General features: G+C 38.5%; 2 protein-coding genes across 2 annotated transcripts in view; both read right to left on the minus strand.

Annotated features, from left to right (window-relative positions):
- Positions 1-9356: 9356 nt before the first annotated feature.
- kpnb3 (karyopherin (importin) beta 3) lies at positions 9357-120169 on the minus strand. The gene is made up of 26 exons (XM_028799540.2): positions 120004-120169; positions 110002-110082; positions 98858-99050; positions 77667-77769; positions 62865-62961; positions 61620-61724; positions 57923-58045; positions 57726-57846; positions 50164-50251; positions 49290-49396; positions 48203-48327; positions 34893-34982; positions 34564-34737; positions 34182-34400; positions 34010-34093; positions 28161-28293; positions 26940-27061; positions 26060-26156; positions 25089-25261; positions 24181-24292; positions 24046-24101; positions 23645-23767; positions 21731-21950; positions 21319-21547; positions 12611-12752; positions 9357-10054 (listed from the first exon to the last, which is right to left on the minus strand). The coding sequence occupies exons 1-26, from the start codon at positions 120079-120081 to the stop codon at positions 9968-9970; spliced, it is 3282 nt and encodes a 1093-aa protein (XP_028655373.1). The 5' UTR covers positions 120082-120169; the 3' UTR covers positions 9357-9967.
- Positions 120170-143733: 23564 nt separating this feature from the next.
- Positions 143734-144179, minus strand: part of LOC114650094 (DNA dC->dU-editing enzyme APOBEC-3C-like) — a 19317-nt gene continuing 18871 nt past the window's right edge. Inside the window, exon 4 of the mRNA XM_028799541.2 lies at positions 143734-144179. This exon is cut by the window's right edge and continues 508 nt beyond it. The gene's annotated coding sequence lies outside the window, so the exon portion shown is untranslated.

Raw genomic sequence — 144179 nt, forward strand, 5'->3', positions numbered from 1 at the left:
TCCTTTTTCACCACGACAGACCGATGCAGCGCCCGCATCACTGCGGATGCTGCACCGATCCGCCTGTCGATCTCACGCTCCATTCTTCCCTCACTCGTGAACAAGACCCTGAGATACTTGAATTCCTCCACTTGGGGCAGGATCTCGCTCCCAACCCTGAGAGGGCACTCCACCCTTTTCCGGGTGAGGACCATGGTCTCGGATTTGGAGGTGCTGATTCCCATCCCAGCCGCTTCACACTCGGCTGCGAACCGATCCAGAGAGAGCTGAAGATCACGGCCTGATGAAGCAAACAGGACAACATCATCTGCAAAAAGCAGTGACCCAATCCTGAGTCCACCAAACCGGACCCCCTCAACACCCTGGCTGCGCCTAGAAATTCTGTCCATAAAAGTTATGAACAGAATCGGTGACAAAGGGCAGCCCTGGCGGAGTCCAACTCTCACTGGAAACGGGTTTGACTTACTGAAATGGCAGCTATGCTTGTGAAAATATGAACTGTAAAATATGCATTAGAAGTAAATAGTGCGTCACACCCCGACTGCCGTTAAGAGAGCTGGTGACAAACAAATCTGCCTACCACCACCAGGAAAATCAGGAAGAAGGGTGCAGAGTACCAACCATCTGACCGCACATCTAAAAGAGTAACTAAAGAAATTGAACATCACTGTCTAATTGGAAATGCACACATGCCATGACAAAAAGGCCACTGTTTTAACACGTTGTATATTCTTAGACCACAACGCTTATCTAAACTCTTAGTCATAGAGGGAGGAACGATATTGTAGCAGACAGAGACACCTCTCAAATGGTGTAACCCAGTAGCTACAGTGGTCTACGTGTGTGTGTGTGTGTGTATCCACTGTCGCACTGCTCATTCTTCTTTTGGCCGCTCCCGTTAGGGGTTGCCACAGCAGATCATCATCTTCCATATCTTTCTGTCCTCTGCATCTTGTTCTGTCACACCCACCACCTGCATGTCCTCTCTCACTACATCCATAAACCTTCTCTTAGGCCTTCCTCTTTTCCTCTTGCCTGGCAGCTCTATCCTTAGCACCCTTCTCCCAATATACCCATCATCTCTCCTCTGCACATGTCCAAACCAACGCAATCTCGCCTCCATCCTCATCACACCCAGTGCAACATTATAATTATTTTTGCTCCAGTTACCTTTTGCTGCTGAGCTCCTGAAAGGAAAACAGTAATTTTCACTCAATTATTTTCACTCCGTGTCAAGTCTTTTGTTCAGTATCTTGTGCTCTCTCCCTGATACCCCAAACAGCAGATTAAAACGTACAGGGGCAGGGGTTTCAGGAACAATCCCTGCGAGTGCACCCTTTGCAATGTAGGATTTCACCTAAAGGGCTGCTGTACTGTATTCTCGTTTGAGAACCACGTCAGGCCCCACGTGAATAACCTTATGCTAAAACATTGTACAGTTTTTAATAAAATGGCACCTTGAAGAGGTGGAAAGGTCATAATGAAGGGACGAAAAGCCACCTCTGAGTGACAACTGATCCTTCAGCAGAGATACGTGGTCTTTACTGAAGGATTATTGAGCGTTGCTTCCTCTTATACTGCCTGGAACGTGTAGTTGAGACAGTGGGCATCGCCAACTACAGGTTGTAACTGGACCGCTGCCTACCTATGAAAGAAATTATTGCTGTAGGTTACATCTGGCGACGTCTGCTGTGGGACCTTCCCCTCCCAGTAGCTGTACTCTCCGAGATGGCACGGCTGGAATGCATACATTAGATGCTGGGAATTACAAGCAGTGGCTTCTAATGCACAGCTAAAGGGCCAGCTGTCAATCGAGCTGCTTACCTGCGACTGTGCTTACGACATTAAGTGCGCACTTAGACTCCAGAGTGTATAGTACTATTCTTCAGCAGTAGTGATGGCTGCTACGTATTCATTTGCAACAAACTTAGTTTACTTCATTCAGGAGTAAAAATAAGGAGTCGGTGGATTAAAATTGAAATTGATTTGAAAAATGTATGTACTCGTACATATCTCTGGATTTGCTCTATCCCGAGATCTGTGTGTGTGTGTGTGTGTGTATAGGACTGGCGGAGGGAGCTTTTTCAGGACATTTTCTCCCTTGGACCAGTAGGGGGCAGCCCCCCCCCTTGACTTGCAGTAGGGCCGCGGGTTTGGAAGAGCCTAGACATTTACTGGGCTCTGTTTGCCAGCAATTCTGCCATACCAGGAGGTGCTGCTGGAAGAAGGTCATTGGACACATGAAGTTCTTCCAGGTGTCCTATAAAAGGGGGCCAGTCGCCACTGTTCAAAAGACGTAGTTGGGGGGAAGAAGGACAAAGCTTGAGTGTAGAACTGGAGAGGGAAGGACTGTGCTGTAACTGTTAGTATTATTTGTATTGTCAGTCAGTGTCCGACCCGCTATATCCCAACACAGGGTCACGGGGGTCTGCTGGAGCCAATCCCAGCCAGCACAGGGCACAAGGCAGGAACAAATCCCAGACAGGGCGCCAGCCCACCACAGGACACACACACTGGGGACAATTTAGAATCGCCAATGCACCTAACCTGCATGTCTTTGGACTGTGGGAGGAAACCCACGCAGACATGGCGAGAACATGCAAACTCCACGCAGGGAAGTGAACCCAGATCTCCTAACTGCGAGGCAGCAGCGCTACCCACTGTGCCACCCTACTTGTATCGTACTGAAATTAAAAAGCACTTCTCACAGAGGAATAAAGGTGTGTGTCGTGCTGGAACTCGTGACTGTGCCTGTCTGTGTCGGGTTAGGGACGCGCCCGAGCTTCACCCTCATATATATTATATATATACACACACACACACACAAAACAGTGTGACATTCTTCTAGATTCCATATTAAGAAATATTCAAGTGTGTATATGAAGCAAACATTAGGGATATTAGGGCACTTCAGCATATTATACTGAATGTAAACTTTGCCAAGTGACTGTGAGAAAGACAATTGCTTTTTCTTTTGAAGTTCATTCAGAGTTCTCAAGAAGTCAAAGAAACATCTCGGCTGTCACATCTGGCAACAGCAGGTCTATGCCTTAAGTCTTCAGTAGACTTGTAAGGAAGGAAGTGGACAGCCCTGCCTCTCTATGTGAGAACAAAAGAAAAACAGGAAAGTGGATGCCACAATCTCATGAGCAGCGGTAAAGATCAATCAATAATCAGTGTGTTGACTAAGCTTTGAGCTCATGTAAGTTTGCAGGGTCGCCATTATGTATAGAGAGTACAGTAAAAGTCGGACTTGCATGTGCTAATCAACATGCAACACTTTGCCACTCAACAGCACTATGATGCATGAGCTTACTCATGTGACTGTCAAACACAGTATCTCGTTTCTACTTACTTTTATTTAATACTAGCCAACCCGCGGCGTAGCATACGCCACATAATTATTTATTGATGGGTGAACACTTCCTGAACGACACAGTTGTCCAAATGGGGTGGGTTTGAGGATACAACTGTGAGTGAATGAAAGGATGGAACTCTGGAGAGAGCAACATACAATTGTCCATGACTGAACAATGGTTTTGGCAGATACAGGCATATCGTTTTGAACGTTTGTCCCTGTGCCTTATTAATTGTCATTGCAAAGGCCAATCTAACAGGAAATTGTCTGTGTGTAAAAGTAAAAGGCAAATTTGAATCTGATGGGGTCAGGGATATCCGGGGAATAAGGACAGTTTGTGAGGTAGGAGCTGCGATAGTTTTACTCTCCAGTACATTGCGGTGAATGCTGGTAACAGTCTGTCTAGTACCATCACAGAGACTTCTTGCTGGCATGAGGTTTCTGAGAAGCATGACAACTGAACCAACTTTAAGTCTGATTTTATGCGGAGGCATGCCAATGGGAGTAATGGCTACTTGGCAGGTCATGGAAATAACGGCGCCGGATCGCCAGTCTGCATCGTTTATGGTCGGAACTATGACGGTATCCGACTTTCGTTCTTGATTAATGAAAACATTCTTGGCTCATGCTCTCGCTTGAATTGTTAGCTCTGACGTGCGTGTGCCATGGTCGGCTGCTTAGTGAATTGTTGGTGGGCAGGGCTCGGTCTTGCTTACCACGGACTTAGTGAATTTTTTTATATTATATATATATATATTGCTTGCTTTTCCTTCAAATATACATTTGTTTTCCATTATTGTGCAGGATTTAGGGTTAGAAATTAAGGTCAGCACATCATAAAAGGCAACTAAAGGCGGCTGGTATAAGGTAGGGCACACAGTCATAAAAGTGCCCGCTCAAGCAATCCTCTAATTTGGGGGATGGCTGGCCAGCATGAGTGTACCTATACATGGGCAGAGTTTATTCAAAAGTATTGTTGGGCTCTGGCAGGAGAAATACTGAAACAGTTCAACTTCAGAGATTTCCAGCAGTGATGAGGTGAAGCTGCTAGCTGACAATAATAATCTCTGACTTATAATAAAGAAATCCTGGGACACGGCGAGACGTTTTAGCCTGGAACGAGACGTGACTTTTTCAGAAAGAGAGATACTTTCACGACCCGTGAGATGAGACTTTGTGCCAAGAGATTTAATCACACCAGGGGTCGGAAATAAAAGACAAAGAGACAAAAGTAGAACGTCGTAAAGACTTCAAAAATGTTGGCGTGATCCACATGCACAGCAGGTTAGAGATAATTAAAGTACTAAAATTCAAAAGTCTCAAAAAAAATGATTGTTTGCGATAATGCGATCTTTACTAACAGGAATTATTACTCAGTGAAATAACAGAACAGCGAAAAGACATCAAATATATTGTTTGGATTTAACCTTTAAGTCGGAGACTTGTAGATCGTTTAATTCGTGTTGCCATCAGGGAAAAGTTGTGTTTCGTCCCAATGAAGAGGAGTATCTGCGAGAATTAAAAGATTTGTTGTTTGGTGAAAGTGAAATCCACATACGCGAGTGGTAGAGACGCGAAGTGCAGGCCGGGGAGGTTGGCGAGCAAACTGATCAGGGAGTGAAGCCAAAACAATACTATCTTACAGTTATATAAAAAAAAAGCATTTGTGAACCCCACCACCACTGAACTCAGGACACATTGGAGCAACAAAACCACCGAGTTGCTGCTCTCCATAATCTTCTACCTTCTAAACCTCTGCACGCTCTGAAAGCTCCTGGAAAAGACAAAGCTGGAGAACTGAGAAAGACAGGGAGAGTCCGAATTGTTGCTGTGTCATTCATTGTTTAATTCCAATACTTTTCTCCAGACAGTGCTTTGTATGAATTAAACGCTGAATGATTATTTAATACAATTATAAAAATTATTTGTGTGATGACTGGTAGCTGCTGTGAAGCCATGTATTTTTTCACAAAAGAAGAAGTTAATGACTTAGAGGATTTTTCTGGCATTTGGTTAAACTGCATGAACACGCACACTTCATTGTCTAGCACAGGGTTTCCCAACTTCTGGTCAAGAGTTGCAAGCTCCAGTTGACTTAAAAACAAACACACGACCCACTTCAGTAACGGAGTAGCTAACTTATTCAACCTCCCTTTGCCCAGCAACATGTGCTGTACATACCATTATAGAACATTAGCACTGCATTAGTTACACCAAGGAGACCCCCACCCCCTTCACTACTACATGTAGTTGGTCACCAAGCTCATGATGTGCCACATAAGAGGGTTTTAAATGTTTTTTTTTTCTTCACAAAAATAGTGTCTGGGGGGTCATTATTGCCCAAAAGCAGGTGCTGGTCTAGTGTATAGTAAGTACGGTGACCGTTATACTTTGTTCCTTTCAGCCTAGCAGTCAATAGGAAAGCGTAATACGGTTATTGATTGATATTAAGTCCCAGCCTCTCTCAAGAGGAATGGTTCCAGAGCCCAGACCATGCGTAGAGGTGAGCCCGACTATATCTAGCCGGTACCTCTCAACCTCTCGCACCAGTTCAGGCTCCTTCCCCGCCAGAGAGGTAACATTCCATGTCCCAAGAGCCAATTTCAGCAACCAAGGGTCGGAACGAGGGGTACCGGCGGGCCAAGCGTGTGATGGCATTGGCTTTTGCAGAGGCAAAAACTCGGGCATGGGAGGAGTTTGGGGAAGCCATGGAAAACGACCAAGAAGGTTCTGGCAAACTGTCAGGCGCCTCAGGAGGGGAAAGCGGTGCTCCACCAACACTGTGTACAGTGGAGATGGGGCCCTGCCGACTTCAACTGCAGACGTTATTGACCAGTGGAAGGAATACTTTGAGGATCTTCTCAATCCCACCAACAGGTCTTCCTTACAGGAAGCAGAGCTGGAGGACTCCTTGGGGGGTGTCCATAACAGGGGCGGAGGTCGCTGAGTTAGTTAAAAAGCTCTGAGGTGGCAGGGCCCCTGGGGTGGACGAGGTTCACCCTGGGTTCCTCAAGCCTCTGGATGTTATGGAGCTGTCCTGGTTGACACATCTCTGCAACATCACATGGACATCAGGGGGCAATGCCTCTGGATTGGCAAACTGGGGTGGTGGTTCCCCTTTTTAAGAAGGGTGACCAGAGGATGTACTCCGACTATAGGGGGATCACACTCCTCAGCCTCCCCGGTAAGGTCTATTCAGGGGTGCTGGAGAAGAGAGTTCGGTCGATGGTCGAATCTCGGATTCAAGAGGAACAATGCAGATTCCGTCCCAGCCATGGAACACTGGACCAACTCTACACCCTGGCCAGGATCCTGGAGGGGGCATAGGAGTTTGCCCAACCAGTTCACATGTGTTTTGTGGATTTGGAGAAGGCATTCGATCGTGTCCCTCGAAGCATCCTGTGGGTTGTGCTCCAAGAGTATGGGGTACAAGGCTCATTGTTATGAGCCATCCAGTCCCTGTACAGGAGGAGCAGGAGCTTGGTCCGCATTGCCGGTAATAAGTCGGACTCGTTTCCTGTTGAGGTTGGACTCCGCCAGGGCTGCCCTTTGTCACCCATTCTGTTCATAAGTTATATGGACAGAATTTCTAGGCACAGCCAAGGAGCGGAGGGGGTCTTGTTTGGTGACCTCAGAATCTCGTCTCTGCTATATGCGGATGACGTGGTTCTGTTGGCTTCATCAGACAGTGACCTCCAGCTCTCACTGGAGCAGTTCGCAGCCGAGTGCGAAGCAGCGGGGATGACAGTCAGCACCTCTAAATCCGAGGCCATGGTTCTCATCCCGGAAAAGGGTGGAATGCTCTCTCTGGGTTGGGAACACAGTACTGCCTCAAGTGGAGGAGTTCAAGTATCTCGGGGTCTTGTTCACAAGTGAAGGAAGAATAGTGTGGGAGGTTGACAGACGAGTCAATGCGGCATCCGCAGTAATGCGTGCTCTGCAACGGTCCGTCGTGGTGAAGAGAGATGCTGCCGATTTACCAGTCAATCTACGTTCCTACCCTCACCTATGGCCACAAGCTTTGGGTAGTCACCTAAAGAGCAACATCGCAGATACAAGCAGCCGAAATGAGTTTTCTCCGCAGGGTGGCTGGACTTTCCCTTAGAGATAGGATGAGGAGTTCAGTTATCCGAGAGAGACTCGGAGTAGAGTCGCTGCTCCTCCGCATTGAGAGGAGTCAGTTGAGGTGGTTCGGGCATCTGGTTAGGATGCCCCCTGGACAGGTGTTCCGGGCATGGCCCACTGGGAGAAGGCCACGTGGCAGACCCAGGACATGCTGGAGGGATTATGTCTCCCGGCTGGCCTTGGAACACCTTGGGGTCCTCCCAGAGGAGGTGGCCGGGGAGCAGGAAGTCTGGGCTTCCCTGCTTAGGCTGCTGTCCCCACGACCCGACGTTAGATAAGTGGTGGATAATGGATGGATTGATATTAAGACATCTTTGCGTCTTGGATTTTTAGCAGAGACCCACAATTACTAAAAGAAACTGCATTAAAAGTGAAGCCTCAATCTGAGGTAACTTAAAACCCAAAATAATGCCAAGGGAGCCAAAAATATCAAAAATTGTTTATTTAGAAAATAAACACAGTGAGGCGCTACAGATTAAGAGAGTAACTTTTCAGGCCACCAATGAGTTGAAGACTAAACACCCCAAAGCATCATGGAATTTACCATTCATAATAAAATAAATGAAAAAAAATTCTCATAAAATTTCAGTAAGCTACTATGGGCAGTAACTGCAAATGGAGGAAGTACCCGATTACCAGTGTGACTCCAATCCCCAAGAGGGAGCATAACATGGATCCAAGCAAATGAAGGACAACAAGCCTTTCCTAAACGTGGTACAAAATTATGGAAGCACAAAAATAAATGAGGAAACTACAGTATGTGTAAGAAAATAAACATCAAACAAGTCAGCATGGATTCACGAGAGAGACTCGGCAAAACCAGTCTATAAAGACTGCAGCTCTGGATCAAAGTATACACCCTTTACTTTAACTTATAAAAAGCTTTTGGCCATTGTTCTGCAACAAAAATTCTGAAATTAAAAGCAATTGGTATCAATACAAGGTTTCAAACTGGTTAATTTGCAAGGAAACACAGTAGAGATAAGAGACCAATGCTCCACATGGGCTGTAGTCCAGCAAGAACCTGTGCTTGGACCAATACTTTTCTGATTGATATATTAACACTGCTTCTGACAGAGTTAGGAAATTCCTAAAATTGTCTGACACAGAAATGCGATAACTGATACAGCATTTAAGTGGCAAAGAAAAAGAGCAAATACAACTTTGGGTTCAATTGTAAAACTGATCAATGTGTGAGTGATCTACATCTGGAGTTGTGTGGGCAATTCTGGTCACCCCACCACACACCCAAAAAAACCCCCACAGTTCTAGAAATCATGTATAAAAGCCATTAGCACCTTCTCCAGGAAGTAAAAGCAAAACCTTATTAAGCATGGTGCAGGGAAGGATGCACACAGACGTTATCCACTTATTAAACTGTAAAAAGCATCAGCAAAAATTAATCAAGCTGAAATCCTCCAGGTAAAGAGAGTACTCTAGGACATATGTTATTGTTAAGGGAAAATGTACTTAAGAAGGCCTCAATGTCTTCCTTCACATAAAGGGTTGCTACTGTGTCATGTACAGTAATTGAAGCAGAAATCTCAGCATCTAAAAGGGTATCTGGATGGGATGGTGGGAACGCTTGGCTATTAGCTACCTAAACAAACCTGATGGCCTGCATGGTCTTCCCTCATCTATCGAACTTGTATTGTTATGTAGACTTGCATCCACACAGCCAGCCAAAGCAAGTTTTCATGCATCTCTGAGCCACCCTGGTACCATTGTTTGATTTGTTTCAACTGCATGTATTTGATATAAGGCAAAAGAAGTAATTCAAATTATATTTTCATGAAAGTCATATAAGCAAAAATCAAACATTTTACTATATACGTATATCACACAAGAAGACAATAAGGAAAAAAAAAATCAATGTTTTCCATCATTGTTTATTAACCAGGAGTGAATGAGGTACTTGAAAAACATGCCAAGCACATTGACACTGGGCTACTTATAATTGAAAAGCAGCAACTTTCCACATTATGTCTTAATATTTATTCTGATTTTACAGCTGATTACCAACATTATTGTCACAGATTGAGCCCTGGACTGGTTTTAATCCATAGTTGACAGTGGCACATAGGAGAGGAAGATTTAATCTTCTGACAAAAATGTCATATTTTCTTAAAGGTATGGTTAACACTAGATGAAGAAAAATGATGTAATAACACACCTAGATATGAAGTATGAGAAAGTCATTATGTCTAACATTTTTCCCTTTTGCCTTTGAAAGGTGTGGCATTCTGATAGAAAAATATTCTAAGTCCCAGTGCTGTAGGATAGCTTTGCAGGCAGTCCACAACTGACAGGAATTCATTTACACAAATGGCCTACACCACTGAGCTGTCTGTTGATGCGATCTGTGCTCTGCAAAAGTGATCCAAGCACTACAGATTGTTTTTTTATTATTATATTTTTCAGGATGCTCAAAAAGGAAGATTACCAAGAGCTAAATTATGCTATTTCAGGTAACTTTAAAGCCCTTCAAGAATTGCTAAGCAGATCCTGTACCGCTTTTTGTTGTGCTTCATTCAACTGTGATATGCATTGTGTCCAAAGGCCCCCAGAAACCTGCAGGAAAAAAAGAATAATGAAGGTGGACAAAAATATGTACCCCCCCCCCCCCCCACAAAAGCACAGACTATTTCAATACATTTAAGGAAATAAAACACAAACATTGTTAAATTTTTACACATTCGCAAAATATTGAATTTACTGTTTGAGTTGAGTATTTGTTGCAAACTTACTTTCTACCTGCAACCAAACAGAAAATTGATCTTAAACAGGTGAGCTAAGGAAGAATGTCTATCAGCCAGCCATGTTGTTCTGGCACATGCAGTATCACTAATGCATCACAAGAAGCTCATAAATTAAAAGAGCAATTTTACAGCCAGGAACTTCAAAAAGAATGTAATCTAAACATCTAAGTCATCTGGTATAATTTTGACCAGATTCTGACAACCCTTCTTAGGTATCACCCCAAGCCAACTTTATATTGACTGACCGTCTTAACTTGCAGTATTGGTGACCCCAAGTTTTTAGCACAGATGACTGTTACGATGTTTTTACGTGTTGTGAACAAATAAAAGTACCCAAATGGAAAGTAAAATTCACTAAAGTATATAGTAGGACAGGGGTAGGCAACGTCAGTCCTGGTGAGCCGCAGTGGCTACAGGTTTTCATTCCAACCCAATTGCTTAATTAGAAACCAATCATTGCCAATCTCAGACCTTATTTAATTTTATGGCTTGTTAGTCTGTGCAATGTAAGGCTTTTATATCGTAGATTTTTTTTCCTTTCCAAGGATATCATCCAAATGATTTGAAGCCTAAAACAGATCATTTTCAGTCTGTCACATTTTTCTATTAGTGTTATATTAAATCAGTGCATGATGAACACACACAGATGTAACTGGAAAAAAGCTAGCTGGAGAACTGCTGGCTGCTTTGTCTTTTACATCTTATTGCTAATAAGGAGCAATTAAAACACTGAATGCAGCAGTTTAAGATTGAAATAAGCAATTAAGGTTGGAGAACCGTAACAAGCGAGACCACTAAAATGAAGCATCAAAATGTCACTTAAGCAATATGTGCTTCATCAGCAATAATTGAGTTCTCGTTAAGGAACTGGGTTGGAACAAAAACCTGCACATACTGTGGCTCTCCAGGACCGACGTTGCCTACCCCTGTAGTAGGATAAACTGACCGATAGGACATTGCAGTGTTCAAACTTTGTAGCTGCTGTACAAACACTAGATATTTGGAATTTTTTTTCTTCTTTTTTGTAAAGTATGGGGAATTTTTTTTTCTATAAAAGCCTTCATTATTCCATACTGAAAAAACACTTCGGACCATTTTTATGGGTTGTGGAGAAAACACCACTCTAAATGCAGCTGAAAATCCATTAAAGACAATAACGATACTCGCACCAGAGCTCCACATGTCACTTCGAGCACTTAAAAGGTTCTAGTACCTCTCAGGGCTGTTTATATAAGAGATGACAAGGAAGTGTACATCTCTGGGAACACTACATCTGAAAAAATACATTGCTTGGCCGATTATATTGTGCATCCAAGTGCTGAATTAAATCACAGGATCCCAGAAATTCTGATTTTAATTAGTAATATACTTTGACTTCTCTCTCTCTGGTCATATTTCTGCTTCTTTTCAAACAGTATCATTACCAGTGTCTGCAACAGATTTGGTTCCTGCTTCCACTACATTGTTGAAAGTCAGAGTGATCAGCTGAGTGATGTAATCACACACAAGTGTCTAATCAAATTAGTCGTGCCAAACGAATTTGCTGTAAATCCACGACAACTGATTTTTTCATTGTAAACTTTACAGATGGTTATCCTGCCACTTTCAGGCACTTTAAAATATTTCCAAACAGCAGATATTTTCATCAGCAGTTTCTACTTATTGTGCTCTGCTGATACTGTCCATGCTCTCAGCTTAGCATACTCTACCTCACAAATCTGGCAGCCCAATCTGCCATTACGAGACAACTGTTGATTTTACAACAACAAGCAAAAACGGGACAATTTTGATCTCAGGGTGATTGATTTCTGCATCACTAGCAGACAGGACTACTTTGCTTCTGTTAATTTTCACCCTAATTTTTATGTAATGTGTTCAGGAATTCATTTGTTCTGTACTTGTAGTCTTTAAGTGTTGTTACCAGTTTCAAGATTTAAAATATAACTTATTTCCAGCAATATTTACATTGGGAATGCAGGTGAATTGTTTTACATTGTTTAGAGATGCTGTCTCTTTGAAACCTGGGAGTGGTTGTTCGCTATGTGAAGTTTGAGCATTCTGCCAGTGTTTATGTGGGTATTCACCAAGCTGCTTTGGCTTTCCTCACAAATAACAAAACTACTGTTAACTTGAAAAATTGGTCTGATATAAGCAAGGGCAGGAGTGTGTGCTTTGTGACAGGCTAGTGGCTTGTCTAGGCTTGATTCTCACCTAACCCCCATCCTGCTAGGGTGGACTCATGACAAATTACAGTTCAAAACTGGATCAAGCAGCTTTTATAAACACAGAGATGACATACACAGGGACAAAAGATACATCATTTCATACTGAAAAGCATCGACTACCAAAACAAGAGAAAACTGCATACCTGCACCTGACGGACAACGTTGGCTAGTCTTTTGCAACAACCATCTTCGTATTTGAAAGATTCATTGATAAAACCATCAGCAATTATAACAAATATTTTAGGGATATTGGCATTTTCAGGTCCAAGGACAACAGGATTATTACTATAATGAAGAAGGGGGGGGGGGGGGGTGCAGGAAGAGAAAGAAAGGCCATTAATAAATATACATTGGATTATACAGAAATAAACAAACAGTTCCTGGAATTAAAGTACCATCCAAGTCTGCTAGGTTTGACCACAATAGGAAAACAGCAAGGTCACAAACTAAAATATTACAGATATGCTTAAATTTGTTATTAATAACATTTCCACTTGTGATAAGGTGCTGGGAACATAGTATAATATTATTTTGCCTTAATTCACATCCAGAGCATAAAGCAACTTGTTCCCAAGTGGTAAAAAAAAACCTTCTCTACAAAATGCATTATGCAACTGCTTACTGCAGCACAGATTTTATAGTATATTGAATTTACTATTTCAACTTTTGAGTACATCTTAAGAAGATAACACAAGGAGAAGAGGATATACTCTGTGTACCTTTCACATTATTCTCCATTCTTTTTTGGGTGTTGAATTAGTAGAACTGTATACAGCCAGGTGACTGGCTTACGGCTCAGTTTGTGACTGGCCATTTGCCCATAAGTCAAACTGGCCATAAATTGATCACAAAGTATACCTGTCATTGTTCTGTGGGTCTGCTTTGGGCGACTGATATGGATACTTTAACTTCTTGTACAAAGTAGGACAAACTGATCTTTAAGTCTCAGTAGTTATACACCTAGTCAGTGTAAGGGAAGGTGTTACAGGGTAGATGTATAAGAATTAGCCGCATGAAGCAACATCTAAAGAGTTCTTTAAGTGTTAGAAAACATTATTTCAAAGGGACTCATAACTAAAGATTTTTAATTATTGTAAAGAGTAGTCTCCCCTAGACTTCCTCGTATACTCAGATATGGGGACGGATATTTGAGGAGTAAACCGCAAGACAATGATAATTTTTATAATTATGTACATTAAAGAACCATCAAAAACAAAACAAATCAAATTAATAATATTTTGAATAATTATTATAAAAGTTGAATAAATCAGACTACTTATTATTCATGCAACTGCAAAGTACCACTTCCGGTTAGTAGAAATAGCCCAAAAGTTCATAGAAATCTACGTTTTGTACTTGATACTTCTATGCAAAATTTGGTTGACCGAAGTGAAAGCACATTAAAAAGTTATCGTGTTTACACACACACACACACACACAATATCAAAAATGGTATTTTCAGACTCGGGGAGGTCTAAAACGAGATTCATCAAAATCTCGAAATGGAATTTTTGGAGGATTCCAATACTTTCCATATACTTCATATGTGAGAAAGTAAAAAGATATGGCAGCTGTGTGAAATGCGACTTTAGAAAAATACTGCTTGATGTGGCCAATTGACACTCTGAAGGTTGGAACTCTGAGGAGAATGATGTTCATTTATTTTTTTAACATAGTTTGTGTCTATTTGTTGAAGGCAGCATCAGCACCGGAAGGCAGCCATGAAACTGCCACTGCTTCACCAACACTGCTCTTGCTTATTCTAGGCAGAGTGTATCATTCTATGGCTAGTAGCACTACTGCTATTACGTGAGAGAGGGAGATAGAGATAGATAGAGAGAGAGAGAGAGAGAGAGAGAGAGAGAGATAGGGCATGTGGGCCTTTGTGGTCTGCAACAGCTGGTTTTGGCAATTTCTGGAACATTACCAGCCTATTGTTTTCCTATGTTACTCAACCAGGTGTGAATGGCCTCAGCTCAGTTGGCTGTAAATTGGCTCATGACAGTATTAAACTTAAATATAAATACTTATAAATCTATTATTGCCACTAATATCTTAAGAGACTGTTTAATTTTTTGCATTATACATTATGAAATGCCACAATACAACAACCTTTAAAAAAAACTGACTTTTAATGCATAGAGTACCAAATAAATGAAAGCCAGCCAAAGTTTTCAAGTTATAAAGAGGTCTGCTATAGATTATTAGAGCTGTGGGAAGGTTCTATATTACCAAAACTTTCATGCTTTGCAAAAATGATGTATTAAGTATCTCATACAATAACCCTGTGCATAAAATCCAATAAAAGATCAAGCAAAAAGACAGTACATTACTGATCACAAGCTTGTTGCCTCAATATATGGATGCTGTAATATCTGCAACAACTGTTCTGTATTAAAATGGATAAATACACAAATACCATATCTCGTATCAATTACTGGAGGAAAAAGATTACACTATAAAATAAACAATTTACAAAACAATAATAACCACAAACTGAACTGAAAGAAACACTGAATGTAAAATCTACCAAATACCAATCACAGAATACACTTAATGATGCCAACTGCAGATAATAGGGAATGTTGCAACAATATTTCTTCTAGCAATGATTACTCCTCAGTAGGGATGAAACAACGGATGTCACTGATAGCAGATGATGAAAATTGTAGCCAACAAATTTTAGCAATCAGTCACCTAGTTACAGATTACGTACATTACTTCATTGACCAAAATGAACTTATCACATTTTCAGATATGGTGGAGATGGAGGATGTAAATAAGGTGGAGAGCTCAAGCAAAGTCATCAGAAGTGTAGAGTTACTTCAACTTCACATTCTGGTAAGAAATCAGTCCTTCATGACTTGTAAAATGAATGGGAGTAATGGTGATGCCTCTCTCGTTCACGCTTGCAGACAACTTGGAAGCACTATCAATTTCTATTTCTTATGGCTGATCCCAACGATGCAGAATCTCAGCAATCAACAACAGGGAAAACTTCCTTTGCAGAGTACTTCTTTTGTCTTTGTGGTTAAATTGCTTTTTTTTTTTTTTTTTTTAAATTCTTGATTTAAAATAAATCAGCTAATTAACCTTTAATAAAATAGTTGATAGCTGCAGCCTAATTCCTTAATTTGGAAAGGTCTTTGTATTTGGTTTGGATTCGAAGCAAGACACTCCCCATTGTATATGAAATGCGAATTGGATGAATACATTTTAGAACTCCACCATCTCCAGATTTGTGCACTGCCTGAACAACTCCTCAACACAGCATAACATATTTGCTCAATTGGAAATAGAGCTATTCTAAAGCAATTATTCCAAATTAATGAAGAGTTAGCACCTCTATCACAGGATTTCCAGATGTTTACGAAATAACTAACTACCCAAAGTCTTTATGAAAGCAAAGTAGTGGACCGGATGTCTTATAATTAAATCATTTGAATATTCCGTCCTCTGGCAGCTGTAGCAGGATTGGATTTGTAGATTCTCTTTCCACATCTAACAAATATATCAGACCAGTGAATTGGGATAAGATTACTCGCTTATCTCCAAGAACAGTATCTGTTTAAAAACTGAACAAATTGAACAGCAAAAGGATTTCAGCATCATTACTGAAACAATGTCAGACGTAATAACTTTCCTGCTGTCTTTATACTTAAAATTTTCCCTACACCTTGCCTCAGTATGATCAAATGGATATTTGAATGTGGTTGCAAGCAGGACACTTGAACAGGTCTTATTTTTCTGGAAGAATAAGTTCACCTGTGGCTTAACTATCATTGGTGCCATTTTCTTAATGGTTTCTATATTTAGCTTCAGCCCTCTTTACCATTCCCTCAAACTACAGCTTAACAGTTTTTGTAACTACTTTGCTATTTCAGATCTCCTGGGACCAGGCAATACCACATTGTGTTCATGCTGCCAAGAGCTGGGCACGCAACATAAAATCCTATTTTGCAGCAAAAATGATCTAGTATTTCCATATTTTTAGTGGCCTCTCCAATTTGGGTGTTGTACTTTGATTAAATTCAATGATTCAAATCATCATCATGATCTAAGTTCCAAAGAACAAAAACAAGCATGTAAGGAGATTGTCACACACGTGCGCATGGGAGGCAGCTAAAGGGCTTGAGTAAGGGCAGTTCCGAGTCATACCAGGATGTGGCAGAGTGCACTGACTCTTTTTCTCCCTTTCCTGCAGACCATTCACGGGAGTTCCCACCTGGTCCTCTTGACGTCACTTCTGGGACCGAGCCAATGGAAGGAGACCTTGCCGGCTCCGGCCCCTGTGATGTCACATCCGGGCTCGCACCAATGACAGAAGACCTTCATGAGCCCGACCTCTTTGATCTCACTTCCTGTCTTCCCCTTTGAAAGCCTCCACCTTTTCCCTATTCCCTCAGTCCTGGTGAACACCTGTGGCTGCAGGGTTTTGTTCCAACCAGATTCCTAATCATTAATGCTGGTGAAACTCATCCAGGATAAGTCGGTTTTTCAAACGCAGCCATGTAGCAGATTAGTCAGGATGTAATAATCCGAGATGAATGCGCGCCCTCCCGCTGATTGAAAAGCCAATATATATTGAGTCTACAAAACATGATCAGCAAGTCTTTGATAGGCTGCAACAAAATGATGAAAGAACGGGTGCATTTTTTTTTTTACACAAGCTGAGTGGGTGGGTGTTAGTTAGTTAATTAGCAACTCGAAGGATTTCAAGATATAATATACACAAGAGGTAACACTGCAAAAGCGGCCCAAACCAGAAAAGACAGCTGGCAAAAAGTGGCTGACAAATTAAACGCGTGTGCATTGTACTTACTGAAAGCAGCGTTACGGATTTTCCAAATGTTCATTTTTTTCCCTCTGCTTAAAAAACATTGAAAAAGCCGCGCGGATTGGTTTGCAGCGTGTAAAACAGTTTGTTTGTCGTGGATAATTTGCTATCCACACAGGGAGGAACCAGGAAGCGAACCCACAATCTTCCACTGTCTCCTTACTGCAAAGCAGCCATACTACTACAGCGCCACAAGGCAGTTAAAGAATGCACCGGGCCACATGTTCATTTTTTCCCCTGTGCTTAAAAGACATTAAAAAACTTTCTCAACTGTGACTCCGGAACAACTCAGTACGCGAAAAGCGGCCAGAATCGCAAACAACAATGAAAACTCTACGTGACTCACAGGTAGTGATGGGCCGCTCGATACTAAGGTTTCGACACTGTGTCGAGCTTTCGAAGCACTGCAGATTTTAATACTTGATCGAATAATGACATCTGTGATTTAAGGATTTCACATTTTCTTTCTCAAATGTGCTTACCTACATCATGGCAAAGTACAGGGATAAACCTTTATTTTCTGTCTACTCCGTTTTAATTAAGACAGACCAAAGAAAACATTTAAGGCTATTAAATGTGATCTCAAGAAAAGATCAGGGTTAATTATAATACTAACTAGCAAAATACCCGCGCTTCGCAGTGGAGAAGTAGTGTGTTAAAGAGGTTATGAAAAAGTAAAGGAAACATTTTAAAAATAACGTAACATGATTGTGAATGTAATTGTGTTGTCATTGTTATGAGTGTTGCTGTCATATATATATATACATATACACATATACACACACATATACACACACATACAGATATATTATATATACATATACACATATATTTTTTATATATATATATATATATATATATATATATATATATATATATATATATATATATATATATATATATATATATATACACATACATACATACATATACACACACAATATAAACAATATTAACATCATTATCATATGAGAATATGAAGTAATATATAAGAAGCACATTTCATATAAATATAAATTATTAAACAGTAAAATCTTCTTCAATAATTTGCTACCGTGGCTTTTCGTTGGTCTGTCCAGGATTTTAAATCACATGTAGCTTGCAAACCGTTTCATGTATTGACTTGAAATGTGGTACACATATAATACGTCACGTCTGCTATCCGCTTTATGGGTGATGAATGTATTACTCTTTTTATGTTCATTTTATTTTAGAATCAACTCCTATCTGCGCACACCAGGGCGGCTGTGGGCAGATGCGTATGGTGTATTCACTCCATGTTATCGTGCATTGCGCTGTCACTGGTATTTTCATAAAAGAATTTGAACAATATATAAGAAGCGTATAAATTATTAAACAGTAAAACATTAACATTTAAGAAGTAAAGTTACATTGAGTACTACTGCAGTGCCTTCGGGTATACCTCATTTTTTCTTTGCCCATTACATGCTTAAATGTATACATTTTTTGGTGTACCTACCCGAGAACACGCGACATATAACCGACCGTGGGAGAAGCCTGGATTTTAAACACACGTTGAGTTCATCTGCTGGTCTCCCTCGTGGAATAACTGGTAATGTTTGAGTAAAATCTACAGCGAGTAAAACGACATTACCTCCTTTTTTTTTTTTTTTTACGATCTCTGAGATCTTGCTTTTTTCGGTTCAAGGCTTCATAAGCTCTTTTATGTTGTATGGTGTACTTATCCCAAACCATCATCTTTGAATGTTGCAAGACTTTCGCCTTGTATGTAGATCAGGGTAATTACATTCATTGCATTCCTAGTCTGAATCACAATGTGATTGTATGGGTGGTTACCTGGCACTGTAGGGTTAGATAGATAGATAGGTTGCCACCCGTCCTTTAAAATACGGAATCGTGCCGCGTTTGAGAATGAAATTGCGCGTCCCGTTTTGAATCAATACTGGACGGGATTTATCCCGTATTTTTTTTATCATTTTTTTTTTTAAAGCAGCGTCTCATGCAAATCATCCCACACGCATTTTATGAAGGTGCCTCCTTTCCTACTTTTGATTGGGTAATACTTGATGTCATCGTTAGTTTGATTGGTGTTTTTAACTGTCCAGTGAGGAGGGCGTGTCTTTTAAGTACAGTCTGCAAAGTGTTGGCACTGAGATGTTGCGTCAGCGCCATACTTGAAGCCCCTAACGTTGCGGTCAGCAAGTCGGCTAACATCCGCCATGTGCCGTCTTTCAGTTGCGAGAAGCAGATCATAGAATGGTTGAAACTGTTGCCCCTAACGTTGCGCCACGGCGTGTGGTTCGTTTATACCTCGTGTCTTCTCATTAAACTTTTATCTCGCGAATATGTTATTGCAATCCGCAGCGGGAGCGTTTCTATAAACTTAATTTAAACTTACGTTTTACACCGTGCTTTGTTTCCCTTATGAACATGCTTGTATGCTTAACTCGCTCCGTTCTCAATTGTTTAATAAATTTTTTGCTCTTCGCTGTTTGCGGCTGTTCCTCCATTTCCTCCTACTTCGTTCTTTTATCTCGCGAATATGTTATTGCAATCCTTAACGGGAGCGTTTCAATAAACTGATTGAAAATAGTTTTGCATTTACCTTTTTAGTAAAAGGCGAGCTTTTAAGCCTGAGAAATCACCCCGTAAATGCACACGTTTAATTGGACATGTGTTAATATGTATGGTTACACAGTATTAAAAGACAGTGAACAACGTCGGTTACCTTTGTTCCCGCGTTTGATAAAAGGTGAGCTTTTAAGCCTGAGAAATCACCCCGTAAATGCACACGTTTAATTGCACGTGTTAATATGTATGCTTACACAGTATTAAAAGACAGTCAAAAATTAACGTCATTTACCTTCCCGCGTGTGACTCGTGCTGTAAATCTCTTCCTTGTTTTTAGTTCACGTGATTACGTAAGAGGCGTGATGACGCGATACGTGCATGAGGTGAGGCGTCTTATTTTGTTTAACTCTTGCTATCGTATAGTGCATTCTGCCTGTCGGCGTTAGTTATATTTATATTTTTTAGACATCAGACACTAGAAGCTGCTGACGAACCCTTCTCTTTGTTGTCAGTCTGTAGCTACGAAAAAATAAAAGCAATACGACTTTTAACAGACGTCATTGAAGTGTATCTTAAGTTTCTGTAACGTTAATGAAAATGGTCAGGAGGTGTCACGAGAGAGGTGAGTGTCAAATGCTTCGAAGCTTCGATACGATTTCCAACACAATTGCTTCAAATGTGTTGATGCTTCGCGATGCTTCACCCCGCCCATCACTACTCACAGGTTACTGAACGAGAAATCAGCAGACTAGCATGACGGATGGGGCGTAATGGGCGTCCTTCCCCTCTCCTCCGGATTTTTCAAATGTTAATTTTTTCCCTGTGCTTAAAAATCATTAAAAAAGCGGCCTGATTATGCGGCGTATGGTACGCCGCGGGTTGGCTAGTATATATATAATTTAGAATTTTTTTCCCCTCAGAAAAACCGGCACACTAAAGTACTACTTTCTCTAAATAAACATAGGCTTTAATAATATAAAAAAAGATGTTTCTGATGTGTTTATTTATAACTATTTAAGAAATAAGAGATCAAATGGTGTTTCTAAAACTAAACACATCTAATTTCTGTTTCACCCAATGTTTCCAAAATATTGAGTAGAAATGTAGTGGTTGTAAAGGTAGTAGATTTGTTCCATGTATTTCTAGTCCTGTATACAAAAATAAAGCCTAATATTTGTATGGAATTTAACCTTAAATTTTCATCTATCCAGTATTTTAGTCTTTTCCCATGTGCATAAACACATACAGCTGGGATGAAGATTCTTTCACATGTTAGGGATTGAAGCAATACGAAATAGGGCCTAGGGAACTGGAATTAATATGTGCCTTCAACAATACTGGTGCTTTGAATAAATCACATCAGACAGTGCCTCAAAAATACAATGGGGATAATATCTTTAACAAGATGCAAATAATTTCTAGTGACCTTACTCTTTGAAGTCAACAAATAAAAGCTCAAACCTTTCAATAAGGTCACACAGAAAATTGAAGGTATGGACTGCTTCTTCCTTGTCTTCTTTTAAAGGCAGCCATGACAGCCAGTGCGGCAGGACTTCATTCACGTTTACACACTCTGGCCTGAATTTCATCACCTTTCCCACTGCAGAAATGCAGTTTTCTGTGGCATTAATATTTGCTTTGTCTTTGGAATCTGCAGCCTGGATCACTCCTACCATCAGTGGAATAGCTTCTGTAATGTAAGCAAATTAGGAAAAACTATTAAGACTCATTAAAAACCCATGGAATTAATTCCACGGAAAGCTACATATAATTTAAATTTATCTTAAAAAAAATAAACAGAATATCTGATTATCACATTGGATAGCAGAACCAAAGCCTGTAAGCAAATACAATATTCTTTACACTAGCGTACCTGTACAAAATGGTCTGTAGTTTTCCCCACCATTCTGTGCCATGACACCAATACCATATGCAGCTGCTTGCCTGACTTCTGGGCTGCTATCACACAATGACTGCAACATGGGGCGCAGGAAATACTCAGCATACTTAAAAGAAGCTGGACTGCAGTGCTCAATTACATCATCAAATATGCATAGACCCCATTGTCTGTCAGGCCAAGGTCTATGAGGACACTATAAGTAGAAAACAAGTTTTTAAACAGGTAACAGTGGTATTAAAAAACAACCATTTCATATTTTTTTTAACTTTAAAAATGGAATTGCCATATGTTTTATTGAATAAGCATTCATGTTTTATTGAATAAGCATGCAATGTAGAAGTTGATACTTGCATTGCATGTCATTTAAAATAGCCAAGGTGCTGGCTTACTTAAGATTCAAAAGATTAATAAAATAACAGTTGAAAGTTGGGCCTTTAGTTACGTGCCCCCACCCCCACAAAGTTGTGGAATGGTCTGCCAGGTAATATAAGAGATGCCCCTGCAGTCTCAGCTTTTAAATCCAGGCTGAAGATTCACTACTTTAGTCTATCATACTCTGAACTAGAAGTGCCCAATTTCTGTACATACTACTTCTCTGTCCGTTAGACATTTATAAAGAAATAAGCAATTCAGTGTTTATAAACTATTACTATGCCTCTTCTATTCAGGTTCTGTATCTTAATTTAGCAGTAGGTACTACTGTTTTCCTGTATATGGAAAAGTTATATAAACATTGGGATCATCAGATGGAAAGATTCTCTCATCAGATTGGACAACCCGGCATATACTCCACTAAAAAATTAGCCAAGCATGTGCCAAACTTTGTCTTACTCTTTTACAATTTTAATCTCATCTGCTGTCAAATGACCATATTAATATTATTAAATCAATTAATTAATGGGCCGATATTGTTGGTTCCAATTTATGCTAATCGATTTTTACTTTTTCTTGTGTGTTAACAAATCTATATCTGTGTGTACTAATTCTGTATTTAGTAATTAGCATAATGTATACTTGTATTTTAACTGAGAATTTGTTCACAGTGCTCTGTGGCTGTACTCAGTGAATAGCACTATGCAAAAATAAGTTGTATTATAATCGGCAAGTGACTAGAAGTGGTTGACTTATTCTTAATATGTGATCAATTTAAGTTACCAACTTGTTAAAGGCTACAAATGTGACTGTGAATCAAGTGCATGCTATGACAACAGATAAGACTTTTCCCGATCTTAGCCCTCCTGAATAGAGGCCTTACATGTTTTTGCTAGACCACTTATATGTTCATAACAAAAGAAAGCAACTTTTCATTAACATGAGTAAATGAAATTTATAACTTGTGAAAAGCTACACATGATTGTAATAGAACTTCTGGAGACAAAATTGAATCAGTGCAGAGACTTGTTCCACATAAACAATAAAACCTACAATTCAAGCCATTTAGCCATCTAAAGAACCATATATATGTATATAATACACATTTTTTAACCTAGCAATTATTTTTAAAGCATATTGTCTTTTGTGACAAAGTATTAGTTTTTCACTGCAGATACAAATGATAATCTTCTGGACCACTATTGCATAACACATGAACCTTTCGAAGCACTTTATTATGCTGTGATTTATAGTACAATGCTATTATAAGAATTTTTACATTGTTCAAATGAAATTTAACTTTGAAAACTTACATTTTAAGATGAAGAAAATATATATTTTTTGACTACTTGTACAATAGTGGTGGGGAGACATATTCCAAAACAAACTGGTGAAATTGTTAAACAAAGCATAATAGTCGCCTCAAAACAGGCTTAACTATATACATTATAATAAAAATTCTGTGTGAAAGCAAAACATTTTTAGTTAGATAAAATGGTGCAATAAAATACTTACAATAAGGTTAACAATCAGTTGAAGGAGTTGTTCAAACCAAGGCAAGACCTTTTCTTTGTAACTACTGAACACTGAATGTAATATATCAGAGACTTTTGTCAATATGTATACATCATTATCATCCTAGAAATGAAAAAAGAAACCTCACTGTGATGAAGTTAAGCAGTCTGTACAAAAGATCAATTTTGAGACTTTAAGAAACGATATTGAGTCGTTTAAATGAAAAATAATCAGAAAATGGAAGTTTTTAGTCAGTCCCAGCGTGCATACATAAGAGTACCACCATTAGGCTCATTCATTCTTCTCTTTCATTACACAAACTTTAAACATACCACCATCTCATCAGACTAATCTTTTTCCACACTTAATTTAAATAGCAAAGAAGGGGAAAAACATCTTGCCTCATCTTGTAATGATTCTTCAACTTCTTCATCATAATCTTCATCTTGTCGCTTAACTGAAAAAAAATATAATAATTAATATAATTAAAATATTTGTTGAAGAATTTATTAAACACATCCATGTATTTTGAATACCTTGCCTCAGCTCCTGATTTTTAAAGTGCTCTTCAAGCTTTGCCTTAAGAATTCCACCTAGTTCCTCAAAATGCTCAGTGTTAAGGCAACCATCTCCCATAAGCTCAATACACTATTTAGAAAATGAGAGGAAGACAGTCAATCATTGAATGAAACAGTGTCCGTTTTAAAGACAGAATATGGTTTAAGAGCCTTTAACATTTTATAACCATTCATATGCTGTCCAAACACAAACTAGATTTGAACAACATAAAAAGCAGAAGTAAACAAAAATCAACTGCCATTGGCAAGCCACTAAATTTTGTGTTCTTCATATGTGTGTCCATTTGTAGAGCAGAGGAATTTTAAATGAAAAATTACTGATAGCTGAAAAAAATGTATGACTTGGCTTGTGGTAAATCTTCAACTTGCAGTACATCTTTGTTCTTTCAGTGGCTTAAATATAAAATTATAAACGTGATAACCTTCAAAAATGCGTTAGACTCAGCTAGTAATGTCAATATTAGATTTGTACAATTTAAAATGGGGACACAAAGCTGTATGCACCTACTTACTGCAGAAAATACATTAAATAAAATCATAGGAGACAAAATACAGTAGGTCTAGCAAAACAAAAGCTATTAAAAGCATTTAAACAAAACTGTGTGTGTATGCTGACTGACTTTAGACTCCTGTAACACTGCAGAAACAACAACAAAAAAAACCCTTTGTGTTTGCATTCAGTACGTTAATTGCCAGTAAGTGTTCTAGTTATTGATTCTGAAGGACAATGCTGCCCTCAAAAGTATAATTTTACACTCCTGGTTAAATCATCTGGATGTTACTTTATCTAAAATCCAGAAGACTGGTACTGGTATTACATGGACTTTAAAGGAATCAAACCAAGACAAAATGTTTGCAATATATACCTTAGCAAATGAGTGCATAATTTCTGACAGGACATCCGAGTCGGGTTCTGTTCCAATTGCCTTGATAAGTGCATCACACATGAAATGCCACATCTGTGTCAAGTATTCTGGTCCTCGAACCCTTGCACATTCTAACAGAAGGGGCATGGACTCTGCAGCTGCCACACGGACACGTATGATGGTTAAGAAATTTTTACATTGTATGGCTAGCATGATTAAAACCAAAGTCATTATAAAATCAGCATTTATCAAGTGTAGCCAATGAAATAAAATGTTTAAAAAAACACATTAATAATTCATTACCAGTTACATTTTAAATTGCCTTCAAAATCCCTTAAAATTGTCCTTTCATCAAGAATAGTAACATACTTACAATAAAAGAAGTGATGTATTTGGCACATATTATATCTAAAAGTCTTAATACAAGGAGAGATTTTTTAGGTGAATTAAAGTACTATAAAATATTTTAAAGCAAATTTGATATTTAGATCCAAGCCCATGTGAGTATAAGTTAAAAGAACAAGATGCAGCCATGAAGAATGCAAAATTGTGTTATAAGAATTGAAAGTTAAATTAAGTTAAATTAAAATAAAAAATAAAAAATATATGAATATAGTACACTAAAAATCAATACAAATTTTAGATATATCCTGGAAAACAAAACATCTTACACTGCTTAGTTGCATATAGAATGCTGAAATAGTGTACATTAACAAAAAACAAAAAAAAAAGGTAACAGAAGTAAAAGGTATTTTACGGGCATTATCTACAGTATCATGCACAGAGGGAGAATGGCTGGTTAATGGCAACTTTGATAAAGAACTTTCCATCACTGGTATCTAAATATTTCCTTGTTGCAAATATACAAGGAGTAATTAATAAGTAAACATAAAAGACAATATACTGATCATCTTGCAACCATCTAACTAGAATACTGCGGTTCAAAATTTTCTTCAGTCTTTAAAGGATATCATCGTGAAAATAAAATTTAAGCAAAGGAACCATCAGCTTGACAACTTGTTCAGTATACTCAACAAATCTTTCCTTTAATTCCTTTGCATAACAAACCTAATATGAAAGAAAAATACAAAAAAGGTTTTATTACAATAATTACATTATACTATTTTAGTGCTTGATGCCACCCAGAAATGCAAATCCATGATAATGTATCACCCGCATGTTATTATCATCAAAATAAGCATATGTTTCTTAACAAGGTATTAAATTCCTTAATTTTAAACTACCCAGTTTAATATTAAACATTGTATTCACACACAAAAAAAGTGTCACCTGTATAACAGTATGACATTCCTAAATCAGAAGGATTAAAAGGTTAAATTCACATGGTTACATTTTAAACAACTCAACACTCAGGGAACAAATTATAAAAACACATTACAAACTGAAGAACGCATAAAGATACATTGATAATTTTCATATGTACCAACCCATGAGTCACTAAAATGTATTCTCTAATAGCTGCATTTGTCAAATAAGTTAACATCTAATTATATAATACATTTTTATAATGATTAAAGAGAAATTGCTGACAAGTCTACACATACTACTGCACAGGTCAAATAGCTGATTTCTGAAATAATGAGCTCATATAAAATAAATACTCTCTCCTTTACATGAACTATAAAAATTACACATTTTCCTGCAAATAGCTAGAATGAGTGACCAACTCAAGTAATGGAGACTTTCAAAAAACACATTTCTGAGCAGAGAGCTAACTCTAGAAATGATTAGATAGAAAACTGGATTTCAAACTACTAACACAAATGTTTGACAATAATGAAGACTAAAATATTAAGATTACAAACACAGATATGTCCTAGTTCTTCTTACCAACATCTGACAGGCTGTTGCTTTCTCTTCCAAACCAGCAGTTTTAATACCAAAGCTCTGTTGGTCTCCTAAGTTCACAAACTCCCAACCATCATCCTCACTAATGCCTTCCATGTCCTGGGCTAAAATAAAGAATTTATTTAAAAAAATCAATACAACACATTCTGTAAATCTTGTAACAAAGTGAAAAAAGTCCAAGTAAACAAGTATATGTGTACAACCCAACAGGAAGAGGTAAAGTTAGTTGCCAAGTGTCAAAAATTACAGGTAAACCACTTGATCTTGTGTTTTAAGATCTTTTTAGATCTTTAGACATCTGGCTTTCTTACATTAATGATAAGGTTCTATGAACATTGAGTATGTGGCCTTGAAGTGTTACTCAATCCATATGAATGGCAAAGACGTCTGATATTAAAAACAGACTTAATAAAAATCAGTATTAACTGAGGAATACAAACATCAAAAAACAGCAGCATTTCTCTAACCTGCTTATATGGGAGTTTAACTCTTCCCTTGGTCAGTCATCCCACATAGGCAGCAGCCATTTCACCAACAAAACCATGCACTCCATTCACTTCATCTTTCCCACAGTCGGCCCAATAGTACACTATGCCTTAGTGTACGACTGTGTGTTGATTTTGAAGTCCAAGTGTCACTTTAAGCCATGTCCTAAATTCACTTCCAAGTTCAAAGGTTGCATTCCTTTTGGCTTGGGTTCAGTTACAGGAACTTCTAACCTATTGTCCTTGCAGCTTAGAGGAGTATATTGTCATTCAGCAATGTTTACCGTTATAAAGGCACAACATGTGCCAAAAGTGGAAATATGTGCCCTGCAAATCAAAGGGATACTGCAACCCTCTGCATTTCTTCCCAGGTCCCTGTTTCTATATTACAATGGGGATCAGAGTCTAATGCCAATTGCTGGATCATCTGTCCTCAGACTGTTGCAGGAGCATATTCTTCTGCCTAGCCAGCTAACTCCATTATGTCCCACAACCTGTTGCCCTACTGGGGCATAAAACAAAAAACAAAGAGCATACTGCTCTAAGCAGCACCTGTATTTACATATTGGTGTAACAAGGTGACTGTCACTACTTTTCTTTGTTTAATTTCTCTGTCTTTAGAACTTTGCCACTGTCCCAAGATACAAAATTATATCTGAACTCACTTTAACCTGGCTGAAACTACACAGAATTTTCAAATTGAGAAAAATACACTCACTGTCCAGAAGAGCAACCTCTGGCTTAATAGATGCAGTTTTCATGAGTGGTCCCATAACCACGGGAAGATACTGCTGGAATTCCTTACCAAGGATCTTGCACATTCGTGCCCATGCAGAAATCATATATGAAATCTGAAAATACAATGTTCAGGAGAAAGTGTTCTAAATATCAACGAAAAGGTCATAACAAATACAGTAAGTAAAAGTCTCACATAGCCAAAACAACCACTTTCAATTTGCTGGGTAAGCTGTTCTTTTTTGCTTGTCCTGAAAAGATTTAAAAATGACGAGTTACTCCAATGTTTTTCTAAAATATGGTAAAAAGGAAGAATCCCGTCTTAAACAAAAGGTGGAGTTAAGACTATTTTATTTTCCCAATTTAGTCTTGTGTAGGCTGAACATCTTCACAAGTATCTTTCATATGCTTAAGCTTGATAATAAAATTTCCTACATGTAAACACTCAAAGCAAATCATTATGTACATTTGAACAATCTCCAACACATCTTTATTTAGGCTAACTTGTGAAAAACACTGCTGAATTACTAAACATGTTCTTGGAAAAGAAATATTCCAGCTCTGCTATATGAATTAAAAAAGCAAGTTGCTTACTGTCAAAAGCTTATAAATAGTATTGTACTGTATTTTGTGGTTATTTAAGATGTTTCATGTAGCTTCATTTCATGTGGACACATTTTTATCCTTTATTTTCTGTGACAGAAAGCAAACATACGTTAATCTTTCAGATGAACCAAAAAGGTACATTTGAAGTCAGAAGTTTACATACACTTAGGGTGATTTCTTTAAAACTCACTATACAACACCTCCACAAATTTTATACTAAAAAACTATAGTACTAGGGTGTTGTACCGTGTTAGCCATTATGAATGTAGAGAAAAGCCAAGCAAAATGACACCTTTTATTGGCTAACTAAAAAGATTACAATATGCAAGCTTTCGAGGCAACTCAGGCCCCTTCTTCAGGCAAGATGTAATCACTAAAAAATACTAAAAAACTATAAATTTGGAATATCACTTAAGACATCTACTTTGTGCAGGGCAAAATTATTTTTTTCAACAATGTTCAGAGTATTTCACCTTTTATTGACTATATCACAATTTCTGTAGGTCACAAGTTTATATACACTCTGTTAACTGTACCTTTAAACAGCTTGGAAAATTCCAAAAAATTATGTCAAGCCTCTAGGCAATTAGACAATTAGCTTCTGATAGCCGGTTAGTCTAACTGGTGAACATGTGGAGGCCTACCATCAAACTCTTTGCTTGACATACAAAAGAAATCAGAAAAGAAAACAGAGGGAAGAAATTAAAAAAAAAAAAAAGTTATGGACCTCCACAAATCTGGCTCATCATTGGGAGTATTTTGCCTAAAGGTTCCACATTCATCTGTACAAGTATGTGCAAGTATAAATACCATGGGACCACACAACCGTTGTACCACTCAGGAAGGAGACGCATTCTGTCTCCTAAAGAAGAACATACTTTGGCATGAAAAGTACATCTCAGTTCTACAACAGCAGCCAAAGACTGTGAAAATGCTTGAGAAAACAGGTAGAGAAGTATCTACAGTATATTCACAGCAGAACAAGTCATTTATCAATATAACCTGAAAAGCTGCTCAGCAAGGAATAAGCCACTGCTCCAAAGCCGGTATAAAAAAGTCAGACTACAGTTTGCAATGGCATACAGGGACAAAGATTTTACCTTCGGTGAAATGTCCTCTGGTCTGATGAATTCAACATCGAACTCTTGGCTATAATGAATATTGTTATGTTTGGAGGAAAAAGGGTGAGGCTTGCAAGCCAAAGAACACCATCCCAACAGTCGAACATTATGTTGTGGGGGTGCTTTGCTGCAGGATGATTGCATCATGAGGAAGGAAAATTGTACAAGCAAGAAGGCCAACAAACCTGTCCCAGTTACGCCAGTTCTGTCTGGAGGAATGTGCCAAAATTCCAGCAATTTATTAAAAGAAGATTGTAGAAAGCTATCCAAAAATATTTGGCTCAAGACAAACAATTTAAAGGCAATGCTACAAAATATTAACAAACTTGTGACCCACCAGAATTGTGACATAGTCAATAAAAAATGAAATCAGTCTAAATATTGTGGGAAATAATTACTTTTGCCCTGCACAAAGTAGATGTTTTAAATAATGTGCCAAATTTATAGTTTGTTAGTACAACATCTGTGGAGGTGTTATAAAGTGCGTTTTAAGGAATTCACCGAAGTGTACCTAAACTTCTGACTGTAGCACTAACAAGCATCTTCTCTGTTGCCAAGAAAAATTCCTGAACCTAGCTTGTTTTCCATAATAAATGATACAAACTGCTTAGAAAAGGAAACTTAAATCATAAAATTTACATACTTGTCAATAATGCAGTTATTACAGTATAACTAAGGGTGAGAAACTGGGAAAGGTGGATGAATTGTGTACTGTACATTAAAGCTCAGTACTTGCTTTCATAAAGAACTGAGAAATTGCAAATATTTTAATAATAAGTTTAAATGATCCTGTTTCCAGTAAAACAAAGAAAAATGAAACCTCTGTCTTTTTTTTTTCCTTTTACGTTAGTGTCAAGGAACATGTAGCCACTTTCACCATGGTCACCAGACCCATGGGGACTGACACAGTCCTCATAGCCAGCCCTGTCAGTGCCAGTGGTCGCACTGAAGTCACCCATGATCAGAGGAGTGTCACCTCACGGGCACCAATCAATAACAGAACGAAGTTGCAAATAAAATCTCTCTCTCATTGAGACATCACTCACCGCACTTGAAGCATACACTGAGACAACAGACAAGGCTCCCAGAGAGTGACTTAATCCGAGTCTCATAACACACAAAAGGAATGACATCGGACACCATCAGAAGGAGCCGATCTTCCACAGCAACAGATACTTCCCGAGTATGACAGCCACCACAGCAACCAAACCAATAAAAGGCGTACCCACCTACAGCAATCTGGACAGTCCCAGGTCTGTGCACCACAGAGAGTGCTGCAATTGAAATGCAAAGTTCACAAAGCTCCTCTGACAGCAGAGGGAAAGATGATCATTATGCTGGAGAGACAAGACATTCCACAAGCCTACTGGGATGGGCTGGCTCAAATCGTAACTAGAGTGCTGCTGTGCAATGGGTGACGCCTCAGGACCACACCAATTCCGATCCCCAGCAGACCTGACCCAACTGGCTCTCCGGCAGTTTCGACTCTTCCAGGAAAGAGGCCCAGAGGAGTGCTTTTCCTCATCCCCTTCATAATGTGAGCGGCCTTCCTATGGGCGGATGCAGCAGAGCTACTCCCACAGAACACAGAAAGGAGTCCTGTCTGCCATTTTGGAGTGCGTAAAGCTTTTATGGTGGCTGGACTGGCAGTCCTGCCACCAACCCCGAAGTTTTCCCAGCAAGTTGCAGGATGACTTGCAGGGCCGTACACAGTTTAACTTCATACCCATGTCAGGGCTGCAGATTGCTGGATCCTGATTCCAGCACCCTGAGCCACATCATTGTACTAGGTACTCCATTACTGGTGATGTGGTGAAGTGGATCGATCACATCCTCGAGGGCAGATGATGGAGGCTTCTACAGAACTGCAGGGTCTACAGAAGTGCCCAGTTTGTGAATTCTGAATAGACTTCTTGTTTCTACTCTGAAGATCCAGCTTAGGTCCAGTGGGCTACCACCAACTAGGAGAATGAGGCTGGACCTGGCCAGACTCCAAGATCAGTCTGTTTGCACACAGTCTGTACAGTCTTGCTAAGGGTTGTGCTGGTGTTGCCAGAGGAAGGCATTTCATCTTGCAGGGCACCCTGGCTATAATTGAGAGAAGTCCCAGTACACTGCTTGATGGCCACTGCAGTCTGTACCGGGAATTGAGAAGGATGGCTGCGAGTGCTCTGAAGGCAGATAAGGAGGCGTTTGTTAGAGGTATTTGAGAGTAAGTGACACACCACCTACGGTATAGTGGCTAACATCCTGCTTACAGAGGATTCAAAGCATTACGCACATCCTAATCTGTTCCTCAGAGAGTCACAGACAATGCTGTGATCTTCACTGAGTCAATGGAGGATCCAAGTCTTTAATGACATCTTAAGCACAGCTATCACCAGTGTGTCTGTCTGCGCAGAGAATGTTGACCTTGTCGAGAGATTTACTTACCTCGGCAGTGACATTCATGCATCTGGCAACTCTTCCTATGAAGTCAGTAGACAGACTGGGAGAGCATGGGTTGGGTCATAAGGTGTCTGGAAAGGGGTGTGTGGTGCTTCTTATATCTCTGCAAAAGGGCAAAGGTCCAAGTCTTTAGAGTCCTGGAGCTTCCTGTTTTGCAATATTGTTGCGAGACATGGACACTATCCAGTGACATGAGAGGAAGACCAGACTCCTTTGGTACTGTGTGTCTTCAGATAATCCTTGGGTACTGCTGGTTTGACTGTGTTGAATGAGTTTTGATGGAGCATTAGTTAGAGCACTATTGTCATGTGGAGCAATTCCCCAAGGGTGATTGACTTTGCAGTATCATCATTGTTGAGGACCGAGTGGCAAAGGGACACTCACACAACACCTGGCTGAGGCAAATAGATGGCTATTTCCAGAGGGTGGGACTGGACTGTGTGTCTACCTTGGGGGGTTGCCAACTGTCTGCCCAATAGGAGAAGCCCTTTTCAAATATAGGCTGCTCTGCAGATCGCCAATGCTGCTAGGTGCCAACCTTACTTGAAAGTACAGGCAACGTTTGTTGTTTCAGTAAGCTTCTGTTGGGGGAGTTTGGGGCAAAAAAGCACTGCTTGCAATTGCTCCAACATATTATAATGATTTGTTGCGTGCAACTACTGTATGCCTTACTGGGTACTGCCAGGGACAAGAACACATGTACCAATGTATCAACCTGATGCATGCATCAGATAAAATATGGTGAAAACATGTTAATGACTCCTTATTAGTGTCAAACAGCCACCCAAAAAAAAAAAAAAAAAACCACAAAAAAGATTGCTAGATTATCATTCCATAAGTGTTTAAATAAAAAGGGTAGGATTTTCATTTGAGAGGTACATTAGTTGAACATAATGAGAATATTAGCAGTACTGCCACCAGATACAACATTTAACCCTGTGTGCTGGCAGCGTAGCACTGTGTGGCTATTTATGCATGCAGATTAGCCAAGTGCATAGCTACAGTACCTAACCAAGTCTTAAAAGAGCTCTTCTCCTCCCCTCTATAGAAAACACTGGGAAAGATATGAAATAATAAAAAAAAAATATGCATTACTATTTATAAGCTGTTTGGTTCTCACCGTCTTCTTCCATTAAGAATTTATAGGAAACAAAAAAAGACATTCCAGAAATGCCTGGAGCCACAAAGGAGCCAGTCCTGTATCACCTCTTTATGGTAACGCTAGTGTGTGTGCCAAGAGTGGAACTCTGTAAGTGCAATGATCTAGATTTTATTTACTTATTTATAGTTTGTGGCAATTAATAATTTGATTGTTCTGTCCATGTCTTTTGTTGTTTGAGACATGGTGGCAACAGTGGCTGCCTCACAGCTCTTATCACATATTTGGCCCCAATAAATTGGTCCAACAGACTTTTCATTGACCACCAGGGAAACTTCAGAGACCACTGGCACCATTATAATCCACTCAAAAGTAATTCAGTTCCTCTTTTCCTATTGACTTCAATGCATTTCGCAGAGTTCTACGAAGTTGAACATTTTCATAATTTCACTGAACAGGGAAGCAAATTCAGTGGTGTTTTCTCATCACTAGTTGTGTAGATACATTTGATTCTATACACCTTTTTCTAGTGTATCAATAATTCAAGAATACTCTCACCTGTGGGTCATCATCTTCTAGATCATTGAAATCAGTCTGTGTTTTTAGCAGCAGCTGCATCACATCAGAAGCATCTTGCATAAACTATAATTAAAAAAATATGAATAAGTATGGCTTTGTTTTCCATGTTATACATTAATTCTAACCATTGACATCTTGATGTTAATAATACCTTATCTTTCCCTACAGCCAGCCCTATTAGACTGATGCACTCGATAGTTTTCCCACGAAGAAGCCTCAACTCTTTCTGTACAGCATTTTCCACAACATGTTTTAAAGAAGGCATGAAGAGGTCATAATAAGGAACGAAATTTTCCTCAGCAGTGTCAGCGACGGATGCTATAGAGGTTACAACCTGTTCTAGTACAAGTTTTGTACCTTTCTGGATAAGCTACCAAAAAAAAAAAAGCATTAGGTATTATTTCTCAAATATTTGGCATTTCTGATATTTAACTAAACACAGTCTTGTTAAAAAAAAAAACCTATTAAACACATTGAAAAATAAGTTTAATTACCGTGACAGACAATACATTTTTTTTCTTTTTTTTTTTTACCTCCTGTAGTTTAGCGACCATAATAACGTGCAGATGTTTCACTAGATTGTCCAAATAAGGAATCAGCAGAGATTTGGGGCAGTCTTCTGTGAAATTAATAAGTGCTGCAGCAGCATGAGCCTGGACACGCGGACAGGTCTGATCTTCTAGGGTTTGCAATAGGGCAGGTATTACCTGTATATAAATATGGAAATGCAATAGACTATTAGCAAAGAACAGAAGCCTACTCTCTATTTTGGGCACCTGACAATGCTACATGCTGTATTCGGTAAAAGCAACTTTTAAATTTTACCCAAATAAAACTCTTGCATTCAAGTTTACATGCTTACCTTTTCATGAAATTTTTTTTGGAAGAATGGGGCAAAGTCGGTTGCCATTTGTCCAATGGCATTGCAAGCTGCATATCTTACTCTAGGATGCTGAAACAAAAGTTACAAGAAAAAATATCAAAACCACACAGAAAATATCAGTTTTACAGAAATATTCATAAATCCAATTTCATATTTACTCATTTAAAGTACAGAATTATTGAGGGCTTTAGCCTATGTCAACACTCTGCTTAGCTCTTTTTCTGCTTCACTGGGAGAGCTAAAAATGTAAAACTGACTTTCAATATTCATTTTTAATTTGGTAGGCTGTATCTGATATCAGCACTGTGTAGATGTTGTCTAATACTTTAGTTTGCAACTCGATTAGCAGCTGTTGCAGGGGAGAAATCCGAGAAAACATGAATGCAGTCATGGACATGAAATTTTGTTTGCCATGTAGTTTGTTGAAATGGACAATAAGGCTTCTTGTTTTTGAGACATTCAATCCATGTACACAATAGGCTGTTGAAATCTGTGTCCAATTTGTAGTCGTCTCTAGTTATTGTAGAGAATACTTCAGCTATGAATTTCACGGAGTTTAGACTTTCACATTTTTCAGGGAGACCTTCAATTCTGTTGTTGTTCCTTCTAGATCTATCTTCCAGTACAACTAGTCTGTCAGCAAGCCTCTGCATATCGATTTTGCAGCCATTGCCTTTTCGTCAGCAGTATATGTCGATTGTTCAGCTATTTCAATATGAGTCGTAAACATTTGCTTAACCTCTTCAAGCTGAACGGCAAGTACTCTAATTTTACTCTCTGACTTCCTTGTATTTTCCTGGACCATTTATAATTCAACAATTTGCCTATCTATACATTGTATTTTCTTTTCAGCTACCTTTCCTTTTTTTTTTTTTTTTTTTTTTTAAACTTCAATTATATTCAAATCTCTATCAGTAAATACAGGGCGAGTCAAAATTATGTTAACATTTGAATGGCGGAAACAATTTATTCACAAAACATACTTCATTATGTGTAAGATGATTTCCAGGAATGTCCCAACCTGTTCGCCATCATTTTCAACACATGTACCCATATATAGCACATAAATTGTCCACAAAAATTGTATACAAGTATAAACATAGCAGTACCATCAGTGTTAACATAATGTTGACTCACCCTGTATATGAACTTCCTGGCAAAAAGTAACTAGCTATTTGTAGGGTGTTAATAAACAGAACTATGACATTTGTAGTGTCAGACACAATATGTGATTCTGAAAGGCGATATTTCATGGTGATAGGAAATTTATTTAATACTAAAGTGATTCTGATAGATATGCACCTAATGTGAATGATAAGAGGTTTAATCCAAAATGTATTCACAACTATTCCTAAGGTGAACACTTATAAAATTATAATTGGAGACTTTAACTGTGCTTTAAATCCAGACCTGGATAGGTCTTCAGTTATAGCAGTGATAACAATTAATATTGAAAAAATAATTGCACAGTTTGTAATGGATCAGAACTTATCAGACACATGGAGTTTTTAAATTCTAACCTTAAAAAAATATTTCTTCTTCTCACAAGTTCAACATTTTTACTCAATAAATCGATTATTTCTCCAGAAAGAAAAAAATATTTTGCCTCATTATCAAACTGTGTAAGTTCAATGCTATTCTTATCTCCAACCACATCACCTCTGATCATGGAGCTTAACTTGCTATGTCCTACACACTCATCTCGTAACTGGCATCTTAATCCCCAATCACTAGCTGATGAGCATTGTACAGAATTCATATCTACACAAATTGATAATTTTCTGGAGACAAATACATCCCACCAGAAGTCTCTGCAGGAATACTCTGGGAAACTGAAGGAATTTTTAAGAGGACAGATCATTTCATATCTTTCTCACAAAAATAAATTTGAAACCATGAAGGCACCTGAGTTAATCAGTGAAATTACCAAAATACTGTATATCTAGAATAACCCAGCCACAGGGGATGCACAAACCAGTGTGTTTCTTCATGCCGGTCCCAAGCCTGGATAAATGGGGATGGTATCCAGTGTAAAGTTTTGGCAAATCAATATGTGGACAACAAGGATAACAACGAATGCCACCAGTACTGTGGACAAGTGATGAGCAGTGTCTGGTTGTCTCCACACATACCTCAGTGCAAGACACATAACAGCCCACATGGAGTTTGCTAAAAGACACCTGAAGGACTCTGAGATGGTGAGAAATAAGATTCTCTGGTCTGATGAGACCAAGATAGAACTTTTTGGCCTTAATTCTAAGCGGTATGTGTGGAGACAACCAGGCACTGCTCATCACTTGTCCAATACAGTCCCCACAGTGAAGCATGGCGGTGGCAGCATCATGTTGTGGGGGTGTTTTTCAGCTGCAGGGACAGGACGACTGGTTGCAATCGAGGGAAGATGAATACGGCCAAGTACAGGGATATCCTGGACAAAAACCTTCTCCAGAGTGCTAAGAACCTCAGACTGGGCCGAAGGTTTACCTTCCAACAAGACAATGACCCTAAGCACACAGCTAAAATAACGAAGGAGTGGCTTCACAACAACTCTGTGACTGTTCTTTAATGGCCCAGCCACAGCCCTGACTTAAACCCAATTGAGCATCTCTGGAGAGACCTAAAAATGGCTGTACACCAACGTTTACCATCCAACCTGACAGAACTGGAGAAGATCTGCAAGGAGGAATGGCAGAGGATCCCCAAATCCAGGTGTGAAAAACTTGTTGCATCTTTCCCAAGAAGACTCATGGCTGTATTAGCTCAAAAGGGTGCTTCTACTAAATACTGAGCAAAGGGTCTGAATACTTAGGACCATGTGATATTTCAGTTTTTCTTTTTTAATAAATCTGCAACAATTTCAAAAATTCTTTTTTTTGTCTGTCAATATGGGGTGCTGTGTGTACATTAATGAGGGAAAAAATTAATTTAAACGATTTTAGCAAATGGCTGCAATATGACAAAGAGTGAAAAATTGAAGGGGGACTGAATACTTTCCATACCCACTGTAAATAGAAGCGCAAGTCGGCTAAGGGGGAAAGAAAAGAAAGACGGAGGTTGCTGGAGAGCCGGTGTGAGCAAGTGAGAGAGACAGAGAAAGAGCATGCGAGCGAGTGTAGGCTCACAGGTAGGCAGCTGGAAGGTGAGCCCCAAGAAGGGTGTTTGGCCAACACTCAGTGGGGGCAGAAGGAAGCAGTCACTCCAGCTGAGCGTGCAAGGAGCTGGAGTGACCAGTTGAAGGACGACAGGCCATGAAGGCTGCGGGAGTCAGGAGGCTTGCTGGGTGAAGTCCTTGATGTGAGCGTCCTGGTTGTCAAGGAAACCAATTCTTGATCTGGGTTGAGTGTGCGACCGAAGCCAGGGATCGGGAAGCCTCCAGACCAGTTGAGTGGAGAAAAGGTCAGCTGCTGAGATGGTGACTCTCCTGTTGCGGGGCCCAGACGGGAGAAGCAGGAGAGACGCCAGGTAGAAGACACTGGGCTTGAATTGTGTTTTAAAAGACTATTTCCTGCATTATGTTATAACCTTGGTTTTTAAAGGATTTTTTTTTTCTATGCATTGATTTTAACCTCCACTTTTCACTTTTGTTTTATGGATTGTTTATTTAATGAAGACTTTTTGATAAGCACTGCACTTTATTTAATTTGAATATTGTTTTTGATTGTTGTTTTAAATAAAAGCAGTTGGCACTTTTGTACACCATCACAGATGCAATGTTTGCCCTGAGGGTGTTGATGGAGAAGTATAGAGAATGCCAGAAGGAGTTGCATTGCGTCTTTGTGGACCTGGAGAAAGCAGATAGATAGATAGATAGATAGATAGATAGATAGATAGATAGATAGATAGATAGATAGATAGATAGATAGATAGATAGATAGATAGATAGATAGATAGATAGATAGATAGATAGATAGATAGATAGATAGATAGATAGATAGATAGATAGATAGATAGATAGATAGATAGATAGATAGATAGATAGATAGATAGATAGATAGATAGATAGATAGATAGATAGATAGATAGATAGATAGATAGATAGATAGATAGATAGATAGATAGATAGATAGATAGATAGATAGATAGATAGATAGATAGATAGATAGATAGATAGATAGATAGATAGATAGATAGATAGATAGATAGATAGATAGATAGATAGATAGATAGATAGATAGATAGATAGATAGATAGATAGATAGATAGATAGATAGATAGATAGATAGATAGATAGATAGATAGATAGATAGATAGATAGATAGATAGATAGATAGATAGATAGATAGATAGATAGATAGATAGATAGATAGATAGATAGATAGATAGATAGATAGATAGATAGATAGATAGATAGATAGATAGATAGATAGATAGATAGATAGATAGATAGATAGATAGATAGATAGATAGATAGATAGATAGATAGATAGATAGATAGATAGATAGATAGATAGATAGATAGATAGATAGATAGATAGATAGATAGATAGATAGATAGATAGATAGATAGATAGATAGATAGATAGATAGATAGATAGATAGATAGATAGATAGATAGATAGATAGATAGATAGATACTTTATTAATCCCACTGGGAAATTCACATTCTTCAGCAGCAGCATACTGATACAATAAATAATATTAAATTAAAGAATGATAATAATACAGGTGAAAAAAAAACAGACAATAACTTTGTATAATGTTAAATGTTAATGTTTACCCCCCCTGGTGGAATTAAAGAGTCGCATAGTTTGGGGGAGGAACGATCTCCTCAGTCTGTCAGTGGAGCAGGACAGTGACAGCAGTCTGTCGCTGAAGCTGCTCTTCTGTCTGGAGATGACATTATTTAGTGGATGCAGTGGATTCTCCATAATTGATAGGAGCCTGCTGAGCGCCCTTCGCTCTGCCACAGATGTTAAACTGTCCAGCTCCATGCCAACAATAGAGCCTGCCTTCCTCACCAGTTTGTCCAGGCGTGAGGCGTCTTGACAGGGTGCCTTGAAAGGAGTTGTTCCCAGGAGCTGTGGTATTGTATGAGGAAGTCGGGAGTGGCAGAGAAGTTATGTAAGAGAGTATGTAAGAGAGAAGACTAAACTAACTATCCACTATGAAATATTAAAAGTTAAAATAACAGAATACAATAATACAGTCCATCTTAAGAGGCGCTGCTATTTCTCTAAGATTATAAATAACAATGCTAGTAATCCCAGAGTCTTATTCTCGACAATTGATCGTTTGCTAAACCCAGGTAACTCAAAGGAATGCCTCCTAAGTACTTCCAGTAAAACCTGTGAGGCTTTTGCTGTATTTTTCAATCAAAAAATTAATGATATTAGAAATAACATAGTATATCTCCCCAACACTAAGGATCCTCCTAAACCCCAGTATTCCATTGTAAACAAATTAAACTTTTTCACTAGGATAGATTTACCTGATTTACATAAAATAATTTCTCAACTGAAACCCTCCACCTGCGCCCTTGACCCAATACCAACAAATTTTTTCAAAGAAGTATCGGCGTGCTAATTGATAATATTCTTGACATAGTAAATTCGTCATTAGATACGGGGGTGTTCCCAGACTGTCTCAAGACTGCTGTAGTTAAACCCCTACTTAAGAAAAATAATCTTGACCCCTCTGCTCTTGAAAATTTTAGACCCATCTCTAACCTACCTTTCTTAAGTAAAATTTTAGGGAAGGCAGTCATTATGCAGTTAAATGACCACCTCAATAAACATGCTATTCTTGATAAATTTCAGTCAGGTTTTAGAACAAATCACAGCACAGAAACTGCACTCGTTAAAGTAGTAAATGACTTGCGGGTAAATGCAGACAGAGGCCATTTATCTGTTCTCATCCTCTTAGATCCGAGTGCCGCATTTGACACCATTGATCATAATATTCTTAGAAATCGCCTTAGTCAATGGGTGGGCCTCTCTGGCAGTGTCTTAAATTGGTTTGAATCCTACCTGGCAGGGAGAAAACTCTTTGTTAGTTGTGGTAATTACAACTCAAGGACACATGATATCCAATATGGTGTTCCACAAGGCTCTATCCTGGGTCTGCTGCTCTTCTCAATCTACATGCTTCCATTAGGTCAGATTATCTCGGGGCACAACGTGAGCTACCACAGCTATGATGATGACACACAGCTGTATTTATCAATAGCACCTGATGACCCCAATTCTATTGATTCATTAACACAATGTCTTACTTGTATTTCAGAATGGATGAATAGTAACTTTCTCAAGCTAAATAAAGAGAAAACTGAAATCTTAGTGATTGGCAATAATGGATACAATGAGGCTATTAGAAATAAACTGGATATATTAGGATTAAAAGTCAAGACAGAGGTAAAAAGCTTAGGGGTAACTGTTGACAGTAATCTGAATTTTCAATCGCATATTAATCAGATCACTAGGACAGCCTATTTTCACTTAAGAAACATAACAAAAGTTAGACCTCTTATATCATTGAAAGATGCTGAGAAATTAGTTCACGCGTTTGTTTTCAGTCGACTAGATTACTGTAACTCAATCCTCTCAGGAATACCCAAAAAAGACATAAATCGTTTGCAACTAGTGCAGAATGCAGCTGCTAGAATCCTAACCAGGAAAAGAAACTCTGAGCACATTTCTCCAGTTTTGATGTCACTACACAGGTTACCTGTGTCATTCAGGATTGACTTTAAAATTCTGCTTATGGTTTATAAAGCTTTAAATAATCTCGCCCCATCTTATATATCGGAATGTCTGACATGTTCCAACAATGATGGATGGATTAAAAGCCAGAAGTCTGTATAACCATCAGCATCAAGTGACTCCGTGAGAACCCTAACTACAAAGAGGACTATTTCATTTATGTTAGGTAGAATGCCCAAAGGGGACTGGGCGGTCTCGTGGCCTGGAACCCCTACAGATTTTATTTTTTTTCTCCAGCCTTCTGGAGTTTTTTTTTGTTTTTTCTGTCCACCCTGGCCATCGGACCTTACTCCTTTTTATGTTAACTAAGGTTGTCTTAGTTTAATTTCTTATTTGTCTTTTATTCTTCTTTTCTTCATTATGTAAAGCACTTTGAGCTACTTTTTGTATGAAAATGTGCTATATAAATAAATGTTGTTGTTGTTGTTGTTGTATCTTATATTCCAAATCGTAACCTCAGATCCTCAAATGAGTGTCTCCTTAGAATTCCAAGAGCAAAACTTAAAAGAAGTGGTGAGGCGGCCTTCTGCTATTATGCAACTAAAATCTGCAATAGCCTACCAATAGGTATTTGCCAGGCTAATACAGTGGAGCACTTCAAAAAAACTGCTGAAAACACATTCTAACATGGCCTTCTCATAATTTCACTGTAATTTAATCCTGATACTCTGTATATTCAATTCATTACAATAACTATTCATGGTAGCTCTAAAGTCTGTACTAACCCCTATTCTCTCTTCTGTTTCTTTTTCCGGTGTCCTTTTGGTGGTGGCTTTCGCCGCCACCATCTACTCTAAGCACCATGATGTTCCAACAGTGAAGAATTAAAAGCCAGAAGTCTGCATGTCCATCATCATCAAGTCCTTCCGTGACAACCATAGACACAAGAGAACTATTTCATTTATGTTAGGTAGAATGCCCAGAGGGGACTGGCCAGTCTTGTGGCCTGGAACCCCTGTAGATTTTATTTTTTTCTCTAGCCGTCTGGAGTTTTGTTTTTTTTTTTGTTCTGTCCACCCTGGCCATCGGACCTTACTCTTTTTTTATGTTAACTAATATTGTCTTATTTTAATTTCTTATGTTGTTATATTTTTTTTTTTTTTTAAATTTACTGTTCTTCATTATGTAAAGCACTTTGAGCTACTTTTTTGTATGAAAATGTGCTATACAAATAAATATTATTATTATTATTACAGGATATGTATGAGGGAAGTGTGACTGTACACTGCGGTAGGAATGATGGATGCATCCAAGGTGGAGGTGGGATCACATCAGGGATTGGCTCGGAGCCCTTTCTTATTTGCAATGGTGATGGACAGGTTGACAGACGAGATTAGATAGGAGACCCCGTGGACTGTGATGTTTGCTGATGACATTGTGATCTGTAGCAATAGTAAGGAGCAGGTTGAGGAGACCCTGGAGAGGTGGAGATATGCTCTGGAGAGGAGAGGAATGAAGGTCAGTAGGAACAAGACTGAATACATGTGTGTAAATAAGAGGGAGGTCAGTGGAATGGTGACGATGCAAGGAGTAGAGTTGGCAAAGGTGGATGAGTTTAAATACTTGGGATCAACAGTACAGAGTAATAGGGATTGTGGAAGGTGAAAAAGAGTGCAGGCAGGGTGGAATGGGTGGAGAAGAGTGTCAGGAGTGATATATGACAGACAGATATCAGGAAGAGTGAAAGGAAGGTCTACAGGATGGTAGTGAGACCAGTTATGTTATATGGGATGGAGACGGTGGCACTGACCAGAAAGCAGGAGACAGAGCTGGAGGTGGCAGAGTTAAAGATGCTAAGATTTGTATTGGGTGTGACGAGGATGGACAGGATTAGAAATGAGTACATTAGAGGGTCAGCTCAGGTTGGACGGTTGGGAGACAAAGTCAGAGAGGCGAGATTGCGTTGGTTTGGACATGTGCAGAGAAGAGATGCTGAGTATATTGGGAGAAGGATGCTAAGGATAGAGCTGCCAGGCAAGAGAAAAAGAGGAAGGCCTAAGAGAAGTTTTATGGATGTGGTGAGAGAGGACATGCAAGTGATGGGTGTAATAGAACAAGATGCAGAGGACAGAAAGATATGGAAGAAGATGATCCACTGTGGGAACCCCTAACGGGAGCAGTCGGAAGAAAAACTGTAGATCTAGAATACACCAGGCACTTTATGGGGAAAAAGACAGGTTTGGCAATCAGGATTTAACCTCTTGACTACTAAAGAAAAGGAACATCTCATCTTTAAATTGCGACATTATTATGAACATAGATTAGATTAGAATTAGATTTTAGCTCAACAAATCCACAAGCAGGAAGTCTGCAATTCAATAACAGCAATTACCAACATAGACAGAGATAAAATCATAGGCAATAAAAATAGAACACACATTTAGAGGGTACTAAAAGTCCTTGTATTCTATTCAATCTAATGAGTTCTTTGACTCATTACAGATACTACAGCTAGATATTCTTAGTGCTGTGGAACTGGATAAACTTTTGACACTCTCAGAATTAGTAGACACTATAATCTCACTTCAAAGTGGGAAAGCATCCAGCCCTGATGGCTACCCAGTGGAATTTTATAAAAAAAAATTCAAATAAGTTAGCTCCACTATTAGTAACGTTTACAGAAGCTAAAGACATAAAAATTCTAAGGATTAATTTCTATCTTTCCTAAGAAAAATAAAGACTTACTACAATGTGCGTCATACAGACCAATCTCACTCCTGAATAATTACATTAAGGTATTCTCCAAAGTTCTAGCTAGAAGGATTGAGAAAGCTCTTCCTTCTGTAATATACCATGACCAAACCGGATTTATTAAAGGCAGACACTTCACTTCTAATCTTTGACATTTGTTTAATATATTCGCCCATTAAATCTAACACCCCAGAGATATTACTATCTTTGGATACAGAAAAGGCATTTGACATTGCACAAATTTGGGTTTGGCTCAAACATATGTGCATGGATCAAACTACAATATGCTAGTCCAGAAGCCTCAGTTCGTATTAACATTATTTCAGACTACCCTAAGTTCTTGTCAATAAGCCGCGGCTTATCTAAGGAAAAAAGTTGTGAAAATGAAAAAATAGAATATCGGCTTATACATAAGTCCGGCTTATACATCCATCGCGGGGGTTGCGTTCCAGAGCCACCCGCGAAATAAGAATATCCGCGAAGTAGAAACCATATGTTTATATGGTTATTTTTATATTGTCATGCTTGGGTCACAGATTTGCGCAGAAACACAGGAGGTTGTAGAGAGACAGGAACGTTATTCAAACACTGCAAACAAACATTTGTCTCTTTTTCAAAAGTTTAAACTGTGCTCCATGACAAGACAGAGATGACAGTTCCGTCTCACAATTAAAAGAATGCAAACATATCTTCCTCTTCAAAGGACTGAAGCAAACAAATCAATATGTCTGTTTGGCTTTTAAGTATGCGAAGCACCGCGGCACAAAGCTGTTGAAGGCGGCAGCTCACACCCCCTCCGTCAGGAGCAGACAAAGAGAGAGAGAGGGAGAGTTTGTTTTTCAGTCAAAAATCAATACGTGCCCTTCGAGCTTTTAAGTATGCGAAGCACTGTGCAGCATGTCTTTTCAGGAATCAGCTTTACAAAAGATAGCAACGTGAAGATAATCTTTCAGCATTTTTAGACGAGCGTCCGTATCGTCTAGGTGTGCAAACAGCCCCCCTGCTCAATCCCCATACGTCAGGATCACAGATAGTCAGCGCAAGAGAGACAGAACAGTAAGCCGGGTAGCTTCTCAGCCATCTGCCAATAGCGTCCCTTGTATGAAATCAACTGGGCAAACCAACTGAGGAAGCATGTACCAGAAATTAAAAGACCCATTGTCCGCAGAAATCCGCGATATATATTTAAATATGCTTACATATAAAATCACAATTTAAATGACCGCTACGCGCTCGTGTTGACTCGGCGACGCCCAGAGCAGAAAGAACGCGCTCCAGCCGCTCCAACCGCGCCATGCGGGGAGTGAGAGAGACGGCAATATCTCACACTCTCTCCCCCCTTAAAGAAATTAAATGGGCGCGAGTGAGACCACTGACCTCCCTCCCTTCTATTAGTTATAGGTTATAGTACGTTCGGCTTATCCATGAGTCCGGCTTATCTATGATACGATTTTATTTTAAAAATTCGTATGATTTTTGGTCTCCGGCTAATACATGAGTCCGGCTTATAGACAAGAACTTAGGGTACATTAAACTAGAACGCAGTACTCAACAAGCATGTTCCCTATCATCATTGCTGACACTGGCTGTTTATCTCTGATGCATTTTGAAAGGGGATTTTCAGAGAAGGACTTAAACAGAAAAAATCATTATATGATGATGATATGGTACTGTATATATCTGACCCACAAATACTGTGCTAGCAGCCCTAAAAGGACTAGCAGATTTTCAAAAGATACCTGGACTCAAAATTTTGAATAAAACTGATTTTTCCAGTAAACTCTCTAGCACACAATACTAGACTGGACACCCTTCCATTTATCTTAGCAGACCAGTTTAAATATCATGGGGTAAATATCATAAATACAAAGCTGTTTTTCAACAACATTTTGCTGCCTGCAAGGAAAAAATTAAACAAAATGTGAATGGATGTTACACCCTCCATCTCACATTAGCAGGGATAATCAACACGGTTAAGATGAATATCTTTCCCAAGTTTCTTTTCCTACTTCAAACCATCTCCTTATACGTTAACAAATCTTTTTAAAGAAATTAGATTCAATCATAACTTATTTGGAATTCTAAACATCCATGCATCCAAAAAGGCGGCTCTACAGCGACCTAAAGCAGAACGGGACAAAGCACTACCTAACTTTCAATTTTATTACTGGGTGGCAAATATAAAAGGCATAAAGAACTGAACAACGACACAAATCGATAAATATACAGAGGGCTGGTCTGCAATTAAGTTAAAATCTTCCCTGCTTTGTGCCCCATTAAATACAAATTCTTGTCAAAACACTAATCCAATTACCCTTCATTCATTCAGATGATAGAACCAATGTAGGAAGCACTTTAAGACAGAAAAGATCTTATCTGCTGCATCTCTAAATGACAACCACTCTTTTCCACCCTCTCAGAGATGCATAGTATTTAATGCTTAGAAAATATCTGGGATTAAAACATTTAAAGACATGTATAGCGATAATGTTTTTTCATCCTATGACCAATTAAACTTCAAATCTACCTTCTCATTGACACAATTTTTCCACTACTTTCAAGCTAGAAACTTTGCTGAACAGAACCTGCCCAGCTTTCCTCACCTTACACCTATTTCTGTTGCAGAAGAAATACTGATCAGTCTTGAAGACTTAGACAACATCTTCACAATTTATCAAAACATTTTAAAGTCCCTTCCTTTCAAAGATCCCAGGGCACAATGGGGAAAGAATCTTTCACTTAACATTACAGAAAAAGCGTGGAAGGCAGCCAAGCACAGAATAGACTCTAGCTCCATATATGGAAAGAAGATTTTAAGTTGAATAATTACGTGCTATCGAGCACATTTACAGCAATTAAAACTTTTCAAAATGTTTCCAGGGATATATTCCTCCTGTGAATGTTGCAATCTAGCTCCAGCCTCACTGGATCACTTTTTGGGTGTGTACCAAATTAATATCATTTTGGACAAAAATCTTTGAATGCCTATCAGGCAGCATTAGTGTCACAATCACTCTTTACCCATTACCAGCTGTGAATGGTTTACTTGCAGTTGGGCTTAAAGTGGAGAAGGACAAACAAATCGTAATTGCCTTAACCTCACTAAGAGCACATAGACTTATCTTGCCTAACTGAAAGAATCCCAACCCACCACCTTTAAGTCAGTGGTAACTGATGTCCTATACTATCTGAAATTGGAAAAAATCAAATTCCCACTCAGAGGATTTGTTCAAAACTTGTTTAAAATATGGCAGGATCTAATCTATAACATTTTAGAATAATCTAATATACTGGGGGAAAAAAAAAAATACTCTTCCTTCCTTGCTGTTTCAAAGATTTGATTTGTTGGCTGGCCTGGCTCTCCTCTCTTTGTTTTGGGCAGAGGTTGAATTTTGGTTTTGTTAAGTTTGATTTTATTGTACAGATTATTAATTGATTTAATTAAAATCTATAAGAATAAAAAAACTCCCTTCATAGTACAAACCTCTCAGTCCCAAATTCAACCTTTGTCTCAGTGCAGCTGCAGTGCATAGTACTCCAGGTGAGTCCTCACTAGTGTGTTATAAGCATAAAATTTGCTTAAACAATCTCTCTTGACTTGTGCTCCACATAGCATAATATATAACCTAACACCCTTTTAGTATTCTTGATAACTTCTTTGCAGTCTTCATGTAGACAGTGATGTGTTCACTACAACAGTGGCAACAAAATGTATGTGAACCATTTCAATTGACTTTTCTGCATTAAGTGTTCACAAAATGTGATCTGGTTTTCATGTAGGTCACACAAATTGACAAACACAAGGTATAAAAGAAGAACAAATCTATGGTGGGGAAAAAGTGCAAAAATAACTATTTGACATAATGTAAAATTAAGTACTACAGAACGAAGGATACTTACGGGATCCTGGCAGAAGAGTAACACAAAATTAACTATTTCATTGAGGATCGCCTCCATTTGACGATGGCAACCTTCCCCTATTGCTGACAGTGCCATCAGACCTGCATGTCTATATTTCCAGTCAGCTGCAGAAAATTAAATAGCTGATTAGCATTTCTAATTAAAAAGTACACATTTTGCAGCACTTGTTAAAAAGATTCTGCTTTGCAAAGGGAGCCACATGACATTTTTCAACTACTGTTTGTTGTTCCAGAAGTCTATAGCTTTGCCAGATAAAAACTTTCAAACTGTGGTGAATTAAAAATGATACTTTCAATACTTGTTCCACTCAACATATTAACTACAAACTTAAATTTCAAATGAAGTAGTTCAAAATCATAAAAATATGTTTAAAATACATAAAAATAAATAATGTAAATTCAAAAAATATTGTATGATGTATTATTGTGTAACATGCTAAGATTATAACTGGAATTGTGTTTTGTAACAATAAACCAAAGTGAATGTATAATCTGCTACTGGTCTTGTGTGAAAAATACTGGACATTGCAGAATTACCTCATAAAGGCATTTTATTTCATTTATTCAAATCACTGATTTATTACTAGAGAGGACAATTTTTAATTACTATATTGAGCAATGTATGTTGTGACTGTATTACGTCTTGATGCCTTATTTCAACATGATCCATCTTCTTAACGTGAACTAAGAAGGATAATTTCAATTTAAGAGACTTCTTTGTTGACCATGTCCGTTACCAGTTCTGAAGCAGTACAACCAGTGAAACAAGAGTAAAAATGGTGGGGAGGCAATTTTCATACATGGTCCTAGAGCCTTTTAAACATATTCACTTACAAAGTATGGGTTTTCCCCTCCTACAGAAAATGGCAGATATGACTAACAACCAAGCTACAAAACTTAATAAGTCACTAAAATAACAAACAATATAACAGACTATTTAAGCACAATGGAACAGTACTGAAAAACATGCAGGACAAACTTTGAAATACTAAGAAGAGTAATGCTTATTGAATCCTGGATGCCCCTATTCTAATAAAACATTCCAATCAATTATAAACGCAACTTACGGTTCTGAAGCATCTGCATGATGTGTTCCTTAATCATAGGCAGAACAATCTTTCCCCCTAAGCCACAGGCAACTCTGTCCAGTGCACTCTCTCCAGCAACTGCATTGCTGCATTGAAAAGTCACAGACTCATTATTAGTTTAGGTATATGAAAGACATTAAATAGGTAAAGTAAGCATGTAGATGATAAATTAAAAAGAAATTCCATTTTGGCAAGTTAAATTTGCTAAAAAGGATACAAGTACATACAGATATAAGAATATAAGCAGTACAGATAGTAAATTCAAATAGCCAAAAAAGTCTTACCTGGTTTTGAACAAAGGTATATTATACAAGTAAAACTGCTATATGACCAACCAGGTAAACCAATCAGAGAAAACTTTTTCTTTCATAAAAAAAAATTAAAGTAACTATTTTCATTTATTTACATTAATGCTTCAGTAAAATGGAAGCACCTTTCAACAACAGAATACAAGAAGGTGGTCAAACTAAATTATTACAGCAATTTGAACATTATTACTGTACTTATTCCAATGTTTACAAGGTACGTACTGGCTTAAAAGAAATCAACTTCTTACATGTGGAGGTTTTAACTAGAAATGTCAATTATGAGCATAGGCCACAGTTTGCACTAGGGACACAGGACATTCAAAGCACGGTGCAAAACATGAAGAAACAAAGACATGTGGCAGGATTAGGCGATGATACTAAAACAAAATCAGATAATATTCACATCGTTCTAAAACAAAAAGACAGTGTAATCTATTCCACTCACTATTGTGTCTCCTGTAATCTACAAGGGAAATCAGTTTTAAGCACAAACCTTTCCTTTTAAATTACCCTTTCCCTTTAAATCTTTTTTGATGTACGTTTACCTGTCAAAGTCATCATCCTCCAATTCATCTGCTATTGCCCATTCATCATCATCTTCCAAGTCTACCATCATCGCCAGCATCTGAGGAACTAACAGTAGGCACAAAATTAACAAAGCTGCCTGAAAAGCCACATCTTACTACAATGTCAACATTGCTCTTCATCAGGTATATAAGAGCAAAATTCTTTTCAAAAACAGTTCCACTATTGCTTTAAGCCTGTATTTATATAGAGAATTATACAATTCTTCAATAGCTCAAAACAAGAAGGAACAAAGACTTAAAAGTTTTAGACAGAGTGAAGTGCTTCTGCATTGTGTAGGCATATTAGGAGTGGGTACCAGTTGATTCAGTACACTGGATAAAATTTTTCGTCAGGTATAGACTGAGAAAAACTTAATACCAGCATGATAAATTGCTGGAAAACATTCAAAAAAAGATTTAAACATAAAAATGTAAATCTGTGCATGTAAAAGGAAATGGGAAATTCGATTTTCTGTATGGATGTATGTGAACTGTATTTAATAAGTGAACCAGCTTCCTTTTAGAATATTTCTGCCGTTCAACTTCAACTTTCATATCTGTATGAATGGACTGAGTCAGGGAGGAGGGAAAAAAAGCTGTGTTTGCTTAGTGGTGCTGGCGACAATAAGGATGAGCAAGTGAAAGAAGCTGTACTTTTACTGGATCAAAACAGGTTAATTTTGTCTGTCAAATTTATTTGATTAGCAAGGGGACAACAAGCATTTTGCGAGAGAAGCGTTTGCACAATTAATCAGCAGTACATTTGCTAAAAATACATTTCAGTCTGAAAATTATATTTAAATACATCACACTGGAATCTGTTGAAACAGTCAGAATTTTAAACTATATCATGATATGTATTTTTGGACATAGCGTCCACTTTTAAGGCAATTTAATGCATCCACTAACTTACCAGATTGAATTATCAGATTTTAGATAAATTGGGGCAATAGGTTATGTAATAGGTTAATAAAACCTACATATGGGCCAGTGGATCCTAAAAGAAAAAAATAACTAAAAAATTTTACATGTTATATAAAGACCAAGCTATAGCAACAATCCTATCAAGACATTAAAATGGTCTTTACAGTATATATAAAAAAAAAAAGAATACTAATATTTTCAAAATTTTAGATTACACATTTTCCCAGCTAAAAATAAACAAGTGTATAAATAAACTACCATGTTCCACTTTTGTAACCAAATCAGATAGAGTCTACTTTCAGTGAAAAACAAAAATTAACACACAAAAAAAAAAAAAAAGGGGGGGGGGGGAATGCTGATGGTTTTTGCAACCATACAGAAGTCAATGAGAGACTTCAATTTTGCATTAGGGACTGCATTATTGTTCATCATACTCCAGTTTTCTGTTCTCAAACAACATAGAAATATAACCTATAGAAACAAAAATATACTTTGTCCACAACTCTGACCTGGATTCTTGTGCTACAAACTTTCAAGTCAGGTCTGACAGACCCTGTCTAATCATCCAGGAGTTGAGATCTTAAATTTCTTCCAGACAGACAGGCTATGCTTAGGATAGGTTTAACACTAGAATCCCTGAAACTTACAATTTTTTTTCGTTGTCCCTGACCTCTTAAATTTTCCTGACATTCGCCAGAGAAGCTCGTTGCTTAGCCCCCTTTTGTTTTGCAAATGTGTAGATTATCAGAATGCAGCCTGCTACACCCCCCACCCACCATTCAGTCAGATGAAGGCATAGCCCTGCTGCAATCTTCACAGTTCCAAGTCTGTGCTGAAGTGTTTACTTGCCAATGTGATTGTAAGGAATTATATAGGTAATGAAATATTGTGATTTGAAATATATACAATTCATGTGTATTCTGTGTCTACAACGATTTGTGTAAATATAGAATGACAGAAGAAATGCAAGGCAAGACATGTTGAACACATGGCTAAAACAGAAAATGTTTTCATATGTTTTAGTAACAACATAACTTTGACGTGAAGTGTAGGATGGTGAAGCCCAAATATTCAAGAAACACTATTGCAAAAGTTATAACAAAACAAGTATGCTTTTATTCAAAAATAAAACCAAAGAAAAGGAAATTGGTTCGATTGACATGTTGCTGAAGCCCAACTATCAGTCAGGACAAAATAAAAGACATTCATTCTGTGTAAATATATCGTATTTCTGTTCTAGTATCGCTGTTACTAGCCTAGCTTTTCTGGTTGCATAGACAAAAGAATCTCTGTGGCTGTAACATAAGGCAAATGACATGGCGACGAATGTTTGTTGTCTGTTTGTTGTTAATTCCCCACAATTTCTGACTCAACAAGTGCTTTTCTTATAGGAAGCAGTAATTTTAGGAAAGACCCTATCAGAAAGCATGACAAATCTGTGCATCACAAGAAGTGTATGGGTACTCAGTCTATAGCTTCTTTACCTGAACAAACAGCAATAGTAAAGGACATAATAAAAATAAAATAAAGCACAGCATGATGTCCTGACAAACCTTTTCAGAACAACATACTATGGATGCCAAAAGTGAAGTTACCATTCGCGGAATTCAACAGCCTTTGCAAACTCCAAGCAGCAAATGGCCTAGATATTGATTCTACATTTCACAATGATCATGCATGCAGAGATTTTATTTGAACAGTGGCACAAACGTCAAGAGATCAGATTGAATAGGGAAATACAAAAATGTAAATTCCTATCAGTTTTTGCAGATGGAAGCACAGACACTGGCATCATAGAACAGGTGTTGGTTCATGTCAGGTATGTAACAGATAATGGTGACATATTTACTTACATGATCAAATGTCAGCCAGTGAAGAGCGCACATGCTGCAGGTGTTTTAAAAGCTATTAATGAGGCAGTCAACACCATGGCTATCAGTGAAAAGACATGAAAGGAGAAAGTAGTGTATGCAAATTTTGATGGCACTGCAGTGATGAGTGAGAAAACAGGAGTAGCTGGGAGACAAACAGCGGAAACCCCACATAATAACAATTCACTGTGCAGCACACAAATTAGAACTAGCAATATTGGATAGTGTGAAAGATGGACTACCAGGTCAAGTTTAAAGATACACTGAAACCTTTAAGATGTACTACTATTCCCCAAAGAAGCAAAGAGAAAGGAGTGAAATAAGTGAACTGCTTAATGAGAAAGTGGCTCATTTCAGCTGTCTGAAAAGCACACTGTGGCTGCCAAGCAGGCTGAGACATCTAAAGGCTATGGAAAACAATTACACTCCCACTGTTGTGCACATGGAGAATATGGCAGGAGGAGGGGATGTTTGGTCAGTGGATGCTTTCAAAGCAAAGTGGGTGGTGCAGGAGATGCAGATCAAGGTATTTGTTCGCTTCCTACATTTCATATTTGACTACAGTTCCCTACTTATCCATGTGCAGTACTGATTTTTCAGTATGACAACTTCATGCGAACAAATCAGTTAGTGGAAAGCACCATATCACACCTACTCAGCCTGATAACAAAGCCATGAGAATACCAAAAGCCTTGGAAACAAAGTTCACAGTAAAAGTTGATGGTAGCATGTGCTACTGTGGAACTTCACTCACAAAAAGCCAACAACCTGCAAGAAATAGTGAGAGCACAGACAAAGATATCTTTGGTGCAGAGTTTCAGAAAATTATTGACAACACAGTTAAGTACGTGGATTCCAGATTCGTTTCAAAGTTTTGACCCTTTCATTCTTCTACACTCAAGAGAAGAACTGGCAAATTATGGGGATGAAGAGGTGGATTATCTTGTCACACATTTTGCCAGTCTGTTAAATAAGGAAGAAAAGGAGAAAATTCCACAAGAATGGACAGATCTAAAATGTGGCTTTAGATCACCAGGTTATCAAGCTAGGTTGCTTGTACAGAGATCTTCTCACCACCTCTCTTGTTACTAATAAAATTAATGTTGGCACTTAGTCCATCTACAGCCATCTGTGAGAGAGGGTCTTCATGCATGAACTGAGTGAAACTGTCATACCATAACTCTCTACAGTCTGAAACACTGAATGACCTCATGCATCTCTCCATAAATGGGAAACTGTTGAATCTTTTGCCGTGACAAGGCAATTCGTTCCTGAATGTATTCTCGAAAAGGATCCAGACACCTGAAACATAACACTGCAAGAAGATCAAAGAGCAGAGACTAATGCACAGAAGCCAAGTGAGGAAGCTGATGAAGTTGTGCCCTCAATGTCGAGTGGAACACACTGACACAGACTGATTCATGTTCAAATTCATTGTATCATTCATACAAGCTTCAATTCAGATAGATCCGGAGGCATATTTACATTGATTGATATTGATGATTGTTGAATCATTTATGTATGAGTGTTGCTATTTGTGCTTGTAAAAATAAGTGTTTTTGATATATATATATATTTTTTTTTTACTATGCCCGACTTTCTACATTAAGAAATTGTCTTTTTGTCTGGGCAAGTTCAATTCTTTTCAGATTACCAAAATCTGAAGAGTGCCAGCCTGATGGGCAATCAGAGATTTTAAAATTTTGCAGGCCTTGCTGTATATGTATAAATGTAAGGATGCACACACACAGAAAAAACTGTGCCATAAAAAAATCACTGCATCAGTTTCCTACTACTTGGTGAAGCCCGGCACAAATAGATGCAAAAAGCCTTAATTTATAATGTTTTTAACAAGGTTGCAGAGCATATTGGCAAGGATTATTTTCAGGGATCACTTTCAGACAATTATCTTTAAATGCACTGTTCAAGTTTGGGTTTTCATTTGGTTCTTAACTGGAAGATTCAGAAGGTCATTGCAAAATGCTTTCCTCTTAGGCAACCGCTACTTTGTTGATGTTGAGACAATGCATGAAAGCTTTTAACATTAAGGACCCCTGGGCACCTATTAGAAAGGGGGTTTGGGGCGAAGAAACAGACCAACATTATGGTATTTCAGTGTGTGCACAAGACTAATTTTTTTCTGTTGTCGTCTTTTTCTTGATGCTAAATGTATTAGTGGTCATCTCACCACAGCACCCGGTTACAAATTTTACAATGGCATTTAACAACCTTCAGCTGCTTTGGTCATTTTGGCTAACGAAGGCTTCAAAACAAAGACTTCACTGATATATCATGTGCTGATTGTTGAATTGGAGACACTGACATCAAACTGCACTCAGCATATATAAGATATTACTATTAGTACTATCCATATTACTAAACGAGAATGGTAAAACGGATATGGACGCAGGGACATGCCCGTGGACGCAAAAAATATAGTGCGCAGGTGCCACATAAAGCCCCCCTTCCAACCAACGGAAATCGCACGAGATATGGTGCGCCCACTAACAGAAATGAGGCAACGCGCCCATAGCACACACAAAAAAAAGAAGTTAGACGCAGGCTCCACACAAAGCCCATAGCACACAAAAAAGAGGATTCAGACCCACGCCCCACAGTGAAACGGGACAGACTACAGAGTCCACACACTAACATAAATAGGAAATGAGACACAAACCACCCCTCCACTAACACAAATAAGAAATGACAACGCGCCCATAGCACACAACACAGAGGAGTCACACGCATGCGCCACACAAAGCCTATAAGCACACAAAAAAGAGGAGTCAGACACACGCCCAAAAGTGAAACGGGACAGACTACGGACTCCACACAGGGTCTCCCATCGAGACCGAGATTACGGCTCAAAAACGAAAGCCACACATACGGACAAAACAACATATTTGAATCACATTATCCCCGCCTAACAGTGAAACGGGACATACTTCGGAGTCCACAAAGGTTCACAAATCACGCCCGAGATTGTACGGACAAAGAGTAGTCACCCCCCCGCACCACAGTAAAACGTCACAGACTACGGAGTCCCACTACACAGCAGTATCCACAAACTTCTAAAAAACCGGACGCGGACACCCGCCGTCATACATAACCAACAAGAAAACGGACCAAAATACATATTAGAATCACATTACAGTGATACGATCTTAACAGGGCACCCACAGATAACACAGACACAACACCTGATGGGTAATAATAAGAAAAAACAAAAGCTCCGTATTAAACGTACGTCATCTGAACACGTAAAAAATTTACATCATAGGTGAATCTCATTACAGTGATGCACTATTAACCGTACAACCACAGAAAACGCTCCATATTAACAGTGAGTGTGATCATCCTTATTACTTATCCATATTACTAACGACAAAGAACGGAGCAGTCATGAATTCACCATCACGGCTGCAAAACGATACGCCTCGAGTAACGGAACCACACAGACGACCCCGCATGAAAAAAAAACAATAAACATAAGCGCCTACAACGCGCTTCTGAAACCGCAGAAGAAAAACTGTCTCGGCTCCAAAAACAAACAGCTCGACTAACACAGGTACAGAAACGAGCCCAAATGGACAGATACAATTAAAGTGGACGCATGCAGCGCACGTCTCAAACTGCGGAAGCAAAGCAGGCATGAACTATACCGCATAGGTGAATCACATTACAGTGATGCCTTATTAACAGTACGTTAAACATCACAATATCGCCAAAAAATGAAAATCCATATTACTCGAAAAAGGGAAAATATGTTCACCGCGGACCAGATGTCATTAAAACAAAAGCAGAATAAAGCGACATCAGAAATGAAAGACCGAGTACAAAGAAAAGTACAACGTCATACACAGGTTAAACGAGGGGGTTAAACACATTGACAGCAAGTTACAGATGATGAAGACCGGAATTCAAAAGCTTCAAAAACAAAAGCTCGACTGACCGAGATACAAACTGCAATGAGAAACACTACGGTGTCCGCAGTAGTCCACAATGCACCGCATAATAGTACAGCTGGAGCTCCGTATTAACAGTGGGGGGCCCCAGAGTGACACGGGCGAACGCTCCGCATTAAACATGCGTCATCCTCCCACATGGCTGCCCGGCGGGCACGGGTTCAAAACGCCGGGGGTAGGCGAGCGAAGCGAGCAGGGCGCGGAGCCCCCTTGTAGTAACATATCCCACAAATGCAAAGCTAGATACAACATCTCACAAAGTGAAAAATTAACCTGCTCATCCTGCTAACACCCTGCATTTTTTGTTTACTCCATATATATCGCCTATCATGTGACAAATCTGTAACAATCTAATTTTCATAACATAAAAGGCATAACACAAGGTGTTTCTGAATAGCATAGTCCAATTGACATGAATGAGAGTAAGATGCTGAATGACCTAATAAATACCAGAATATCAAGATATAAAAAAGTATTGCTCAGCTCCAAAAGACATACCTCTCAAAACTGTTTATTTTGTGTAAGCTTTGCTCATAATCAAGTGTTGAGCAAGTACAGAAGCAGCAGCTGTAACCATTCATGGCTACTTTTCATTACTGGTAAAGGTTAGAAAACCAAGTCTAAACCATCATCAAAACAATTTCAGAATATTCATTATAGAAGAAAAGACAGTTTTTAGGGGCTGACCCTGAGAAAATAACATTGACATTAATAGTGCTTAATAAATTAGTGTTTGTATTCAAAGTAAAGCAATTTTTTTGGAGAAGTAGTTAATACTTACTACTCTGTGCAAGAATATTTGTATGCTTTCTCAGCATGGGAGAGGCAGTCTCAGAAAGGGTAACTATCACCTCCAAAGCAAGCTGGCGCTGCATGTTTGTTAGGATAGTATCACCACATAGCTGGAAATAAAAACATTTGGTCAATTTCAAGCTGTAATCACACATACAACAGCTGAGGTAATCTGAAAGCACCCACCTTGAGACTGAGCTGTAGCGTAGCTTCTAAGTGTGGCCGTAAATATTTGGGAGCAGTATCAGCAATTTCCACTAAAGACTTTAGCACAGAGTCATCATTTTGATAACAGGAGTCATTGACTGCCTTTAAAATAAAGAAATAAATCAGGCTACAAGTCCATATTAATACACAATAAACTGCCATTCCTTCATGCTTTACTTCATAAAAACACCTGTAATAAAACACACTGAAAAAACCAAGACACACTTATAACCCAAATTTAAGTAGACAAACATGCAAATTGACCACAGTAATTTATTTCTTTTGTTCTATTGAATCCAACGAATAAGCATGTCACTCAGAAACAATATAGTTTTACACACGGGTAACAGCTAAGCCCATGTAAGAAAATTCCAGTTGCTTTCAAAGTAGATACAATTTTTACTTTCAAACCTTAGTTTACCCAAATCAGTGCAGCATGTGCTATTGTCTTCAAAATAAATATTTATGTTTAAGTTTAATTCCCATGTGTACTTATGCAAGTAAGAATTTAATTGTACTGTCTCCTACAGTCAAGACAGAGCAGTAAAATACCAAAGAGAGTCTATGAAAATATAACCTCACGCAAATGGAACACTTGACAGTATATACAACAAATACTCATTTACTTGTCAGGATGAGCAGTTGACGAGTAGCCTTCTGACATACATCTATAAATTCAGAGAGAGCTTATATGTGTGAGTCCTAATGATCCTGGGCCATTCATTAGAATCAAGGAGAGGGTGATTGTGCAGAATGACTGTGAGGTTTATCAAAACTTATTTTTAAGGCAATATGTGTTCTACAGCTCCTGTCTGATCAGGATTTGTATAACAGTAATATTGCTAGCTGCCTCCACCATTCTCTGCATTGCTTCATAGTCCTAAGATGAATAGGACTCATGGCAGTGGAGAGTAGCAACATGTTGTGCGTTTCCCCCAAAGATTTGTTTTTTTTTTGCGTGTAACTGTTCATGATTTTGTTATTTCTGCATTCATTTATAATCACTTTTAATTATGATTGACAAACCTTTTATACCCAAATTGACTTTTTGTCAAAAAAAAAAAAAAAAAAAAACCTGCTGTCATCAGCCATTCTCAGATGACATAACTGGCATAATTCAACTAAGATGGACAAACAGAGCTAGGAAGGAAGGATAAGGGGGAACAGCCAAGTCAGAGTAACACACTGTGACAAACAAACTTAACTACACAGAATTTTTTCTAGCCACCGTACAGTCCCTGAATAATAAAATAGGCCATATGATGTACAAGCAAGACCGGCTACACAGAGATGCATCAGATACTGCTGTATTTGTTGTTTTGTAAATATGACTAACTGCTAAAACACCGTCGACGCTGTAATTCAAGCAGGTTAACTTTTCTGTCTTTTGTAAAGATTGGACTAAACTGTTGGGTAAGAGCAAAAGGAGGGGATGTGTGTGTTAAGGTAAACAATGTGTGGTGTGAATATTAAAAACTGTTCACCTCATAAAATATTGATCAAGTGTTATTTTCTGAGAGAGTTTTCAGTTGTGGTTGCTGTTTATATTCCTCTGCAAACCAATACAAACAATGTGCTGAATGATCTGAACATTACAGAGTATAGCAGTGTATATTCTGAGGGATTGTAATTGTTACTGAAGGCATTTAAAAAGCTATTTTGAGAAATGCTCTCTCTTACTATCACCAGCACATCACCTTCCCCATGACGGGTGCTAATATTCTGGATTACGACATCCCACTGATGGATGGATGGATAGATAGACAGACAGATGTAAAGATGGATAGGATTAAATACAGAACACACTTACTACCTTATACTGCATTCCACACTTTAGATAGCCTTATCATGAGTCAACACTACTGCTGACAGCTTACAAGAGACTGACACATGAGACACCAACAAGAAAAATGATACAGTGCTGGACTCAAGAAAAAAAAAAGTGTAAAAAGTCCAAGACTACTTTGATTCTGTGAACTGTAATGCGTTTAGAGTCTTCTCATCAGATCTGGATGAGTATGCAGACATAAATGGGATTAGTCAAAAAATCTGAGGTTAACTGCATACAACATTGACCACCGTATTAACTAATAACAAACTGTGGATTGTCTCTAGAATAAGGAATTTCCTGGCATGCATTGTATGGAAAAACAAAATAAATGCAGACATGATCTCAGAAAAGCAATTAAAGTGGCTAAACGTTAGTATGGGAATAAACTAGAGATGGCAACTGCAACAAATTTATGTAAAATTTGGCAGGGATTAGGGATGTTTATGGATTACAAACTGAAATCTAATGTAATCTCATTTTCCATTCCAATTCAACTTGATGCTTTCAATGCCCGTTTTGATCAAAATGAGCAGCAAGTGATTCGATTGCCTGCAGCTGAACATGATTTATACTTTGTTTCTGCACAGAGTGTAAAGAAAATATTTAAACTAGTTATTGTCCACAAGGTATTCAGTTCTGATGGAATTTCAGAGTATGTTTTAAAAACCAGTGACATCTTCAATATTTCACATTAAGAATTTGTGGATAGTGTGCTGCACCCCCTTTTGTACTGCTTGTGTACTGATGTGCTCTGACTATAAGAATCCCATCTCTCTATATATACATAAAATCCAACATCTGTCTGTCTGTCCACTTTTCACAAAAGAACTTAACGGATTTAGATCGGGTTTTTTTCTATAATTTTCTTGAATATTCCGGTTGATTTTGCAACCTCTCTCATCGCGCTAAGTATCATAGTTCGCTTGCATTGCCGATTTATTTGCATGAATCTGAGAGAGACGCAGCATACCGAGGGGGGTGGGGACCTCCTCACTCATGTGCCAGCCTCGGGGCGTATAGTACATCCATTTAGCTAGCGAATGAGAAAACTACTTAAATTTAGATCGTACTTTTTTTCTAGAATTTGCTTGAACATGATTTAGCAAATTCTCAAATCGCACTAAGAATCATAGTTTGCTTGCAGGAGCGATATATTCTCACTAATCCAAAACAGAAGCTGCGGGCCGAGGGAAGGGGAAAGCAGGGCGTCAGGAGTAGGGAGCCAGGCAGGGCCCTCCTTGCTGTCCTGTTTTACTTCTACGCAGGCGGAGCCGTGGGGGACAGCTAATCTGATATAAACAGGTGTGTTGTACACCTTCTGCTTCCTAATTTCAAGGCTACCTCCTTGGTTTTGCCAACATAAAGGGAGAGATTGCTTCTATTTCAGAAGACAGACTGTTGCGCTTATAGACTGCTACTGTAAGTGGCATGGGGACATTTTTTTTTTCAACTTTAATAAAAATCCTTCCCCCAAAACTGCATGACCTGCTGTAAATGAATGTATGCCAGCATTGTCAAATAAGGATATTGAAATTCCAAAAGTGCAAAAAGTTCTTCAAGAAGGAGTAGGACCTAACACAGTATGTGAGCTATGAAATCAAAAGGTTTTTTTTTTTCTTCTACGAATAATCTTTGCATTTTTAAATGCAAATTAATTTAAATACATTTAGCACATTCATATCTATATACTGTATATGCATACTCGAAAGCATAGAAAAACAGAAAATGGAATTCAACATAAGTAATTTGCTTAAATTGAAAATTTAAAACAATTTCATATTTGTGTATGCTAGTACAGGGAGTTCCAAGTTTTTATGCAACACTAATATGTCATGCAGTCTTTACCTGGAGAATTCCGGGAAGTAGCTCAGCAAAGTGCTTGTGCAGCAAGGTATTATTCTCATGGGACAGAACAAACGAGGCTGCAGCTCTTGCTGCCAGGGTTCGAATCTTGGAAAACAAAATTAGTGTTGGTTACCTGGGAAAAAACTTTATTAGCAACCTCTAAAAATGAAAATGTGTTACAACACACTATTTCAGTTACTACTTAGAGCAGAACTAAAGCCACAATTAGTTAACAATAACTGGAATTGTAAATTTTCACTGATTGCTGACTATAAGGTCATCTTTTTACAGTGGACTCTCAATTTCTGGTAAAATGTTACTTATCCTATTTAATTGTCATTCTTTCTATACATGTCAGATTTTCTCTCTTAGACAAGGATGGGGTTGCTTTAAAAAAAACAAAAAAAAAAAAACATGCAAAAACACAGGCTGCATGATTTCAAAAGTGCATAGCAACAATGCAGGTCTTGAATTTCTTTTTTTGTACTTAAAGCCATACATCACGATCACTATATGTTTTTGGACTTTAGAATGTGTATGCTTTTGGGCACGTATCACACATTTGCATCTGGGAGTAAAAAAAAAAAAGCAACAAAAACGTGTATACTTTGATAGGGCCCTCCTAAAAGAGTTTTGAATCCATTACTGCTAAATGTCAATCTTTGTTTATACAGTACCTTTCACAGACAACATCAATACAAAATGCTTTAATCTGCCTCATCATTTTGACAATAATACAGGTATATGATCTTGACTGCATAATTTTAGTGACAAAAACTAACTAAAAATTCAATTTACCTGGTTCTTTAACTTGCCAATGTAACAATACACCTCATTAAGTAAAATGATTTTTCTACAGTATGCTCAAACCACTGCTATGCCAATTTGATAAATTTGATGGAAAGAATACACTGTTTTCATAGCACAAATTCACACAGCTGTTACATTAAAATTGCCTATTAAAAATCTTAGTCATTTTCAAAGAGCACAAATGTGGAATAATTTGTATATTTAGTGTTTTGCACTGTTTATCATTATAAAGATCAAACTTTGATATTTGTGTTAAAAAAATCTTATATAGCTCCTTTGCAATAAATTTTGTGAAATGCACAACTTATTTTAAAGACAAACTGACCTCCATACTCCACCTCAAAAGGGCAAATGAAAAAGCCTTTGTTGGTTACGAGAGTAAACAAAAGTAATGGTTAACATCATTAATACTTTGAAGCAGAATGTAAATCTCACCTGTGGATTTTCTTGATCCTGCATACACTGGGCCAACATACGCTTAATAACTTCTAAATAATGCTGCTGTTGGTTACCAAAAATTCCAGGAAAATTCCTGGGAGGTGTGGGGGTTGGGAGGAAAAAAGTGAAAATAATTTTACAACTCTTGAATAGAATAAAGGGAAGATACAAACTATACCTAAAACACACCTGCTGATAAAATTACAGGCTGAAACAAAATATAAAATAGGGAATTAAAAAAAAAAAATTTTTTGGTAAAACCAGCTTTCGGACAATTGCGCACAGCATTTCCGCTGCAGAGAACATTTCAGACAAAAATGCATGAAGCCCATCACTACCCATTTACATAAAAAATAATGAACATATATGCAACAATAAATATGTAGTAAGAGGTGGTGTCAAACTTGTCATTTTTTTGGTTTAGGGCCATGAGCACAAACACTAGTCAGTGCCTTGCACAAAGTACTCAAAATGAACTAGGCTAAATCGCCTCATAAGAAGTTAAACAACCCTCTTTCAACCAACTCCAAAAAATACAGCTAACAAATAACACCTTGAGCATGTGCAAATCAGGATGAGAGACAGACAAACCTACTTTATGCTTTGCTTTAAGATAAAAAAAACTTCCTAATAAAAACAGAATTTGAAAAATATTGAAATTGAAATATAAAATTATTCTTAAGTAGGGATGCTCCGATTAGGGTTTTTGTAACCGATACTAATCTCCAATTACATGTCATTAAGATCAGTCGATCTCAACTTCATTTTTATTGAAGCCTCAGTAACACCAGACACGAATAAACTTCATATTCCATAAAAAAAAGTTAGTTTTTTTGTCTAATTTTTTCTATAAAATTTAGACCACATCTCTTATTTAATTTTTATTTACAAAACCAAATGTTGCACAATATTTTACTGACTTGATATAAAACCTTTTATACACTGTATAATACTCACTTAAACAGCTTCTGAAAAAACACTGTATACACACAGAACATTTACTCATAATACAAACATAATGGAATAAAAACAAACTTAAAACAAAAGCCTTGTCTTAATCATATTCCAAATTTCTAATAAAATAAAATGTTCAACTAGATATTTAATAAGGTAGCAATCTACCATGGCAAGAAGAAAACAAGACAGCCTTATTGAACTCTTTAGTTAACTAAAGTATTCTTCATTAAACAAAGGAAAGATTCTTATTGAAGAATGTAAGCATCTCTGCATTTTTTGAATACAGTCTGTTCCTACTGCCATTCATAATGTGTACTGCTGTACTGAACAAACGCTCACTTTCCACACTTGTACAAGAGGCACAAGGGTAAACCTGTGCTGCTTTTTCCAGTAACAGAAAACACCTTCTATTGCTAGTACAGAAAACCAGCAGCTCTGTGCTTTTTGGGATAAGAGATTTTCAGAGATAAAGATTAATCTCTGATGCCGTTGACTGATCCCTCAAACAAACATTTTTATCTTTATTGACAGTTTTTTCATGCATTGCTTGCAAAGATCCTTTCTGTAGTACAGTCAGTAAGGGCTTGATTTCTTGGCTGTACTTTGTTGCTCAAGGCACATCTGTGTGGCCAATACACCAGCACTAAAGAGTTTACTTGCTTCTGATTTGCAATCATCAGTCAAATACTTATCTTGTTCCTTGGTTTAATTTGGATAAAAGGAGAAACATCCGGCTTACAGTAAACATTATGCAAGAACATTTACTACAAACTTTGTTATTCTATAGTGACAATTCACACGATGCATATTTAATATTTTATTTTATCCAGGTCTACGACTTTAACTGTAATGCTCTTCCTAGTAAGCAAATGAGAGGTCTGATTACACCATATCTAATTAACATCCACGCAATAGTGACTTACTGTATTATTTATGTACCAGCCCAGGAAATCCCTGCATCCATCTTCTCCCATCTATCTACACTTTCATCGAAATACTAATAAAAGGGACTTAAATGAAAACATCTAATGCATATCTTATAGAAATAAATCAGTCAGCAAACACTAACACATTCAGTGGGGGAAATAAGTAATGTATTGAACGTCTCAACATTTTTTTCAGTAAATAAATTTCCAATGAGGCTGTTCACATGAAATTCTCACCACACATTCATTAACTCAAGAAATCCACAAAGAATTCATAACATTAATGGCCATAAATAAAAGTAGATAGATAGATATGTCTAATAAAGTGGACGACGCAGGGAAAACGTATTGAACATGCTAATTTAATACTTGGTGGAGAAGCCTTAGTTTGTATTAATAGCTTCAAGATGCTTCTTGTATGAACAAACCAATCGTCTTCAGTACTCAGGTGTAATTTTCACCCAATCTTCTAAAGTGATTGTCTTTAAATCTTGACAAGTCCGGGGGGCCCTTCTTATGAAACCTGATCTTTAGTTCTTCTACAAAATGTTCAATTGGATTTAAGTCGGGTGATTGACTGGGCCACAACTTGATTTTCTATCTCTAAAACCATTTGAGAGTTTCCTTTGCTGTATGTTCTGGATTATTGTCCTGCTGGAAGGTACTGACTGTGGTTTCCATTTTCGACACATTTTTCAATTTTGCCGAAATCACGCTTTATATTGTTCACTGTTCTTCCTACTCCGTAAATTGAAAATACTTGAAACACTTCCGCTATTTTGTGAATGTTTAATAATTTCTGTTTTTGTGACTTTTTCAACACCACATGCACATGCTTATTAGTCAAAACAATGTACAACAACAACAGAGAAAAGATACGAAATGCTATTAACACTAGAATTTCCAATGCATACAAAAAAACTCATAAACCCAGCCCACCTTAAATCCATTCACACATCTCCGTCAGCAACTATTGTGTTGTAAATACGTCGATAAGCACAGGCAGTCTGCTATCCCATCCCCCCTCCAACACAGAAAGGGCATAATGTTCTCTCAGCTCAAGTCCGTTTACCTGCATGTCAGTTGCTTGGAGTTGTAAAGGGTAAATAATATATCATTATTTGGAATACATGCATTTCATGTGTGTTTCGTGTCTACAATCTATGTAAACACACTTGTTAAAACAAACTTTTTCATGTTTTAGTAATAATTGACAAAATGTGGACATGAAGTATATAATGTCTGACGCCTCAAGTCCACATATCAAAACACTTTCACAAAAGGTACAAGTATAACTAAACAAGTGTGCTTTTATTCAAGAATATAACTGCAGAAAAAGAACTTGCGTTAGGGTGCGGCATTGACACGCCTTTAATAAGATTGCTTTGGTGGCGCATTGGTAAGAACTGCTGACTCATAATCAAGACGTTCGTGGTTCAATACCAGATGCCTCCGTTTTAAGTAGTGAGCTGCTCCTACTATTATAGAATAAAAACATACATTTGATTTGAGTCTTTAACAGCCGGTGTAAATTTATGGTACTTGTAAAGGTTAGCATTTTTTTTTTCTTTTCTTTAATTCAGTTTTATTCTCTAAGTCGCATTCACGTTCACCCCAATCTGACACTGCTTTTTTCAAATAAAGACGTGCTATAGCAGAGGACATAACAGCAGCAATATGTCTGCATAATGCCTCACTGGGAGTGTGACAGCCAAGTCAGAACTTTTATTTTCCTTGCTTTATAATCATTCTTGTGCATGTTCAGACCAAAGTCTGTGTAAACTATATATTTTTTATTTACTTATCTACCCATTTATCTATTTATTTATTTGAAGAGTTTCTCTAAAAAGCCAAGATTTCCCCCAAGGATAAATTAAGTTCTATCTACCACATACATTATGTTTTGTACTTTGCTTCTAATACTATTTTGCAGTATTCTTTTTGTGTCCTATGTTGCTGCTGGAACAAGTGAATTTACCTTTTGTTATCAGTAAGATAATCATTAAATCAAACAACATATGACACTCATACCTCACTAACTGCAATAGTGCATCCAAAACAGAGAACACTTCAATCTCAGCCATATCTCTAAAAAGCAGTAACAGCACATAAATATGATTAAATCAAAACAGACACCCAATTCTTATTTAGCATTAAAAACCATGCTGTGGAGGAAAAAATATAAATATGCAAGAAACATGACGAGGACTGTAAGAAAGAAAAAACCTGCTGCTAACCTCTTTCAAGGTCAGATGTTATAGTTATAGCTCAATGTTAATGGGGCCATTAACACACTAACCTCCTTACTTCAAACGGCAATAGATTTAACTGTTTTTGTGCATGTGAATCAGTGCTGATTATTCTAAACAGAATAAGATTGTAAAAGAACTTATGGTAAGAGATAATTACTTCTTAAGATTACCACCTGCCTACCAAAATTTTTGCAACAACAATGAGTAAAGCAAGGCAAGAATTTAACAATAAACAGTGAAGTTGAGGAAAGGAGAAATCCAAATCCTTAGTTAAGAAGTGACCCTCACCAGACCATAAGATGAATGCACAATGATAGGACCAAAAGAAACATGAAATAGTATGTCATCATTACAGGATAGAAATAAACTGGTGGTTATAATTTTTGAAAGTGTCTTTTTTTTTTTTTTTTTTTTTTAAATATATGAATGGTGTTGCAGCTAAGTGGACTTGACAAAAACCATTTACAAAATAAAGAGAACCGAGCAGAAAACATCAGTAGAAGAAGCAAGACAGATGAGAAAAAACGCAAAATACCCTGTAGTTTAAATTTAAAAAAAAAAAAAAAAAATGGAGATTAGAGACTTAAATCAAGATACTTTAAAACAGTTTAAATTTTAAGTAAAATTAAGAGGTAGGGATCTGGAAGCACTCAATACTTGAAATGTTTGAAATAAGTTTACCAAAAACATCTCTTAGGTTTCTGAAACCCCACAGACAGCATGAAGAATAGAAATATGGATACTCGCCAATATTCAAAGAATGATTATTGAAAATGTGGGACTACATGAAGTTTTTGAATAAAGCCCATCTAGTTCTCTATCAGTTGTCAAATTTCAACTATGACAGGATGTGTTTTACTAACATCAGAAAAGGGGATCTCTGCTAACTTAAAACTAGCTGCTTTAGGTTTCTCGGGGGGCTGGGGTGGTGTGGAGAGGGGAAAAAAAAGAAAAGAAAAAAACAGGCGTGGAGGATTTGAAGACAGCACTCTTGACCAAAGAATGAGAGGGTAAGGCAGATTGTCAATTCAAGAACTCTTTTGGTATTCTGTTTATGATGTGTACTGATTATTATGTAAATATTTGAGTATTTAACAATATTTTAGCCAGAAAAAAAAAAAAGCATTTTGCATGTTTTGAGCACACGACTGGATAATAGGCATGTAGATTTTGTGGTACAAGTAAAGAGAAACTTTTTCTCCATCATATGCTATTGTACAGTATTAGTCACTATTGTCTTCTATTATATCAAACTTGTTTCTTTGCATTCTGCATGAAAACAGGGGATGAAAAATTCTTCTTAGCAATATCTACAAATTACATGGGATGACAATATATAGAAAATAATTTTTGGTGGAGTATTTCTTTATGTGAAGGACGTTCAAAAAGTTTTCACACTTTTGTTTTAACTCTATTAAGAATTTCAAAAACAAATGACTTCACTTTTCTGCATAGTCACTTTCCTTTTTGATGCAATTTTCCCAGCGCAGTACCAACTTTTTAATGCCATCAGGAAAAAATGTTTTTCGTTGAGCGCGTAGCCACTGATGTACCGCTGCTTTCACATCATCATCATCATCACCACATGTAGCTGGATGTCTGGAGCACTCTGCATCCGTCACACTAGTATGGCCATTTTCGAAAATTTCAATCCACTCATAGAAGACTCTACAACAGAGAACTTTATCCCCACTGAGCACACAGAATGCTGTTCCTCTTTGGTGCAGTTTATAAGTTTTGCAGCCATCTTCACCACAGGGCAACAAATCTTATACTAAACTGCAAGGGCAGCCAGCTTGCCAGACAGAACTAGTCACATGACACTCTTAGACATGACCAAGTGTCATCTCCAGACAGAGGAGCAGCTTCAGTGACAGACTGCTGTCAATGTCCTGCTCCACTGACAGACTGAGGAGATCGTTCCTCCCACACACTATGCGACTCTTCAATTCCACCTGGGGGGAGTAAACGTTGACATTATTCAAAGTTATTGTCTGTTTTTACCTACATTTGTATTACTCTTTAATTTAATAATTTTTTTTTTGTATCAGTATGCTGCTGCTGGAGTATGTGAATTTCCCCTTGGGATTAATAAAGTATCTATCTATCTATTTGCGGAAAATTATTGAACTTTAGGACTCTGGATCAGAATAGAAAAAGTCCACCAAAGCAGGAAAAAAAAAAAGAAGTAATCACATTCACAGCTCACAGTCTCGAACAAAACATGCAAGTTAGAACCATGATAAAAAAAAGAAAGCACCAATGTTTGACACCTGACAATGGCTCAAATTTGAAACAGTATAAGAGGTTTTTACACTTCAATTTTCAAAAACACTTTAATCCAGTTTAACAGCTGAACTGGAGTCTCACAGCAATACCAGATATAAGGAAGTACACAAGTTTAGATTTAGCACCACTCTTACTTAATCAACCTTAATTTTAATTTTCTTAATATGTAAACACTTAACATCTTTAATGCTCTCTCATAGCTCATGCAATACAGTCACATAATACTGTAAGAAGAGCAGAACTTTGTATACTTATTGAATCCTGCAAATTACAACTACATACAGTTAGGTCCATAAATATTTGGACAGAGACAACTTTTTTCTAATTTTGGTTCTGTACATTACCACAATGAATTTTAAATGAAACAACTCAGATGCAGTTGAAGTGCAGACTTTCAGCTTTAATTCAGTGGATTGAACAAAATGATTGCATAAAAATGTGAGGCAACTAAAGCATTTTTTTTAAACACAATCCCTTCATTTCAGGGGCTCAAAAGTAATTGGATAAAATTAAATAACTGGAAATAAAATGTTCATTTCCAATACTTGGTTGAAAACCCTTTGCTGGCAATGACAGCCTGAAGTCTAGAACTCATGGACATCACCAGATTTTAATGCTTTTTAATGCTCTGCCAGGTCTTTACTGCAGCGGCTTTCAGTTGCTGTTTGTTTGTGGGCCTTTCTGTCCAAAGTTCAGTCTTCAACAAGTGAAATGCATGCTCAATTGGGTTAAGATCAGGTGACTGACTTGGCCATTCAAGAATTTTCCACTTCTTTCCTTTAATAAACCCCTGGGTTGCTTTGGCTGTATATTTTGGGTCATTGTCCATCTGTATCATGAAACGCCGCCCAATCAATTTGACTGTATTTAGCTGGATTTGAGCAGACAGTATGTCTCTGAACACCTCAGAATTCATTCGGCTGCTTCTGTCCTGTGTCACATCATCAATAAACACTAGTGTCCCAGTGCCACTGGCAGCCATGCACGCCCAAGCCATCACACTGCCCCCACCATGTTTTACAGATGATGTGCTATGCTTTGGATAATGAGCTGTTCCACGCCTTCTCCATACTTTTTTCTTGCCATCATTCTGGTAGAGGTTGATTGGACTTGCCCACACCTGCCCATGAAATAGACTTCGAGTCAATTGTCCAATTACTTTTGAGCCCCTGAAATGAAGGGATTGTGTTAAAAAAAATGCTTTAGTTGCCTCACATTTTTATGCAATCATTTTGTTCATCCCACTGAATTAAAGATGAAAGTCTGCACTTCAACTGCATCCGAGTTGTTTCATTTAAAATTCATTGTGGTAATGTACAGAACCAAAATTAGAAAAAAGTTGTCTCTGTCCAAATATTTATGGACCTAACTGTATATTATTCAAGATATGGACTAAAAAATGTGTTAAGGGAAAAAGACCGAGTCTGCTTAATGAGAACGAACCGTGTCACTGTCCAGCTATCTGATGATTTTGTTATGGACAAAAAAAAACTTTTCTACCAATTAATGTTACAGAAACTCAAAGAATGACAATACTGGACACAAAAACTGTTCATGCACAAATATAGGAAGAGGCCAGGCAATAGGTGCAATTGAAATATTAAAATATCTTGTCAGAGCAAAGGTTCTATTAGAATACAAAAAGTTATGCTAGAGGAGATAACTCTCTCTTTTGTCTATAGAACTCATTTTATCATTGCCACTTCTAAAATTTTGTACTTTTTGCCTGTTTTCAAATTAATGTTAAAAGCCAAAATAAACGGTTTTGTTTAAGTCACCTCTCATTTCATTGAGAGGTTAAAATTTCAATATGGCTTATTTAATAAACTGAATGAACTTTAGATCTCCATAAATAAGCTGTGATAATCACTTTTGGAGTGTTTAGGGTGGATTAAAAAGGCTTCCGTGGGTGTAGGGTGGGGGTATGTTAGAAAAAGAAAAAAAAAAACAACATAACATGTGCATCTGTTCAATTCAATTCAATTTTATTTGTCATTCAGCAGAACATCCAAGATTTGCCGCAGAACGAAAATACAATGCACAAGACATTGATTTTAACTATGTGTTTTTATTAATTACATTCTAATTAAAAGTGCAGAAAGATTCTGATTAGAGGTGCATAAATATTTCTAATTAAAAGTGCATAAAAGTCTAATTGAAAATACAAAAAATTCTGAATTAAAAATGACTACAATAAAATACTAAAATGCTTCATTTAAAAGACGAACAGCAGTAGGAAAAAAACTATTTTTAAACCTGGTAGGTCTACATTTCAGGCTGCGGTACCTTCTGCTTGAGGGCATGAGGGAAAAGAGTTCAGAGGCAGGATAAGTAGGGTCTCTAGAAATCCGCACAGCTCTGGCCAGACAGCATTGTTTTGCCAAGTCTTGTACATTAGGCAACAGGGCTCCAATGATCCTCTCCGCAGCTCTCACCACTTTCTTCAGTGCTTTCCAATCCGAAGCACTGCAGCTCTCCTGTCACCAGCAGAGTTTCTTACTTTCAGCAAAACTCGCACCTCAGCAGTCAACCACGGTTTATCGTTTGCCCTGACAATGATGTTTTTGGTGACGCAGACATCATCCATGCATTTATTTATGTAGCCAGACACAGCCTCTGCATATTCACTTATGTCTATCCTTTATTCTGTGGTAGCTGCCTCACTGAACACAGACCAGTCAGTGCACTCAAAACAATCCTGTAGTGCATTCATGGCTTCTTCTGGCCAAACCCTCACCTGTTTGAGTGATGGTTTTGATCTGATAAGCACAGGTCTATGCTGGGATTAGCATAACAGATGTGGTCTGATGAGCCAAGATGGGGACGTGGGGATGCTTTGAATGCTCCTTTAATGTTGGTGTAGACATGATCCAATATATTGGTTCATCGAGTTGCAAAGTCCACATGTTGGTAAAAATGGGGTAAACCTCTCTTCATGTTTGCCTGGTTAAAATCCCCAGCAACAATGACTACTCCCTCTGGATGTATGGTTTGCAAATCGTTGATATAGTGGCAGAGTGTGTCAATGGCTGCCTTGGTGTCAGTGTCAGGGGAAATATAAACAGCTACTATAAGTACAACGGAAAATTCCCGTGGCAAATAAAAAGGCTGGCATTTAACTATCAAAAACTCAGTGTCCGGAGAGCAACATGTGTGGATTGTTTTTGAGTCAACACACCATCTGTTGTTTATGTAGACGATGATACCTCCGCCCCGTGTTTTGCCGCTGAGACTGCTGCTCCTGTCTGCCCGATGGATCGTTAGCCCCACTAGGCTAATAGCAGTGTCGGTTGTGGAGTCGGAGAGCCAGGACTCCGTAAAGACAAAAGCACAGCAATCCTTAATCTCGCGGTTCGATGTTAAATCCAACAGAATTTGGTCCAATTTATTCTCCAGTGAGCGGATATTTGCCACAAAGATCGATGGTAGTGGCGTTCTGCATGGATTAGCTTTAGCCTTAACGCTCAGCCCACCGCAGACACTTCCCTTTCGTTTACGCATACACCGCCACCGTCTTGTTCTCAAGGTGCGGATAGCACTGGTAGACAATATCGGTGCTAGACTGGCCTCACCGCTCGTCCGTAGCAGTCCAAATTCTTTCAGTAGAACCATGGTATTTGGATTTACTAGTCCTTTATCCTGTTCCGTACCCAATGACAGAAGGTTTAGACGAATATATGTCTGAATTTCCATGTTCAGTGACATTAAATCACTATAAAGAACGTGTTTTTATCACGAGCCCATGCAGCCGCAGCCTGTGTGGTGCTGCCATGTTATTACTATAAGGCTGTCTATTGGTTTACAGGCCTACTTCATAGCCTTGCAGGCAAATCATAACTCCCTCTTGAATTGTTTCCAGTTTCCAATAATGTCCTCCACACTGCTGAAGTGTATGCAGATATATCTATGTGTGTGTGTGTATATATATATATATATATATATATATATATATATATATATATATTATATTTAAAATTCATCTTTCACTTCAATTCCAAATGTAGACAATTTGGCAAATCCTTAACTCTTTGAGGGCTGAATATTTTTTCCAAAAAACAGTTTCTGAAAAGCAATGGTTTCACAAAGAAATCAACATAAAACATGTTGTTGCATGCTGTGGCTGCCAGTTTGCCAAGAATATGCGTCAGGCTTGCTGCCAGGCTGTCTTTGCGTGGTTGGGTCAAAGTCACAGTGCATTACAATTTGGTTTCTACCTCTTATCATTGTTAAGTGGCAGTCCTCCCTGGCGAACATTGTCAGTACAACAATTAGCTGGGGACCAATCAGCTGAAGCTGGAACCTCACATTCATTTTTTAATCACTTGTATTAAAATTTGAGTTCAACAAGTCATAGTCCAGTTCAGAGAGAAGAGGCAAAACGTTGTCCATGGAGTGTTTTGCTTTACGCATTCACTTTGACCTCTTGCCAAATGTCAGTGCCATTTTTACCGTTGTTTGCACCTTACTACTCACTCAAGTGCAGGAAATCTCGGTCAAACTAATGAATCTAACTTTCCCTGTAGCAACGAGTCTCCAGCTAAAATGTAAGTAACGGTTGGTTTTGTCAAAGTTTACAATCGATTATCATCGTCAACTCGACATTAGCCCTGAAAGAGTACATATAAACATACACATATACACAAACATATACATATATACACATACATATACATACACAAATATACACATACATATACATACACATTGTGGCAGTTGGCTGGGGGTGGTACCCAGCTGGGACGCCCAGAAGGACCGGAGAAGGGCTTACTCCTCCCTCCAGACCACAAAGGGGCGACCTCCCTGGTGGCTTTGGGGACAACAGGAACAGAGCTTAGAAGCTCAACCCTATAGGGGACCGTGGTCACCGCCAGGGGGCGCCCCGATGCCCGAGTACCCAGAAGTGCTGGGAGGGAAGACCACCAGGGACACCTGGAGTGCTTCCGGGTGCACAGCCGGCACTTACGCCACACCATGGAGTGCAGGCAGGCACTTATTGGGAGGCACCAGAAGCAGATCCGGGTGGGTATAAAAGGGGCCGCCTCCCTCCATTCAATGGCTGGAGTCGGGTGGAAGAGGACGGAGCTTGGAGGAGAGGAGTGGAGAGACGGACCAGTAGAGAGAAAAGGCATTGTGAGAGGCCTGGACTTTGGGGTGATTGGTGCTGCGGCACTGGGGTGTGTGTGCTGTTTATTTGTGTTAAAATGAATAAACATGTTGGTGTTCGAACCTTCGTTGTCCGCCTGTCTGTGTCCGGGCTGTTCCCCACAACATACATATACATACATACAATAAAATTCTACACACATGATCATGGGACATAGACGGTCCTCCAGAATGTTAAATGAATAACATCACTCATGGGGATTTTTGTAGAAATTGACGGCAAGAAAAAGCTGTATGCGACGTTTTTTCATGCCATCCAAACATGCATCCAACCGAACTAAAGTGGTGAAAGCCTGTATGGACGGTCTGATTCACTGCAATGAGCAGAAAAATGCTCTGCATTCAATCCGTGCTCACCTCACGCTACAAATGGCAGGAAAATGCTCAGTTCAGACGTATGTGTGGACAGGACCACAGAATTGTAAAGGAACATATACATATGAACATTATGAAAAACAGACTTTTACTAAGCCATTATGACCAATTAAAAAAGAGTTTAGTGCTTTTTTCTTCTCTCTTCTGAATAAAGGTGATAGACGATCAAAAAGATTCACTTACGATAATATTTGTAAAAATCAGTTTTATGTGGCAGGCATTCACAGAGGCTTACATTAAAAAAAAAAGACCATTCAGAAATCAAAACCTAAGGTCCAACTAAGTTTTGAATTGGAATTCACTGATCTCCTGGCTGATATTACCCATCTCCCATGACAAAGTATTTATTGTTTTTGATTTTAACATTCACATTTGTTGTCAATCGAAGCCTTTGGTTCATGAATTTTTATCAGTATTGGACTCAATTGATTTTATCCAGCATATTAATACGCCAACTCACTCTCTTGGTCACACCCTTGATCTCGTTCTTACATGTGATATTACAGTTAATTATATCGATTTATGCAATGTTTCTTTTTCTGATCACTTTTCTATAATGATGGATTTGAATATTCTTACTACTAGTTGTGCTCCATGCTGTTCTCTCTTTTTAAATTGTTCTATTATATCCGATCTTAAAAACATATTCTCTAGTCTTGATGTACATGTATGATGGTATCGATGATTCGGTCTTAGAATTCAATTCTTCTTGTAAAACGGTTTTAGACTCAATTGCTCTGCTCAAGATATGCTGTAATAAGGGAAGACCTGCTCCCTGGCTAAATGAAACAATGCGACCGCTACGCCGTGCCTGTTGAACGGCGTTGGAAAAAAGATGGCCTGATTGTTTCTAAATAGATTTTTAGGACTGCAGTTAAAGCTAAACATGATTTCTTTGCTGATTTAGTATCCCATCATTCTAAGAATTCTAGGTTCTTATTTAATACAATTAATGGGATTAAATAGTACTGTTCTTTCATTTGAGCAGTTTCTTTCATTCTTTGTCAATAAAACTGATACAATCCGCCATGGTATTGTTCTAACTGGCTATGAACTTCCTACTGTTAATCATGGCATTGTCTTGGAATCTTTTGATCTTGTCTGACTTTCACAGTTAAAAAGTACTATTGACACCCTTAAACTTACTCTCAGTCCTCTTGATATTATACCACCACACCTCTTAGTGGAAGCCTTTGATGTTTTGGGTCCACCTTTACTAGCCATTATCAATGATTCTATTAGTGAGGGGGTTGTGCCCTCATTTTTAAACATGCTGTGGTGTGTCCCTGTCTAAAAAAAAAGGCAGAATTAGATCCTGGAGTTTTAGCCGATTTTCGCCCAATTTCCGAATTGCCATTTCTGGCTAAAATATTAGAAAGAATTATTTATAATCAATTGGTTGATCACCCTAACTCCAATAATTTGAGATCTACCAGTCTGGCTTTACGCATTATCATGGTGTTGAGATGGCCCTCCTGAAAGTATTCAATGACATCTCTATTATTACTGACCCAGGTGGTGCTAGAGTCCTTGTCCTCTTTGACCTGTCCGCTGCCTTTGACACTATTGACCAGGAGATATTGCTGTTGCGGCTTGAACATCTTGTTAGGCTTAAAGGGGCTGCTCTTAACTGGTTCAAGTCGTATCTAATTGGTATGCACTTTTCAGTAACTTTAAATTCCTCTTATTCATCTACTGTTTCTCTTAAATGTGGTGTTCCCCAAGGATCCATTTTGGGTCCCATTTTATTCTCTATATACCTTCACCCTATTGGAGCTATTTTTAGGAAATGTAACATTTCTTTTCACTGCTATGCTAATGATACACAGGTTTATACTCCAGTCTGCAACTCTGCAATGAATCAACTGCACAACAGTCTTTTTGAACTAAGATCCTGGATGGCTAATAATTTTCTTGATCTGAATCAAAATAAAACGGAGGTGCTTATAGTGGGTCCATTTCTAAAGCCCAAATTGGTCTTGGACTGCTCGGCTCTGTCTTTTGCAAACCTCAAGTCCGCAATCTTGGTGTTATCTTTGACAATAACATCTCTTTTCAGAAACAGATTAATTCTGTAGTCAAGAGTTGCTTTTTCCAGCTTCGTCATTTAGGTAAGGTCAAGCCTTTTTTATCTTCTAGGGATCTTGAGAAAGCTACTCATGCTTTTATCTTTTCTCACCTTGATTACTGCAACTCGCTGTATTCTGGGATTAGCAAATCCCTGATACACAGGTTACAGTTGGTCCGGAATGCTGCCGCTCGCTTTCTGGTTGGGGCAAGAAAGTCAGATTCTGTTTCTCCAATATTAGCTTCTTTACACTGGCTGCCTGTCAGTTTTCGTATTGATTTTAAAATCTTGTTGACAGTTTTTAAATCTTTATATGGGCTTGCTCCTGCCATTATTATCTGAATTCTGTGCTTTACACCAGCCATCTAGAGTGCTTAGATCTTCTGGTCAGTTGTCTCTTGTTGTCCCTCGTACCAAGTGTAAAACTAAGGGGGACAGGGCTTTTGCAGCTGCTGCTCCTTGTCTGTGGAACTCTTTACCTCATTACATAAAAGGAGTCGTCTACAATTGAACTGTTCAAAACAAGATTAAAGACTAATTTCTATTCACTTGCTTTCCGTGACCTTCAGCAATACTGATGGTTTCCACATTGTGATTATTGTAATCTTACTTCTATTTATTATTTATTTTATTTATGTTCATTTATTTCTGTTTATGTTATTTACATTAATTATATGTTTTTTTTCTTTTATTGTAAAGCACTTTGGCCACAGCATTCCTATGTTGTTTTAAATATGCTATATAAATAAATTGACATTTGACAACTTACCAGAAAATATGTAGAGCTGCCTCTCGCAGTCCCACATTCTGCGAATTAACTGAATCAAAAAGAAATTTCAGGATATCTGGCCATTGGTTATTCCCATCATCATCTTTGAAATGAGAGAGAAAAAAAAACCAAATCCAAATATAAGTCTACAGCTTGCAAACAAAATTTAATAACTGAAATTAACAAGTCTTTAATATACATGCTATGAAATCAAGCAGATTTACACATTATAATGCAGTCACATAGTTGATGAATGATATTTGAGGCTTACTTTTGTATACTAAGTGCATGACTGCGTAACATGGCAAAAGATGGCTACAGTTTTAGGAAGAATTTGCAGTAAACTGTTACAAGAATTTAATCATTTATTTCTGTATTCAACAAAAGAATTTTTAACTCTAGACCTTCATTATTACATTTTTATTATATTCATAGTAAAGATATTTATATATGCCTTTGTCTTGGACCAAGTCTGATATCTTATTTCAAAGGTTATAAAACAGCAAGCTAAACTTCTAGGTCTTAAGAGACAGAACTGTTGCATTGCCAACAAGCTTATGCTTCAAAATTACCTTATGGAATGTCATGGTAAACATCCTGGCTGCTAAATTTGAGTACTAAGACACTTATGGGGATAGATCATTCTAAAACAGAGACTCTTCACTAACTTGCACACTGCAACTTTATATAAATGAATGTATTGCTTAGCCAAGTCCTGCGAAGTGTATTAAATATTTTAAATACAGTGGAACCTCGGTTTGCAAGCATAATTCATTCTGGAAATGTGCTCGCAGTCCAAAGCGCTCGTATATCAAAGTGAATTTCCCAATAAGAAATAATGGAAACTCAGATGATTCGTTCCACAACCCAAAACCATTCATATATAAATGATTAATACAAAATATAAAGTAAAAATACATAAAACAAATTAACCTGCACTTTACCTTTGAAAAGAATCATGGCTGGTGTGAGTGAGTTTCTAAACTCTTGTGGGATTCCACCCAATGGGACGACACGCGGAAGAGCATCCCAAAGCAATCACAGTCTCCCAGCGCTGTAGCAGTTCGCCGTAAAAGCGAATCCGAAAAGATCGCGGACATGCTATAAGCACCTGCCGTCGATGGGTGATACAAGGAACATTATAAATGCGCAGGGCACAGTACTACTTGGCCACGGTTCCACTTTACTCTATATGCAAAAGCAATTAAGACTAAACCAAGTTCATTGCATTAATGGAAGTTGAATTTTAATTTATGGTTTTATCCTTAATCAGCATACAGATGAATGGTAATACACTGCAAAACTTTTATGCCTTTATTTATATATTTACACAGACAGTACACTTAAAGCATATGAACTTTGATTTTTTTTTTTTTTTTTTAAATGTACACCCAAAACACACACACACAAAACACTAGACTCCCCAGTTCCATAAATGGCTTAAATGTCCCCTTACAATTGGCTGCCACACAGTAGACTGATAAGAGTCGTTATCTCAAACTGGCTTTTTAAGTTTTTTTCTTTCTCTACCAAAAATTGCTATTTTAGAGTTAGATCTCCTGTTCAATGGCACAGGTGGATTACCAAATGAGGAGGAGGTTAAAACAGTTTTATTAATAGGAGGAAAGTTCAAGTAAAAGAAGTGAGCATCCTCGGAGACCTAATTTATCTGGCATACATCTAGCTTTTTAACTTTGCAAGAAGTCGAACAGTTCATAGGAATGTAGTTACCAATGATAATGGAAAACTGTCAGCTGTTATTTAAAGTTATGAAAAACTGTAAAAGCAATTTTAAACCATGGGCTCTTTGCTACCAAAAGGGGAGAGAAGAGGGGAAAAAAAACACACACACAAACACACACCCCATCAGCTGCATCTAGTCTGTGGCCTTTATGTGATGAGATTTTAGATATAACAGACTTACTGATTTTCTCAAGATTTCAGTTTATCAAATAGTTCATTTACTGTAAGCCACACTTACTTGGGCATTCTTTACAATCAGTAGTTCAAAATAGAAATAGTATTGCCTACATAAGTTACAATAATAGTTGACAATCCAAGTTTTTGTGAAATGATTGAGAAAAAGAAAAAAAAAATCATGGATTATGCAAAGTTATGTTGATGCCATGGATTATGCATAGTTATGTTGATGCGACAGCTACAGATACAGTGGTGTGAAAAACTATTTGCCCCCTTCCTGATTTCTTATTCTTTTGCATGTTTGTCACACAAAATGTTTCTGATCATCAAACACATTTAACCATTAGTCAAATATAACACAAGTAAACACAAAATGCAGTTTTTCAATGATGGTGTTTATTATTTAGGGAGAAAAAAAATCCAAACCTACATTGCCCTGTGTGAAAAAGTAATTGCCCCCTTGTTAAAAAATAACCTAACTGTGGTGTATCACACCTGAGTTCAATTTCCGTAGCCACCCCCAGGCCTGATTACTGCCACACCTGTTTCAATCAAGAAATCACTTAAATAGGAGCTGCCTGACACAGAGAAGTAGACCAAAAGCACCTCAAAAGCCAGACATCATGCCAAGATCCAAAGAAATTCAGGAACAAATGAGAACAGAAGTAATTGAGATCTATCAGTCTGGTAAAGGTTATAAAGCCATTTCTAAAGCTCTGGGACTCCAGCGAACCACAGTGAGAGCCATTATCCACAAATGGCAAAAACATGGAACAGTGGTGAACCTTCCCAGGAGTGGCCAGCCGACCAAAATTACCCCAAGAGCGCAGAGACGACTCATCCGAGAGGTCACAAAAGACCCCAGGACAACGTCTAAAGAACTGCAGGCCTCACTTGCCTCAATTAAGGTCAGTGTTCACGACTCCACCATAAGAAAGAGACTGGGCAAAAACGGCCTGCATGGCAGATTTCCAAGACGCAAACCACTGTTAAGCAAAAAGAACATTAGGGCTCGTCTCAATTTTGCTAAGAAACATCTCAATGATTGCCAAGACTTTTGGGAAAATACCTTGTGGACTGATGAGTCAAAAGTTGAACTTTTTGGAAGGCAAATGTCCCGTTACATCTGGCGTAAAAGGAACACCGCATTTCAGAAAAAGAACATCATACCAACAGTAAAATATGGTGGTGGTAGTGTGATGGTCTGGGGTTGTTTTGCTGCTTCAGGACCTGGAAGGCTTGCTGTGATAGATGGAACCATGAATTCTACTGTCTACCAAAAAATCCTGAAGGAGAATGTCCGGCCATCTGTTCGTCAACTCAAGCTGAAGCGATCTTGGGTGCTGCAACAGGACAATGACCCAAAACACACCAGCAAATCCACCTCTGAATGGCTGAAGAAAAACAAAATGAAGACTTTGGAGTGGCCTAGTCAAAGTCCTGACCTGAATCCAATTGAGATGCTATGGCATGACCTTAAAAAGGCAGTTCATGCTAGAAAACCCTCAAATAAAGCTGAATTACAACAATTTTGCAAAGATGAGTGGGCCAAAATTCCTCCAGAGCGCTGTAAAAGACTCATTGCAAGTTATCGCAAACGCTTGATTGCAGTTATTGCTGCTAAGGGTGGCCCAACCAGTTATTAGGTTCAGGGGGCAATTACTTTTTCACATAGGGCCATGTAGGTTTGGATTTTTTTTTCTCCCTAAATAATAAAAACCACCATTTGCAAACTGCATTTTGTGTTTACTTGTGTTATATTTGACTAATGGTTAAATGTGTTTGATGATCAGAAACATTTTGTGTGACAAACATGCAAAAGAATAAGAAATCAGGAAGGGGGCAAATAGTTTTTCACACCACTGTATAACCTTAGCAATATTTTCATATAATCTGCATAACTCGGTTTCCTCCACTGGGTGGAGTAAACCTCTATACATGATTATGCTTATACAGTATTTAGGAACAATGCTTCATTACTGCATACTGTACACATTAGTACAAATAAGGGAACTCCTGTTTTCCTACTATGTCCCTAAAGATGTGCGTTTAAATTTAGCTTACTACAGTAAAGTATAAACTGGCATGACAGGAACAGACTCCAGGTTCTCTAAACTGAACTAAATAAAGTGGACTAGAAAGATGGATGATCAGGTTAGGTAATTTGCAAATGAACACTGTTACAGCAATTGATTTTTATGTTTTGGCATAAACACTAGAATTACCAGAGCCTACGAAAAAACTCATACGTCCGTCCCACCTTAAATCACTTCACATCTCTCCATCAGCGTCTTTTGTTCTGTAAATGTGTCGATAAGCAGCAAGCAGCCTACTATCACATTCCCCCACCGCCACACAGTTGTCTCAGCTCATGTCTGTTTACCTGCGTGTCCGTTGCTTAGAGTTGTATAGAGTGAGGAGTCAAGCAAAATGACACCTTTTATAAATACTATATCATTATTTGGAACACATGCATTTCATGTTTATGTAAACACATCATTAAAACAAACGTTTTTCATGTTTTAGTAATAACAAAATTTAGACATGAAGTGTATAATGTGTGAAGCCTGAAGTCCAGATATCAAATAAACACTTTCACAAAAGGTACAAATATAACAGAACAAGTGCACTTCTATTCAAGACTATAACTGCAGAAAAAGAACCCGTGTTAGGGTGCGACATTGACATGCATTTGCTATGACGGCTTCAGTGGTGCAATGGTATCAGCTGTTGACTGGTAATCAAAACTTTACGAGTTCGACCCCAGACGAGTCCGTTTTGAGAAGTGAGCTGCTCTTATTGATTTCAGTCAGTAACAGCCAGTGTAAATTTATGATACTCGTAAAGGTTAGCTTTGTTTTTTTTTATTCAGTTTTATTCTCTTAGTCACATTCATGATCCCACCCCCAAGCCCCCCCACCCAATCTGACACTGCATCGCCGCGCTTTGTATATACACACAGGAAGCTCTGCAGTCTGTACTTTGTATATAAGAGCCAGATCGAATGTTATTTACTTATTTACCTTTATTTACTTACTTCCTACAGCGTAAAGTCACAAGTAGACTGCAGAGCTTCCTGTGTTTGATCGACACGGGCATGCTCAAAAAATACATGTGTAATGCCACAACAAGTGCCTGCTGACACTTTAATACGCAAGCAATGGTACGAAAATGCAGTTAGACTTTTTTTTTTTGAGCACATACACCGTCCAGCTCTAAACAGTAGTGTGGAGAGTCGCTCGCGTACTGAAGAGTCTATAGCTGCAGGTGGAAGCTGCCGTCACTGTACTTTGCATATAAAAGCCAGTTCGAATGTTATTTACTTATTTACCTTTATTTATTTACTTACTTCCTACAGCGTAAAGTCACAAATAGACTGCAGAGCTTCCCATGTACATATACAAAGTACAGCGACGGCAAAAGTGCGACGTGCATTCTTGCTCCGATGTAGAACTGTCGTCATGATCTGAGTTCACCTCTGTTATAGCGCGTCTTTATGTGAAAACCGCAGTGTCAGATGGGGGGATGGGATCGTGAACGTGACTAAGAGAATAAAACTGAATTAAAAAAAACAAAAAACAAAGCTAACCTTTACAAGTATCATAAATTTACACCAGCTGTTACAGACTGAAATCAAATGTATGTTTTTATTCTAAGATAGTAAGAGTAAGAGCAGCTCACTTCTCAAAATGGACTCGTCCGGGGTCGTACCCATGAAGTTTTGATTACCAGTTAACAGTTGTAGCAAATGCTTGTCAATGTCGCACCCTAATGCAGGTACTTTTTATGTTATAGTCTTGAATAGAAGCGCACTTGTTCTGTTATATTTGTAACTTTTGTGGAAGTGTTTATTTGATATTTGGACTTCAGGCTTCACACATTATACACTTCATGTCTACATTTTGTCAATTATTACTAAAACATGAAAAACGTTTGTTTTAACGATGTGTTTACATAAACATGAAATGCATGTGTTCCAAATAATGATGTAGTATTTATAAAAGGTGTCATTTTGCTTGACTTCTCACTCTATACAACTCTAAGCAACTGACACGCAGGTAACCAGACTTGAGCTGAGAAAACTGTGCAGCGGTGGGGGGATGTGATAGAGGGCTGATTATCGACACATTTACAAGACAAAAGACGCTGATGGAGAGGTGTGAAGCGATTTAAGGTGGGACGGATCTACGAGTTTTTTCGTAGGCTCTGGTAATTCTAGTGTTAAGGATTAACTTGGTCTTTTGGGTAAATGTTTCCCAAATGTTGTACAAATTGACAATATCTTAGAAAAACTTCACTAATCACAAGATTTAAGACTAACATTTTCAAATTTCATTACTTAATTTTTCTGTTGCATTTATGAAAAAAAAAAATTTAGAAAGTACAGTTGCTCCATTATATAAATTTTTTCTTTTTTCTTTATTTTGCCTTATACAATTTCTCGTATTAGGAATTTGTTAGTTTTCGTATACCACTTGGGGTCAGAGCGCAGGGTCAGCCATTGTACAGCACCCCTGGAGCAATTGAAGGTTAAGGGCCTTGCTCAAGGGCCCAGCAGAGTAGGATCTCTTATGGCAGTGACGAGGATTCGAACCAGCAACTTTCGGGATACCAGCGCAGATCCTTAGCCTCAGAGCCACCACTCCGCCACAGTTCATGTACATAATATGTATATAATTCAATGTGTGCAGAGTTGTGGTACTGTGCTTTTATTTTGTGACTGCAGAGGGTAAGTAGGGATGGGTACTGGCACTGATGTCCTGATTCAATTCCGATTTACAATGCCCCGATTCAACTCAATATCGCTTTTATCTTGACAGAACTAGCATGCACTGATCTATTTGAAGTGGTGGGTTGTGTTTTTTTTTTAATAATAATAATTTATATATATATATATATATATATATATATATATATATATATATATATATATATATATATATATATATAAAATATAAAAAAAGATTACTTAACCATGGAATCTAAAAAAAAAAAAAAAAAAAAAAGGCTGCAAAGCAAGCGTGTGATAAACGAATAGGGCTGTGGAATCAGTACACAAAACCTCTGACTCCAACTTCTCTATTTGTAATTACATTGATATATGGTGATTGAAAGCACACAACACACAAGGTACAAGGCATTTTTATCACTGCCAAGTATAGCTTCAATAATGTGTTATATTTAATACATTTTATGTCTACAGATTCAAAATGTTTATTTAAAAAGTTTACTATCCAGTTATATCTGTGTGCGGTTCTCTGGTTACCTTTAGAACAGGCATTTTACTCAGAAGCCAAACTAGTGTTGTTAGTTCATTTGCTGGAGTGTGCAAAGTCTGCCTATAGTTGGACTGACTTCTTGCAATAAGCCAGCTCTACAATCTAGTTCCTAGTTGATTGCTACACGAGCACTGTTGCCATTCAAATAGACTACTGACATACATTTTTAAAGTAGTTGCCATCAAGTCTTATTTCAACTTGTACATTTTGTATATAGTATATTCCTTATTACACATCAAATACTACCGTTTCGGCAAACAGATCCTCAGCAGTCAGTATAAGTTTACTGAAATGACTGCAGAACTTCTGCCTGAATGTGCTGTCTAGGGAATCCATTCCCGGGAATTCGGGAATCCCGGGCTCCTGGGGATGACACATGTGAACGGTTTTAGAACGACCAACACTTATTTTTAATAAAACTACTGCAATATGTTGACACAAATAAAAGACTAACCTTATCTACAAGCACTTTATGCTGTCATACAAGTACATGTGCATTTTTTTTTTTTTTCAGAATTCACTGTCTTAATCTTCTTTATTTATTTATCTGGTTTGTACAATGCTATATACTGTATACCCTGCCGTTCTTTATTATATTCTGTAAGTGCCTTGAGCATGGGAAAGGCGCTATATAAATAAAATGTATTATTATTTATTATTATGTGCTTTCTACGCTCTTATTACTGCAACTAAAGATACAACATGTCCAGCGTGTGGTCATCCAGGCTAGAGTGCACCTTCGTGCAGAGTACACCAGACGCTGAGAAAGCTTGCTCTGCGTCCACTGAAGTAGGCGGCACAGTCATCAGATACTGATACACTTGTTCTAAACCATGCCCGCACTTGCTGTTGCTCTGAAACACCGCCATTTCAGCTTTTACTGATGCATCCAGTTTCTTGTCATCATTCTGTGATGGCAAGTTTCTTTGCACAGATTATGCGGATGCAACAGACTGATGCACTGCAATTTCAAGTTGCTGTTCAAAGCTGTTGTCTGATGAAGTGTAAGCTGTAGTAATGGTGCCCATGGTAATCCCAATGGTAATTGGGAGCCTGGGAATGGACTCCCTAGTGCTGTCTGTACAAATAGGTTAGGTAGACTATCATCCCAGAGGGAAATTTTCTGCAGCTGTAAAGTACAAAACCAGAAAATATTGTTACAGAGATCTATTAGATAATCAAAGATACAACATTTGCCAAACAATTTATTGTATAAACATAAACTCAAGATTAGTACAAAGAAGAATAATTACTTTCAACACTACACAAAACAATATTACTGAATTTACCATTTAGCAGCGTCCCGATTAGAAAGAGAATTTAAAATGCTTATAGCTCTAGGAATAAAAGAGTTCTTAAACATGTTGCTCTTTGGAAACCTAAATCTGCAGCCTGACGGCAACAGCTGGAATTTAGAGAAAAAGAGGATGACACCTGCCTGACAGAACTTAGATGGCTTTCTTTCTAACCTGTTTGCATTACATTTCAGTGATATAGGTCTATGGTGAATCAATAATTTTACTAATAATTTTTAAAAACTTAAGATGGTTTATATTCTTATTGCTGAGGTTTCCAAACCAACAGGTAAAAGCAAATGTAACAATGGATCCAGTAAAGTATTTTTAAAAAAAAGAAGGTTTTGTCCACTTTGTTTGCTAAGAAAGAAAATTCATGACTGACCCTTTTTACACATTTGCTCTGTGTTAAGATCAAAGTTTAGATTGTGATTATTGATTGTTCCCAGATGATATTTTTATTGCTCCACAATCTCCACTGTCTACCCTTTAATTAAGGTGGAGACAGTGGATTGTGTGGAGCACCTGAAATCAACCACCACATCTGTCTTCTTAGAAATATTTTGTCGTAAACTGGAGTGATCTCATCATTGAACAAACTCATTGACAATAGGTCCGTGGCTGTGTTCCTTATCTTGTAAAAGACTCACAATGACAGAGTCTTCTGCAAATTTCAGGCAATGAGACATTAATGCCACTGATCTAAAGTCACTTAATGCTTTGGAGTGTGCAGTCTTTGCCAATGGAATAAAACTGCCCATTCCCATAGGCTGGGGACTTGTTGTGAATCCAAGGAAATTTGAAATACAGAGTGGAATATTGGAGAGAGCTCCTCTGCACAGCAGTGAAGCAGATGGCCACTTATTCTGTCTGGGCCGCCCAAGCTCTTTTTTGATATTTGCTTGTTTAAGGACCTCTCTGACATCTTTCTGGTCAAAAAAAGGCTGTCTCCTGGCTCCAGCCCTCAGTCTGTTCTTTTGCTGACTTGCTTCTGAAACGAAACCCTGTGTTTCAAATCTTGAATAGAACTTATTCAAGTTGTGCACCAACTGATAGTTCTGACCACTACCAGTGGAACTCAATTATTGATTTCTGTATGAATGCCAGCCATAATGAGTCCAGGGTATTCAGTGACTACTGCCCAAGAAAATAAAAATGAATGAATAAACACGATTGTGATGAAAATCTGTGGAATTTCTCTGGTCAGATACATGGGGCGCAGCAAGACAGAACTTCCATTCCTTTCGTGCACACTTTTTCTCTAGCCATCACCATTTTACAGTATCCATCCTCTTCCGCTTATCCGAAGTCGGGTCGCGGGGGCAGCAGCTTGAGCAGAGATGCCCAGACTTCCCTCTCCCTGACCACTTCTTCTAGCTCTTCCGGGAGAATCCCGAGGCGTTCCCAGGCCAGCCGGGAGACATAGTCCCTCCAGCGTGTCCTGGGTCTTCCCCGGGGCCTCCTCCCAGTTGGACGTGCCCGGAACACCTCACCAGGGAGGCGTCCAGGAGGCATCCTGATCAGATGCCCGAGCCACCTCATCTGACTCCTCTCGATGCGGAGGAGCAGCGGCTCTACCCTGAGCCCCTCCCGGATGACTGAGCTTCTCACCCTATCTTTAAGGGAGAGCCCAGACACCCTGCGGAGGAAACTCATTTCAGCCGCTTGTATTCGCGATCTTGTTCTTTCGGTCACTATCCATAGCTCATGACCATAGGTGAGGGTAGGAACATAGATCGACTGGTAAATTGAGAGCTTTTCCTTATGGCTCAGCTCCTTTTTCACCACGACAGACCGATGCAGAGCCCGCATCACTGCGGACGCCGCACCGATCCGCCTGTCGATCTCACGCTCCATTCTTCCCTCACTCGTGAACAAGACCCCGAGATACTTGAACTCCTCCACTTGAGGCAGGATCTCGCTCCCAACCCTGAGAGGGCACTCCACCCTTTTCCGGCTGAGGACCATGGTCTCGGATTTGGAGGTGCTGATTCCCATCCCAGCCGCTTCACACTCAGCTGCGAACCGATCCAGAGAGAGCTGAAGATCACGGCCTGATGAAGCAAACAGGACATCATCATCTGCAAAAAGCAGTGACCCAATCCTGAGTCCACCAAACCGGACCCCCTCAACACCCTGGCTGCGCCTAGAAATTATGTCCATAAAAGTTATGAACAGAATCGATGACAATGGGCAGCCCTGGCGGAGTCCAACTCTCACTGGAAACGGGTTCGACTTACTGCCGGCAATGCGGACCAAGCTCTGACACCGGTTGTACAGGGACTGAACCGCCCTTATCAGGGGGTCCGGTACTCCATACTCCCTGAGCACCCCCCACAGGATTCCCCGAGGGACACAGTCGAACGCCTTTTCCAAGTCCACAAAACACATGTAGACTGGTTGGGTGAACTCCCATGCACCCTCCAGGACCTTGCTAAGGGTGTAGAGCTGGTCCACTGTTCCGCGACCAGGACGGAAACCACATTGTTCCTCCTGAATCCGAGGTTCGACTATCTGACGGACCCTCCTCTCCAGAACCCACAAATAGACTTTTCCAGGGAGGCTGAGGAGTGTGATCCCTCTGTAGTTGGAACACACCCTCCAGTCCCCCTTCTTAAAGAGGGGGACCACCACCCCGGTCTGCCAATCCAGAGACACTGTCCCTGATGTCCATGCACTGTTGTAGAGACGTGTCAACCAAGACAGCCCTACAACATCCAGAGCCTTGAGGAACTCCAGGCGTATCTCATCCACCCCCAGGGCCTTGCCACCAAGGAGTTTTTTGACCACCTCGGTGACCTCAGTCCCAGAGATGGGGGAGCCCACCTCCGAGTCCCCAGGCTCTGCTTCCTCATTGGAAGGCATGTTATTGGGATTGAGGAGGTCTTCGAAGTACTCCCCCCACCGACCCACAACGTCCCGAGTTGAGGTCAGCAGCGCACCATCCCCACCATATACAGTGTTGACACTGCACTGCTTCCCCCTCCTGAGACGCCGGATGGTGGACCAGAATCTCCTCGAAGCCGTCCGAAAGTCGTTCTCCATGGCCTCCCCAAACTCCTCCCATGCCCGAGTTTTTGCGTCAGCAACCACCGAAGCCGCATTCCGCTTGGCCTGCCGGTACCTATTAGCTGCCTCCAGAGTCCCACAGGACAAAAGGGACCGGTAGGACTCCTTCAGCTTGACGGCATCCCTCACCACCGGTGTCCGCCAACAGGTTCGGGGATTGCTGCCACGACAGGCACCGACCACCTTACGGCCACAGCTCCGGTCAGCCGCCTCAACAATAGAGGCACTGAACATGGCCCATTCGGACTCAATGTCCCCCACCTCCCTCGGGACATGGTCAAAGTTCTGCCGGAGGTGGGAGTTGAAGCTACTTCTGACAGGGGGCTCTGCCAGACGTTCCCAGCAGACCCTCACAACACGTTTGGGCCTACCAGGCCTGACCGGCATCCTCCCCCACCATCGAAGCCAACTCACCACCAGGTGGTGATCAGTTGATAGCTCCGCCCCTCTCTTCACCCGAGTGTCCAAGACATGTGGCCGCAAGTCCGACGACACGACCACAAAGTCGATCATCAAACTGAGGCCTAGGGTGTCCTGGTGCCAAGTGCACATATGAACACCCCTATGCTTGAACACGGTGTTCGTTATGGACAATCCATGACGAGCACAGAAGTCCAATAACAAAACACCACTCGGGTTCAGATCGGGGGGGCCATTCCTCCCAATCACGCCCTTCCAGGTCTCACGGCCATTGCCCACGTGAGCATTGAAGTCTCACAGCAGTACGAGGGAGTCCCCAGATGGTATGCCCTATAGCACACCCTCCAGGGACTCCAAAAAGGGTGGGTACTCCGAACTGCTGTTCGGTGCATACGCACAAACAACAGTTAGGACCCGTCCCCCCACCCGAAGGCGGATGGAGGCTACCCTCTCGTCTACTGGGGTAAACCCCAATGTACAGGCTCCAAGTCGGGGGGCAATAAGTATACCCACACCCGCTCTGCGCCTCTCACCGGGGGCAACTCCAGAGTGGTAGAGAGTCCAGCCCCTCTCAAGGAGATTGGTTCCAGAGTCCAAGCTGTGCGTCGAGGTGAGCCCGACTATATCTAGCCGGAACCTCTCAACCTCACGCACAAGCTCAGGCTCCTTCCCCTTCAGAGAGGTGACATTCCATGTCCCAAGAGCCAGCTTCTGTAGCCGAGGATCGGACCGCCAAGGTCCCCGACTTCGGCCACCACCCAACTCACACTGCACCCGATCTCCTTGGCCCCTCCCATAGGTGGTGAGCCCATGGGAAGGGGGACCCACGTTGCCTCTTCGGGCTGTGCCCGGCCGAGCCCCATGGGTGCAAGATCGGGCAACCAGGCGCTCGCCATCGAGCCCCACCTCCAGGCCTGGCTCCAGAGGGGGGCCCCGGTGACCCGCGTCTGGGCGAGGGAAAACGGCGTCTAAATTTTTTATTCGTCATAGGAGGTTTGTATAACCGCTCTTTGTCTCATCCCTCACCTAGGACCAGTTTGCCTTGGGTGGCCCTACCAGGGGCATACAGCCCCGGACAACAGAGCTCCTAGGATCATTGGGACACGCAAACCCCTCCACCACGGTAAGGTGGCGGTTCGAGGAGTACCGTTTGTTTATACAAAGCCAGACATCTCCACAGTGTGACTTACTGCACTGTCACAAAATATTCTGAAAACAGAAATGTGATCTGTCTCTTTCATAAACTAAACCAGAAAGGTACAAAAAAAATAAATAAACGCTCCAACTTTCAAAATCATTAACTCAATCCCTGAATTAGTGCTGGGCGGTATTCCGGTTCAAACCGAAAACCGTTTATTTTGGTTATGGATTTTTCTTATACTGCAACACCGGTTTAAATTGCCTAAACAACATTTGGAACGTGGTGCAACGGGAAACTGTTTAAGGGGGACCTTTTTCACTGCTACACCGCTAAACACATGCCACAGAGGTGTTGCACGGGGGCTCTTTTTCACTGCTAAACAAACATACACCGGAGTACATGTGTTAGTAGAGGTATTGCGTGGTGAAAATGGACAGAGAACATTCTGAAACTGAAGTTGAACATGATGACACAGAAGAACTTTTGCTGGAAAAAGGAGTCACATCTGTTGTCTGGAGATACTTTGGATTTAAAAGGTCGGATGTGGACCATTATGTTCAAATGTGTGAATACTATTTCTATACTACTGGATAATATTGCAAGCCAAGTTGTATTTTTTCAATACTGTGTAATTGTACCTGGGTACTGTGTAATAGTGTGACGACATGTTGACTTTATTCTCGACATTTCCACTTTAATCTCGACGCTTATGACGAGAATAAAGTCGACATTTCTACTTTATTCTCGCTGTTTGTCGAGATTAAAGTCAACATGTTGACTTTATTCTCGGAATTTGTTATTAAAACTAGAACATCGTAAACTAAACATCTTAAAATGAATATTTAATTTACTAGATTTTCTCAAACCCCATCATAAGTTATGTAGCACATTAAATGCTTTGTGTTATGTTACCCGAGCCATGTTAAACTGACTTCCTCTTGCATTATGAGGAAGCGCAGGCAGCACACAGAATACATTAATTTCATGATATTCCTGCTCCCTGAACATTTACAATACTAAGATAAATACTTTTCATGATGAAATGCATTAAAGCATGTATTAATCATGAGGGGGCACGGTGGCATGGAGGTTGCACTGCTGCCTTGCAGCAATGGGGTCCCGGATGTTCCTTACTTTGAATTTGCATGTTTTTCTGGTGGGTTTACTCGTGTGCTTCAGTTTCCTTTCAAACTCATGTAGGACGGCGGGTTTTGTTATGCTATATTAACCGTGCTAGTGTATGTATTGCTCGTATTCACCCTGCGATGTGCTGGCGCCACGTTCAGGATTTCCTCCTGCCTTGCACACAATGCTTGCTGGGATGGGCGCAACCCTGAATGGACATCATAATTAAACATGTATAACGAAGATTTTTTTTTTTAATTTCTGAACACTCCGTGGTCTAAGTTTATAACTAGTTTTAATTTCACAAGGACGTTTATCGTATGGAGATTGGTTATGTGGAGAAAGAAAAATGAAGGATAGGAACTGGGGGTTTAATACATCAGAAAGAGACAGCATGCATGCAATAATGAAAGCCCGCTCAGAAGAACATCCATTGAATTCTGTGTTTGGGTCTTCGACCACCAGATCACGAACCCAACATTTAAGTTAAACCTGTGCGATACCCATTCATACATCCAGTTTTTTGGAACCTTGTCACACCTGCCATGAAGTTCTCTACACTGAACGTACACCTGGGGACTCCTTACTGCGAGAGAGCAGCACTACCGTGCATGTTTAATACCTGCTTTAATGCATTTCATCATGAAAAATTATCTTAGCATTCTACATTTTCAGAGAGCAGGAATATCATGAAGTGAATGTATTCTGTGCGGCGATCGCTGCCTCTTAGTGTAAGAGGAAGTCAGTTTAAGAAGAGCGTAGCGATTAACAACAAGTTTAGTTTACGACATTCTTATTTAATGACAAAATAAACTGCAAGAATAAAGTGGAAATGTCGACTTTAATCTTGACATATAGTTTTTTTTTTCTTCAACGTGGCCCTAATACAATTCCGTAGGGCTATAACACAAAAAGCATTATAAATGCAAGTTGAAGTTTTATTATTTATGTATATAGCTTAGCTTGAAGCAAGGTCAATATTAATGCAGTTTGCCTTAACGATGGTTCAGTTGGTAAAGATGTCATCACCAAGTTGCACTTGTTTTATTTTATTTTTATTTGGTGAATACAGTAATCCCTCCTCCATCGCGGGGGTTGCGTTCCAGAGCCACCCGCGAAATAAGAAAATCCGCGAAGTAGAAACCATATGTTTATATGGTTATTTTTATATTGTCATGCTTGGGTCACAGATTTGCGCAGAAACACAGGAGGTTGTAGAGAGACAGGAACGTTATTCAAACACTGCAAACAAACATTTGTCTCTTTTTCAAAAGTTTAAACTGTGCTCCATGACAAGACAGAGATGACAGTTCCGTCTCACAATTAAAAGAATGCAAACATATCTTCCTCTTCAAAGGAGTGCGCGTCAGGTGCATATAAAGTCACAGAGATAGAGAAAAGCAAACAAATCAATAGGGCTGTTTGGCTTAAGTATGCGAAGCACCGCAGCACAAAGCTGTTGAAGGCGGCAGCTCACACCCCCTCTGTCAGGAGCAGACAAGAGAGAGAGAGAGAGAGAGAGAGAGAGAGAGAGAGAGAGAGAGAGAGAGAGAGAGAGAGAGAGAGAGAGAGAGAGAGAGAGAGAGAGAGAGAGAGAGAGAGATAGATAGAGACAGACAGAGTTTGTTTTTCAAGCAAAAATCAATACGTGCCCTTCGAGCTTTTAAGTATGCGAAGCACCGTGCAGCATGTCGTTTCAGGAAGCAGCTGCACAAAAGATAGCCACGTGAAGATAATCTTTCAGCATTTTTAGACGAGCGTCCGTATCGTCTAGGTGTGCGTACAGCCCCCCTGCTCAATCCCCCTACGTCAGGATCAGAGAAAGTCAGCGCAAGAGAGACAGAGAAAAGTAAGTTGGGTAGCTTCTCAGCCATCTGCCAATAGTGTCCCTTGTATGAAATCAACTGGGCAAACCAACTGAGGAAGCATGTACCAGAAATTAAAAGACCTATTGTCCGCAGAAATCCGCGAACCAGCAAAAAATCCGCGATATATATTTAAATATGCTTACATATAAAATCCGCGATGGAGTGAAGCCGCGAAAGGCGAAGCGCGATATAGCGAGGGATTACTGTACTGTGTAATGCACCTAAGCTTGAAGTCTTGGAAGTAATAGTATTATTGCTGGAAGTTGCACTATTTTATTGTTATTATTTATTAGTTTAAATATTATACAGTTTAATGATGGAAAGTTGTTTAAAAAGTCACTTTAACATGTCAGTGGACAGAGATTGTTAACATTAAAGTGTAGCTGGTTTAGAAAAAATATTTACTATTTATTCCCTTTTCTAAGACATGTTCAGTGCAATACAACTTTTGACAAGCACTTCTTGGTATTTTACTAAGTTTAAATGCCTCTTTGGATGGTTGAAAATATGTTGTCAACATTTTAGTTTGTTGTTTGCAAACATCTATATATATATAAAATCCCTATGTGCGTCCAGGTGTCCGTGTGTGGGTGTCTTCTGATGAAGTGCGCATGCACGGGGCACGGTGCGATGTGCGATATTACTGTCAGAGAAAGTTAGAGGCGTTTTACGGAAATACAAACCAGTATTACTGCGAGAGGAAATTAAAGGTACACAATACAGTGACGCATATTACAGCCACATACAAGCCAGTATTACTGTCAGAGAACATTAAAGGCATATTACCGATGCGCACGCCTGTATTACCGCCAGAGAAAATTAAAGGTATATTACGGACGTACAAGCCAGCGGACGTACAAGACGGTATCCTTCAATAAGGGCGCGCACAAAAAGGCGAGCCTCAAAAGGCCGCGCTCAATTGAGGTCGCCCTTTTGAAGCTCGCCTTTTTGTGCGCGCCCTTATTGAATAGAGCCGTACAAGACAGTATTACTGTCACAGAAAATTAAAGACACACAATACACGGCGGCAGCCCACGAAGAACGGTCAGCTCAGCAAGTAAACATCAACAAAAGAAAGGCTGAAAGAAAGAAAAATACGACCAACAAAAAGAATGAGGTCAAAGTCCCTTGCCATTTAATATAGACTGTTCCTACTAATGTGTATGCACTACTGTTCTAGCGCCCGTTATTGTAACGGGCTAAATGACTAGTTGTTCAATAAAAAGGTTCTATATTTTGACTGCATCTGTCATGCAATGTGATTCCTTCTCTTCATTAGTGCCACCCCCTTGAAAACTATCACTTTATGGGGCCATGTAAACGTGTATTAATACTTGTATGCACATTAAAATGTTTTTTTCTACAATGTACAATTCTCATGACAGTGGAATAGGTTATTCTTAGCCAGTAATTGCAGTGGAAAATGTGGTTAACATCCACTCATGCATGGGGAAAAGAAATACCGTCCAATACCGTGAAACTGGTACATTTTTGAAAAATACCGTGATATAGAATTTTGGTTATATCGCCCAGCACTACCCTGAATGCACCTGTATGTTACACGAAACATTTTTTTTTTTTTTTTTAATAGTAAGTTACAACATGTAATTATTTTACCACAATTACAAGTAAACAAATTGAAAAAGGAGCTTTTTGGTACTTGTTTTACCTTGTTTTACTACTAATTTCTGAGTTTTAAATGTGCCAATGTGTGTGAGATTTCTATTACATTGTAACTTTATATTACAATGTATGGTATTTGACTTGGAATATAATGCAGAAATGTAGCACTACAGTTTTAAGGTTCGTCTGGCCCCCAGCCTAAATGTCAGACTACACCCAAGGTTTGCTAACATTTTAACTAGACTGGGTTGGGGAGACTAAGGAAGACACACACACACACACACAAAAAAAAAAAGTGAGCCCGACCTACAGATAAATCAACTGAAAACAGAAAGTAACTTCCTGCCAACCCATCTTATTTTTTGAAGCAGCAACCAGTTTAGTTGATAAAAACAAAGCATACAAAATATTTAACCTAGACTTTCAAAAAGTATTTGATACGGTCCCACACCAAAGATTTATTCTGAAACTAGAAACAGTAGGCATCAGAGGTAACCAACAAAACTGGATTTCTACTTGGTTAACCTGCAGGAGACAGAGTACAGATAAGAGGAGAATGCTCCACAAGGAGCAAGGTCAACAATGGAGTCCCTCAGGGGTCTATGCCTGGACTATTTTTTCTGATGTATTTTAATGACACAGATTTGGGTATAGTTAGTAAACTTATCAAATTCCCACAACTGGAGGAACGGAAGACAGGAGGCAGCAAAAAAATCAAAAAGACCTGGACAAGCTTCAGAACTATGCGGATACCTGGAAAACGCAGTTTAATATAGAAAAGTGTGAAGTGCTACACATTAAGGGGTATATGTTGACAGAATATTTTAATCAGCTAAGCAATGCACAGAAATAATTCAGAAGGCAAATAAAATGTTAGGTTATATTATAAAAACTGTTGAATTTAAGTCAATGGATGTTCTTCTCAAACTATATAATGCACTTCTAAGATAGCATCTGGAGTACTGTGTGCAGTTCTTGGCTCCACGTTACAAGACAGACAAAGCAGCACTTGAAGCTGTGGACAGAAGTGCAACCAAGTGCCCCAGCACTTAAAGACATGTCCTACTCTGACAGACTCAGAGAAGTAAACCTGTTTAGACTTGAGCAGAGGAGACTCCTTGGGGACCTAATCCAGGTCTTCAAAATCCACAAAAACATTGACATAGTAGATCCAACAACATTCTTTCAGATTTAAGGAGGAATCATGTACTTGAGGACACCAAGTGTTCTCATTTGTCAAATATCTTATGCTCTATTTTCTTAACAAAGCTGATTAACTGTTGAAAAATGTACATAGCAATACCCTGGCAACTGCCTCAACAGCCTCTGAAAGGATGTTTAGAATTACATGACTTGTTATTAGCGCAAGGAGAGTAGGGCTACATTTAAAAAAATTTTAAGTCATCTGATTCTAAAAATGAACAAAAACCTGTGTGGCTTTAGATCAGAATAAGAGGACAAAAGAGTTGTGAAGAGAGGGGAACCAAGAAGAAAGGAGTGGAATGCATAAAGAAAAGTTGTAAGATAATTTAGAAGGTGGTGGATAGTTAAAAGATGAAAAAAGGGTAGGAAAATATGTTAAGAAGGAGAAAAGACTGAAGGGTGGGAGAAAAAGACAAACTGCTTTTTGGAGAGCTACACTACAAACGTACACTGCTAGTGTTGTTTCATTTTAATAAAAGATTTGTTTAGCCAAAAAGAAAAAAAAAAACAAACAAAAAAAAGCACAGTGGATTATTTTCAGTATGTAAGTACTTTTTTTTAATGTGATTTTTGGTTAGCATCTTGGTCCAATTTATTAAATTGTTGAGAATTTGTACCAATTCTTGCTTGCTAGAAGACTGCTCTCGCGATTTGTCCTTCCTGCAACTATAGCAACTGAAGCTTTTTTGCTTCAAACAAACATGCCACTGCAGCTGTAGTTTTGGTTGATTAAAAAATTCTACTCTCATTATTTGCATATTACAAATACTAATACACAGACTATCTGAAATGGATTCAAAATGGGCTAACTAGATATGTAAATAAATATACTCTAGTGTCCATCACTGTGCAGATTTGGCCATTACACAAAAAAAAAAAAAAATTAAGTAACAATCCATAACTTTATCATCTAGACAGACTTAGCAGACAATAGCAAAGGCTACAGTTGAAAGATACAACTATTGAAAAATGTGTATTAACGTTTAAGACCATGCAACTTTTACAGCAACATGCAGACAACATAGACTATATTTACATAATCTTAGCGAGTTGAGGGGTATTCATAGTATGCTTCCGTGTTACTGCAGCTTTATTTTACAGATCTAATAAGCAAAAAGTTGGTTTCTTTTCGAATTACAATGAAAATTAACCATCATATTTTCTTTTATTACTACAGCAACTTCAAACATTACCATTTTTCAAATCACACATCTTTCCAGTGTCTGCAATGCTCAGTAAGCATAGGGTCTACTTATTAGTTCTCTGCTGACTTGAGACACTTTGTCTAAAACAGTTAGTATAAAAAATATACTTGGATCACCTAATTTACATTTGTTCCTGTCAGCAGAACTCAACTGGAATCCCATACTGTTAAGTTTCTAACACTTAAGCTTCTTTTCCTTAATTTTCAAATTTTGCCCTCTATTGTGGTTTGCTGACAGACAAGCTAACTTATTGTTAAACATTTTTTCTTAGTTGCCATGAATAAAGTTTTGTTAAATAATTTATAACGTGAATTAAATACCTGACGATCATTATAATGAAATATGTAGTGCACTCAGTCGTTTTATTTGTGAAACAATGACAGACTTACAGTGCCTCAATTTATATAAAACAGACCGACAGTAACACAAAGTCTACTGACTTCTAGGAACAAAAAGAAGCAAAGCTGAAAAAAAAAAATACTAATGACTGTCTAAATGTATTTGAACAACCACAAGCAAATTTGTCAGGGTTTACATGCAGTTATTGGCTCTACTTTAGTTTAGATCACATCATTTTCTGAACTTGGACAATCCTGTTTTTTGTGTAGAGCTATCATATTTGTTTGAGCTTTCAAATGTGTATTTTAAGCGACACTGCATGATTCTTTAGATGTTTATGCTTTACAAATGATCTATGAGGGGAAACATTTTAATTACAAATGTACACTGAAGCACCTAGTATTTCCAGTATACTTATCTTCACTATGAACATTACATAATTTTAAGATAATCTGACAGCCTCACAAACTTTTATCAAATTAAATTATCTAATAAAACAATGTGAAACTATGCTAATAAATAGCAATTTAATTAGAAAAGGAGTATGTGATAAAGTAAATCCTTTCAGGTATAATAGTATTAAACATTTCTAATCTGGCTAATAAAACTGTATTGTTAAAATAAAACAACTAAATTGAGGTGAAGGGCACTCTCTTTAGCATATAAAACATGAAAAAAACTAAACTAGATTTTGATTACAGTACCTATTAAGTTTCGAGCAAGCTCAGCAGCAATATCACAGATTTTCTTTCGGATGTTAGGAGATCCTTCCATTTGAATGCCCAACAACAATTCACTTCTGATGACATTTTGCAAATCCGTTGAAAGGATAGGGTAGATCTCATCAAAGGCAGAGGAAAACAAACGCCGTAAAAGGACTGCTGCCATCTGTTTAACCTTAAAGGGAAAATAAATAAATAAAAAATAAAAATAAAAAATTGTATAAACTGCAAGGCATTTCTGCAAAAATGTAAATCAGTTATAATTTCAACGTAATCAATTAGTACTTCGCATATCAAATTCTTTTTCTTTCTTTCCAAATAAATTCTATTTAAATGAGGGTGCTTACTGTAGGTCAAAGTGATAACACCGACCACTGTTGCAATTAAAAAAAAAATCCAACATTCACACAAGCTTTCAGATACATAAAATAACTAGTGTAGCAAAGGAAAGCTTAGAGACCCTTTAGAATATAAGTTATTAACATACAGAATTACTAGATATAGTTACATGACTGAATCTGCTGTTAAACTGGGATGCCCAAAGCTTCAGTATTAGTGTGCGAAAAAAAAAATGCAATTCAGAATTAAAGAGGAACACTAATGGGTTATTGTCTATTATGATACTACAGTATCTATTCACTTACCATCAGCCATCCATATCCACAGTGTTGGGCAGAATTAGTGCTGGGTGGTATACCGGTTCATACCAAAAAACGTTTTTTATTTTTGTTATGATATGGATTTTTCTTATACCGCAACACCGGTTTAAATTGCCTAAACAACGTTTGGAACGTGGCACAGCGGGAAACTGTTTAAGAGGGGGCCTTTTTCACTGCTACACCGCTAAACAGATACAACGTAGTACATGTGTTAGTGGAGGTGTTTCGCGGGGGCTCTTTTTCACTGCTACACAGCTAAATAGGCATGCAACGGAGTACATGTGGTAGTGTAGGTATTGCACAGTGAAAATGGACAGAGAACATTCCGAAACTGAAGCTGTAGCAGATGAAAAAGTTGAACATGATGACATAGAAGAACTTTTGCCAAAAAAAAGGAGTCACGTCCGTTGCTTGGAGATACTTCGGTTTTAAAAGGTTGGATGTGGACCATTATGTTCAAATCTGTGAATACTGTTTCTATACTACTGGATAATAGTGCAAGCCAAGTTGTACTTGTTTCATTTTTCTTCAATACAATGTAATGTACCTGGGTACTGCGTAATAGTGTGACAACATGTTGACTTTATTCTTGACATTTCCGCTTGATGCTCGCAGTTTATGTCAAGATTAAAGTCGACATGTTGACTTTATTCTCGTAATTTGTCATTAAAGTAGAAAATTGTAAACTAAACTTCATCATAAAATGAATATGTAATTGATTAGATTTTTTTAAACCCCGTCATAAATTATGTAGTACTTTAAGTGATTTGTGTTAGGTGTTCCCCGAGCCATGTTAAATCGGTACGTGCTTGTTAAACTGACTTTCTCTTGTACTGAGGCAGCGCCAGCAGCAATCTCCACACAGAATACATTCACTTCATGATATTCCTGCTCCCTGAACATTTAGAATGCTAAGATAAATACTTGATATAATTTTCATGATGAAATGCATTAAAGCATGTATTAATCATGTGGGGGCACAGTGGCGTGGAGGTTGCACAGCTGCCTCGCATCAAGGGGGTCCCGGGTGTTCCCCGCCTTGAATTTGCATGTTTTCTGGTGGGTTTACTTGCCATGCTTCAGTTTCCTTTCAAAGTCATGTAGGATGTAGGGTTTTGTTAGGCTATATTGACCCTGCTAGTGTATGTTTTGCTCGTATTCACCCTGCAATGTGCTGGCGTTCAGGAATTGCTCCTGCCTCGTACACAATGCTTGCTGGGATGGGCGCAACCCTGAATGGATGGCATAATTAAACATGTATAACGAAGATTTTTTTTAAAGTTCTGAACACTCCGTGATCTAAGTTTGTAACTAGTTTTAATTTCACAAAGACGTTTATCGTGTGGTGATTGGTTAGGAGGAGAAAGAAAAAGGAAGGATAGGAGCCGAGGGTTTGGTTCGTCAGACAGACAGCACGCATGCAATAAAGAAAGCCCACTCAGAAGAACATCCATTGAATTCTGTGTTTGTGTCTCCGACCACCAGAAATGTAAACAAAGGCAAGATGGTATCGACATCTCACGAGGGAGTAAAGTGAATGCAGAAAACAAAAATACTCAGCAGACGATTTTTCAGAATCTGATTTTGTTGAGAGTGATCAGGAGATTGAGGAAGAAAATGAGGAACTGGCATCAGCTGATCATACACCAGCCAATGCTGCCCCAGCTGATTGGCTGCCAGCTGAGAGCATTCGCACAACTGATGCACCTACGGTAAGGTTCATGTGGGAGGAATACCCAGACATTGATCTATGGGAGCCAAACTGGCTACCAGACTTCACAAGACAGCAAGGCACGTGATGGACACGACAGATTACCAACCGCTGGACTACTTCAGGCTGTTCTTTCCTGCAGCTGCCTTTCAGCTACTGTCAGATGAGACAAACAGGTATGCAGAGCAATTTTTTGAATCGCGGGCTGCGCTTGCACCACATTCTCGTTTTTCAAAGTGGAAACCCACAACAAAAGACGAGATGAAGGGCTTTGTGGCATTACAAATAGAGATGGGACTAGACTGGCGATACAACTTCAGAGAGCATTGGTCCAAATGTGCTTTGTCTCCTGGTGGCTTTGGACAAGTTATGCCGCGTGATAGGTACGTGCTCCTGTAAAGTTTTATTCACTTCTGTGATAACCAGAAGCAAATCCCAAGGGGTGAGCCAGGCTATAATCCCATGTATAAAGTGCAGCCCCTGCTTGACATTGTGGAACCAACATATAAACAATTTTATCAGCCTGGCCGTGACTCGTCTGTGGTTGAATCTATGGTAAAATACAACGGACGCCTTTTTTTCCCCCCACCAGTATATGCCAGACAAGCCCACAATGTATGGCATAAAGGATTTTGCACTGGCAGAAGCAAACACTGGTTTCTGCCTGAAAATAACCACATATACAGGAAATTATTCCTTTCAAGGACAGAACTGTCCCTTGACAAGTCAGTTTGTGCTGGAGCTGCTTCAGGGCTATAAACATTTGGGTCATGTTGTGTACATGGACAATTTTTATACATCACCAGAATTGTTCATGGAGCTACAGAGCAGGGGAATTAGAGAAGCTTGTGGCACAGTGAGGGTGAACAGGAGACACATGGCTTCATAGCTGAAGCCAGACAGGCTGAAGATGAAGAGGGGACAATCTGGTTTTCATGCGGGCGGAAAACTTGGTGGCAGTGGCATGGCACGATGTCAAACAGGTGACTTTTGTCTCTACAGTACACACTAACAATATATGTGAGAAAGTTATTCGTCAAAAGGGAAACCCAGAAGGTAGGAAGCTGGACAAGCTGGTTGCACTTGAGGAGTATAACTGTAAAATGGCTGGAGTTGATCGACTGGATCAGATGCTGGGGTCATACGCTTACGGCCATAAGTCCACCAAGTGGTACCACACTGTGTGTGTATATTGTTCAAGCAGGTAAACAGTGATAGCACTATGACTGCAGCAGATTTCCACAAGAAGGTTGTTGACAGCTTGCTGGAAGAGTATGTTGCAGCACGTTTGGCAACGCGAGGAAGGCCATCACAAAGAGCAGTGCCAGACAGGCTGACTGAGCACCACTTTCCTGCTGCATAGGAGGACAAAAAATACAAACCTGACTGTTGTGTGCAGCAACAGACAACTGAAATGGAGGCACCAGTGCAACACATATTGTAAGCAGTGCAATGAGGCAATGCATGCAAATGGCTGCTTTGAGCAATATCATATTTTGCTGTGTAACATGTATATGAAATCATATAGTATGCAGGCTCAAACAATGCACAAGACAGTAACATTTGTCAAAAATAAATATTTTTGTTGATTGGATGTGTTATACCATTGCTTTGTGTTCTTTTTTTTTTTTTTTAAAAAAAGTGAGTTTTTGGAAAAATATTCAGCCCTGGGAGTAAAGAAACAAAAAAAATTTGCCCTAAGAGTTAAACAGGCCAAACGATAAAACTCAAAAAAAAAAAAAAAACTAATTTGTATTGAGAAGAATTTATATTGGTAAATTTCATATCCAAGGGCTTCTTCATATACAACATTTTTGGTTTTGTTATCAGGGGCGAGAATGTAGCTGTGATCTCTTTACCAAAAACGTAAAAAGTTGAGAAGGCATCTCTGGCCAAGTGGAAGGTAGGTATGGTCCAACGTCAAAGATTGGCACTGTATCTGATTGTGTTGAGCTCTGACGGGAGAACGTACCCCACGTGGGGAGAAGAGCATGTGGCCTTGATATCTCTGGCAATCAGCAGGTACCGTGTAAAACACACGTAGCTGTGATCTCTCTCTCAAAAATATGAAATGTTACTCCTTAACAATCTCTAGATGATAAACAGGCATCGCTTGCTAAGCAGAGGCAAAGTACGTTCCAACACGTACACCAACTCGAATGGAGACTGGCGTGTGACTGAGGAGGGCACTGCCTAGCTCCCCACGCCTGACATCACGCTTCCTCCTCGGCCCGCAGCCTGTCTCTTGGATTTGCGCTAATAAATCGCTGCAGGAATCGAACTATGATACAAAGTGCGATGAGAGAAGTCACAAAATCAACCGGAATGTCCAAGCAAATTATTGAAAAAACCCCAATCTAAATCCGTTAACACTAGCATTACCAGAGTCTACGAAAAAACTCATAAATCCGGCCCACCTTAAAACCGTTCTCACCTCTCTTTTGTCTTCTAAATGTGCCGATTAAGACGAGCAGCAAGTAGCTGGCTATTCCATCCCCCACCGTCGCAGAACGTTCACTAAGTTTTCGCAGCTCATTTCTTGTTTGATTATCTGGGAGTGACTGAGCTGCTGGAGTTTTAGAATGGAAATAATAGATCGTTATTTGGAATACACGCATTTCATGTGTGTTCCGTTTCTACAGTAATCTGTGTAAACACATTGCTAAAACAGAAACATTTTCATATTTTAGTAATAAATGTTACAAAATGTAGGCATAAACTATAGAATGTGCGAAGCCTGAAGTCCAAACATCAAATAAACACTTTCACAAAAGGTTTAAGGATAAAATAACTCTTTCCGTGGCTTAACGCTAAGATTTGCTGACTTGGACCACAGCAACCCTGCCATGCTACAGAGACGCGAGTTCGATTCCCAGCTTTAGACAAAGTGTTTTTTTTTTCCTCAAATGGACATAAAATTTATAAATTGGTATGCACTGTAAATCGTTAAGTTTAAAATGTCGATTGCGGTTATTTCTGTTGATTAATTTATGCTTTTTACTTAGAGTCAGAACAGGAGCTTGTTCAGCTTATTCAGCTTCTGATCTGACTCAAACAGTGCCAGTATAACTTCACACCCAACCTGACGCTGTTCGTTTTCAAATAATATTGCATTACTTTGACAATGTTTTCTGATTGGTACTATTCGCGGCATAAAATGATTTCTTCAAAACGTCACATATATTTGTCTCTTTCTTTTTTTAAAATGTGCGTTGTAGCATGCAGCAACTGGCCACCTGCATGTTCTTGCGCACACTGAATAAGACAGCGCTATATGCAATCATCAGATTCAAATGTTAACAGTTATATAGCACGGAATGGAAACCAGCAGTTCTTAGCATTGCACCACGCAAGCTGTCATATCAACCGCCTACTGTAACTTGCTTTCTTTTTTCTTCGGTTATAGTCTTGAATAAAAGTGCACTTGTTTTGTTATACTTTTACATCAACATATGTTCCTGTGTTTGAGCTACATGGGCATGCTCAAAAAATACGTGTGTAATGCCACGAAAAGTGCATGCAGACACTTCAGTTCGCAAGCATTGGTATGACAATGCAGTCACAAGTACACTGCAGAGCTATAGCGAGTCTTTATGTGAAAACAGCAGTGTCAGATGGGGAGTGTCTGATGATTGCATATAGCGCTGAAGTGACTGCTCTTTACTATGCTTTCCTCTGCATGTCCTGGAGTACAAAAGAAACAGCATACAGCAACATGTGGAGACTGGCAAGATTGTGGAGAAAAAAAACACGTGGTCGTATGTATCGTGATAAACTGCAGAGCTATAGCACGTCTTTATGTGATAACAGCAGTGTCAGGTGGGCTAGGGAAGGATCCTGAACGCGACAGAGAATGAAAAGTGAATTAAAAAAAATAAATAAATAAAGCTAACCTTTACAAATATCATAAATTACACCAGCTGTTACAGACTGAAATCAAATGTATCTTTTTATTCTAAAACAGTAAAAATAAGAACACTTCACAAAAGGGAGTCATGCAGGATCGAACTCGTGACCTTCTGATTGCCACTGATACTGTTGCGCCACGGCGGCAGTTATAGTAAACAAGTGTCAATGTCGCACACTAAGGCGGCTTTTTTTGGCAGCGGCATTTTTTTTTTGTACCTTTTGTGAAAGTGTTTCTTTGATATTTGGACTTCAGGCTTCATACATTATATAGTTTATGCCTACATTTTGTTACTAGAATATAAAAAAAGTTTCTGTTTTAACAATGTGTTTACACAGATTACTGTAGAAACGCAACACACATGAAATGCGTGTGTTCCAAATAACGATTTATTATTTCCACTCTAAAACTCCACTCCCAGATAATCAATCAAGACATGAGCTGGAAAAAGTTCGTTTACGTTCTAAGTCGGTGGGGGGATGGAATAGCCGGCTGTTTGCAGCTTGTCTTTATCAGTACATTTAGATGACAAAAGACGCTGGTGGAGAGGTGAGAACGGTTTTAAGAAGCAATTTAAGGTGGGCCGGATCTACGAGTTTTTTCGTAGGCTCTGGTAATTCTAGTGTTCATTTTTCACGAGGGAACTACTTGACAGACAAACGTTGGATTTTATTTACATATACAGTTCAAAAAAGTTAAAGGAATACTTTTTAATCAGAGTATAGCATCAAGTCAATGAAACTTCTGGGATATTGATCTGGTCAGTTAAGTAGCAGAGGGCGTTGTTAATCAATTTCAGCTTCTTTGGCATTAATGAAATTAACAACAGGTGCATTAGAGGGGCAACAATGAGATGACCCCAAAACAGGGATGGTTTAATAGGTCATCTTTGACAGTTTATTTCACTAGTTTTACATTTGGCTACAGTCAGTATTACTAATGGTAGCATGAGGCAACACCTGGGGCCTCAAGTATAAACAGTGCGTACGCAGAGAAATGTTGCGTAGGAACATTTCCACGCTCAAATCGCGATGTATAAAGCCTAAACTTGGCGTAAAGCCAAGCACATTTCCATGGTACCTCATACCCTGGCGTTCGCAATTTCTCCGCTCGGTTTTGCAGACTGGCGGCACCCAGTGTCAAAGCAGTGCTACTGTTCCTGTGTGGTTACCCTTTCTTTCTTAGACCCACATTCCTGACGTGGCTTTATAAATACACTGAAATTAACTGCATATTGTTTATTAGTGTAATGCATCTGATTGTAATTAACCTGTAGCAATATAATGGTCCAGGGAATAGCCATAGTATTCCAAATACCATAACTGATTTAGCGTTGTTACGCACACTGCATCTTCTTCTTTCAGCTGCTCCCATTAAGGGTTGCCACAGCGGATCATCTTTTTCCATATTACTCTCGCTGCACCACTCGGGAGTATTTATATCACTGTATCTGAGTGTGGAATCACAGCAGCAGCTGATCGGAAAGAGAATTATCGGTATACAGTTTCAAGCACAGACTACCTCAGCCACAACGCGTCAAAGCCTTTCCTGTTTCCTCACGTTTCAGAAACAGTTTCATCCCAAGAACTATAAACGCAATCAGTCCATCAAGTGCTCCTTGTAGAACTGTTTGTACTTATAAGTACAATTACCTCACTGTAAACTTGCACTACAGTTAAAATATTGCACAAACTGCGCCACTTTATAAAGCGCGTATGATGACGATATTTTTAAGATGAAATGCAGCAAAATATGTTGCTTATAGTATACAGATAAAACTTTAACTTCATTTAAATAATCTGTATTGTTAATAATTAAACATGTGAGGACACGGTGCCACAGCGCTAGCTAGTTCACGGATAGCTCCTGCCTTGCGCTGTATTATTGCTGGTGCTGACGCAACACTGGAAGGATAGACGGATAGAATAATTAAACATGTAACTACGAAGATATTTCAATGTTCCTTAAAAGTTTTGAAGAATCGGCGTTCTAAGCTTACAGATGGCTTAACGTCTATTACAGAGCAGATTGTGTGGCAATTGGGTATTTGGAGAAAGAAAAGTAAGGACAGGAATTGGAGGTTAGTACGTTTGAAAGAGACAGTACTTCTGTAATAAATTATTTCATCGAAGGTCGCACATGGAGCAGCAAGCCTCTTGCGTGAGATATGAACAATCACACTGCGCCACCGTGTTCCCATGTTTAATAACATGCTTTCATTCCTATCATCATGAAAAAGATATCACATATACATCTCAGTATTTTAATTATTCAGAGAGCTGTAATATCACGAATGTAATGGATTCTGTGTCCTGTCGGAGAAAGAGAAAGAATGGAAGCACGTAGTGATTCACACACATTGAGCACACAGAAGATCAAACACAGAACAAAGCATTTAACATGCTACTTGAGAAACTAGTAAAATAAACGATTTTAAGATGAAGTTTATGATGTTCTACTTTAATGACAAAATAAACTACGTGATTAAATTGGAAATTTCGAGATTAAAGTTGACATTTCGTGCTTTTTTCCCCCACTGTGTGCCTATTTTTTTTCTCTGCACCCTAATAAGCTTTCATATGACACTCAGACGGTCCGCTGGTAGTCGCCTTTTCACGCCGACTTTGATATGTGACAACTTCTTTTTTTATTTCGGGCACTGTGCGACTGTGAACTTGAGCTTTCGAGTTTCTCCGACACTATGTCACTCGATCAACTTTCTTTTGTTGATTATACCACTGTTTAAACCAACAAATAGTATGTTTTTCCTTTGCCTCCACTTGGTATTCGCTGAAATTCTTATATTTTCCCCCGTTGTCTTATCACAGAAGGCTATTTATATCGATTTGCATATTCAAAGAGGCATAATTCTAGGAGGAATTGGGGCGGGACAGAAGGCGCATGCACGTGCGTTACTTTTCATGCTGATCGAAATTTATGTAGTGGAAGAACGTGAAAGTTTGCTTACGCACAGATTCCTGCATCTAAATTTTTCTGTGCGTACGCACATTCCCTCTTTTGTGCTTACGCCATGTTATAGTGTGAGTTCTACGCACGGCATTATACATGAGGCCCCTGGACCCTACAGAGGTTGCACAGGTAGTCCAACTTCTCCAGGATGGCACATCAATACGTGCCATTGCCAGAAGGTTTGCTGCATCTCCCAGCACAGTCTCAAGGGCATGGAGGAGATTCCAGGAGACAAGCAGTTACTCTAGGAGAGTTGGACACGGTCATAGAAGGTCCTTAACCCATCAGCAGGACCGGTATCAGCTCCTTTGGGCAAGGAGGAACAGGATGAACACTGCCAGAGCCCTACAAAATGACCTCCAGCAGGCCACTGGTGTGAATGTCTCTGACCAAACAATCAGAAAGACTTCAGGACGGTGGCCTGAGGGCCCGACTTCTTCTAGTGGGCCCTGTGCTCACTACCCGGCACCATGGAGCTCGAATGGCATTTGCCATAGAATACCAGAATTGGCAGGCCCACTACTGGCATCCTGTACTTTTCACAGATGAGAGCAGGTTTACCCTGAGCACATTTAACAGACGTGAAAGGGTCTGGAGAAGCCGTGGAGAACGTTATGCTGCCTGTAACATCGATCAGCATGACGGGTTTGGTGGTGGGTCAGTGATGGTCTGGGGAGGCATATCCGTGGAGGGACGCATAGACCTCAACAGGCTAGAAAACGGCACCTTGACTGCCATTAGGTATCGGGATGAAATCCTTGGACCCATTTTCAGACCCTATGGTGGTGCAGTGGGTCCTGGGTTCCTCCTGGTGCACGACAATGCCCTGCCTCATGTGGCGAGAGTATGCAGGCAGTTCCTGGAAGATGAAGGAATTGATACAATTGACTAGGCCACACTCTCGCCTCACCTAAATCCAATAGGACAGCTCTGGGACATTATGTTTTGGTCCATCCGATGGCACCAGGTTGCACCTCAGACTGTCCAGGAGCTAAGTGATGGTTATATTCTTGAATAAAAGCACATTTGGCTTTGTTATACTTGTACCTTTTGTGAAAGTGTTTATTTGAAATTTGGACTTCACTCTTCACACATTATACACATCTACATTTTGTCAATTATTATAAAAATATGAAGACTGTTTTCTTTTTTTTAGTTATGTGTTCAACAATTCCTGCCTTGCACTTCATCCTAAAATTTACACAGATCGTTGTAGACACGGAACACACATGAAATGTATGTATTCCAAATTACGATATATTATTTACCCGATACAACTCCAGGCACCACACATGCACATCAGGAGTCTTGGCTTGAGCTGGGAGAGCTTTCTGCCTGAGATGAGATCCGGCAGTGGGGGGAATGGGATAGCAGGATGCTGGCTGCTTTTGCTGATCGACACATTTACAAAACAAAAGATGCTGATGGAGAGGTGTAAATGGATTTAAGATGGGCCAGGATTCAGGAATTCTAGTGTTAAACTCATTATGGTCATCACTAAAAGGCTTTTATACACACAGCATTCAAAGTCAATGAGGATAAATATAAACCAAAGCAAAACCTAAAAATATTTTTAATTTCTTTCTATTATCCCTCAGATTTCTTCCAATTTGCATTATGTATGTTTACTGTTGAATAACTAGGCTCACTGTGAGCACTTGTGCCTGTGTTGGATTTTTTGCAATTTAAGACTACGTTACACCAGAAACTGCACTCCTACCCAAACTTGTGTTGAAAAAAGCATGCTTACAAAATAGATGAACATACAAAGTGTAAATGAAGTATTCTAAAATGTCCCAAAAATACTATAAATTAGTTGACAATAGCGACATCAGTTCATCCTAACTGCAAATCTGTTTTGTTACTCTTGTCCACTTACCTCCTCAGCAGCTGCAGCATCCCTGATGGTCTGAAGAAGAAACGTGACCTTAGTCTGTCCTGGAATGTTTTCATAGGCTTCCTAAAAGGTAAGAAAAAACATATTTAGGTCAAGTGCACAGAGGTGCATTTAAGTTAAATGCTATCAAAGCCATTTTTCTACACAACTAAATATAAACTACATTAAAAACATCATGTACAAAGATGTACATCAGCATGTTAACATATCTACAATATTTCTTTAGCATTGTGCCCATCCATTTCTGTCCTAATCTTTCTTACCACAAACTTTAGGTTTTAAATAAATCAACACATTTAGTCATGCCAACTGCAAGTCAAAATAAAAAGGATCGAATTCAATCAAGTATAAATCAGCAAAAATGTCTGTCTTCATCACATTTTCGAGGAAGGTCTCTTTATTCTGTACATTCTTGTAATTTAATTAGAGATCTTAAGTAAACATTTATTGGCAGTAATATTCTAAACTCAGCAGGTTGAATCCTAAGGGATGGCACTATTACTGACCAAAAATTTCATATTTCTTAATTTATATAGCTGACCATTTAAAAGTAATTTTTGACATTTAGGTGAAGAAATGAGAAATTTACTGCTCCAAAGTACTGAACAATTGTATCCAACATACTTTAAATTGCAGTTGCTGGACAAGCGCAACAGGTAATTCTTAAAAACGTAGTTTTTCACCAACATCCAGGGACTATTTAGACTTTCTAGCCTTCTGTTCTCGTCTTGGATCTACACCTGTCAAACAGCTTTGGTTTTTGTAGTCTTACTTTACATCTAGTCTTAGGACTAACTAAAACATAAAAAAAAATCATGTGCTCTACTTTAGTTATTATTGTACTTTATTGTTAAATCATTCAAACGTACGTTGCTTATCCATTGCAAATGTCATCTACTAAGTAATACTACAAATCATTCACTGACTGTTAGAATACTTCCACTAATACATTCAATTGATCTACTTGAGCAATTGGTAAAGATGCTAGTTTATATAAATCAACACTGAAAACATGCATTCTAGTGTTTGGAAAACAATATCAGCAAGCAACAAAAATTCATGAACCATTGGGGGAAAAAAAACTTGCTTGGCCAATTACTAACAATTTTTTCCCCCTTATTGTTGGCCCAAACTTTGAACACCTCATCTGTAAGACAGAAGGAGAATTAAATACACTGAAGCTGCCTGCTTTCTTTTAGACTAAATTAACTTGCGTGAATAAATGTATGAACACATTAAGCATATGTCAGTCTTTATTGCTCTAAAAATCAGTCACTATTTAAAAAGAAAAATGCGGTTAACTCTCACTTTCAATGATTTTCAGCTGAAATCGTTACAAACCATATGTGCTGGCAGCGTGTTTCACTACATTATTATTAATATTTTCACCTTTCTTTTTTTTTTTTTTTTTTACATAAACACCTTTGCATGGGCAAATCATGATGAACACTGTTGCATGGGTCCTACTTGCAACACTCGGCTGGCATCCTGTGATACAAACACACCATGACACATTTGCTGCTGCACAGTCAACTATAGTGAATGGGAAGCAGGGTTGGTGTGGAGACCAGGGAAAAAACGTTTTTTATGAGGGCACATAGGATATCCGTAGAAAGATCTAAGGGATGGGCTGAGTCATAGTGCTTTTGTGCTAAACAGCCACAGGCAGAGAGGTTTAAGATCAGGAGGAATGCAGCTTAGTTAGTACGGGTAAGAAAAAGGTGCAAAGCCAAAGAACAGGAAAGAGGCAGGCAGGTCAAAGGTGGACTTGTATTATGCGTCAAGCCAAAAACCACATAAGATATAGAATAATTGTAGGATATGGCACGCTGGCAAATAAGGCTTTTTAAAGTGGGGGCTTTAAGTGTTGTAATAAAAGGAAAATCAGAATTACGACAATTCCATTTGCATTAATGACTAGGCCTTAATATTAAACAAAAGTTAGGGATCTCAGATTTGGCGCTAAATCAGATGCCAAACAATACCTTTAGAGCACATTAGAAACACTTGGGGAGATTTGACGATCAAATTGCAGTATGGTGAACTGGAGTTGGGGGGGGGGACTACATTGTGATGGGGTCTGGCTGTTTTTTCTAATGAAGAAAAACTAACCATTCAAAATTACGAAAAGGCTCTTTGTGGAAGCGAAGCACAAAAAACAGATCTGTAAAACACTGCAGTTTTGCATAGTGAGTGGAGTAACAAAATTAGTGCAGATAAAACAAACTGCCCTTTGACAGTTGAATGTCCCATTTTCATTTGAATAAGACCTTTTTTTACATAAATTGGATTCTAATCCCTAGATAGCGCTCAGTTCTGCAAGCGAACGGCAGCAGTTGTAATGCAACAGGTGCATTGGCACCGGAGGAAAAATTCAGATATTTTGTTCAGCCTAATTTGCCTCATATGCATAACATCACTTTAATAACTGCAGGTGGCTAGAAAATATGCACACTGAACGACACAATAACACACAAAGTACATTTTATGCACATATTACATAGCATTAGGGATGTCACATGAACGGATGCTTTTGGTACCAGTTGACAAAAGTGTTCCAAAAACAATGGTTCTGGCTTTTTTCCAGTATCGGTAGTACCGAATGACAGTCGATGCTGGACTCGTACGTGATTGCAAGTGGACAAATTACTCCATAAGATAAGGTAATACACAAGAAAAACTTGAATAAGAACTATATATAAAAATGGCTCACTGTGATGAGGATGATGATGGTGAAGATATAGCACGGCATCACATGTCGAAAAGAAAAACAGACATCATGTCTAAATATGCATTGTCTTCAAGACAGAAGAATGTCAGGAAGTGACTATGGGAAAACATACTTTATAAAAATAAAAAATGCCAAAACACAAAGACAGTCTTTCATTATAACCACTTTTATCCAATTATGGAGTCCATTCATAAATAGCTTCATGCATGCTTTGTGAGCATAATGATGTGACTGTTTAGATGACAGTTTTAATCGCTCAACTATGAATAAAATGTATTATTATTAACTAGTGTCACGATGTTGTAAGAGGGGACAAAATGATGGAGAAGTGAATTGCTTTTTAATATTGTGTTCTATAGAGACTATAGAAAGGAACAGAGGCTTTGCATTCATTTTTTGATTATTTCGAACACATCCATAGATGTGCTTTAAGCATCCATTTACTAATCAGTTTATACAGTTCGTAGTCGTGACAGAAATGTGGCATGCACGACATATATAGGACTGTACATGCTGGCAGTGCGAACATGTGTGAAGTTAAGGCAAGTTTCAGGCGAAGTAGCTATTCAGACTGCCTACGCTGGTGATGAAATGAATTGCTCCAATTGTTAATACCAAAATAAATTTAGTGCTTCAAAGCATAAAGTACTGCAATTATGCCAGTTAGCAGGACGGTCAAAATTACATACTTCATTACTAAATTTACAGTAGTTCTGAAATAATTTCCTTCATGAAATCAAACTTGTCAGCTTCATTATTACATTAAGGTTTGGACAACTGTAAAAAAATAAAACTTTTGAAATTTAAAAAAAAAAAAGTTCCATATCTTTGTGACATTTGGAAATTGTATCAATCTGACTCACTTATTACTGTTTAGTTTGCTTTTAATTGGTTAATGATGCAAATTATGTATTATATATATATATATATATATATATATATATATTATATATATATATATACACACACATATACACACACACACACACACACACACACACACATACATACACACATACATACAGTGGTGTGAAAAACTATTTGCCCCTTTCCTGATTTCTTATTCTTTTGCATTTTTGTCACACAAAATGTTTCTGATCATCAAACACATTTAACCATTAGTCAAATATAACACAAGTAAACACAAAATGCAGTTTTTAAATGATGGTTTTTATTATTTAGGGAGAAAAAAAATCCAAACCTACATGGCCCTGTGTGAAAAAGGAATTGCCCCCTTGTTAAAAAATAACCTAACTGTGGTGTATCACACCTGAGTTCAATTTCCGTAGCCACCCCCAGGCCTGATTACTGCCACACCTGTTTCAATCAAAATCTGCCTGACACAGAGAAGTAGACCAAAAGCACCTCAAAAGCTAGACATCATGCCAAGATCCAAAGAAATTCAGGAACAAATGAGAACAGAAGTAATTGAGATCTATCAGTCTGGTAAAGGTTATAAAGCCATTTCTAAAGCTTTGGGACTCCAGCGAACCACAGTGAGCCATTATCCACAAATGGCAAAAACATGGAACAGTGGTGAACCTTCCCAGGAGTGGCCGGCCGACCAAAATTACCCCAAGAGCGCAGAGACGACTCATCCGAGAGGTCACAAAAGACCCCAGGACAACGTCTAAAGAACTGCAGGCCTCACTTGCCTCAATTAAGGTCAGTGTTCACGACTCCACCATAAGAAAGAGACTGGGCAAAAACGGCCTGCATGGCAGATTTCCAAGACGCAAACCACTGTTAAGCAAAAAGAACATTAGGGCTCGTCTCAATTTTGCTAAGAAACATCTCAATGATTGCCAAGACTTTTGGGAAAATACCTTGTGGACTGATGAGACAAAAATTGAACTTTTTGGAAGGCAAATGTCCCGTTACATCTGGCGTAAAAGGAACACAGCATTTCAGAAAAAGAACATCATACCAACAGTAAAATATGGTGGTGGTAGTGTGATGGTCTGGGGTTGTTTTGCTGCTTCAGGACCTGGAAGGCTTGCTGTGATAGATGGAACCATGAATTCTACTGTCTACCAAAAAATCCTGAAGGAGAATGTCCGGCCATCTGTTCGTCAACTCAAGCTGAAGCGATCTTGGGTGCTGCAACAGGACAATGACCCAAAACACACCAGCAAATCCACCTCTGAATGGCTGAAGAAAAACAAAATGAAGACTTTGGAGTGGCCTAGTCAAAGTCCTGACCTGAATCCAATTGAGATGCTATGGCATGACCTTAAAAAGGCGGTTCATGCTAGAAAACCCTCAAATAAAGCTGAATTACAACAATTTTGCAAAGATGAGTGGGCCAAAATTCCTCCAGAGCGCTGTAAAAGACTCATTGCAAATTATCGCAAACGCTTGATTGCAGTTATTGCTGCTAAGGGTGGCCCAACCAGTTATTAGGTTCAGGGGGCAATTACTTTTTCACACAGGGCCATGTAGGTTTGGATTTTTTTTTCTCCCTAAATAATAAAAACCACCATTTACAAACTGCATTTTGTGTTTACTTGTGTTATATTTGACTAATGGTTAAATGTGTTTGATGATCAGAAACATTTTATGTGACAAACATGCAAGAGAATAAGAAATCAGGAAGGGGGCAAATAGTTTTTCACACCACTGTACATACACTCACATATTTGGGCAAACATTTTAAGAATATACATGAGCATTTCTAAATGAGGTACATGCCACTCAAAGAAATAATGTGCTTTCTCAAATTATTTGTTGATCTTTTATACAATTGCCATTATGTGGTACTGATGTTAAACTAGCAAAGCCTTTTAAATACAGTTTTGTTCCAAATTACGATAAAAGGTCAGTTGTAATTATATACTGTATCTGGGACTGTCTTGTAATGTCCCACTTCTTTCCTCAGGACTATTTTTAACATTCGTTTTCTTGTAGAGCTTCACCTATTTCTATTTCTTTGCTGCTCAGAATGCATAAAATTATATCATGTTGACTTTTCTCTGTTACATTCTCTCCATGGTACTTTTGCCTAGACTAAATGCCAAGAATTGTGAGTCAAAATGTGCAAAGGGATAGTATCCAAAGATTTTCCTAGCAATTGGTTTACAATGTTACAGTTATTAATCTTTTTAGACTTTCTATCCGTTAATACCTCCATGTGCAAGGATGCAACCTATATAAACTAGAAACAGTTCATATCTGCATGTTTGAGAATTGCAGAACTGCAAAGAATTAATGCATTTAACTTTGTTAAGTCGATTATAATTGTGAGGGACACTTAATATAATGAATAATTTGGACTGGAGTGTTTACAGACATCCTCCTGGTGGAACAGCTCAAACTAGGAACACTTGTCACTTGTAGGACTTGACAGGACCAGTCTAAATTAGTCCCCATAAGAAAATGAAATGGGTGCTGCTCTTCTAGTCATCTTGAGGAATGCAATTACACCCCTCAAGTTTACAGACACTGGCAATATCCCGCAATGGTGTTCACTGCGCATAGTGAAAAGTAGATGCCCTTTAGATAGAAGGCTGTCCTTTCTTGGATGACAACAAACGTCATCCCCACCTTTCCAAAAAATAATTCTTAAATAAATTGTAAAAGACCTCAAAGGGTGTAAAGTAATGTAATGCAGAATGCAAAAATTCAAAATGTAATAATTTATTTTTAAACTCACTGTAATATTGAAACTTACCTGTAAGTTAGTGCCCAAGAGCTGATTATGTGTACCAAACTATAAGGCTGTCGCATTTACAACTGTTTACATAACAGCTGACAACCAATGAATGCACTACAGGAAGTACAATGCATATTCATTATAATAACTATTCATGGTGGCTCTAAAATCCGTACTAACCCCTACTCTCTCTTCGGTTTCTTTTTCCGGTTTCTTTGTGGTGGCGGCTTGCGTCACCACCATCTATTCAAAGCACCGTGATGTTCCAACATTGATGGATTAAAAGCCAGAAGTCTGCGTGACCATCATCATCAAGTCCTTCCGTGAGAACCTTAAATACAAAGAGGACTATTTCATTTCTGTTAGGTAGAATGCCCAGAGGGGACTGGGCGGTCTCATGGCCTGGAACCCCTGCAGATTTTATTTTTTTCTCCAGCCGTCTGGAGTTTTGTTTTTTTGTTTTGTTTTTTTCTGTCCTCCCTGGCCATCGGACCTTACTCTTATTCTATGTTATCTAATGTTGTCTCATTTTAATTTCTTACTTAGTCTTTTATTTTTCTTTTCTTCATTATGTAAAGCACTTTGAGCTACTTTTTTGTATGAAAATGTGCTATATAAATAAATGTTGTTGTAGACTACAGAGATGAGGAATAAGGAACATGCATGTTTTGAACCCCACAAACTGACGAGAGGTTCATCTTTTTGATGTTTCATGTTTTACATACTAATACAGAATGAAAAAAGAAATGAACTGAAATTGCTCAGTGTGTTAACCTGTTAACCCTTTTCACAGCTGACAAACGAAGAATCTGAGGAATCATGCTGATCATGGACAGGAATGGCAGTGTAAGAAAAGAAGCGCACATCTTTGGCATAAGTTAAGAGAACTGACTTCAGGCCTTTCCATTTTGTACTGCAATTAAAACAGACTCCTTATCCAAGTGTAGACCGTGAACTAGCTTGCTTTTAGTACAGAAGCTCACACTTAATTAGAAAAAGAACAGATAAACGTTTGCCCTCTATGCTTAGTAAACAATAGGCTTGTGAGCCAAATGTGTCAATTTAATGTGTAAACTTGTAAAGCATGTTAGCCTTATATCTTATTGATAAACATTATTAGAATTGTGGCTTGTAATTACAAGACGACTTTTATAGCAGGAACATTATGGAGCTGAAATCTGTTGGAAATGTTTTACCAGTCCATTAATTGGCAGTGTATTCCACACTGCGGTCTCCTAGCAAAACAACAAAAATTTCCTCAACAAACCTATTAGGAAAGCCTGCACCATCACAGGGCTAACCCAGGTCACACCAAGAGCTGTTTCAGAAAAGAGAATGGCTGCAAATTTGGATGTTGTCATGAAAATTGCCCCAGCCCCTCCAGGAGGCACTGTCTCAGAACACTTTTAACCATAAGTTCATTCTTCCTCAGTGTACTAAGCACCACCTCTGGAGATCTTATCCTCCTGCTGCTACTGGGCAATTCAATGTTTTCCCCCAATATCCCAGACTAAATACTTAATATTGTTTAAGCTCACTTGTACTTAATTAGCTATTTCTACACAATATATATTTATTAATCTATTGATTGTGCTTGTCCTGTGAGTCTGCACCTTTGTTTTTTATGTCTCTGCTGCTTTCTACATCTTTCTTTCATTCATTCATTCATTTTCCACCGCTTATCCAAAGCCGGGTCACCTTGGCAACAGTCTTAGCAGTAAGGCCCATACGTCCTTTTCTCCAGCCACACTTGTCAAGTCATAAAGTGGGATTCCAAGGCATTCCCAGGCCATCTGGGAGATATAATCCTCCTACCAAGCCCTGGGTCTCCTCCCTGCTGGTCAGGCCCATGAAACCTCCAAAGGGAGGTGGTCCAAGAAGCATCCGTATCAGATACTGGAACCACCTCAATTGGCTCCTCTTGATGCGGAGGGGCAGTGGATCTACTCCGAGCCTCTCCTGGATGTCTGCGATTCTCAACCAATCACTAAGGCTGTCTTGTGCCTGAATTTCACATTTGGATACATTTTTTACATGTTTTATTAGGGCAATTTTTAAGGCAATTTTTATTTTCATATTATTTTCATAGTCAATAAATAATAAGCCTACAGAATTTCATTTTGTTGATAAATTAACAGGTAACATGTGTGGTCTGCAGTTTAATTACCACTTAAATATAGAACATATGGTTTCTACATGACTGATAATGCAGAAGCTTAGTAGCTGGGGGAGGATTAAAAATTTAAAAGCATAAAAAAAGCAAAATTTAGTAACACACAACAGTTATCGGCCCTAAAAAACTTAATCAAAGCAGCCTTAATTTCAATGCAACACAGCACCATTTACACTTTAAAAATGTTATGCACCAAATAAGCATCTCCTAGTCCAACTAAAAATAAAAAATGGATAATAGAAACTTACAAAATCATAAATGTTTGAAATATAAAAAATAAAACTGAAATGGATATGGTAGTTGAAACGTCAGGACACCTGCAAATGAAGACACCTCATCCAAGGTGCCAAAGTATCCGTGCCACTTAGCACTATGCAACACAATAATGGAACCAATAATAATAAAAAAAAAACAATAAAAATACAAGAAACGTAAACAAAACGGGATTATATATCGTCTTAAAACGTTTGAACATTTCTATATTTATGCTATTATTGGAGTTAAAATGGATTGAGACCTAATGCATACAAAATCGTGAACCAATCACATTTTTCTGGCAATACACAAAAATGTTCACGGGGAGGCGGGGGTACTAATTAGGACCTCTTTCTAATGAGTACGACTTCCTAGCGACACTTGACATACGTTCTGTCTGTACTTTGAGATCCCACGTATGGAAGGGAAACAAAAGCGGGTCTATATGCGCACGCCCCAGCTCCCCATGGACTGCGAGTTGCTAGACCGGCATTCATAACCTCTTCAGCATCTCGCGCTTCAAGGGGCACGTGACCGGCGACGCCTTCAACACCCTAACATATTTAAAGCTTCTGGGCGCGAGAAGTCCAGTCCAATAACCCACCACCCCGCGGGGAAACAATAATTAGAAGTTATCTGTTAACAGCACGAGTAAACTTTCCTGATAGAAAACGCGGGAATTTAAAGTTTGTAATGGTAAATTCAACCATCACTTGGCAGTCTACACGGATTCTGTTGACGCCAAGGGAGTCCACCCCCCAAAGCGCTCAAACACACAGGTTCCCTTCGCTACTTTTATAAGAGGGCATCCGCTCGGGGTATCAGTTAAAAAAAAATAAAAATCATCATTACAGCAGAGACTACTTTTAAAGAAGTATACGCGCACCCTTTATAAACTGGAGGGTCCTTTCACTGAATACTGGATCACCGCTTAAACACTTATTACATTAGTTTTCTTTGGAGGGCGTCCACTGTACACTTCCTGATTCACCCTATCAGTAGCTACCGCCACCCACACATCCATGCTGTTCACGCTACACCCCGGCTCACACGTGGGGCCAGAGGGCCGGCCACACGCCGCCTAAACCAGCGCGATTTTCTTCTTTTTCACGCTTTTCTCATCTTCTTTCCCGGCTCTATTAAACAAAAAGTGCGGAGAGAACGATTCCGTACCTCGGACTGCTTCCTGACATTGTTGTCAGGGCTCATCAGGTTGCCCAGTAAGAGCTGGAACTGCTGCTGCTCCGCCATTGCTGTGAGAGCCGAAAAAAAGAGACCGAAAGCTGCCAAGAGCGGGGAAGGAAAGCCGGCGGGCCCAGCGACCTCTCACATCGGACACGCCGCCGCGGCTACTCTGATTGGCTCGTCTGGGGACGCTTCTGCACTCTGATTGGAAGGGTGTCTCCGGATAAATTCCACGGATTGGATGTTCGTACCCTATAACGGCGCGAATCTTCTGATTGGGCGTAATCCATTTTTGTTTAGCTGCGGATTGGGCACAGACGAAGAGTTCCCAAGAGTCAATTGGCTGCCTCTTCTCAGGCTCCGCGCGTAAAGTGGCGTGCATTATAGGCTTTGAACGGTGATGTCATGTCAAAATACTGCAAGTGAAAGTGCGGGAGATTAGCACACTTTCAAAGAAAATCCCGGGTTAAATAGCGGCTTTTCTTCATCAGCAACTAATGCGCTTACTCGCAAAAGTGTATGCAAAAAGATAAGGGGTGGGGGGAGAGGTCATAATGGAAGCAGCAATGTGCTTATTATGAAACATACGTTCGATTAAAAACTACATTTATAGAAAAGTTACGTTTACTTTTAAATTTTTCAGTATTACCACACCATACTTGAAAATGTGTTTGGTGACACGGATGCGCATTTTAAAAAGAATGACCCTAAAAGATTAATATAATAGATATACAATTAAATTTGCAACAGTAGTATACACGATTTAAACATGATTAGCATAGGCTAAGCTGCCCAAATTCGGGTTGTTCATAAGAGATGTAATGATTTACTTTATGAGGTAGTACATAATAACTAAGAATAGTTGCGTCACATATTTGAAATGTTAAAATAAGTGCTTCAGTTTTTAAATATTTAAATTCTGAACATCATCGATTCTAATAGAAATGTGTTAATTTTTCGGTCACTGATAGCGGTTAATGAAGGGCTGGAGCCCTAGTAAAGGATCGAAAATAAAACCATATTTGTAATCACTGACCTTTTTAACTTTCTGGGAGTGGCCTTTAGAGGGCTAGAACTACCAGTAAAGATGAAAATTTTTAAAATATTCATATTCGTGATATGCAACCTTAAAACAAAACTACCACATGCTTATATTGTCAATCCACATTTTTTCAAAGTTTTGTGAAAAGAAGCAACTTTGACCACTCGTATCCCATTAGGGCAGGAGTGTCCAACTTTGTTCCTGGGGAGTTACTGTGGCTGCAGTTTTTCCTTCCTGCCACTTTCTCCATCAGATATCAATTTCTGCTGTTAATTTTCTTCTCTTCCCTTTATTCTAATTGTTGTTTTTTTAAGACTCAATCCTCTGAATTGATTTATTTTTCCTTAAATGGCAACATTCAATGGCTGCATTAGGGAGTGAACCCCTGGGGTCAGTTGATGTGACATAACTTTAAGTCCTTCTGATCATTTTTGCTGAAGACAGCTATTGGTTTACTCTTTTTCATAAGAGTGCAATTTACTGCACAAAATATTGTTCAAAATGGCCTTAAAATGAGGGTTGTTCAGGTTTAGATGGCCAAAATTATAGGGGAATCCCAAAAATGCTCAATGTCAAAGAATATGTTGTATATGTGGGTTGTAGTTGCACTGGTGAGTCAGAGGGCATCAGACAAAAATAAAACTGAAGTAATTTCAATGTGTTCATAAGTCATTCTTATGAAAATAATATTTGCATCTTACCTTAGTTTGGTCTAGTTTTTCAGGTGTGACTTTAGTACAGCCAGATTTTTATTTTTGCACTGTTATGAATTAAACAGTATGATTACTACCAGTTTTACCCAGCCACTTCTCTACAATTATACTAAACACTTGTAAAAAGCTGGTCTACTGTTCCATGGCTAGAATGGAATCCACATTATTCCTCATTTATCTTTGACTCAACAATTGGATGTAGTCTTCCCTCCAGCTGCCTTGCATATGCCTTCCCTAGGAAGCTGAGGAGTGTGATTCCTCTGTAGTTGGTCATCATTCTTAAATACCGAGACCATCACACCAATCTGCCATTCCAATGGTGCTTTACCTCCTTTCCATGTGACATTGCACAGATGCATTAACCACATTATCTCGACAATGTGCAGCACTTTCAACATCTCATGTTAGATTTCTTCAACTCCATCAACCTTACCACCACGGTGCAACAGTAACGGGATCCCCTCCACTGAATGTGTCCAATGCTGCCCTCTGGTAGGAGGGTATGTGCATCGCCTTGAGGAATTCCTCAAGTAGAAGTGTTTCTTCTACCACTTGACAATTTCCCCAGGAGAGTTCAGTGCCTTTCTATCCCTGCTTAACACAGTCTGGGTATGGTCACACCTTCCACTCCTGAGGTAACAGTTTGCCATAACAGCCTTGAAGCCATCTGATTGTCTTTCTCCCTGGCCTCTCCTAACTTCTCCCATTCTTAAGCTTTTGCTTCCACAACTATTTTTGCAGCAGTTGTTTTACCCTGTTAGTACCTGTCAACCAAGTGAAGCGATGCCACAGAGAGCATTTCCCTGAAGGTCACCTTCTACAGTTTGACACCTTCCCTCACCTTCGGTGTCCACCATCAGATCCTAGGGTTGCCGTCATGAGATGCCCAGACTTCCTTAAGACTACATCTTTAAGCAACTGCTGTGACCGCCTTAAGACCACAGTTTTTAGAGGCTGTTTCCACACCTGAGGTCTTGAACAGGGTCCATTTGGACTCAATGTCCCTGACCTCACTAAGGCACATGTGAGAAGTTCTTTCAGAGGTAGGAGTTGAACTCATCACGAATAGGAGTCTCAAGCAGACATTCCCAAGACACTCTAATTGCTCATCTAGGCTTCTCCATTCTGTTTGGCCTGCTCCTTTCACTTCGAATCAACTCACTACTATGTGGTGATCAGTTGAAAGCTGTGCCCTCTCCTTACGCAAGGATCCAAAGCATATGGCCTCAGGTCAGATGACACAACTACAAAGTCTATCATATTTGAATTGAAGATCTTTGAACCAAGGTGATCTGGTACCAGGTACACTCAAGAGCTTCCCTGTGTTCGAACATGGTGTTTGTTATGGACAATTCACGACAAGTACAGAAATCTGATAACTTACTGTTCCGGTTCAAATCTGGCATGCCATTCCTCCTTATCACGCACCTCCAGCTATCTCTGTCATTCCCAAAATAAACATTGCAGTCATCAAATTAGACTACCAAGTCAGTGGGCAGCATGCTTTCAAGCACGTCACTCACCTTCTCTAAGCAGGCTGAATATTCCAAAAAGCTTTTTGGTGCATATGCACAAACAACAGTCAGAATTTTCATATCTGTAACTCATAGCTGCATTGAGCAACCCTCTTTACTTTGTTTAATTACATGATTGAGCTTTGTCACTTTTTTTTCTTTTATAAATTGTACAAAGATTAAACTTGTGATTAAAAATGGCACATCTTAAAGTAGTTTGCATTATTTTTCAAGGAATCCTTAAATACTCTACTAAATACATTCCACTGCTCAGATATTTCTTTCAAAATTATCTACCTTTTGTTTAAAAACGTTACTACAGGCAAAAAGCAATGAGAACTATAGCAAACATCAAGGTATACAGGCAACTGTTGAAACAATACCCAAGAGTGCATTTTAGCAACCTGCACAGTCAAAATTATATTATTAATAAACACCATATACAGTATTTCTTTCCATGAAATTATATTATACAAATGATTAACCACATTAGCTTTTATAAATAGCACTATCCTTTTGTGCATAATCTTTTTATACATGCTGTATGTTTGCATATTAGTTGAATAATACTACATCTTTTCCATTAAGAGTGACTCTCTGTACGTTCCTGTGCAGTATTGTTATTGCACAATATCAGTTCATAAGTGTTCCTAGTTGAAATAAAAGGAACTTAGTGTCTTTGATAAAATATGTGTTTGCAAGATTCTGACAAAGGGTGCACTGCGTTTCTCCAGAAAGTTAGGATCATACTGCATTACAGGGTTTTCATAAAATTTAAAATCATGAACTAATAATTCCTTAGCTTACACACTGATTTTGAAATCAAGGGCTTCTTCCAATAAATTGATTGTCACTTGTTTATGATGGGTCCATCTTTAAATTCATTTTTGGAACTGTAACAATTAGGACAAAATAAACATACTGTGTATATTTCTGTATGTTTGTGCTTATATGTAACTAAATCTTTACATTTTAGACACAGAACAACTGTATATTGGCCAAGTACAGTTGAGTGTGGACATATCCAAGGGTATTCGTATCTGATGTTGTTTCCTGCTTTGTTCCTGAAATTGCCTGTATAGGCTCCAAATTTTCAGTCATACTATAATCAAATAATGTAGATTCAGAAAATGAATGGAATGTTAACTGTAAGACAAAATATTCACTCATTGGCACAATCTTTGAGTTCTTTGAGTAGTCACAGCAGAAAAATAAAAAATCATAAAACGTTTTAATTAATGTCAGTTTGTTCTAGTAGCTATGTGAAAATAAGACAGAGTATGAGACAAACTACAGTCTCTTAACTGAGCATATCAATTAAATCTTATTTTGTTGATATATGGGTTTTATGTTTGTGTTTGTTGCTCTATGTGTGTGTGCGCGGGTGTGGGTGTGTTTGTGTGTGTATTTGAAAGAGGCAGACAGTATGAGACAAAGGCAGTAATCTACACAGGGAAACCTGCTGGCACAGTATATATCCTGTCTGGAATCCTGCAGAGTCCACATACAGCAGCTATTTCCAAAGTATACATAATGAAAATGAGATGATTTCATTGTCTATTAAAACAAAAAGGGATGAGCATGCTTGTGTATATGAAAGTGAATGTACCCTGCTGGGTATGTTTAAACTGGCAGTGGAGTTGACATTTAGCAATGATTTTAATAAAAGGAAGGAAATAGTCTAATATTAGGAAAACGACTGGAACCAAAATCAGCAAGCAAAGTGAAACTAATCTAGGATTTTATATATAAAGTACAAAGTCTGTAATAGACACAGTTTTCAGAACAGTACTATAAGCCATGTATTGCTCATAGTGTCATGTTAATTTAATATTTAGACACATGCCCAAGCAATGTAATTAAGTGGAGGATCATTTTTATAAGCATAATTTTAATTTCATTAATGAAAAAGTAATTAATTAGACTTATATCCATAAGTTTGTAAATGTAAATTGCTCCTCTGCATTAATGCTTATATGTAAGAAGGTTACCAAATCTGATTGTATTCCACATGTGAATTTATCATATCTATAAAAATGGTTTTGTAAATGAAACCTGCTTTTGATGAAAGGCACTCTGTGTAGCTCTTTAAACTCTAGTCAATTATATGTATTATGAGTTCATTTTTGGCTGGTTAGATGTTCCCAGCACCAATACACAGCATAGGGCAGATCAGAACCATGGAGGAGACTTTCCAGTATGGGTAGCAGGGTAGTCATTCTCTTGTAGGTTGAAAAATGCCCTGACAGTAAAACCTCCAAGTTCAACAAGGTGAGAGAGAAGTCTTGTTGCTGTACAGTAGAAAGTGATTTTCATTGCTCTAACTGGATAAATAAAGATAGGTTAACACAAAATTGAGGGCTATCTAACCCTCTAAATAGAAAAAGAGAGACAGAAAGAGACTTTGCTCAGGTCTGACAAGAAGCCACAAGACCATTAGGATGTAAAGTAAGATTGAAATGAATGGGACTGTTCTGCTCATTTAAGGTTGGCTACCCAGAAGATACATTGGTGACCCAGCTTTTAAAGTCTATTCAGGATTTTATTGACATCAAGAGTCATCAGGCAGAGTCCTAACCTGGTGGTCTTGTGCTGGAATGGGTGAAATAAACTGTGATGATCTTATTCTGAATGTGGAGATGTGGGTAGAATTTTGTTTTTACGGGGTAATAAGAGTTCATTTAGTTTGTCAGTTGGTTGATACATGTACTATCCTTTGCTGCTAAGCTATGAAGCTGTGAAAGTTATTATAATAAAGGCAACAGTGTTGAAGCATTCAAGCTTTGCATTTCACTCTTTGCCATAAATTAGGACAAGGTACTTGAAGAAGTGGGCTTTATCCCAGAGCAGCATGAGTTAAAGTGAGTATGGAGTCCATGGCATTGCACAGGTTTAAAATAAAAATCAGTGCGGCTCATTCTTATAGGTGCATGTGGGTGCTGCTGAAAAGCTGTGCACCCCGAAGTGTTTAATTGAGAAATAGGCTGATCACATGTTTATCTGCAAATGCAATCAGTTCAGCCAGTTTCCTTGTTGACACTCCGTGGATCAGTAAGCAAAGCACCTGTGCCATCAAGGTATAAAAGGAGCTTGGGAGAGGACGAATTGAGAATGAGAAAAAGAAGAGGAAAGAATCAAGCAAGTATAGTGAATAAAATGAGAATAGACAGAATTGGGTGGGAGCCAGTGTTGCAAAGTGGTCAGAGGAGACCCCACAGAGGAGCGTGGTGAGAGGTGCTTATGGGTTGGACCAGATCACTCATGCTGTGGAGAGCAGGAGCAATCAGGGGCATCCTAGAGATCCTGCAGACTCCGAGTGAGAGAAGATGGATTCGGGCTCAGTGCATTGCAATGGTCAATGAGGGAAGGTGACCAGGACAAGCATTTGGAGTGGACTGCTTTCACCAGGGTCTCAGCTTTATTGGTCGTACTGGGAAGATTGGTGAGTGGGGTGAGAGAGAGAGAAGTGCTTGTAAATCCTTCATTTTAATGGAATATTTATTAACTGTATTTATTCGATTTTTTAACTTCCTCATGTGCACTGGATTTCATTGAGTTATTTTTTGGAGTTTTTGACTGCACTGTACGCTTTGCTATGGACACTGTTGGTTAAAGTAAAAAGTACAATGTACTTGATGCACCAGACTTTTTTGTATGTCCTCATTGTCCTAGCCATCCTAGTCATAACTATTGATGTTTAGGTTTCAAGAAGGCTATGCCAGCTGTGGGCAACCTGGGCATCATACAGCATGCTCTGATCTTGGAGCCTTACTTGAAAAACATGGATAGAGAAACTCCCCTGAGTCATCCAGACCACTGTCCAGAGACAGGCCAAAAAGGTAGTCACCAGAGGGCAACCCCAGACTTGACCCAGAAATCCCAGAAGTGTTTTTTTGACATTTCCTGGACATGATTTGTGGTGTGGAAATGTCCTTGGATCAGTTACATATTTAGTGTTGATTCTAGAGGAGAATTTGTACCTAAAGTTTAGTGGTGTATAAAAAAATGTAAACACTGGGAAATATGCAGAGTTAATAAAGAGTCACTGTTCTGTGCAAATTATACCATTACAAACAAAACATGCAACATTAGGAAAAAGAGTATGCACAAATGGACAGACAATACAAAACCTTGTAAATTAAAGAGTAACTGTAGTGTAAAATTCAGAGCATCATATTAGGTGCAATAACTTGCATAAAGTACTTGAAGTAGGAATGCATAAGAATGTAACTGCAAAATAAGTTAGAAAACAAAAAGAAGGTGAGAGTCACTTCATTCTGTATTACAACATACCTGATGGAGGTAAAAGAAATAAAACACTGTGTTCCTACAGTAGATAGATGATATTTTTTATAAAAGCCATTATATAAAATGGTAATTGATGGACCTCTTAATAGCTTATTTCCTCAAAATTGTAAACTTGCCTGTTTTATAAAGCATTTTAAGTGGCTGTTCACTATGTAATAACCATTTATTGAAGAGGGAAAGAAAAATTTGATGTTTATAAAAAGTACAGTAGGTACTAGTATTCCTATTTTCCGTAACCATTGCTGATCAGATAAAATTTTCAGAAAAAAATATCCAAAAGAGCACGAAACTGGTGAAATAAAAAAAGAAACTCAAAAAAGAGTAAAATAAAAAAACGAGAATTGCTGTAATTTCCTCCTTATCTATTAAGTGGATACATATGCAGATATCCGCCCCATACATCTGATCGAATGGTCCTTAATGTGTTTTATGTTGGCTTGGCCACTAATAACATAATTTAGAATATCACAGATTATTAATCTTTCATCACAAGCAGAGTTTGATATTTTTTTCAGTTTATAGGATTAGGAAACTCCTGTTGGGTCTATAAAACTATTACTGTAACTATACTTTCTCTTAAAGTGGTATTGTCTAATTACAATAATGAAAGCATGTGATTACATTTGTTTTACAGTTTCAGTTTGAAGGAACTGTTCAAATTGTATTACATTAAACTAAGCACACCTTAACAAGAGTTGCAATATATGACTCACATGGGCACCACAGGATAGTTATATCTGGCACAACCATCCATTTAGCTAGATGTTCAGAAATCTCTGCAGCCAGCAGTTCACTTACAGAAAGTTGTGGATAGTTGGTTTGTGCAAACCATTTTAACAATGCTCCTTCTATAACCATGTACAGGATAATTTGAATTTATTTGCAGTTTTCCGTTGTTAGTAATGAATGAAATTCTTTCTTTATTTTGTTGCACTTGCTAGCAAGTGTTGATACAGTTGAAATGTTAATGCCAAACTTGTCTCCAATGTTTTTAATTACACTTAGAACTGAGCATCTTTAAACCTTCAGTGTTTCTATTTAAATCTAGATCTACTTGCCTTGCCTCCCCCACCTAGCCAGTACTGTGTCAGCACCACAGAAAGTTATTTTTTGATGTGAAGCAGGAGATTTAAACCATAGTGTAAATAAAAGTGATGACATTAAATGATCTGGAATGTAACATTTAGTAACATAAGATGGACTTCATTGTTTAAATTTCCTATGAAAGCTAGCTGGGGAAAATATTCTGTGATATTATGCAGAGTGTGACATTGAATTGAGGCATATTTATTTGAATTTATATATTCATTTTTACATACTGCATGATTGCATATACTTAATTTCAGAAAAGTTATTTCTGTATTTCAGTATTCATAGTACTATATGCTTTCCATGCATATGTCTTCATTTGCTGTCAGCACTGAAAGATTGAGTATCAAAAATGAACTCTGAAGAACTACTTTTCTTACAGGTATAATAGGGCAAAATAAAGTAAGTGCACTTCTTCAAAAATAGTAGATTTCTTCAGCAGGATATACAGTAGTACATTACCTCTCCTTTGCTCCTCGGACTACCATCTTTCGCCATACGTCTTTGTCTGCTCATGCTTGAAATGAGCATCTATATATGCAATGTATGTATATCATGTCTTAGCTGAAAGGTTGTAACTGATTAATCAAATGAATAGATGGATTAAAGATGTATTCCAAAAACATAAGTACAATCCAGTTTAATTCAGTTTAAACGTTCATAATACATTAAAAGTGTAAAATCAGGTTTGTAGTTTTAGTTTAAAGGGAGTATAATTGAATTTGTATTTATTATAGCAAGAGTAATGTAATACCTGTGAATCTAGATGTGAAAGCTGAATGTCCGTCCGTGCATCCATCCATCCCTCCAGACCATCCATCCATCCATCCGCCAACCCATATACCAAACTCATGTGAATCAGTTTTAAAATTACAGGGAAACTAAACTTATCCTTCAAGCTTCAGGCAAAAAGAAGGGACCAACCATAAATAGAGTGTCAGTCCATTGCAGGGTCCTCAGAAGCACTCATTGTCAAAGATGAGCATATTAGATTTGAGTCTCAATATAGAGTGAATGTTCCAAAGGGTTCATTTTGTTAATGTCAGATGGAAGTTGCAGCCTTACTCTCTAGGTACTGTACATTTTGCTGAATTAAAGTTCCTTAAGTTGGTGCCTGTGCAGTAGATCCAGAGGAAGACTCTTAAAAAATTGTCATACCTGGTAACAGTATGTTTGTTTGCAGTAATAAATCTTAATTAGCAGGAATTCAAAACAATGTGCCATATACTAAAACAGAATACTGTTATACTGTTGTTGTAGAGTTGTATGGGTTCTCTACCACATTTAATTTTTTGACTGCGATTTCTTTATTCATTTTTGTATCTTTATAAATCTAGAGTAATACATGGATTTGAATATAGCATAGTTTATATCAGTGTTTCCCAAACACGGTCCTGGGGGCACACTGTGGCTGCAGATTTTTGTTCCAACCAGATTCCTAATCAGCAACAACACCTCGTAACACACTCATTTAATTAGCTGGTATTTTTTTTCTTTTATTCTACTTTCAAAAAAGCACAGCAGCATGATTTTTACATTTATAAGACTAGGGGCCTCCGCCCCATGCTCGCTTCGCTCGCCAACCCCTGTGTTTGGTTTACCGGATATACAATACAATTTTTTTTTTTTATAGCCCAAAATCACACAAGAAGTGCTGCAATGGGCTTTAACAGGCCCTGCGTCTTGACAGCCCCCCAGCCTTGACCCTCTAAGAAGACCAAAAAAAAAAACTCCCAAAAAAAACCCTTGTAGGGAAAAAATGGAAGAAACCTCGGGAAAGGCAGTTCAAAGAGAGACTCCTTTCCAGGTAGGTTGGGCGTGCAGTGGTTGTCAAATACAGTATAAAAATAAAAATTCTAGAAGTACGGAGTGGAATTTCACATTATATGATATCGCATAATATGATTTGGATTTGTTTTAAGTCCTGGAGACCTCATTCATCAAGCTGCCTCCCCCATTTTGCCATTCCACATCTGAAATAGTGCTAATCCAATGAAAGGACCCCTCATTCCCACGTCCTCATTCATCAGGGATGACTTTACCTTAGGCAGGCAATCTACAATTTAAAGAGATTGTTATTTTCTTGTGAATTGTTACATATGCATTAATTTCACTTTTACTTTAAAAACTTTTGTAAAAAAAATACTTGTTTCTTTATTTCCTGCCCCATGCATGGTTACATCTCTTTCTTCCCAGACGTATAATACTGCTCGTGTTGTGAAGGGTGCTACGGTTGAACGTACGCTAAGGATATGCCTTTGGATCATTTGCGGTCTTTTTGCTGCTTGCTAGCTGCCTCTTCTGCCTGTTGCATATCGTTGTTTTAAGAGCTCGAAACACATGATGCTTGCCTGCCAAAAGCAATCAAACAACTGCTAGCTTAGAGGTCTGTTGACTTGTTTTGTATCTTATTAATGACAATTAAAAATGAGCAGAGCAGACATGCTGACAAACAACACTGAATAATCAAAGGCTGCAACTACTTTAGCATCAGACCCACTAATTAGTAAATAATGGAATAATTAAACAATTAGAACACCTAGAAAAGTAGAATGAAAATCAAGATGAATATATTGTTAAAAAGAAAAAAATACATTATTTCCATATAACTGCTTGGTACATTTATATATATATATATATATATATATATATATATCTCTGCAGTGGGTTGGCACCCTGCCCAGGATTGGTTCCCTGCCTTGTGCCCTGTGTTGGCTGGGATTGGCTCCAGCAGACCCCCGTGACCCTGTGTTCGGATTCAGCGGGTTGGACAATGGATGGATGGATGGATATATATATATATATATAATATATATATATATATATATATATATATATATATATATATATATATATATATATATATATATATATATATATATATATATATATATATCGTATATATACAGTATTGTGCAAAAGTTTTAGGCAGGTGTGAAAAAATGCTGTAAACAAAGAATGCTTTCAGAAATATAAATAATGATTGTTTATTGTTATCAATTTACAAAATGCAAAGTGAGTGAACAAAAGAAAAATCTAAATCAAATCAACATTTGGTGTTCCTACCTTTTGCCTTCAATCCAGCATCAATTCTTATAGGTACACTTGCACAAAGTCAGGGATTTTGTAGGATTAGAGTCAGGTGTATGATCAACCAATTATACCAAACAGGTGTTAATGATCATCAATGTCACACATAGTTTGAAACACAGTCATTAACTGAAACAGAAACAGCTGTGTAGGAGGCTTAAAACTGGGTGAGGAACAGCCAAACTGTGCTACCAAGGTGAGGTTGTGGAAGACAGCTTCATGTCATGGCAAGATTGAGCAAAGCAACAAGACACAAGGTAGTTATACTGCATCAGCAAGGTCTCTCCCAGACAAAGATTTCAAAGCAGACTGGGATTTCAAGATGTGCTGTTCAAGCTCTTTTGAAAAAGCACAAAGAAACGGGCAACATTGAGGATTGTAGACGCAGGAAACTTAGTGCAGCAGATGAAAGACACATCAAGCTTATTACCCTTCGAAATCGGAAGATGTCCAGCAGTGCCATCAGCTCAGAACTGGCAGAAACCAGTGGGACCCAGGTACACCCATCTACTCTCCGGAGAAGTCTGGCCAGAAGTGATCTTCATGGAAGAGTTGCAGCCAAAAAGTCATACCTCCGATGTGGAAACAAGGCCAAGCGACTCAAGTATGCATGAAAACATAGGAACTGGGGTGCAGAAAAATGGCAGCAGGTGCTCTGGACTGATGAGTCAAAATTTGAAATATTTGGCTGTAGCAGAAGGCAGTTTGTTCATCGAAGGGCTGTAGAGCGGTACAATAATGAGTGTCTGCAGGCAACAGTGAAGCATGGTGGAGGTTCCTTGAACATTTGGGGCTGCATTTCTGCAAATGGAGTTGGAGATTTGGTCAGGATTAATGGTGTTCTCAATGCTGAGAAATACAGGCAGATACTTATCCATCATGCAATACCATCAGGGAGGTGTATGATTGCCCCCAAATTTATTCTGCAGCAGGACAACGACCCCAAACATACAGCCAAAGTCATTAAGAACTATCTTCAGCATAAAGAAGAACAAGCAGTTCTGGAAGTGATGGTATGGCCCCCACAGAGCCCTGATCTCAATATCATCGAGTGTGTCTGGGATTACATGAAGAGACAGAAGGATGTGAGGAAGCCTACATCCACAGAAGAACTGTGGTTAGTTCTCCAAGATGTTTGGAACAACCTACCAGCCAAGTTTCTTCAAAAACTGTGTGCAAGTGTACCTAGAAGAATTGATGCTGTTTTGAAGGCAAAGGGTGGTCTCACCAAATATTGATTTGATTTAGATTTCTCTTTTGTTCATTCACTGCATTTTGTTGATTGATGAAAATAAATGATTAACACTTCCATTTTTGAAAGCATTCTTTGCTTACAGCATTTTTTCACACCTGCCTAAAACTTTTGCACAGTACTGTATATATATATATATACAGTATATATATATATATATATATATATATATATATATATATAATATATATATATATATATATATATAATATATATATACAGTATATTTTTTTTTTACCAAACTTAGTTTTCTAATTTTTATATTGTTCCCAAAACACAGAACTTGTGAAATAAGACATCACTTAATTAGCCCAGGAGTCCAATTAAAAACAGAAGCTGGTTGGAACAAAAACCTGCAGCCACAGTGTGCCCCCAGGACCGAGGCTGGGAAACACTGGTTTATATGAATATAAGCATTCAAGAATTATATACTTTAATTTTAAAATTAGAAGGCAGCAGGCAAAAAAGATGTTATGAGGGACTGAGAAGTAGCTAAGGAAATTTCCTCTAAAATGGCATGGGAGCACTTGATTTCCTATTGGGACAAGTGGCACCCTTCTGCCTCGTACAAATGGTAGGCAATTTCAAAGCTGTCATGGCTCGCTGGTATTTTAAATAACTGTTGGGGGATAAGAAAAATAGGACATCCAGAGTAAGCATGTATACATGACCCCAGGATTTTATAGGGATGTTCCTGGCTCTGTCTTTGGGAAATGTAACTTTTCTATGAAGATTAAAAGCTGCTCCCTGCGTGAAGAAAACTAAATTTAAAGATGGAATAAAATCTAAACCAGAAGGGAAATAGATAAGCCAAAGTCTTAAAAGAGAGAGAACGTAATTTAAGGAGGGATTGTTGGAAAATGATTTTTGGGGCACTGGTTTTAGGGTTTGGACAATGATCTATGGGGCGGCTTTGCTTTTTAAGAAAGCTAGACGCATATACTTAAAGGCCTCTCACTTTTGAACCAAGATAATAAGATTTCAAAGTTGTGAGGTTAAACAGAGTGTAAGTTTTAATTATTTATTAGTCTTTGGCTTTAGATTGAAACTCAGTACTGCATGTGACCTGACCATTGCTTAGTGACAAGCCATGCACGAGTGTGTAATGGCCTGCAGTAATGTTAATGACGACCCACTAGGGCATGGTAAACAAACTGTCAATACCTGATACATATATCATATATGCCTAAAAAACAGTTGTTATGATTTCTGTGTTTCAAAGCTGATCAGCATACTGTTGTCTTGTGTTTTGCAGGAATATATTTATCATGAAAAATGTAGTCAGATGCATCTGCCCAGTGAATATGTGTAGCACTGTTTAGAAAATTAGCTTGAAACTGAGTACACTATGTTTTCACACTCTTGTTTGGGCATCAGTAAAGTCTTGACATTTTTGTAATTCACAATTTCACACTTACAAGAGCAACAGCTTCATCAAAAAGGACAAGGTTGATTCATTTCATTTTGTTTCTTACAAAGAACATTTTGCTCCTTTTTGCAAATTAGCAGTTTTCTCTGATTTTGATTAATTATATATTTAATCTGCCTAATGTTATTATATTATCCTGTCTGTCTAGGTGTCACTGGCTTGAAGACATAAAATAAAGAGCCTAGCTTTAATTGAGTGTCCACTCAAATTAAAGAATTTTTCATTATTATTAATTCATTCATTATTAATCAATGAACTAATCAATCAGTCCAAGGTCACAGGAAATGAGAGCTTATCCCAGTTAAACTGTAACTGTGGAAGTAACTCAAGAAGAGACACTAGTCTATTCCAGGACACACTCAGGCACACAGAATGAGGTAAAAAGTTCAGTTAATTTAAACTGCTTATTTTTGGGATGTGGGAGGAATTCAGAGTAAACTCGCTGTGGGGAAGAAGAGGTGTTGGATTTAATGATGTCAATCAATCAATCAATTAATTCATTGATTTGGCTTTGCTTTTGGCAATTCCAAAAGCTAATTAACCATTTTGGAAACACTCTCACCTTTCTTTCCTTACCTTTCTCTGTGGATGAAGGTTCCTGGCCATGATGTTGTGCCACCGGTGAAAAAGGTGGACAAAAAAAATTATTAGGATGAGGAAAACAAAGAAAGAGTAAGTCTAGTAGAATAAAAGTGTTGAGGTCATAACCAGCATAACCAAAGTACATAACCCAATATCAAAATCGAAAAAAAATATATATGAACTTATTATAAATTCTTTTTGCTAACTGCTGTATATGGCAGAGGTTTGTTTACTGAATCCAAAGTCTTGGACCCCAGATGTATGGTTTCATGATTCAGAGACTTTATGGTGCAGTGCACTCCTTGACTTTGCCAAATGATCCTTTATCTCTGTTTATGGAGTGGTACTGTCTTTCTTAGGCTGATGTTTGTGTTAGGCTGTTTACAACTTAATATAGAAAAGTACAGCACAAGAGTTTAAATTATAAAATAAAGGTAGAACAGGAACAAAATTTTTGTTGTGATGTATCAGTAGAAACACCACAAGCATGTTAAATTGCAACCTGAAAATGAATCACAAGACAAAAATCAAGCCTAATTCTGTAATCAAGAAAATCTTCTAATTCTGTAATTGGAAAACTGTCAGATGGCTATCCAAATCCTGCTTCTTCTCCTTATAGCCAGAAGGGTGCATCAAGTAGAACTAATACAGATACTGTACATATGCACAGTGGATACAAGTTATGTCTTCTTCTTCTTCCTTAGCTATTCCCATTTATATATGAGGTCATTATTTTTGGACTAGACTTTGTCAACAGAAGCTTGGATTAATATAAAACAAATTCCTAATGACTAATCTGAAATTAATCAGTCAATCATTCTCCAACCCGCTATATCCTAACACAGGGTCACGGGGGTCTGCTGGAACCAATCCCAGCCAGCACAGAGCGCAAGGCAGGAACAAACCCATGCAGGGCACCATCCCACTGCAGGACACACACACACACACACACACACCAAGCACACACTAGGGACAATTTAAGATCGCCAATGCACCTAAACTGCATGTCTTTGAACTGTGGGAGGAAATCGAAGTACCCGGAGGAAACCCATGCAGACACAGGAAGAACATGCAAACTCCACACAGGGAGGACCTGGGAAGCAAACCCAGGTCTCCTTACTGCAAGGCAGCAGCGCTACCACTGCGCCACCGTGCTGCCCCACCTAAAATTAATGTTTTATGAAAATAAGAAAAAAGTTTGACAGAGGTGCATGAAAGCTGGATACAAAACCATAAATAAATTTACTTACATTAAGTTTTAATCTTTGTTTTACTTAAATTACATAGTACACCCATCCTTCCATTCATTTTCAAACTAGTTTATCCAGTTCAAGGTACAGGGAAAATATTAAGTCATGTGCAAAAGAAAATGGAATACATGTAAAATATAATTAGGGATGTCCAATGTTTGTTCATATCTGGAGACATAAAATAAGGGATTATGTCTTCAATGACTCTAGAAAGTGGAAAACCCAGAAGCACAGATGACATGAGAAAAATGGATTAACAGTGCAGTAACAAGAGGTAGAATGTGGCAGGCTCCAGGGTAGAGATAAGTAACTGGATTGGAAGATGAAAAAGTTAAGTCAGACACATGCCAAAGTCACCACCAATAAATCAGTTGTTTTCTAATGTTATGTTATGAAGATATACTACATTACCTTTCTTGTTGCCTGTTAAAATCTTACATGTTCAAACATAGCCCATCACTCAGACATAAATTACGCAATAACATTACTATACATCCTTCTTTCAACAGTAATTCAGCCTGTGGAAGACCGGACGGTGTTAACGGTTGTAGATATTCTATGGGATATTGTAATTTGATGTTTTCATCTTTCGCACAATAATCACCAACTGTTTCAGCATAGTCTATTGATACACATTTAACTAATTTGCTGTGTAACCGATCGACAATTTTTGCGTTAATTTGTTTGACTTCATCGTTTCTCTGTGCTAGGATTGCCCGTGTACTCATTTCTTCTGTTGATAACCCTTCGGGATGAAATTCTTCAATAAGATTTGGAAATAATAAGTCTTCTTTTATTGGGAACTGAAAGTAAGGAAAACATATAAATTTATAAGAGCTGAGAGTGCAAGAACTGTGTTTGACAAAAGCATTCACGTGAATGAGAGGTGAGAGGACCGTGGGTGTGGTTGAAAATGGTTGAGAGGAGGGCGGAACTTGAAAAAATCTCTTGGCAATAGTCTTGTCTCAAGATTTTCTTTTATAATAGAGAGATATTGAAAAATTACTGGGGCCTGAAAAACAATCAAAGTCAAAAAATCATAACAAACAGGGGCTTTATGCTTTTAAACCTACAAGGATATTCAATAAAATAATTTATCATTTAAGTTTATTTTTATCCAAACAATAAAACTGAAGTTTCAGTACAAAAATCTCTGCTAATGTACAACGGTGTATTAGTTTTTTTTTAAACAAATTAATGAAACATTTTGAAAAATTTTGATAAAAATGAGAGTAATTTGGGTGGCGCAGTGGGTAGCGCTGCTGCCTCGCAGTCAGGAGACCCGGATTCGCTTCCCGGGTCCTCCCTGCATGGAGTTTGCATGTTCTCCCCGTGTCTACATGGGTTTCGTCCGGGTACTCCTGTTTCCTCCCACAGTCCAAAGACATGCAGGTTAGGTGCATTGGCGATTCTAAATTGTCCCTAGTGTGTGCTTGGTGTGTGTGTGTGTGTGCGCGCCCTGCGGTGGGCTGGCGCCCTGCCCGGGGTTTGTTTCCTGCCTTGCGCCCTGTGTTGGCTGGGATTGGCTCCAGCAGACCCCCGTGACCCTGTTGTTAGGATATAGTGGTTTGGATAATGGATGGATGGATGAGAGCAATTTGAAACAAATCTAGAAATGTTTGCAGTATACTGTATTAATTTGGAAAGAACCAATACAGCCTGAAATACGCAGAGACAAGAGAGACTGACAGGAAATTGTGCACCTTTTCTCACCACATTAGGACAAAAATAGATAAAAACAATTCAGAAAATAAATGAGTAACATTATTTCAAACATATACAAGTTGGTCTTAATTACACTTAAGCAAAAATTGGAAGATGGAATTTCTCTAACTCAAGTGTTACTAGGAAAATAAATGTAGCAAGAAATCCTGCCAATCTGAGCATGGGTAAAATAATCATTTTGGAGAAAACAGGATTGGACACAAAAGGTAAGTCCGTTGCCTTGAATTAAATGTTTGTCCAGTTCATTAGGCGTTAATAAATGGACCATTGCAACCTGAGAGAGAGTGGAGTTAAATCTCATCATTATCAACATTGTTTATAAGTTCAGCTGAGGTTTGAAGTAATTAAGTCAGGCAAACTGGATCTTCCTAAGCCAAGCAACAGTTAAAGGTCCTCCTTGGTATTTCACTGTGACTTTGATCCTGGGTCCAGGGAAGACAGACCATGATCACTGTTTACTTAATGCTCAACTCATCTAAGCATGGTCCAGTGCTCTAAGATTCTCCTCGATGTTTAAGCTTCTCACCTTATTAACCCTGTGTATGCTCATTTTGGACACTTATATCTGTTCTGCCATGATTAAAGAAGAAAGGGTAGGGCTAATCTTTTGAAAGAGAACAAACATGAAAGTAATGTCAGCTTTTAAAATTTCCTGTGTGATGTTCCATTACACAACCTCCAGGAACACATCCTAACAACCAACTGTCACATACTAACGACGGTGCCACGAAATATCAGTGCCTTAGAAAGAAACAAAATAGCAAGGTGGAAAATACAAAATACAAAAGAAAATTAGCATTGTTTAAACTAATTTTAAATATGATATATTAATAAAATCAGTTGCCCCATGTTTCAAAACCCCCAGAAACTCCTTCAGAAGATCAGAAAAAAAAATATCAAGGTAGACTTCATTATCCCAGAGGGATTTTTTTTTAATCTAAGAAGAAAAAAAAATCTTTCTTTAATTCACTACCCTAAAGTTTAAGACTGAAAATATAAAGTAGATAAATCAAGAACTTTGCCATCATTCGGTACAAAGCCTGCAGTGCCTCTGTAGCAATGTGTTTACAGAAATGCAAAGGTGTTTGAAACTCCTTCTCTTTGGTTAGTTGGTTCCATCCTCCACCTTTGGAGAAAATGGTCACTCTTTTCCTTGTGATACTCATGTCCTCAAATTTGTAGAAGCAGATACTTCATGCCCTCAGATTGGATGTTTTCCAGCCTTTGGGTGCACTCTGATGTCCTGTCAATGAAAATCACTAACAGAAAGTGAGTTTTATAGATGAGCACAAGGAATATGAATATAAAAACACTGATTTCAAATACATTTGGCCAAATACTTTCTACAGGTGACATTAAACCTCATTGCCTTGTAACACTACCCACAAGATACTGTTGGATACATAGCAAGATGGTTTTACTACAGCCACAAACAGTAAGATCTACCACCAACCTCTGCCCAAGTAGAGGCTTTGTTTCTGCCTTACATTCACCACTGAAAATTTAGGCATGTTAACAAAAATGCCAGCAATGGCTATGTAGTGTCAGTCAATGTCAGTGTCATGGCTGTGTTCATAGCATATAACGTTTTTGGCCAGATGTCATTTAGTTTGCATTCTTGCCATTGTGAAGTTTCTCAGCTACTGCTGTAGTCGTCCAGGCAGTAATAGGCTCAGCCCTACAGGGTGCACTGCCTCTTCTGAGAAGATCCTTTAAGGCCACCTAATAGTCACCATCTGTAGCTCCATCAAACTCCTCCGCACATGGGCTTTAAATCTGTCCAATCCTGCAGTTACTCCATCGTGGTCCGGTTCTTTCAACTGACAAACTTCCTGTAATGTTAGGGTTTTGAGTCACAGTGCCCCCAATACTGAGATTCTGTAAGAGTGCTTTGGAGATAAGAGTTAAGCTTAACCTGTAACAAACAGAATCAAGTGTATGGAATTTTACAGCCTGTTTTGGATCACCTGGATCTGTTCTATAGCTCCCCACTTTTCAGGTGATTGGCATGTTTTTGTCCCAAACGTATAGCGTCCAATTTTTATGAAATGACTGCAAAATGAATGATTTGGTCCAAAGTTAGCCTTTTTCAACAAGGTTAAGTGCTCTGTTTTTATGAAATGGACATTTCATGGCTAACATACAAATCACTTAACAGTTCTCCACTGACTGACTGACTGACTGACTGACTTTCCAATAACACCACTATAGGTGTCTCATCATTCACCAATAGAAATAGTGAGTCTATAAGTAGTGCAGTTTACTTCAGTATGTACAGCTTCTGTAAGAAGACACATGTAAATTACATTAAATAGTTGTCAGGTGTATACATAAAACCAGCAATTTTTCTTCTACATCTCTACAAGGTCCAGCTATATCGTTGTGGGTATCCTCACACCCATACATTTGCTGTGGGGCAACTCCATTGTATGACAGAGACCACCACCAATCAAGAAGTCTACCTACATATAAATCTGAGTAATGGAACTTTTTTGTCTTACTGCTCAAGATCTGCCTCATTCATAGGTGCGCGAACATACATTCTATGAGTGTTTAAGCTATAAATGTGTGATAAGCCTTGATCTGATCTATGCAAACATAACCCCTACCTTACAGAAGAGATTGTTATACTTTTTTCTGTCCATTTTTGGGTTGCTTTTTACTGAACTCTTCCCTTCAATCAGTATGCCAAACCCACCAAGAGTATAAGACTCTTGACATCATTGCTCTACTCATTCTCAGTACATTCATGCCATATTATTGTAAAAGATTAGTTTATTGGAAGGTCCTTATTATAATACATTGAGATTCCAGCAAAATCGTATGTGACCATGAAGTAGGCAATAATCATGAGTAATGCGTAAGTAGTACATATACTGTATATAGCTATTCCTTTTACTCTGCTAACATTCTTGTAGCTCAGTCTTTAGATTGAGAAGTTGCTAAGCAGAGAAACTGGCATTGAGTTAGAAAGAGAAAAAGAGGACTGAAAATATCTAGAAAAACAGGGAAGTAAATTAATAATACAGAGAAGGAAAAAATGACTGCAATCCTAGCTGAAATTATACCTCCCAGAAGCTGGAATTAAAAAAGGACACTCGTTATTAGTTAGAAAAACAGTCTGTGAAAATATGTATAAAGAAAATGAGAAGAATAGTCTATTGAAGAAGAAAAGAAGAAGTACCAGAGATTAGAAAGGATTGTCCTTGGACTTAATTTATACAGTGTCAGGCTATTGATCCTTGAGTCACTAGCTAAGTTTCCATCCAGTTTTTTGCGACGTTTTGTTATCGACAAACAGAATATACGTAAAAAAAATGTGCGAAATTTGCTGTCTCCAGCCTGTTTCCATCAAACTGGCTTTTTATCGATAAAATGGTGTGCGTGATGACGTCACCCCCCCCCCCCCAAAACGAACTGTCGCATAACTTTTGTTGTATCGCGAAAAAAATCTGCCCTTGAGCCGTTTCCATACATAATTTTGTGTATGTCGCAAATTATCTACCTTTTGTTTTCCACGTTACACCCCCTCCACTAAACAAAGAAACAAAGAAATGGAGAGATTATTCAGACAGTTTTTTGAAATTTGCCAGCTTACTGTTATTTCAGTTTCACAAATAATTGGAATTGTACATAATATCCGAAGACGACAGCAGAATGAAGCAGTTGCTTGTCTGATAGCCCTAGAGCTCGAAGAAAGTACCCCAGTGCGACGAAACCCACGGGTATGGGAGAGACGACGGAATAAGACCTTCTGGGAGGAGGTGGTGGAGAGACACTTCACAGAAAATCTCTGGCTGCAACATTTTATAATGACACGGCCGACGTTTGAGATGTTGTGTGGATTCATCAGTCCTGATGTTGCGCCCATCACAGGTTGCCAACGACCACCGGTTCCAACCCAAAAGCGGATTGCCATCGCCCTTTACAAGCTGGCAACCTGCGCCGAGTATAGAGTAGTTGGAGAAACTTTCGGGGTTAGTAAAACTACCGTCCATCGATGTGTATATGCTGTGTGCACCGCTATTAAAGAAAAATTAATGCGGCGTTATATCAGACTTCCGACTGTAGCGGAGGCCAATGAAATCGCATACCGCAATTCCTTGGTGCATCTTGTGCCACAGATTTACGGTGCGCTGGATGGCACGCATGTGCCTATTCTTCCCCCGACGGAAGGCTACCGCGATTACATTAATCGCAAAGGGTGGCCATCTATTGTTCTCCAGGCCCTTGTTGATGACAGGTGCATGATACGAGACATTTGCGTTGGCACTCCTGGAAGTGCCCATGATGCAGCTGTGTTTGCAGCATCGGATCTGTACAGGTGAGCCTACCTTTCAACATCCCTTCACAGTGCGATAACAACTGAATTAACCTGCTTCCCTTAAGGTTTTTAATTAAAACTGAAATTTGAATTAATACAAAATAACGACGTTTAATCAAAAAAAAAAAAACTCTCTTCATCAGACCATGCGAGCCGCTCCGCCATTCTCGTTTTGATTGCACGTGATGAAAATGTGACACATTTATTTGCGTTAAAGCCCTTTTTTCCGACAAAAACTGTTTCCAATGTAGTTTTTGCGACATCTGAAGTATCGACATGGAATTTATGCGCTAAAGTTAAACGGAAAAATATTATGTCGACATGTACAACATTTTATCGATAATTAGCATTTCCATCAGCTATATCGGTAAAAAAATTTGAAGCGCTAAATATTTTTTCGCAAAAACTCCTTGGATGGAAACCTGGCTACTGATAAAACTAGATAAATAAGCAACCTGAAACTAAAATAAAACTTGGTACACAGTATATAATTCATAATAAAAATTCCCGTGCATGTACAAGGGATGATTTAAGAGTTTTGGGTCTGAACCTAAAAGTGGTATTCTACAGTGCTGAATTTGTAAGATTAGTTTCTGGGTGCTAAAACATGTGAATCAGAAATGTGTAGCATATTTGTTTTTAGGCCTTGTTTCATGCTTCAGGACAATGTCAACATGGCTGCTGAAAAATTAAGTATTACGCTATCACTGAATTCTTAACACCAGAGCACAATACGCTTTTGGAGCTTCATTCTTGTCTTGTCAATATGAACCATAACCATTCTCTTTCAAATGCCACAGGGTTCTGACACCAAATAAATACACTAAAGATCACATGCTACAGTCTTGTAACTTATATATTTTAACTCACTGAAAGTAATCTTAGGCCATTTACAAACGCTTAGCATTTTATTATCACTCAGTGTATATACTGTTGCTTTTAACATTTTCTAAAAATTCTATCTGATTCTGAAATGTCAAGTGAACTATACTGCCTCCTGGTGTCTTGTCATGGGAACAAATCCAAAGAATAAAAGATGTTTGCCTTTCCTCAGCCTATCCCCTCTTGCCTATTTCAAAATCCTTTCCCTTCCTTTTTCCAATCGCATTCTTCTTTTCTCCATGTAGCTCTTTTGGTACTAATGCACCTGTGCTTATCCCACATCACTCCACACATATTTCCATGTTTCTTATACATAAGAACTCAAATATATACAGAATATAATGTATTATTCATTAGAATACATACTACTACTCATTTTGACCTTTTATGTTTTCTATAGGGTAAGCAGCATTCTTTGATTTCTTTTCATTTGTTTAATTAGAGTACATTAAACAATTTTATTATATACAATTCTTAGAGCTAGAGCTTGTCCAAAATACATATAAGGAGATTTATTTAAATTAGTCTAATTTTAAAGCTTACATAAGCAGTAAAATACATCTTAATATTTGAAAATGTATCCTCTGTTTAACATTAAAGATGTGAGAAAAATTGTATTTCAGGAATATATTTAACTAAAAGAAAATGTATTCAAAGAATGACATTTCAAGTTCATGGTGAGTTTATTGTCAAGTGAACAGAATACAGTGAAAATCTTATCAGCGATGCATTGCATTTACATCTATTTTTCTATTTTTATTTTGCTGATAGTACCATCCTCATAATTGTCTGGTTATATGTTCTGTTTTTGAGTATGTAGGGTATGACTAGTGGAAGTTCTCTGAAACTAAACAGAAGTTTTACATCATATCTCCTCACCAAATGCAAATCTGTTAAATGTGTTGCATAAAAAAGCAGGGGAGAGATGTACCAGCGCTGAATTAAAACAAATTTGACTAAAGTA

Source organism: Erpetoichthys calabaricus, chromosome 4 (genome assembly GCF_900747795.2).
Source record: "Erpetoichthys calabaricus chromosome 4, fErpCal1.3, whole genome shotgun sequence".
Taxonomy (NCBI): Eukaryota; Metazoa; Chordata; class Cladistia; order Polypteriformes; family Polypteridae; genus Erpetoichthys; species Erpetoichthys calabaricus.

Coding starts and splice junctions, on each gene's coding strand:
- kpnb3 (XM_028799540.2), bottom strand. CDS start 120,081: ATGGCGGAGCAGCAGCAGTTCCAGCTCTTACTGGGCAACCTGATGAGC. Junction 58,046..61,619: donor TACTTCCCGGAATTCTCCAG/GTAAAGACTGCA, acceptor TTTATTTTAAAG/GCAGTCAATGACTCCTGTTA. Junction 27,062..28,160: donor AGAGGTTGCTCTTCTGGACA/GTGAGTGTATTT, acceptor TCTTTATTTTAG/CCCAGGACATGGAAGGCATT.